The 144,179-nt window shown below is 32.1% G+C and overlaps 4 protein-coding genes and 1 long non-coding RNA gene across 5 annotated transcripts; 3 read left to right on the plus strand and 2 right to left on the minus strand.

The window, feature by feature from the left end:
* The first annotated feature begins 11,213 nt into the window (after window positions 1–11,213).
* Window positions 11,214–23,670, plus strand: LOC136971895 (glutamate receptor 2-like). Its single transcript, XM_067266420.1, has 7 exons — window positions 11,214–11,242; window positions 11,448–11,538; window positions 12,552–12,710; window positions 12,784–12,931; window positions 13,004–13,245; window positions 23,102–23,361; window positions 23,448–23,670. The coding sequence occupies exons 1-7, from the start codon at window positions 11,214–11,216 to the stop codon at window positions 23,668–23,670; spliced, it is 1,152 nt and encodes a 383-aa protein (XP_067122521.1).
* A 7,878-nt stretch (window positions 23,671–31,548) lies between these two features.
* Window positions 31,549–32,156, minus strand: LOC136971928 (uncharacterized). Its single transcript, XR_010880241.1, has 3 exons — window positions 32,063–32,156; window positions 31,890–31,939; window positions 31,549–31,584 (listed from the first exon to the last, which is right to left on the minus strand). It is a non-coding gene; the product is annotated as an uncharacterized lncRNA (long non-coding RNA).
* Window positions 32,157–49,117: 16,961 nt separating this feature from the next.
* Window positions 49,118–78,618, plus strand: LOC136971896 (uncharacterized). The gene is made up of 11 exons (XM_067266421.1): window positions 49,118–49,232; window positions 59,953–60,072; window positions 63,247–63,366; window positions 63,437–63,665; window positions 63,741–63,994; window positions 68,405–68,580; window positions 70,315–70,510; window positions 70,585–70,762; window positions 71,413–71,540; window positions 76,886–77,138; window positions 78,027–78,618. Exons 1-11 carry the CDS (start codon window positions 49,163–49,165, stop codon window positions 78,616–78,618), a joined length of 2,316 nt encoding a protein of 771 aa, XP_067122522.1. The 5' UTR covers window positions 49,118–49,162.
* Window positions 78,619–79,094: 476 nt separating this feature from the next.
* Window positions 79,095–89,117, minus strand: LOC136971897 (uncharacterized protein CG3556-like). The gene is made up of 10 exons (XM_067266422.1): window positions 89,051–89,117; window positions 88,841–88,966; window positions 85,997–86,116; window positions 85,694–85,919; window positions 85,364–85,617; window positions 82,877–83,076; window positions 82,606–82,792; window positions 82,355–82,532; window positions 79,325–79,455; window positions 79,095–79,184 (listed from the first exon to the last, which is right to left on the minus strand). The coding sequence occupies exons 1-10, from the start codon at window positions 89,115–89,117 to the stop codon at window positions 79,117–79,119; spliced, it is 1,557 nt and encodes a 518-aa protein (XP_067122523.1). The 3' UTR covers window positions 79,095–79,116.
* A 10,603-nt stretch (window positions 89,118–99,720) lies between these two features.
* LOC136971898 (uncharacterized) lies at window positions 99,721–100,401 on the plus strand. The gene has a single exon (XM_067266423.1). It carries the CDS (start codon window positions 99,721–99,723, stop codon window positions 100,399–100,401), a length of 681 nt encoding a protein of 226 aa, XP_067122524.1.
* Window positions 100,402–144,179: the final 43,778 nt, after the last annotated feature.

Here is a 144,179-nt window from a genome sequence, read left to right on the forward strand (position 1 = left end):
CTTTGATTGGGAATCTTTAGGAGAAGAGAACAATTTGTAGAAAATTTTATGAGGGAACTTTTAATTAAGGCGAAAACTGTATTCGGGATACTTCTCTCCGGCAACGCCTCTCGGGCAACGCCTCTTCCTTTATACGTTTTCCTCTTCCGAAACGACGTCATATGACAAAATTTGGTTATCTCGGTGTGGTTCCTGTTCATTGTTCAATCCATCATTATTTAACACTTCCTTGGATGAGTCGCATTTAAAGGAAGATGTATCATTTTAGACGACAGCAAAGACAAAGATAAGATCTCAGGAACTGCTTTATTAAATATAACTTTGTAAATTTTTAAGCAGATATAAATACGAATTATAATTTTCATATTGAAATAACCGCTGTTGACCTTCACATAATTAATCTTAATAAGGATTAATTTTAAAACATTTAGTCAAAGAACGGCATAAACGTGGAGTATGGAAAATTTCAGTTACAGAGGTAAAATTATCTTCTCTTCAATTTACTAACAGGTTCTATTAAATTAATGGTTTTTTATTAAAATATCTTTCAGAACGAATATAAAAATCTAATGGAAAATAAACCAGTGGAGTATACACAATTTCTTGAAGCTGCATTAAGAAAGCTAAATATTAGGTGAGTAATTTCATTATTTATTTATAAGTACACGTTTCTTATTCGTTAATTAAATTTCACGAGTTGATAGAAGTCGTTCTAATCAATAGAATAAAGCGGAACATAATTTACTATATACAAGTAGATTGTCGATAAATCAAAATGGATAGGAGAAAAACAATTTTTCTAGTTATAGAAACTACATTAATTTAACGATCTCGTACCTATCAGAACACAATTTAGTTTCATGTGTATTCTAATTACTTTTTACAAACCCAAATTGTATAAAATAAGAAAGCATTGTCACTATTATTAAGAAATTCTGTTACACAAGTTTGTTGTCAAACAATGCTCTTTGTTGAACATTTTTTCTTTCTCCTCGGTCGTATCGACAACAACTTGTTTTACGAATGAAGAAACCTCTTAAAAGTTTCTAGTTTGCATTTACCAGTTCTGTCCCACTTTTCCGAATGTGAAAAAATCGGTTGAAAAGTAACAAAATTAGCTTGTTTTTTTTTCTTTTTTAAATTCATTATTTTTAAGTAAAAACTGCAATTTTTTGAAAATGCTCTATTTGCATGATCCGATTTGGGTCTGTCACTCCACTATTTAAAAAGTTAGTTTCTAATTAAAGGGAACTATTACATAAATCATGTCCTGTCTTTTTAATTCATATCTTTGTTTATTTCACTAAGATACGAATAAAGAAGACAAGACAAATGTGAAAAGAATTTAGCATTTCTGCTGCATGATATACAAAATGATAAAAAAAAACAGGGTATTAACAGATGGCGATGCTATTTTAAAAGATATTTTTGAAGAGAAAGGATTTGAAAGAATAGAAGTACTATAATATCAGCCTACTATTGTCACGTCTATCGCAAAACTTGGATGGTACGAAATGGCACAATTTTATTGATCATGTAGACAGCTATTGAAAATACAATATTTTAACGATTGTAAGATATCTTATTTTTTCTAATATTAGCACTAATAAACTGTTTTATTCGCAGTCGAATATTAAATGGTGATCTGCCAATAAATCAAATTTCGCAAAAAATTGACCAAATGTTTCATTTTGAACACCATGTAAATCATATTTTGTTGCCTGTAACCTCGTATTATGTAATAATCCTATTTGAATGCCACCATACCTGGGGGTCTATTAGAAAGAAAGGACTGTTGTGGAAAAGGGTTGAAGTTAATTCCACCAAAAGCAGTAGTTGTTATTCTCCTGGAAGAGAGAATGGCCAATGAATACTATCAATATTTGAAAAGTGATCCGTGTTAGACAGTGTAAGATTCTAGAAATGGAGTATAAATTATATTACGAAAATCAGTCTTATCGATGAATCTAGATAACCCTCGTGAATTAGATATGAAAAATCTTATTTTCATAAAGTATTCATTTTCATAAAACTAAAGTAATAAATAAACGTAATTAAATTAAAATAATATTACTTCTGTTAAAAAGCAACACTTTCAGCCACTTTTCTGAAGAAATGGGAAATCAAACTTCCTTTCACATGAGATTATCACAGATTTTAACGAACATCTGGCCGTTCGACTCATTTCTATGTCCTGTCAGATGATGCTAAATTGCGATTGAAGGGAATTTACGTATAAAAAGGACAATTTCCCGCCATTCGAGGCCGTTTCTGCTTCAGTTTGACAATTCGCCTCCAGACCGTTCCTTTACCTGGTCCGATTCGAGCTGTTCCTCTTCTACCGTGTCTCGAGTGTCTGCCGACATCCGTGCACATTTGAACGATTGTCCAATCGACATAACATCACTATTACCAACAAGTTGAGGTAGTATGTTTATAACGATGTAAAGTCTCTCTCGCGTGTTAAATAGAAACTTTAGGAGTTAGGGTGCGACTATGCAGACGCAAATTTAGCAGCGAGCGAGAGGTTGCGAGCGATGTAGTTCTCGCAAAGGATAACCATGGCCGAGAGAGAAGCGAGAAATGTCGCTGGTGAGAGCGAATTTCTGGTTCTCGCTCATATCTGACAGGGTTTGATATTTTTCGCGTCTCGCCAGTTCTCGCTGAACGGTGCGCATGCGCCGTTCAGCGAGAACTGGCGATAAAGGAGTAAAAAATGGCTTCTTCCAGCGAACAAGACGGCAGACCAGCCATAAAAAAAATTAATAAATAACGTTTATTTACGTCGAGAACTATGAGATAAACGAGTTCCTGATCACAGGAATCGGAACATTTTACATGCAAAATGGAATCAAATAGCTGAAGACACTCAATTAGACGGTAAGTTTCTGTTTAGTAACGTAGTAAGCTTATTTTATACCAGAAATACTTGCACATAAAAAATAAAGAATAAATATTCCGTAGCGTGTATAATTTGTTTAATATATGCTCAGAATTTTTTTTATTGAATACTTCGTTATATCGCGTCGTCGGATATACCGTGCTTTTCTTTGTCTCTGGACCCGTGTAATATAACCAGAAGCTCTTGTAATTAATGTCGAAATATAAAATTGATAATTTATTTATGAGTTAGATTATACCGTAGTTGTTAATAAATTAGTTTTTATATTTGCAATATCCAGATGCAAGAAGCTGTGGAAGAATCTGTGATCAGTTCAGAGCTATCCACAAGAGCTTGCCAAGAAGTGGAAGGGGCTTAGAAGCCAAAAAGCCAAAGTGGATATTTTATTCACAATTATAGTTTTTAGCTGATGTGGTAGAATCTAGAGAGTAAAAATCTTTACATTAATATTTTAAAATAAAGTTAGAAAACTACTAATAAAATAAAATTTATTTAAGGTACAAATAGAACATTTCATATAATACTATTATTATACTTATCTTCCAGAACATATTCAAATATTTCAGAAACTGAAATATAAATAAATGAAAATACACAACCAACTGCATCAGAAGTATGTATTACTTTTGTATTTTTGTAATCTTTAAAATTATTTTTTATTGTTCTATTTTTAAATCTCAACAAATACTTCAGATTTTAGAAAAGATCACTGGTTGTGATGTAGAAGAAATTGAAATTTTACCATACACATCATATCCTCATCCTCATCCAAAGAAGAGGAAAACAGATTTTTCAGAACAATTACTAAAAGAAATTAGTAATGTAAATAGGTGAGTATATATTCTGTATTTACAGAACAATTTTATATGTAATAATTGTCAAAAACTGTTTGTCAAAAATTTATTAAAAAATTACAATTCAGAATATTAAAAATTTATTTTTTTGCAGGGAATTGAATGAGTGTCAAAAAAGTTCTTTCACACTATATCTTGACACTTTAGTGAAGCAAGTGCCATCGAAAAAAAAAAAAGTTTGTGCGAAAGGAAAGTGATTGATGTCGTGAATAGTTTTATTGACGATGTGTTAGAATAATAATTATTAATAAACATCACTTTTTAAACAATTTTTGTTTATTTAATCAATATATTTGACTCCATTGCCAAGATACATTCCCTTCTGAAACAAAGTATATGGCAAATTTGTCTCTAATATCTCCTGCCAATTTTGAAAAATTGCGTGATACATTTTGTTTAAATGGTTTCTATTGCTCACACAATTTATCTGTGCGCCACGAATTTTCTCAAAATACACCATTAGGATCTAAATAATCTCTGTATCCTTCTGGACAATACGCTGCTTCATCTAGAAGACATATTAATACTATAATTATAAAATATAACAAATAAAAATAATTATTGTAACAAATGATACCTGATAAATTATTCTCAGTGATCATATAATTGTGCAGCATAACAGCTGCTTTTATTAAATTCTCTATCGGTTGGCAAGTATACCAAACGCACATTCAACACAACGCCTGCAAAAACTTTAATTATTTGTATTTAGAATTATAACTATTAATGTAAAATATATATATATATATATATCTCGCTCGACTTAAGCGATAATTAAACACACTCTGCAAAGGGGACAGTTGTCTACCAGGATACGGTCTCATAAAATCTGGGCGTAGCTGAAATGCGTCATATCCTATCAACACATGTGGAGATAAATATTTGAATTAGGCAGAATACTCGAACTTGGTATCCCCAATGTTCTATTTTTCAATTTTCTGCCTGGTACTGATGCCTTCAGAACTCCTCCATCAGAAAAAGAGCCATATGCACCAATATCAACAGCCAAGAATCTGCAATGTGCATCAGCAATGCCTAACAATAAAATGGAGTTAGTTCAGGAAGAAATGGAAGAAATTTAAACAAATTAAAATTCTTAAATTTTATCTATTTCAGATTTCTTGACATGGTCGAGCATTAATAATTTTATCATAATTTTTAACAAGCTTTTAAAATAGTATATAGATAGGTCAATAGAACACAATTCCTTGATTGAAAGTATTAATATCTTCATTTGTACATTACAATTGTCTTTAAAAACTTTATCCATCAGAAATTGTTTCTCTAAATCATAAATAACTGATAAATATATTCATTATCTGTTTACTCTATATATTATAAAATGCATTATGAGAAATTGATGTTTTAAAATAAGATTAAAAGATTGCATTGCATTGCAAGTTATTCATTCTTTTTGAAAATCATCTTATAATTGTAAAATTGAGAGACACTATTTGCAGGCTGCTGAATGTTGACATGCTTGCCATCAACTGCTCCACAGCAATTTGGGAATTGCCATAATTTTTCGAATTCTATGGCAGACTTCCTCCATATCTGTTCATTAGGTTCCTGCAAGGAATGCACAGTACAACAGACATATTTCAGAATAAACTAATGCAATATATATATATATTAAAATAAAATGCAGTGCAAAAGTATAGAATCATCATAATACTTAATTACAATTATGTATGAAATTTTACATAGCATTCTAGTGTATATTTTCTATGTTATATACCAAACATACGTGAATACTCACGGGAATGTATTTTTCTCTAAGTGTATCCCAAATAACTTGACAAGTTTCTGGAATAATTTTTTGGACTGTGGAGAATCCTACATAAAATGTATAGGCTAATGACTTGTAAGAGTCTCCAGTTGCCAAAAATCTAGAAAAGCATTTAATTAGTTGATAAATTATTTAATTCTAAATTTTTATCTAAACTATTATATTAGAATTTTGCCTTAGTGTAATCGCTAAACGTTCACCAGGAGAAATCGACTCATTATTACTATATTTTTGTAATCGGTCAGCCGTAATAACTGATAGAACTGTGACGGAGCCATCCGTAAACAGTTTCGAAAAAACGAGAAATGATTATTCCTCATGTCTTTCATCTATATATAAAAAAATTTTTGTTTTAATATTTTTTAAACTACAGACAAACATGAAATCATAAAAATTCTATTTTCTTACCAAATTATTATAATGTCCTTTAGCTTTTCGCTGTTTCCATAGAGGATAAACACCATATCGTCGTTTTATTTTTATTTCTTCGTGCAGTAATCCTAATAGTAACAACTTTTTTTTTTTTTTTTTTTTTTTTTTTTTTTTTTTTTGCTAGTAACTAGCGTCAATGTCGAACCATTTTGTGTTTTATTTGTACACAATAGCTTCTACCGACAAGTTCGACAGGAACACGTGACTCATTAACTCCACGTCTTTTTCTCTCGTTCGCTCGCGTCGATGTGGTTGTATAATCGAGAGCGAGAAACGTCATCACCTCTTCTCGCCACTTATTCTCGCTTTCTCGGAAAATTCGCTCGCTCTCGTCTGCATAGTCGCACCCTTACCTGTATTTAACCAAATATTTCTATTTTAATTCTCGTTATTTTCGTTAAATTTTGCTTTAGTTTGTTTAAATGGTGTCTCTTTCGATTCTAAAATATATGCCTACGTCATATCGGGAGTTCACGAGTCCTCCCCTCGGACTAAATTATAAGGATTTCATATCGCGTGCCTAACGCTCAATTTCGGCTGGTGTCAGGAGAAAGTAGGGAATATCATACGAACCTCCTGTTATCAAAGATACTATTTTATGATCCCATCCAATGACAAAGTGGGCGGATCATGCGGATTTGAAGTCGATCACGGGTAAGAGTATCTTCACTTAACCCCAGATTTCCACATACAGGTTGTAATGACTCCACACGTGATCGAGGTTATTAACCTTAAATTTATTAACGTCCAAAAGACTTAATATGAGACGTGTTTAAATAAAAGAAATCTTGTAAAAACGCCAGAATAAATTTTTTGTGATAATAGTGTTTAAATATTGGTAGCCGCTTGTTTAACCTAATGAGAAGGTTCTCTCGTAAATATTCCGTTCATAGAAATATTATTAGGCTACAATTTGAAAAAACTGTAGACGCATAATTTCTGACTGTTTTCTCCCTGTCAGCTTGTCTTTCCTTAATCTCGAGAAAGGAGTTAGACAGATGAATGCCATGTCCAAATGTGAATAGATATATGGCAGGAGGCTCAGATTAACTGTATAGGAACTTCTTTTTGGAAAATAAGTAACATTACTTCGATTCAAAGTATTTCTCTGAATAGAGTTAGATAGATGATCGATACGACTCTATTGTCAATAAGAAAAAAGTACAGGGCAAGACCACCACTAAAAAATTGAAAACAATGTTTAAAAAAAGTTGGAGCCCAGCAATGTGATGATGTCACAATAAATAATCGCTCGTTACAATTAGTTTGGTTTATTTGTTAAGGCAATGGGACACGTGAGTGATCGCGTAGGAAGATGCATCACAGGAAGACTTTTATAAGAAGCTGATTCTTATTTAGTTGTTACAAACGTGAAGAAAGTCCGGAAAACTGCACATGGCCAGTTCGTTGGCAATGCCCGTGCCCACCACGACTAAGTAACTATCACTGTTCAATGGTTTTATGCACTCCACTACTGGAGGAAGGTAATTATAATTTAAAACGTCTCGTTCAGAAAAGAAAATATTCTGGGTAATTAGGTTAAAAAATTAAATACTTAATGACATTTCACAGGGTAACACTTTCGATTGCACACAGAAAGTGCTATATGCTACCTGTCGCAGTAATTATATAGCGCATCTATTTCACGCTATATCATTTTTGGAGTAATTAAATAAATATAATACATATTTTTCAAAATTATATACGTTTTTTATAGTATTATATTTGTTTTATTATTTTATTAATTAAAAGAAGCGCTATATGTAAATCAACAAATTCAATGTAAATGAAAATTAATAAATTTACAGAAATACAATAGATCTTGAGGTTGGATGTTTGACATTATATAATTTAGAAGTATGTAAACAAAACTGCCTCCTTAAATATAAAAAAGGATAAAAAGAGATTTTAGAGAAACTTGAAATATCATCAAAAGATCTGGACGTATAATTCCGAAATGTGTAAAAGTATGACTTACTATGTGATCAATACATATATGTGTGTTTTATAAAAATTGTATTTTAAAAAATAAATTATTTATTTTAATCGATCTTCTTTCTATCATCTTACTTCAAAGAAAAAGGACTTTGAAAAGTGATTAATCTTCTGGTATCATCATGTATTTATATTTTCCTTTTTTATCATCTTTCAGATTTTTCATGTATTGATTTTAAAAATAATTTTGAAAATATAATGACTTTTAAATGGTAGGATGACAGACCCAAATCATACTATCCAAATGGAATAATTTTCAGAACATTGTCAACTTTCTTTAAACAAATATGGTAATTTTGTTACTTTTTCCCGATTTTTGCATTTATTTATTAATTATTATTTTTTGATTTTTCTTCATTCGAAAAAGTGGAAAAGAACAGATAAATATAAAGATTATATTGTTGTGAGAATCTAAAGTTAGAGAGATGTTTATTCAATAAGTTTAATATTTCGATGTTAAAATGACATTTCCCCCTTTTTAACGATAAAAATTCGACATAAACAAGAAAATAAAACTTCTTTTTTTCTGTCCACTTCCTGTGCTAGATATTGTCATCACTGATGACAAAACTTCTGGTCTACACGACTTATCTAGATATCCTATCAGATGGTCAAAATACTGACTCACGATTAAAGAGAAATTTTTATATAAAAGGGTTTGAAATCGTCATTTTTGCACGGACTCTTCTTAAGAACTAAGGGCGAATCTCTGTTTGTCAATCTTCTTTGTCTAGTCCAAGAAACTCTCCTACATACTGATGAATCAACTTCTCTCCATCTCCAGTCTATAAAGAATCTCTATGATCAGACTATACAAGAAAACTATGAATAATCAATCAGTTGTATTTTTAAGAATAGACTGTAAACTCTCTCTCTTAATTTAGTTAGAAATAGTTAAGGGTCTCACTAGCTAAGTATAACTCTTTGTTATCCATCTTTAATTTTTGTTATTTCTTAAACATTTTGATATTTGTTAAGCTATTTGTTAATCTATCATTATTCCGAAATCGACTTACCGCGAAGATATAATTTTCACTCGATCTTTTAATAACCCTTCTTTTAGAACGTATGAACCCTTCTTTTGATATCGCGAGTTAGGACGCGAGTATAACTGTCCTAACTGGTCTCAGGTCCTGACGACTAAATAACTGGTCGATGACGTCAAATACGTGAAGAACTTTCGATTTCGTCTGTTTGGATAAAAATCCATATTTTTAGACTTAATGAATTATATGACTATAATCAACAGTCGATATAAAATATTATGTAAAAGAAATAATGTCAAGTTAGATTTAGACATTTTAGAAAACCATTTAAATAATAAAATGTAAAATCGAAAGTATTATCAAATCAACGGAAGTAGACTTCCTTTCCATCGACAGAGTGAGATGAATCATAGAACAAGTCTTGGCCGGCTGCAGGTCCCTAGGCCCTATAAAAGGGAGCCGGTTTAGCGCCAAAGCACGTAGTTCATCAGAGGTAAATTCCTGACTGATACGCCATACCGAAATTAAGGGTCAGTCCGGAAGATAGGAGAAGCCATGCATATGTGTAGATAGGGCAGTAACCCATACTAGTTAGGCAGTTCAACGGGAGTAATCCATGATCCGAACTGACCACATAGAACTGTCATAGAAGATAGGACTGACCAGAATTCGCCATATCATTTTACTAAAGAAGAAACCATTGAGGTATTATAATTGATAGATGGTTGTAAACTTTCACTCCGTGCATTTAGTTTAGATATAGTGCGAATAGGTAAAATATAGATTGTTCATATTAGTTAATTTCCATGCAATTTATTGTCATGTTTATTTTGGAATTCATTTGTCTAATTTACTATGTAAATTTGTAGTTATTCTAGTTTAAGTCTCGATAAATATACAGTATTCTTATTTTGCTTAAAAATAGGACTTAGAATTCGTTTATCGCTCACGTCATATCGCGAGTTGATTATTCACGCGTGATTATCCGCGTCTTAAAACTGATAACCTGAACCATCTCTTAAATTTGGTTTATGACAATCAGAGAAACTGTTTACGACAAACAGGGTCGTATAAGCGGTATAGAAGATAATTTCGTAACCATACCCTCGCGGATCTCACAATACTTGTAATCTGTGTATTTCTATTTTTATTAATACAGAGGCAATGAAATTTGTAAAAAAAACTTTTCACCCAAGTAAAATTTAACAATGCCTCATAAAATAGAATATTACTGATGATATAGCTATTTTGACAAAAATATATAGGCCTACTGTCCTTGCAGATGATGTATATATTGATTAGTACTTTTCTACACATTTAGTAGAAATCTGAGTCTTTTGGTAGGTATAAGTCACTTAAAATCGATTGCCATTCTGCTCTACAGTTGAAAGTTTATTGACAACTTACAAATTCCTCAAAGTAATATTTTATTCATAATTTATATCAATGCTTAATAATAATAATAATCATTTTTTATTTTAATTTATTTTGTCACTTGTTATTACGTTAGAAAAAAATTCACCAACGAATTGCATAACTTATAGAGCAGTTAAGAAATTTTATTTAAAATATTTATTTATATTATTAATAAATAAGTAGGTAGTGGCGCCATCTTTTATCATGTTATAAAATTAAAAATTATATTATTATTTATTATAAAATGGCAAAACGCATAATTTTGATAAAAGAGATAAGTTTTATAAAAAATTGTAAAGGTTGCTAAAGAGTGAAATATTCATTACGTCCGACCCATCTCGAGAGATAATATGTAAACCACCTTCTTTTTACCTTTTCGAATTTCACCTGCCAAAATTTAATATCATCAATGTCTTTTAACACAGGTAACCATGCTAAATTTTGTTACTTAGTCATTATCTAACCCTGAGATATTAAACGAAATATCTGACAACACACACACATAGAATCAACATTTTTTCAGTTTTTTTTTTTTGTTCTTTTATAGAGCATTCCGGAGGTCTCAAAACGAATTTTGCAAAAAACTCGGAGTGTCAAATTTCACACGATTTCAATAGAATCCCTTGTTGAGGAATGTATTGTACGTAGTAATTACTTTAATACAGTTTACATATTACTTTATAGTACAGTATTTATTTAATATTAGATAAACGAAAAAATTACGCGAATAGGAGTTTAAGATAATCACAGAGTGTAGGGCATGCGACGTCATATAGTGGATAAAACTACCCAACACTAATAGTTCAATCATAGATTTGCACCTGCAACGCATCGGCCACATGGAGTTTTGCAGAATTTCATCATGCTGGTAAGATTTAATCACGGACTAGTTTCCTATAGAATGAATGTCCTTTCGGAAACATTGCCCATGTGTCGCGTTGCAATATACAAGATAAATCAAATCATAAAACAATGTAGTATTTATTTTCCTGCAGATATGATAAATATAAATTAAAATATTTTAAACTTTTTTACTATGAATTAATGAATTACGTGAAATTTATTTATTTTAGCTACGAAGTGGCCAAACCCGTACAAGATAAAGTTATAGGAAAGAATGAAAACGGAGAATTTACTGGAAGCTTCGGTCAAGTGGTTAAATCGGTATACAAATAGCTCAAATTTTCAGATATAAATGAAATTTAAACATTCTTATACGATAAAGTATGTTTTTTCACTATAAATATATTATTGTAAATACAAATTTTCTTTGTTAATAACTATAGCATGAAAACAGAATAATCGAAACATTGTACAACTATGCCAGATGCAGAAAATCCGCAAACGGTTACAGGTTTTCGTTATTGCCGAACCGATAAAAACAAATACGTAGCATAAAAATTCTTAATTGCTCACTAAATTCGCGCAATTTCTAAGGTGCATTAATTCTCGTAGTACCTTTTTCAGCCACGCTCATGTTCGTATTGGGAAAACTATACCGTGACTCATTTCTTGGCTTTGGACTAAACACTTACATCAGTATCCGCGTATGCCCAAAATTTTTATTTGTATCAGGTTATATGTACAGCACATTATTTCAATGCATCTCTTTAATTGATACAGCCGACTCTAATTACACTGCATGCACATGGCTTCAAAACGCGAGGATAGTAAAGTGGAGCTGTTAACTCTGGTAAAACAAAGAAAGTTGTTTAGTGTTTACTTTAAAAGAAACAGTTTAAATTTTGCATTTAATGAGAAAAGAAATTGCTTGCTTTCGTGATTGCGAAAATGTTAGGGAAAACTAAATATTCCACATGCGCCATTTTTACTGGAGAAGAAACAATACGTAAAAGTGTTTCAGTGGTACCTAATTACAGAGAGAGAGAGAGAAAGAGAGAGTATTGAAATTGTTTAAGAAATTTTTATATTTAAATTTTCTTGCAATTTATTGCTTTGCTTAACAAATATAAGAGGGAATTGCTACTATAGGAAGTACTTTACAATTAATGGAGTTCACTTTTTACACGAATTTCTGATTTCGCGAATGTTTTTGGAACGTATTTTCGCGTGTATTTTCGCACAACTGTATTTTATTAACTTATACATACTTAACGGCATGTATTTAGTTTTTACTGGAAAGTTTCTTTTGTAACAAATGAAGTTATTGTTTACAGGAAGCAGACATTCTTTTCATACCTATTTTTGTTACGTATGATCGAATACACATAATAGACTTTACTACTACGGTTAGTGTATCACCTACAAAATTTTTCTTAATTATTCCAGAAGAAAAGTTTACGTGGTACGCATTATTTCGACCCTTTTCATTTCAGGTATATAGGTATTTTTATAACTAAGTAGTACTTTATTTCACTATCATTTCTATTGACGTTTGATTACTTACAGGTTTGGCTGCTACTTTTCACATCTCTCCTAATTTCTGCATTTGCCTTGTTTTTCATGATACAAACATATTACAGAAGAATTGGGAAGCACTTCCGATTCTCGCTGTTGGATATATTCTGGGGTCTATTTTCAACATTGTGTGATCAAGGTAAAATAAATTTAATAAATATTAAATTTCGAATTTTAAAATATATTTTTGTTTTACTTTATTCCGTTGCAGGAAGTGATACTTTGAATGAAGTTCAACATTTTCCTCTCAGATTAGCAACAGGGAGCTGGTTTTTAGCCGCTTTTGTTTTATTGTCCAGTTTCAGCGGATGTTTGATATCCTTTCTGACTACATCCGACAAACCTCAGATACCAGAGACATTTCATGAACTGGCGTCTGCTGTCAGAAGTGGAGAATATGAATGTGGCATATATGGAAACGTTGCTGCCAAAACTTTTATAATGGTAATAATGGTAAATTGAATATATTGATAATATAGCCTATACAATGCTAGTATTTTATCAATCATCAATTGAAAATGCATTTTATTATCACATTACATAAAAAAAAACATTTCAACACAATGTTCATTATATATAATTTATACATATACAGTAGTTTCAGTCGGTGTTTTACTGTTCATATATTGATACAGTCTACGCGTATATTATAACCTCTATTATTCGATTTAATGTATACCGATGGTACCTCGGAAACCGATAACTTGGAGAATACGGACGATAACGCCCATTTCGGATTAAAAATTACAAATATTGAATGTTGAGACGAAAGTACCTAAAATCATTTTATTTAATATTTTACAAAATACAAAAAACTATTTCACCACTTATTGTACAGCTGATATACGCTAGATAATTTTTTTTAAATGTAATTTCATATTTAACCCAAAAGATTTATCTTGCATTGAAATTGAATAGTAAAAAGTAATAGAATTAGATATTATTGGATATTAATATTTTGAAATTTCTTCTTTTAAATATTAGTACAAAAATTTAATTGCAGATTTGTCTCTGTTAATAGGGGTTTTACAGTATACTTGTACATTTTAAGACTATCATGTTCGCTCTAAAGCAACACGTCGTTTCCAGAAAAATTTTATTTATTTATTTTATTTTTTAAATTCATTACTGCAAGGAAATCCTATATAGACCAGTGTACAACAAAATATTACAATTAACCAATTACAAGTCCACCGCCGGGCAGACATACTCTTATTAATTTAGCTAATAATACGAAGTGTGTTAACACCAATACAGACTAATAACAACAATAATGATGAATAATTCTAACAGAAACAACAATAATACTAAGCAAATATATCGGAAGTACAGAAAAAGCAGCGAATAGTCGACGCAACTTCCAATTCTAATGCTAAACTATTTTATTAATATTTGATCAATACACTAAAAACCTTTTGTATAACGCAGTACGAATAGCTTTAGATAAAAACTAACGTTTTCAACCAAAACTTGATCTTCGTCAGGCTATTGACCAGTATAAAATTCGAACAACGTGTTTAAAATTATTTTAAATTCCAAATTATTGAAAAATTGGAAACTAATTTTCGCTGTACATGCTATTAAAGTGATAAAAATATTGTTACATTCCCACAAATAAATAATACGATGTATTTGCTAATGTAGAAATGTTAGAAACATGCTAGTGTTGTTTACGCTTTTTCTCATAGCACCACCTTTATGAATGCGAAATGTTGACGGCATCTTTCACATTAATACAGTTGCCAGCCAGGCCGGCTTTGTATATTTCGAACGCTTGAAGGTTGCGAAGGTATTGAATCTGATCTGATATTTTTACCAATTTGGCCCTATGGAGGTCGGCTTGTATTTCAGGGTCTGTGGTATAGGCAGCAAGGACAGTGGTATGCCTTTGGTTGGCGATATCATACCCGTGTTCATGTATTTTTTTTCTTAGTGAGCGCTTCGTGGATCCGATGTATACTAAAACTCTCCGGAATCTGTGGTCTCAGAGAGAAACCATACAGACACCCGATGCTCGACTTTCCTCTGTCCTGACTTCGTCATTGCGTAACAGCCCATACATTGTGTTAGATCTCTTATATGCGATCTTTGTGCCTTTACGGTTAGCAATTTCTTTGTAAATGGAACTTAGGTGTTGGTTGTATTGCACCACTGTGCATGATTGGTTGCTACTATGATTATGGGTGTCTACTTGTGTGCTATGTGTGTGCCGTGCCGTGAGTAGGTTGGAGTATCTGCGCGATGAATTATGTATCATGCTTCGATCATCATGCTTCGTCTTTTTTGGCCAGGGTGTGGAAGTTAAACAGGGCAGTGATTGCCTCGCCGGATACGCCTAGGCTACTTGCTTTTGCAAAAACACGTAAACCGATACCTTCCCTGAAACCCATTCTGGATAAATCTACATCTCCTACTAAGTTGCTTGACAATGCGGTACAGAACTAGATATCTGAGCGCTTACAGGAATATGAATGGAATGTCAAGAATACCAATGATGTAATTGGTAGTTTACCACAAATTAAGGCAATAGATGCTGCATGCACTACTGTCTTTGATTTTGTCTCTCTATACCCCTCGATTATCCTTTCATCAGTGGAAGAGTCAGGTATAGTTCTATCTCTTAGTAGTGTAGAATATACCTGGGAAAATTTTAAAGTATTTTTTCACGCAATTCTTCTCATTTCCGTTTCAGAAAAAGTATTTGTAAACAGTTATGTCTAGTAGAGAAAAGTCTCTTTTTATTGTTACATAATTTATTTTTTATGTAAATTTTTTGTCCGCGGTAGTTTTTGGCTAGTTTTGGCGATACCCAAGAAGAATTTAGCAGATATATACGTCCCTCACCACTGCCACATGATCGCCCTCGACGAATATATACGTTCTCGCTGCTGAGTGGTTAAAATAGAATCGTGCTTATGTGCACTCAGGGATCTGTTACTAAGCCGTGACGGGACAGGTACGCATCGTAAGCATGTATTAGAGCTAACGAACCTGTTATGCTATACCTCATTCTTCTGCTTCAACAACTCTATGTACTTACAAAAACGGGGCGTACTTATGGGCAGCCCAATCTTAGGGGACTTGTGCGAATTAGCTGTTCCACAATTGGAGCAAAAGGACATACCTCTATTCCTAATCAACATCCTAGTTTAAAGAAGGTGTGTAGATGACATCTGCATTCTTTGGAAAATTGAGTCCAACGTTAATGAATTCATGGAATACATGAACAACAATCTGTATGTCCTTACTGTCAAACTGGAGCAGAAGAATGACTGAAATGCACATTTGCTAGATGACAACTTTCGCCTTGACGCAGACAGAGTGCAAATCAGCATACATTACAAACCTTGCGACGTAGCAAAATTTGTTTTCTGTCGAACTCTGCGGACTCTTTTTCTTACAAGATCTCTGCATTCCATGCGCTAACTAGAAGGACGTACTGTACTGTACATGCACCACACTAAATGGGAGGATATTGCGGCAGAATTAAAGCGCATTGAAAACAGCGGTAAAGCTCGGGTATGGTCAAAGCATGACACATAATCCATCGCGCAGGTACGCCAACCTACTAACGGCACGGCACACACATAGCACACAAGTAGACACCCATAATCATAGTAGCAACCAATCATGCACAGTGGTGCAATACAACCAACACCGAAGTTCCATTTACAAAGAAATTGCTAACCGTAAAGGCACAAAGATCGCATATAAGAGATCTAACACAATGTATGGGCTGTTACGCAATGACAAAGTCAGGACAGAGGAAAGTCGAACATCGGGTGTCTATATGGTTCCTCTCAGAGACCACAGATTCCGGCGAGTTCTAGTATACATCGGATCCACGAAGCACTCACTAAGCTAAAGAATACAGGATCACGGGTATGATATCGCCAACCAAAGGCATACCACTGTCCTAGCTGCCTATGCCACAGACCCTGAAATACAAGCCGACCGCCATAGGGCCAAATTGGTAAAAATGTCAAATCAGATTCAACACCTTCGCAACCTTGAAGCGTTCGAAATATACAAAGCCGGCCTGGCCGGCAACTGTGTTAATGCGAAAGATGCCGCCAATATTTCGTTTGCATAGAGGTGGTGCTACGAGAAAAAGCGTAAACAACACTAGCATGTTTCTAACGTTTTTACACCAGCAAATACATCGTATTATTTATTTGTGGGGATGTAACAATATTTTTATCACTTCAATAGCATGTACAGCGAAAATTAGTTTCCAATTTTTCAATAATTTGGAATTTAAAATAATTTTAAACACGTTGTTCGAATTTTATACTGGTCAATAGCCTGACGAAGATCAAGTTTTGGTTGAAAACGTTAGTTTTTATCTAAAGCTATTCGTACTGCGTTATACAAAAGGTTTTTAGTGTGTTGATTTATCCTTCCCAGGGATTGTGCGAGAAGTTGGTTTTAATATTTGATAGTAAATATTCAGATAAAAGTATATGGAGAAAAATATTATTTAAAAAATGGAAAAGTTTTATTAAATTATTATAACGGTATTTGTTAGGTAAACTTTTTAATTGTCTTAGTGTTTCTTCATTCATATTAAAATCTTTTGTCCATTTTCTTTAACATCTTTCCCGGCAATAATACATTGTTTTTCCAACTAGGAAATGTTTTCGAAATTGTTAGGTAAATGTTTCATTTTTCTAATCTACTGACTGAGAATCTCAAGAATTCTTTTTCTAAAGTAAAATTTTATAGCTTGTCCAAATGTTAAAGTAAACTGAATATTCAAATTATGTCTTTTATGAAGTCTCATAGATATGGCAAGGAGTTTTAATTTTGCATGAATGATTAGAAATTCATTATTATAGAAAAAGAGAATTTCAATTTTAGTAATGAAATTTAAGGTGTTATATCTAACATAAACATTTCTGCGTTGATGTAAAGTAGTGTAAATATTTTTAAGCTTATATTTCAATGCTGGAACATTGCATATCGAAATATAAGCGCCTTCTGAAAGGAAATCGTTTATAAAATGCCTCATTTCGGGTGACGAAACGTAAGTCTACACTTTTCATATCGAAACAACTCAATAATCAAGTGAATGGCACTCGCAAGTTCGAATAGACCATATCAAAATCAGTTAAAAATGGAGGTCGTGTTGACTGTTTCTTCGGTTGTCATGGTGTTATGCATGACGAATTCTTTACGAGTGGCGAAACGCTCCACAAAGAATATGATTGGTGCGTATAGCTTCCTCTGCCTGAATCAATTCGGAAAAATGACCCGATTTGTAGCGAAAAACTTGTTGATTTTTCACCTCGATAGGGCACCCGTCACGATGCCCTTGTTGTTGGTGAATTTTTGGCAAAAGATTCAATAAATACGGTTTTGGTAGCAGCGTGTTCAGTGGCTATGACACCTGTGACTGTTACTTGTTTGTTCGACTAAAATTTCTGCTTTATGGTCGTCGTTTTTTGATGCCATGAAAAAAATTTCCTGTGATTCATGAAGAGGTTTAACGAAAACGACTGTAAATTGTATTTCGGAGGGTCGGGAAAAAGTTCGCATATGTTCTTTGGAGTTGGAGAGGATTACTTTGGTAAGGAAAAAATAAATTTCGATGACAAAAATTTAAATTTTGCATTTCTTTGAATCATTTCCGATACTGTTAATCACTAGAGGTGTATAAAGGTATCTGTCGTAAGTAAAGTTTTGTATTAACTGTCGGTTGCTGCTTTATTAACTCAGCACATTAACAGAAACAACAATAATATTAACCTACTCCTTATCGTACTGTTCGTATTAAACATTTTTCTTAGGTTATATATTTTTATGTAACATCTCATGTCTAATTGAGACAGACAGTAAATGAAGCCTATGCAATGTGGCGTACGGAATTGTGCTCGTTCTAAAAGTTTTATCGATTGATTTTGATTAAACTTTACGATTTTCCTCTAATTGCTGCTAGGAATGCACAAATGTAATTAAAAGTGGAAATCTTTGATTCGATTATAAAATTCGATAGGGTGTTTAATGTGACAATCCGTGCTTCCTAACACGTTTGAGCACGACTAACGGCAAAATGACGCCAGTGGCAGAACAGGCACTTGAGTTCAAAGCGCAAACTGGTTTTGATGCCTCATTTTGCTAAATACTAAATAATGCTACCCAATCAGTTCATAACTTAATAAAAAAAATCCAGGAACAAGTAGTACAACTTTACAGGAAATATACTTAAAATTGTGTAGCGCCATGTGTTTTGAGACTTTATTTTAAAAAGTTTTATATTATTAAATATAATATAATTATATATAATCATTTTATAATAATAATATATTATATTACTGGCTGGGGTACCCGGCTTCGCTCAAAGAGTTGATATGAAATTGTGTGATAGTTGGAATAAAAGGATAAACTTTAAAATATAAGAGGTAAAATATTTTATTGAAAACATATTCTAACTCTTTACAATACTTGTTTATAAACAATATTTTTCATTTTGTTATGCGGGGTATATATGTAAAAAATTTTCGAATTTCCTACTCGAGAGCAAGCTACCGTGAGAGAAGCAGGAGTCTTCGAGGTTGATGACGCAATGTTTTAGAGTGTGTCCTTGCGCTTTGTTAATTGTAAAACTATAGGCTAATTTGATTGGAAATTGCAGTCTTTTAAATTGGAATTGCAGTTCAGTAGAGATCAGTGGTATTCTGGAGATAAATACTGTGTGTCCTTTGTCCTTTCCAGTCATAAGTTCGGCATCGATGATGTTATTCGATAGCTGTTTGACGATCAACCTTGTTCCATTACATAGTTTTGGTGAGTTCAGATTTCTGAGTAGTATGATCGGAGATCCAATTTTTCGTCAAAGTCAGTGTAATGGCATTCCTGGTTCTTGCAAACAGTTTAGAAATTCTGTAGGGAAGTTAATACTTTCTTCAACGTTTACCATCGTGTCGAACGATTTTCATATTCTTTCCTCACCGGGAATTTTCTTTTGAATATTAAACTTGATACCGTCGACAATATTATTTTTAGTTGCCAAAATTGCCCTTTGAAATAGCCACTCCGGATTGGTATAGTTGTGAACAATGTTTGGATAAATATGGTCGATGTGTTCGTTTTCAATAGTGGCTATGTTGCAAAAATCACCGATTAGTTCAATGAGGCCGGTCGTCTACTCAGTAGATGTGCCTTCGCCTATTTGTAAAAGTTCTTGAGCAAAATATGCTGTTGTTTTTCGTTATTCGAGAGTTCAACACTCATGACGGCCGGATGGCCAAGCGGTCAAGGTGACAGCCTACCGCTCTGGGGGACCCGGGATCGAATCCGAACGGGTCGAATTATCCCCAGGAATTTTTCGGGGTTGGTCCGTTTGGATATGTCGGGCCCCGTCCCTCACCACCCGGTCGCCCCATTGTGGGTCTGGCCGAACCTATAATGGGCCTTCTAAAAGAGGCCCTCTTAGTACCTACAGGGCAGAAAGAGTTTTAAAAAAAAGTTCAACTCATATTTTTTGTTACTCGCAGTATTTGTATGTGTGGACAGAGATGTGAATTTTTTAAGAATGCATTGATTTTGTCTGCTGGTGTTAAATTGGGGATAACTGGAAGTGTTTGTCGAAAATCTTCTGAGAGTATGAGTAGAGCTCCTCCCATCACTTCAGAGTTTCCTCGCAAGTCTTGTAATGTTCTGTACATGGTTTCGAGTGATTTTTAATGTGTCATTGTGCATTCGTCCCAGAAGACAATTTTAGCTTGTTCTAGAAGTTCACCCTGTCCAGATCCTCTTGAGATTTTACATACCGGGAACTGTTCTTCGGGTATATTCAACGGTAGTTGTAGGGCCGAATGGGCAGTTTGTCCTCTTTCCTTAAGTTTGGCTGCAATGCCGGATGATGCCAGTGCAAGTGCGATGTGTTGTTTAGCACCTATTTCTGCCAGCATAGATTTATTAGAAACGTTTTCCCGGTGCCGCGTGGTGCGTCCAAGTAAATAATTCTGCCAGTGTTGTTGTTGTTGATCCGGTCCATGATAACGTTGTAATTTTTTTTTTTTTATTGTCATTGAGGAGTGGTTTGTTGTGAGCAATGTATTGAAGTAGTTCGTTGATGTTGTAAGTCTTTTCCGTTGTAATTTCGAAGTTTAGCACAGTGAAAGCAACTTTTCGTGGTGCTGGCATTCCAAGTTATACTAAGTTGTGGTTTTTTATTGCTAAACATTTATCTTCTAGGCGAGGAGTGTTTTATTGAAGAAGTCGTCGTTGAATTCGATGGCCAGTTCTGGATGAGCTTGTCGGATTTGGTACAGTATGTCTTCAGTCATACTCTCTTTGAAGGAGTCTCATAGATGTTTTGGATTCGATGAGTTACATGCTGTTAGAATTATGGCGAACAAGTCTCTAGTTTGTTTAGCTGAGACTATGATTGAGGCTTCTTATAGTGTTAATTCCCAGTGGTTGTCGTTTTCCAGTAGTCCTAAGCGTTGGCATGCCTTCCAACGCTTAGGACTAGTGGAAAACTAGTCAGTGGAAAATTTTTAGAGGGCAAAACTTCCAGCTCTTATATATTCACAGCACGCCCTTCAGGTAACAACGGGAACCTTCTTCATGGATGGGGGATAGAGGGCTACCACTGTATATAACTCCCTTGATGGTACCGGAACTCGTTTTTGAGTTTTAGCGGCACGCACATTGTACACTTACTTTTATAATATATATTGATGATTATGTTAATAGTAATATATTATATTATTATTATAAAATGATATAGGGCTTAATTTCGAGGGTCGAGTGCGGTGAATAAAATTTTGCTTCTCATCCCCCGCATACGCATATACACTAATATACGAACATTAAAATATCCAACGTTTTCTTGCATTACTCGATGTTTCAAGGTCCCTGGTCCAAAAATGTAAAAAAATGGGAAGTTCAGTTATTGGCCGACGGCCATATCTTCCCTCTGTTATAACAAGTAGAAAAGTAAAATCTGATTATTCAATTTTAAATATTCGTTGACATGATTCTAATAATGGACTAAACTGTAATGCATTTTTCTGTTTTTGAAATGGTCTTTGCTGTTTATTGTAATAAACCAGGTATTGCAATAAAACAGTGTTTTTTGTATATAAAATTTACAATGATATAATAAATGAATACTTACTTTATGATGTTTCCTTTGCAAAAAAGCTATAGTAAAAACAACGAAAATACCAGTCTCAAGCAATTAAAAACTCTTTTTTTCGTTCGCACACTTATCGATTAGACAGTAGGTACTGAATGTAAACGCACAAAGAATTATATATATTATTTGTTTACTTAAGATATTTTTTCACGGTCGAGAAAGCAATTTATCCGTCAGTTACTAAATGGTAATAACTCTCACTACGTGGTTTAAGGCATCTGGTCTTGATGAAGAAGATGTCTGAGTCAGAGGTTATCACAACGCGTCTATGTTTCAACCTGTAAAATTTCGCAGGCCCTCATTTGATTATTGCAGGAGCCCGAGAAGGCGCTTCTCGAGCCTGTGCCATGATTCGTCGCTGGTGCCAAAAATAAACGAAGCAACCGACTCTGAGCGAACGTGAAGATCGCTTCTACATGTTCGACAATTGTACAGATTACCTTATGGAGAAACCAGCAACGTTTCCTACTTATCAAACACAACATCTCTCTCTTACTCTCACACGCGCATCCATTTACACATATTTAACTACGTTTCAGCGCCTGACTTAGATGAAACGAAAGATAATTTATATGTAATAACACTAATGAAAAACAAATTTATTAGAAAAACGCAAAGTTCCGAATCATGTCTATCGCAATATCACAAACTCTAGCGGTTTCCTAAAAAACAAATTTATATTAATATTTGTTCTCGTACAGGCGCATTATTAAAAGACCGGCTGCGTAGTTTTTCGAGTTTTATTCGCGTGTCTAACATCTAAAGAGCACCTAGTTTTCCATACAAAATACTCTCACAAGCCATCGCCCAGTCATATCAGCCATCCTGTGTGCCATAGCAGAACAACGGTAACAAACTCTTTTCATATTACAGTTATATTTATCACCTCTCAGCGTTTATTTATACAACAAAATTAAAGATGAGGAAAAAATTGAGAGTATTTCTTTTTTTACCTCTCAATTTTTTTTCTAATCTTTATATTACATAAAATTTTATTGTTACAAAATCCTATTATTTCAACTTGTAATTATACTTAAAATACTTTGTTGCTTTTAAGAACAGATAATATTTACTAATGTCATATAGATTATTTGTGTAAAAACTTTAAAAATAACACTTTCAATATTCAGAAATCGATACTAATAAGAATTTGCTTTTCAGACGTCAAACACCGAAGATTTATTAACATTAAAAGAACATATAATATTAAATAATAATTATTTCGAGATTGTCCAGGAAGATGAAGTCGTCAAACTTTTACATAATAGAAAATTTGCCATTATTACTAGTTATTATGAGTACAATTTTTTCAAAGGAAAGTTACAAGGAAATATTTTTACCTCTAATGATGCAATTTTAAAATTTACTACTGGATATGTCATGAGAAAAGGTTTTCCTTATAAAAGAGAAATAAACAAAATGTAAGATTTTTTCTAATTTTAATAATTAAAATAATTATTATTTATACATATATTTTTAAATTTTACAAATATTTTGTTATATTCAGAGTATCATATTGGAGTGCAGCTGGAATTATGAAGAAAATTTACGGAAATACAGATGTTAAAAAAGAAAACGAAGCTCAGGAAATAGAGCCATTGAAATTAAGTGAACTCAGTGGTGCTTTCATTCTACTAGTCATTGGATATACACTGTCTTTAACGTCGTTCATTTCAGAATTGTTGATTGCAAAAGTCACAAAAAAAATTAGTCCTGCACCCATGCTCTAGTAAAGATGAATTTACAAAATGAAACACTTTCTTTACTTTTCAAATAAACTATTGTAATTTCAATCGATGTAGAAAATATCAATTATTTTCCTATCTGTGTTGCATATATAGCATGAAATGATACAGTTTTTTTTTAATTAAAAATAAAGTAAGATAATATGTGATATGTTACAGAAAAACAAAGGAACAAATATCTCTATGCATAAAATAAATCATTTTTGTGAATGCGTGTTTTGCACAATGATAACAAACATGATATACAAACTTTAAAATTTTAATTTTTTAATCTAAGAGTTTTTTAATATATTGATGGATGAGTTTATAAGTACTGCGAGTCATAAATTTTCGAAAAAGGTTCTGATTCATGTATTTATTTTGAATGCTTGTGTTATTTTAATGCATTAATTAAAATAATTTTTTACGTAAAGGATAAGAGAGATATAAAATGTTTCAAGCATGCACGATATGCACACTAATGATTAATTATGCCTCATAAACGTGGCAATGTAAACTAACTGTTACATGTAGGCCTACACATTAATCCTTACAATGAATAAGGTGAATATGTTTAATATAAAACTTATCTAAGGACATATCCGAAAACGGAAAAGAACTCCATATAGTTTTAGCCGGTGTGTTGTGCAAACTGGCTAGAAGTGAAAAAATGTTATAGCAGACACTGCAGTACATCTCAGGACTGGAAACATCACTGAGTTGTTCACCACATGCTGAAGCAGAGTTCTGATTTCATAGTGTAATTTTATGATTAAATTCATCACCATAAGTCAAAGCTGTTAATGTTAAGTGGTATACGAATTGCTATTACTTGTTTTGGAGTTTGAACGGTAAATCTTACGTTGTAATTGTTCAATTTGTAAAATTACTCAAATATGACTTCTGTTTTCAAGGCAAATTCTGTAAACGGTCGGTCATTTGAGGCAATTATTCATCTGCTAGAGTGAACAATGTCATGTTCACTTCTGAATTTTTCCGTTAATTTAAAATATGATTAAAAAACGGCGTTTTGTTAATTATATAAATGTTTTAAAACAATATTCTATGTGTAATACAACTAACAAATAATATTTAAATTAAGCAAAATAAACTAAAGGAAAATGTAATTTTATTATTGATTACTTTTAATTGATGAAAAATAATAATGATTGTTTTTACTCTGGGAGCGAGCAGAACCCATCAAAGTGCATGGTTTTTATATCGTAAATAAAAATTAATGTGTTTACTACTATCCCGAAAAACAGCCACTGAAACTCAATAAAACAAAAGAGGGTAATAACCATCCTGCAGTTGTTAATGTCAGGAAAATGTGGACTTTCATTCTAGGTGTTACGAGAGATGTGAAAATCAGCAGCCATACTTTTGTGAAAAATAATATAAAGATTACACTTGAGTTTTCTTACTCTTCTTTTAATATAAATTGCATGTATTATTCAAGACGTGTGTAAATAGAAGTTTAAATAAATAACAACTTAACGTTTACAAATAGACACTGATATGACAATAACATGGTTTGATTTAGAGTGACCTTTCTGGCAATCGTTGTGATTCGGAGCATAAACACAAGGGAAAAGTGAACTAAGTCAGTGATATTTCCATATTCTAATAGCACTCGCATAACGAGTCTTGGTGCTTCCTCTTGTTGTTTGCTCAAGGGGTATTTTTCAAGAATTACAAAACGGTTCATTATTAAGTTTACAATCGTTTGCAGGAAAACAAGTTCCTCTTTTTAACGTTCTTATCGCTAAGCACTTTTTCGATAATTTTTCTCCGTTTTGCATCTAAATTGGATATTTTGTTCACTTTTCTATTTCGATTTATAAATCTGAAATTTATTTCAAATTCAATAATATTTTCATATTTAACAAATCTGCCTCTGACGAAAATAATACGGATGATTCCACTTCTTAGAAAGTTGAGAAAGAGATTTGTTTGAGAAGACAGCTTACCGGTCGAAAAAGAGCCAGATATAACAAATCCGAAACTGTAGGAAAAGTAAATACCTTTAACATGGAAGAATTGCGACACACAATAGTGTTTTCAGATGCGAACTGTGTAAATTTGTTATAAATGTGAATTAAAACATTTCTTAACTGATTAAGCAGCTAATTAAATATACAAAAGAAAAGTCAATGTAAGACGAATGAAAAAAGGAAAATTTTGAAAGTGAAGGCGTGTTAAAGAAACTGTACAATGTCATTCCTACACTCTCCTGTGCAGTTTTAATTAAATCGTTGTACTGAAAATATTTCATTGTTATGTAAATATAAATATTTACAACTATATATGATATTAATTCAATATTCAAAAACAATATGAGACCCAACACCATAATAAAATTTCTGCATTTGTGCTATTCAAAACCACGTAAAAGATTAAAAACCAGTTAATTCCTATTTTCACGAGATTCAATTCGTTATATGCGATCTGCTCGTTTCACACGTTTCTGTACCGGTGTTGTTTGTTTTTGAATTTTTATGCCTGCTCTATAACCGGGATAGGGATACACAATTATATTTTGTTGAAATTGGTCAAGATTCCTGTAAAAATCGTTAATATACAAGTTATTGCAAATAATATGCATTTACAAAGATTTATATGTATATCTTTATTTTTTGGCACCTATTGTACAGTATATTTAATATTCACAGAACTTATGCATGACCGTAACACTAACATTGGACAATTTCAGTCTATCTGCTACTTTTAAGAGGTTGTATCCTTACGGACATCCAGATTAAACACTAAAAACATTTTGTATTATATCATTATGAAACTTAACCGGAATACTATTACCATTAAAATACAAAAAAATTTTTCACTCTGTACGTTTATAAGAAGAAACACTGAAGAACAAACCGAAATTCGTTAATTTACAACGTAATGTTTATTTTAACTTAACAACAGCGTGTCACTTGAATTTGGAATGCACTAAACGATATTCAAAATTTAATACAAAATTCTTCTTAACCCGACACACGAATGAAAACAGAGAAAGCGTTTTCTGTTAAACAAATAACTTTCTAAGAAAATATAATTGCAGTTAAAAGAATGCAGTTTAGAAAATCTTTAAATCGTAAAAAATATAAAGATTAAATATTTATCAAGCGAATCGGCATAATTTCAATAATAAAAATAAATTTTAAAACAATGAACTTATTCGAGAATCACTCTCTATACCGACTTTACAGATGAGTCGAAGCATTCAGACACGGCAAATAAGAAGAAACAAATCTTTTCTTTAAATATCAACAATTAATATTACCTTCAAAATGCATTTCGCTTAGGTAACATGTCAGCTTTGTTATTAAGACGAAATCAAATGTTTCCACTGAAGCCTCTTCTCAGAGAACACAGATTTGCAAAAAAAATGTTACTGTTTGCACAGTCATTTGAAAATCTAGAGTTACGGTATAACAAGTCGATTCACGTAAAAGTATTTTATTCTAGCACATTCTTATTCCTGCACGCATCTATTATAATGTTTTTGTTTAAATTAATATCATTATCACGTAATATTAAATAGTACTCTACTATTCTGCGTTGAATAATATTAATTTCTTTACACCGTATTTTAATATGCTCTCTTTTTCTTTGCCTTTTCCCCTAGTAGGGGGTCAGCTTTGTTGCAACTGTTGTCTCCACTTGGCACGGTCTTTGTTATCTTCCGGGTTGAGCTTGGCAATGCACATGTCCTCCCTGATGGTATCCATCCATCGTTTCTTGGGCCTTTCGGGTTGGTGGCGTCCTCCTGGGTTCAATTGCATGGCTGTTTTTGATACTGATGTGTCTTCGCCCTTACCATCTTAAGCGGGCCTACCGCATTTTCTTGCCAATTACTGTTATTCCCAATCGTTTTCGAATGTAGTCGTTTGTTACATGGTCAAATCGGGTTAGGCCCAGCATCACCTTAACATCTTCATCTCCATTGTATGTACAGAGTATTCATGTTTCCTCGCTCTGGGCCAGCATTCAGCTTCATAAAGATCTGCTGGGCACACCACTGTTTTACAAATTTTTGCCTTCAGATGTTCGGGCATTTTTCTATTACACATGACGCCTGTGGTTTGTTGCCATTTTGAGCCAGGTAGCATTTATTCGTGCTATGACATCAGGCGTTGTTTCACCGTCTGCAGATAACACGGATTACAAATATTTGAACTGAATTATTTTGTTCATTGTCTGTTCTGCCACTTGGATCGTTTTGTCAGTTTATGGGCAACACTCGAGATATTCCGTTTTCTTTAAATTTAGGTTTAGCCTATATTAATTACGTCGGTTACTTCATGCTTGCAACTTTTCCTGGAGAGCTGTACTGTTTTCATGTGCAATCATCACATCATCAGCGTACGGTAGTGTCCAGAAAGGTGCTACCTGCAGGTCAGCTGTGACAGTGTCCATGCATAATATGAATAGCAGTGGCGAAAGTGCTGATCCTTGGTGCACACCAACAGTTATTTTGAATGATGGCAAGATTCCAGCTAGGCAGCGAACTGCGCTCGACACATTGTGATACAATATTTGTGTCCACTTTACGTATTCTTCTGGTATCTAATGTGACCGTAGTGCTTTCCAGATAAGCAAGTGTGGAACACGATCAAAGACGTTTTAAAGGTCTAAGAAAGCCATGTGTATTTTTTATTCTTTTCACGATGTTTTTCCATTAGGAGACGAGCAGGACGTATGGCATCTGTTGTACTGGAGCCTTTAACAAATCCGCAATGGTTGCTTGTGACTGTTATATGGCTTCGGAGTCATTAGGGAATGTAGGTGTACACGTTATTCTCTACACCCTCCCTGATGTTTTCAGTTCATTTGTTTTCTTTTTTATTTTTTCTTCAATCATCAGTCCTATCATTTGTTTTTATTTTTTGGGAAGGTGCAAACAAAATCAATAAATTATTAGAGTCTATTTTATATTTTTAAAACATCCTTCAAAATACTTTATTTTTAAATTTAATTCGATTTTACGCATAAGATGTCTTTTACATTTATATTGAGAAAAAAAGCGTTTAAAAGTTATGAGAAACATACAGAGTTTATATTTCAAATTGTAGTGACCTAAACGTCATTTCTGAATTTCCAGATAAACTAAATTTAAATATTTTATTGAAAAATTATAGGTTTTTAGTCATATTTATCGAAAATTTTTGGAAAATGTAAAATGAGATTTAATTTACTAATATAATAAATTCGATGGAACATTCATGACATAATGTGCATCATTTTGAATTTGCCGACTAGAACGCGGTTGGTTAACCGATGTGACGGTTGATCGGGGATCGGATAATCGATGCTCTACTGTACTTGCTACGTCCCATTTGACCACTGAGCCCTCAACTTGCGCCGTCTGCCATAGTATTGTGGCGTTAGATCTTTTGCTGGTATTGTTCTTGTGTTTTTTCAATCTGGCTCCTAACATTCTATTACTGACACCAGTGTAATTTTTCTTAATGCCTAGTTCTAAGTACGTAGAACCGACGCATAGCCCTCTGTACATTCTGTCCCACTCGAATGATCATTACCAATACAAAATGGCTGCCTTCCGTGCCCTCGTTGGAAGGGCTATTCTCTATTGCAGTAGTGTGGTGGATAGGCAAAAAGAAATTAATAGGATATTACATATCGCCAGAACTCTACGGTACAGAATGAATATGATAACAGCACTAATCAGAAGCTACAAAATAAACAAAACAAAAGTCAAAGCGGAGATTTCGGCCCAATCAGAAAGTTCACTTATGATAGAAAGAAAAAAGCCACCATGAAGGAAATCTCAGCCCGCAAAAGATCCAAGTTAGTTTTCAAGAGAACTCCGAACCTGTACAAATTATTAAGAAACGACAAACAAACATTGATTAAAAAAAGAAAGAAAAGCGGGAGTATACAAGATTCCGTATGAAAACTGGAACTAGGCATTAACAAATATTGCATTGGTGTAACTAATAGGAACTTAGGAGTCAGATTGAGAGAACACAAGTACAATGTAGCAAAAGATCTAACGCCACAATACTATCGCAGATGGCGCAAGTTCAGGGCTCAGTGGTCAAATGGTACGAAGCCAGTATTATCAAACCTGTACATTCACCAACTTTGGCGATTAGCGCCGAAAAAATTAAAATATAAGAGCAGATTGCATGATACATGCATTAATGCTAGGGATGACAAAGGGTTGCCTTCAGCCTGGAAATACTCAATTAAAAGATTAGAGAGCGCTTAATTTAATACCTTGATTTTGTTTTTGTTTTTTTTGCATATCTTGCATTTTCATATAAGATATTATTATATAGTGTTTTAATATTTATTTAACCTATACATATAAACTGTTTATATACATATTTTGTTATTTATAATAATTTGTATTTTATTTTATGTTTTCATGCATTTATATGTATATTTCATTCGTTATTTTATTTATATTTAAATTTTTGTTCCTTTGTTTACAATCGAATTTGTTTGACTGATATGGCTTCGAGTATTAGGGAATGTAGGTGTACACGTTATTCTCTACACCCTCCCTGATGTTTTCAGTTCATTTGTTTTCTTTTTTATTTTTTCTTCAATCATCAGTCCTATCATTTGTTTTTATTTTTTGGGAAGGTGCAAACAAAATCAATAAATTATTAGAGTCTATTTTATATTTTTAAAACATCCTTCAAAATACTTTATTTTTAAATTTAATTCGATTTTACGCATAAGATGTCTTTTACATTTATATTGAGAAAAAAAGCGTTTAAAAGTTATGAGAAACATACAGAGTTTATATTTCAAATTGTAGTGACCTAAACGTCATTTCTGAATTTCCAGATAAACTAAATTTAAATATTTTATTGAAAAATTATAGGTTTTTAGTCATATTTATCGAAAATTTTTGGAAAATGTAAAATGAGATTTAATTTACTAATATAATAAATTCGATGGAACATTCATGACATAATGTGCATCATACCTCGATTAGAAATAAGTGACTCAAAATTCTATTATCTCGGTCAATTTAAACATTACGTATGTAAAGTTTTGAAATATCGACAATAAAGTACACAATCTTTACGTAAATCACAATAATTTCTTGGATGGATGTTAATGTTGAGGTAGCAACTACTAAAAGTTTATAGATAATTTTCAAAGTCGTCTTTCTTGGTGTAATATATAAAAATAGAAAGTTATTTGATATATTCTGAAGTAATTTTACTTTTACTTATAAGAAATATAAACTTAAAATTTTAAAAAGTTATGATTATTTTAAAAAATAAATTTTAATAAAAAATTTTTAATATATTTTTTTTAAGTTTAAAATTTTAATAAGTAAAACGGAAATATGCCCCAAAGTGTATTGAATCATTACCACTTGTATATTTTTTTTTATTAAAGTAATGATTATTTTTAAAATATTTCATTGTTTGAAATTTCATTAATTGTTCTAAACCCTGTTAAGTGTATAAAAAAGAAAAACAAAATATTTCGAAAAAAACATTTTTTATTTAGGCAAAGATAATTACATTTAAAACAACTTTCTAAAATTAACTTTCGAAGTAGCAAGTGCAAAATTTATATTTAAAACAACAAATGCATATTAAAAGTAGGTGCGACTGTGTCATGTCAATTACGTGCTTAACAAAATTGAACTTTTTGCATTATTTAAAAGGATTTTCCGCGACGACAAAGGTTGTTGCAGAAATTTCTTTTAAATCCTTTTCCTCGAGTCGCATGATGAAGACATTTCTTTATTTACCAACGGTTACAGCAATCTCTGATTGAACAAGTCCCGCATATTCCGGACACACAACAGTAATCACAGCCCGAACAGGAATTGGGATATCTTCCTCCGTAACTGGGATATCTTCCTCCGTAAAAGCCAAATCTCCCCTCCTCATCGTCCTTGGTTTCTACTGCGTTTTCTTCCTGTGAAGCAGAACGTTATAATTAGAATTAATTGGTTAAAATTTATAAGACAATTCTGGAGCAAGTGTTTGGAGAAATTTTAATTCTCGTAAGAAATTAAATTTAAATGTTTTATTTATTTCAAAGAATATAAAGTACACAAAAGTAAGAAAACTTAAATATCACAAAATATAAAAAAGTATTATTTTAAAAATATGAAGATGACGATTCCCATAAACACTCGAGGAAGAGCGACGAGTGTGTCATCGACTCACGGAGAAGTTAATTTAAAAATTTCATTTTTATGAAAATAATAACCCACTTACATTTTCCTCCGATAATTTGACTTCTCGGATAATCGTCAAAAGAAAAAATGCTGAAATAATTTATTTATTAAGATTACTTTGTTCTGCACCAACAACTGAAGTCAATAATATAAAACGATTTATATTCTACACTTTCCATAATTATAATTTGTAAAATATTACGAATAACTTACCGATGAAAACGGAAAAATATATCTTGCTCATGTTTTCTCGAATGAAGTTCCCTTAGAGAATAGCAGAGAAGTGAATTTCCTGCAATTCAAACTTCCTTTTATAGCACTAAACACGAACGAGGCCAATAAACCACGCCACAATCGACCTGTCAAATTAAATGTAAACACTTGTTCTTGTCGCTTTGTGACGAATCATTAGCATATTTAATATGACAATTGCGTTTGACAAAATTATCTCTAAACAGTCTTTTACACATTCCTTTATGGAAAGCGCTTTCATTAGCAGAAATATTTCTGACTAGAAAAAGTCATTTATTACTCAAAATAGTTAAAACAATGTATAACATTATAATAAAAAATGATGTTTTTCTCAACTTTTAGAAGTACAGTTATGTTAAGAATATCTGTTCTTTAGTACTTAAATTTTCACTCTTTGAACGGAAGTATGTTAAAAAATTGAATTTAAAAATTTCTTTATTAATTAAATTATTTGTGTAATTTAAAATAGCGATAAAGTTAGTAATGTTATAATTAATTGATAAAAGCTATATTTTTATTAAAACATGCCTTTCCCCGTTCCATATTTTCAAGTTTTATTAGTTCAATATTACGTATTATAAACAAGGCTTCATTGAATAAAATTTTGTTACGCTTTATGGCAAGTATCTAAATTATTCTCTCATATTAGCTTACAATATAATTATGAAATTATTTTTTATTTTAGCAAAGTCGCAGTTACATAAATTTGGTTTTTTTGAAGAAAAATTCCGATAGATTTCAAATGTTTTCATCGCAGTAAAATGTAATGAAAATTTAACCACAGTTTCAATTCTTACAAGTATTTTATCTTCATACAAAAATAAAATAAAAAAATTTTAACTCGATGCATAAACTGAAAGTATGTAATGTGGAGTTAAGACACAATCATAAATGTAAAAATAAGTTTTCGATCAAATAGTTCAAATAGTCTTCCTAATAATACCTTTAATACTATCCACACTTTGTCATTTTGTATGTATATTTATATTAATATTTAATAAGTATCCAAGATTCTAAAAAATTTTCATTTAAAAAATAAATTTCTTTTTTAACTGAATATTTACTCTACGCAATTAGTTCAATACGATTTGTAAAATAAATATAAAATTATTATAATTATATACCAATACATTTTTCGTTGTTGAATTTACTGAACGTTAATACACATAAACATTTTCATTATTTTTATGTTTTCTTAATAAATTTCTAAGGGAATTGGAATGTAAAGAAAAATGGAATAATTCTTTTCTCGATTTACAATAAAAGTGGCAAATGTTTTACTAAAAATATCATGTTTTGAGATTAAAGAACATACAAATGTACAGTACATTTTATGCGCTATTTCTGCATTAATTTCTGTATACAGATTCTAAACTGTTATATACCACGTGCTTAGTGTATACAGGCAAGTGATCCCGGCCTCTCCTTTTTTCAGTATTATTATAATTTATTATATAAAAATAGCTTAAGTCCATTTTTTAGTATGTTTTAATAATGAAACCAGCATATTTAAGCTTATAAATATACAAAGAAAATAAACTATTATTATATATTAAAAAATCGAAGTATTTATTGACGCTTTCAAGTATAACAACAATTACATATTTTGAAATGTCTTATAAATACGTATAATTTACTATTATTTCTCGTATAAAATATTATAAATCGTACATGTAGTAAATTCTTCCAGGAAAAGTACATTAATAATCAATAAATCGTTTATTTAATCTTCATGCCTTCAAGTAAAAAAATAATAATAAACGAAAAAGAGTACTGTGGATAACATATTAAAGAGAAGTTTTCGTTAAATACTCTAAGAGGATAGAAATTTATTTCAAGTTTTGGAAAAGTTTGTTTAAACTTGACGGTTGAACATCAGAATATTGTGATAGAAAACAATAAAAAACTTTAAGAAAAGCACCGTGAAAAGACAAATCTGTAGGTTTTAGTTCTCGTATAACATCCTGTAAATACGAGTAAATTTTTGGCAAAAGCCAAAAATTTACCTTTGTACTCACAAAAGATGTACCAGATGCATTTGAGAGTAAATCAAGAGAAAAACAAAACAACCTAGAAGTTTTTGTTTCTTCCATACTACATGTGTTATAAGTTCTAATTTAATAAATTCCAAATAGACAAAAACTATTTTAAAACAAGTTAAGAACAGGAACCTAACTTTACAAAGTTTTCATGGAATTATTATACTTGTGTTTGATAACTTAGAGAGGACACTTTATACCAGCCATTTGTTGAAAGAATACAGGCAACATACAAATTTATTCTTAAATCTTGAGATATCTTACACATTAACGTATCGTTTAATATCGAGTTCGATTCTCGACATTCTTTACAAAAAATTACTAATAAAGAAATTATTTTATTCTTATAGCGTATAAATTTGCTTACTATTATTTGAGGCATTAAGGAAGTGGTGTTGTAATGCAACCTAACATATAAAAGATGGTTAGAATTTAAAATAATCGAGCGGACCAACGAAAGATCGAGGTAGTAATTCTGTATTCACCTTATTGTACGCCGTTTTAACACCACCATAAACTGACATGCCGCCAATACAAGTTAATAAGATACGACATTAAATTCTTTTTTCTGTTAAAAACAGTTTTGTACAGTACATTATACAATCGAGTTGCTGAAGATTAGCTTTAGAAGTAAAATAATTTAACTATTCGAAAGTTAAAACATAATTAGATAAATAATGGATATTTACTCTTTATATGCGTATAAATGTATTTAAAATATTCAGAATTATAAATAATTTGTTTTGTAAAAAGATTGAAATTAATAATTAAAATCATATCTTTATTCCAAAAATATAAAAAAATATTTTAGTTTACTATAAACTGTTTAATTTTTAAATAAATGCTAATGTTATATGTAAATTCAATTATTATTAAAAACAATTCATTTATATTTTAACAATAGTTTTAATTTCCTTGAGTAAAAGAATGAATTTTTATTTGATAGAATCAGCAGACATCTTTCTCTTAAGCTTTTAATTGTAAATTACCTTTAGTTCATTATTTTTAATCAATTGATAAAATATTCGCACCGTTAGCATCGTAATACTCGATCAATCATAATTACGAATAATTAGAGCAAAGTAAACAAAGGTTTGTTTAATTGACAGAAACACACAACACAGAGCAGGTTGTATTGTTTTGATGTACACGTGCCGTAAACACAAATAATCGGCGACCTAATTCTATCACTGGGACCAAACTCCTAACATCTACAAATCCAAATTTTAAATTTTTAAAAATACAATAAAATATCAAATATTTCACGTAATTTTTAAGAAAAAGTATTTATTAGTCTATAATATTAATTCAAAACGTTTTAAGATTAATTACTTCAAATAATATTTTAATTAAAAATAAAATCATCCTGATTGCAATTATTTTTTTATATTTTGGTTAAAAAAATTATCAAAAAATTTTCGAGCATCGCATAGTTAGAAAAAATGCCAAATTTAAATACATTATGATAGTAAATTAATAATAATTATATTACTGCGGTGTATTTAAATATAGGCTTATTTGAAAAATAAAATTACACGAACACTTTTTAATATTATTTAATAAAATTTTTAGAGACAGTGAATAAATCTAGCAAATAATGGTTCAATATTCTTAATCTTCTTTTGTAATTTGTAAATTTTCTAATAAGAAGGAGGAGAAAGGTTTCTTCATTCGATAAAATCATCATCATAAGGAAATAGAATTTCATTTCTCTTTTATTATAAAATGGCAAAAACCTTAATTTGACACTAGAGATGAGTTTCATAAAAAAGAAAAAAATGCAAATAGTAATAACGAGTTAAAGCTTGAAGAAATTCAATCTCGCGCGATATATGACTTGTGACCTTGACTTTTAATAGTATTAATCCCCTAATACAAAAACCTTTCTGCAAAATTTCAAACATTTTAGAAAAAAGACACATGAGTAATTAAAACTTTTAATGATACAAATGTTAATTTTAAAATCTGATAACAGATAGCGCCACAAAAAAATTTAAAGTCAGTGTTTTTAACTCATCGTAGACTGCATATCTTATTAAAACACTACACTCATGACACCTTATAAATTTGCAGCCGTGTTTATTCGGTACAAACGAACGTTTTCGGTCGTGTTTAACGACCTTCTTCAGGAAATATCCAAAAAAATTCGAACACAACGAAAATCTGCAAAAACGAACAAACTTCGGAACGTTTTTAAAAATATTCTAAAGAGAATTGCGTGCGCCATCTCTACATCGATGCGTATTAAATAACACATTACATGAGAATAAAATAAAAATAAATAACAGACAATAAAAAGTAATATGCTCCTTGGAGACATTAAAAATAAAATACAAACATAAACTATGGTGCAAGCCGAACGGCGCACAGAACATAGGGAAGGAGAGGAGCTGTGCAGAGACAAAAAACTACGGTTTCTGTCCTTGTGTAGGCTTCCGCATATCCGCTTTTCTGAGGTTTACATGTCGCCTGAGCGCCAGGCTGCAGATATTTTACTAGCCTCTCTGAAGTTGATAGATTGTCCTTTTTGGCTTGCTTTGCAGATATGCCAAGCTTCTGTATAACGGAGGTGCTTTACGTTGCGAACTGTTTGTACTAATCTTGCTTGGGCCCATTCAGCTTGGACTTCTTGGGGATCTGCCAGGACGTAAGTCGCCAACGCTGTGCATGGTTGTTCGCTTCTTATATTTCTCTGATGTTCCGCCAGCCTTTCCTTGAGTGATCTTCTGGTGGCTCCGATGTAAAATAGCTTATTTTGCCTCCGTGTGTCCGTAATAGGGATCCTGTAAACCCCCGGAAGGGAGTTAGTGTCCATGGCGTCTTTATCCGCTCTTAGCAGCTGGTATATAGTGGGATTCCGTTTATATATTATTCTTTTGTTTGTGGCAGTTCCTATACGTCTATAGATGCTGCCCAGTTCCGCTCTGTATTCCATCAATGTAAACTCCTCTGTATTTAGGAGGTTTCGCTCCTTATTGCGTGTCGTAATCTCGCTAGTGACAGCTTTAGGACTGATCCCGTTCTTCTGAGCTAGCTTAATGATGTAGTTCATCTCTTCGTTTTTGTCTTGGGTACTACTACAGTGTGTGTGTGCTCGTGCCGCGAGCGCTCGGAATGCTGCGAGTTTGTACGTCGGCGGGTCGTGCGAGTTCCATGGGATAAAGATTGGGTTGTAAGTAGGCTTTCTGTATACCTTAGTACGGAAAGCTCCTTGGCTGTCGAGCTGTATAGATAAATCTAGAAAGTGTATAAGCTTATCATTTTCTTGCTCGAGTTCGATCTCGAGGCCGAATTTGTTATCGTTGATGTCCGTTATGAATTGGTGTAAGTCAGTGTTTTTAGACAGAAAAGTTATGCAATTCACTGCTGAACTATTGTTTTTTTTTATAAACGAACGTTTATTTTGTAGAAATAATGATTAGAAAAATTCCAAGATGATAAGTTTTAAAACATTAAAAAATATGAAGATACTAAATTTAGCAACAAGCTAAGTAATTTTATTACAAAAAAATTAAAGGGTAGAGATGAGTTTCTAAAATTACTATAATTGCCACTAACGATTAACATTTTTATGAAATCTGATATCACTCGAAATATGACACAAACCCTTTTCTATCTCCCAAACGAATGGCATCAATACGCTTTATTTTAAAGCATGTTACCATTATAAATTTTGTTTATTCCATTTTGATATATTATTATTTTTACTTTTAAGTCTTTGAGCCCTGAGGGCATAAATAGGGCTTCTTTTAGCAAGCCCATTAAAAGTTCGGCAAAATCACATGGGTGGTGAGGGACAGGTCCTGATATACCCAGACAGATCACACACGAAGAATTCCTTAGAATATTTTGACCGTCTGGATTCGATCTTCGATACTCCAGAGCAGAGGCTGCCACATTAGCTGTAATTTTTTAGATGTGTTTCTTATGAGGTGGAGAACATACATTTTAAATTAAATAAATTAAACATACGATTAAAAATGCTTTCCACCTGAGGAAGTTATTACAGAAATAAATGCAAACAAAACACACACAAACACACTTCTACTAAATATTTTTTTTCTCTTTTCTGGATTCAGCAGGTCTCAAAATAGCCAGATTTTCTAAACACCGAGGGAATCACACTTCACACAATTCAAACACGAAAAAGTGTTAGAATCGTGTCACATAACAGCTAACGTGTAACACACGAATTGTCTGTATATTGAAGGAAACTCCAAAATGTGCATTTTACCCATTTTCTATTTAAATTGTTTAATCTTTTAGTAACATTTATTTATATTTTGCTTTATTTATTACGGCAAGACCTTAACTGCCGTCAGAGAGCGGTTTTCACCAAATCTTTACTGTGTCATTCAAGAGTCTATTAGAGTTGATATGAAGTAATTCCGCTACATCCAAAAGAACAATGGACACTATGAAAGTAATGAAATTAAAGAAAATTAATTCAATAACATATTAATCGAATGAATTTTCAACTACTCAAACATATAATTCTTCTGGAAATGTTACGAATGATAATATAATGGTGTTTTAAAAATTAATTAATTACAGGAAGGAATAATTTCTTTCTATCTGTAATGTCAACATAGCATTTAAATATTAACGTTATGCAAGTGCACTTATTCTGCATAACTTTGTAAATTATTTTAACTTCAATGTTCATAAATATAAACATGTTGCTAAGTTTCTGGTCTATGAGTAATAAAAATAATGTAAGGAATGATCTGTTCGACAAGTTTATTTTTTTGAAAGAAACATTTCTATTCTAACAATAAAATCTGGAATATATTTCTAGCATTTCAGAAATATCAAAAAAAAATTTATTCGGTAAACGAATGAAAAATATTTTCAATTTTTTGAATCTGGCATTGCTATTCTACTGCAAAGTTCGTATAAATATTATTACTTCAATAATGTCACGTACGAAAGGCTGATAAAGTAATTCAACTAATCTATAGAATTTCGATTACTATGTTCTCAATAACGTTAATAATTTCATAAATATAACTTTTTGTTTACATTACGGGAAAAGTAGAAATGGTAAATTTCAAAAATTAAAAGCACTTATATTCTGTTATTAAATAACAACAACCAATATCAATATTACTAAATACGCCTATCATTTTAGAAACTGAACAAATGCTTTCCTACAAGACAAACAGTTTACTCATTGGAAAATTATCCTCCAATTCGTTTTCTGATTACGATTTCTTTCTGAAAAAACAGTTGCAATTTTAGTTTCTTCGACAAACTAAACAAGTCTTCATTCGTATAAACATTGAATTATAGTTAATTGTAGTGTTAAAGGCAAGTCACTGTTATAGAACATCAGACTTTTTTCATGACTGTTAAATCAACGCGATTATATTCTTCTGATACTTGGGTTGTTCTGTTTATTCAGCCGCTTTTATCTGCTGGAGAAGTTTTCGGATTGGATTTCTGTAAACCATGTAAATGTCGAAAGCCAAAAAAACAGTCATTTTCTACGCTGTTCAGAATTTACTTGCCCATTATTCAGTGTCTCTTGTGGTTTACAGTATTAGTACTTATACTGATGGTAATTACAAACAATGTTATTTGCTCGGAAATATTCGTAATCTTTGGAAAAAAAGCATTTTATGCCGAAATAGTTTTTCTGGGTGTAGCTGTTTATATTGCTTTTCAGTTTAGCATTTTGAGCAGAAGAAAAGAATCTATCCATTATTTGAAGAGCAAATACGAGAGTGAAGAACGTTTACTCTACAAAGTCGATCGATATGTTTACATTTTCTTCGCATATTTTTTAATTGTTCTCTTGTCGCTTTTCGCAATATTTTCATTCGTCAGTTACTTTTCCATGGCCAAAGTTATACATGATCATAAAACATTATTATTCTACACAATAGTAATTCAGCTATGGTTTACTTACATGTCATCAAATATGTGCTACGTGTTTCTGTTGTTTTCAATCGCTGCGCTATTAACAGCAAAACGATTTATAGAAATGTCCAAAGAGTTAGAATGTGCAGACAGAGCAACCACATCGTTTTTACAAAATCTCATGGAGAAACTCTTGGAATTGTTTGAATTCATCCATGAAACAAACGAAGAAAGGAGTTTATTATTTCCCATTATATATGTACATTTTGTATATGAATCCAATTTTTTCTTATGGAGCTCTTTTTCTGAAGATAGATATAGTCATACGTTTAGCTATATTTGTGTTTGCATTGATTCTTATAATTGCATCATTTATAGTTTCTTGGACACTTTCCTTGTTTACATCAATTGTACGTATGAAATAAGATTAAATAAATTTTACTTAAAACATTTTTTAAATTTAAAAATTTTTAAAATTCCTTTCAAGTATATGATAATTTCATTTCAATTGGGAAATTCCACTCACTGTCTATCTCTTTGGAGTATAAATTCAAAGTATTTGATGTTTAGCATTCAATGTTTGTCATTAACTATTATTTAATATTAATAACTCATTTCAGGTTATTGGGTTCATGAAAAAGTTTGTAGGAAGACCTTTTGGAATATCTATTGGGGGATTCTTTTATGTGAAAAAGATCTTTATTATTCGGGTATGTAAAAAAGTCTTAAAATATTTGTAGAACGTTATACGAAAATTCCATATTTAAATATTTTTATTTAATAACACTAATATATGTATTATAATATGTTATGAATGTACTTAAACGTATTGTATATAAATACATATACGGTATATTTTTGTTCTAACAAAGTATATACAGTATTATTATTATTAATGAGTCGAACGTGCTGCTAAGACAGTTACTGTTACGGCTTTAGTACACTCGAATTCGAAGACGTTCGAAAAATCTCAAGAATATCACATTATCATACTGTGCAACACATTTAGAACCTCGTCCCTCGCTATTTGACCTTTCGTTGAGGCCAATGACATGTGGAACGAGGTCTTATAATTGCTCATAGGGCACAATGAGTAAAATAATAATAATATATCTAGTTTTCAATTACAATTAATTATTAATAATTTCGGTTTTTTTGTATAATTAAGCATTTGTACATTTTACAGGTAATAAGAGGATTCTATTCACTTTTTTCAACTCTAATTGAGCTTACTGGTGTACTCCGCCAGAAGAGCTGTCCTTCTAGAATTTCAAGAGTTAATCAAAAAACGTCAATTAATAATGAAACTCTTCCTTTTCGTGTATAAATATGTTCTTAATATTTGATGTTTGCAATTTCATAATTAACTACCATCATTAACTACAGAAAATACTTTGAACAAATTTAATAATATACATTTAATCGCTTATTTAAAAAAGAATTTTGCGTATTTTCTGTTGAACCTGTCACGATATCTGGCAAGTTTGCTAAATAATTAGAGTTCGAATTGCAATTGTTGGATATTCAAAATACATAAATAAAATACTAAATTTCTTGAATAAAATGAATTGAATTTTTTATGTATATGCAAGATATTTAGGCATAAGTATTGGTGCATACAAAATTGAAATGTACTGTAGAAAATAAAATGTATTCTGTACAAATATGTAAGCATATGGAGTAAAGACTTTCAAAAAACGATTTACAGTAGAGAGTCGTTAATCGGAACACTGGTAATCGGAATCGCCGGTAATCGGCACGATTTTCAGTCGGACTGTGTCATGCTGAATCGAATGTTTTTGATACTAAATTTACTTCTAAAGTATAATTTTCATGTTTTTTATATTCTTCAATATATTTATTTTGTTTGTACAAAATGCAGAAATAATTTTTAACGATACGATAGCCTCGATTATTATTATAAAAATTTTCGTTAGGCTTAAAATCGACGAAAATTCAACACGAAGCGACACACAACTGAGAAAAATTTGAACATCGGACAGGTTAATGTATTTTTTCGTACATAATGGGTAATCGGAACAAATGACTAATCGGAACAACTCCAGTCCCCAATTGATTCCGATTTCCGACTCTCTACTGTATTTAGTTTTTAATAAGCAAAATATTTGTAAATTTTTTGAAAATCAAAAAATATTCTGGAAATAATTTTATTCTTATTTTTTATATTTGTGTATTGTATTAGATGTTATATCAATTATAAGGGAAAAATTCAGTATGAACACTATTGTTAGTACGCAAATCATAATATAACAAATCTTACAATATATTCTGGACACAAAATGGTTAATTTTCTGTACCTTTAATTATAATATATGCTTTAGTTAATATATTAATTTTTATCAGATAGAAATAAAATTAGAATACGTTTATAAATAAGAGAAATACAAAGCGAAAATCAATACGTTACTATAGTTTGAGCTTTCTGTTTATTTATGGTTAAAAATCTGCAAGAAGTTTTTTCTAAACAATATAGAAATTTTACTGTCATTCAGTTTTCTATAAATATTTTAGTAAAACGCATATATCAGCTCTCATATATATATATAGAGGTAGCCCTCGCATAACACTGTAGATACGTTTTGAAAAAGTGCCGTGTTATGTGAATCCCTACTATATGAAACAAAAGACTAATGCAAAACCTAGAGATACGTTCTAGAAGTTAGCAAAAGTATACAAACTTTTTGGTTACTAAGAGAAATATGTTTATTAAAGCGATCAATAATTTATTTCCAATCAACAATTAATTAACAATCACAATTAAAAAGGCACGTTAATTTTAATTTTAGTTAAATAAGGTGTTTTCGTTTTACAAAGAACCATGATCATCTAAGCATTTTTCTTCATCTCGATCATAAATATCAGCAACCTTTTAATTTTTTGATTTTTACCATAACTTTTTATAGATAACAAAATAGAGTATATGTTATTAATCGAAAATTTGCTCTAGAAGGTCGCGTTTGCTCAGTCGAGCGCCGAGCGACATTTTTAAAAATTTGTGTTCGAATACCGAATTGTTTCCTACTTTTACGAATGAAGTAATCGTTGGCACTTAAGTAATACCTACGGTTCAATAAACTATTCTAACTACGAAGATTAATCTTTAAAAAGAAGACATAGTTACAATTTAAAGGGCTAAAGTCAGAAAGCAACGAAAACGACATCTGATTAATAGGAAAGTTATTACAATTTTTTTCTTTCTTGTTCTATTAGTTTCCATTGAACCTGAAGAAAAAACAAAATAATTTGAAAATTTCATTGTTTTAAAATCTACGAGAAAATTTGAGACAATGCACGTGTTCACTTAAATAAATAAAAATATATATATTAGGCTCAAAGATCGAAATCGCTCATTGAACGAAATAAACGACCACAAGGCGTTTCAAAACGGCTATGACGCGAATTTCGCTTCATGGCCGTTTGTAAAAACGACCACAAAGAGAAATTCTTAACGTGGCTTTCATGATATTTGACCACGACGCGTTGTGGTGTTTAAGAAAAGGCATAACGCGTTCTGAATGTTTGCTGATGTAACAACGATAGAGGATCATACGGCGCACAGTGGTTTGTAACTAGGGATTGCAATTGCTGGATCCCTCATCCAGCAATCCAGCTAGATCCAGCGCATTCTTCGGCCTGCTGGATCCGCAAATACTCAATTAACTTTCCAAATAATGGCGCAAAAGTCTACGTTGTCGGGGTTGCCGCTTTGCTACGTGTGCTATCGTTCGGCGGCGAAAGTGACGTTGCGTTCAGTGTGGAAAGTGCTATACCCCCTCTCTATACTGCACCGCCTGCCCTTTTACGTCTGCTGATCTAATTGCCAGTTGACTTTCCGCTCTTGCTAAATAAATTGTATTCGCGCTAAATAAAATAATTAACCCCTCCCCTAGTCCTGGTGGATAATTCTAATTTAGGGTCAGTTCTGACGTCAATGAATCACGTGACAGAACTATTTTCGATTATTTGATGACCCTGAAACCATTCTGGCAGGCTAGGGTCTCCATATAAACAAGAAAGAAAGAAAGAAACCAACTAGCACAGAGGCAGAAAGGGCCTTCTCCGCAGCAGGATATATATGCAATTCATTAAGAAGTAGGTTGGGAGAAACCATCAATACCATTTGTTTTTAGAGATCCTACTTCCAGAAAAGTCAAAAAAAATAACAGAAGTGATTGATTTAATTTTATTTAATCCTTTAAAATATTTTATTCAAGACAAGACTGATATTTTATAACTTTTATTTAATAGAATTAGAGTAGGAGTTTTTAACTTTTATTCTATAAGTGGTTAGTGGGCTAGGCTAGGCAATTTTATTGTGAAAACTAGTGAGAAACTGAGACTATCTAGTTAGTTAAATAGTTAAGTAAATTAATGAGTATCGATATCTTAGATATATGATGATATGAATGTATTTGATTCATGATTGTGATAATAATAACTAACTACTAGACTACTACTAATTACTTACTCACTACTTTACTAACACTAATAATTAAATTACTTATAAATAACTACAGGCTGATATGTAAAACCTATATAAGAAAACTGGTAAGACTGATGGCCACTTAGCCACTGATCATCCGTCCATACATTATTACAATATATTAATATAAATTAATTAGTAAATATACCTTTGTTATTATTTAACTTAAAGATTACATTATAATTATAATCTAACTAAACATTTAAAGTTAATTCTTTCTATTTCAAGTGTTAAACCGAACCAAAGTTAAGTTTACTACCTAAATGTGTAAGAAGTTTTACTGATTTATGATACAATAAATTGCTGGATAGATACATAGATAACACTTTATTGCACCAAAAATACATCCAGCTGGATCCGCTCTGGATCCGCGCTGGATCCAGCTGGAATAATGTTGGTCCAGCAAAAATCTATTTGGATTGAAAACACTGCTGGATTGCAATCCCTATTTGTTACTTTAAAATATGCATTCTATCCTTCTAACATTTTTATTTAAAATTTTTAATGCCGAACAACATTAGTTCTATAAGTTTTCCGAGAAATTTAATTTTATTACTTGAAAAAATTTCAAAGTAAAATGTATGGAGAAAAATACACATTTCTTTCTTTTATTTTGCTAAAGAGTGCTAAACGTCTAACTACTTGTATGTGCTTGATATACTATACACAATGAAATAAATATCAGCTGATAAAGTTAGAAACCACTGTGCGATGGATTTATTATGGTTAAAAGCCACTACACGTTCTGGATATTTAACTAATAACGAGGCAATGATAAGATAATAGAACTTCCTTTTTCATTATGATTCATTTATCTTCAATCATCTTATATAACTAGGTAAAAAATTATTCATCACATACAGAAATGTAACTTTGTTACTTTTCAGCATTTAATCATTCAGGAAAATCAGTTGCAGTGCTCAAGATGTCAACGTTTGCTAACAAGTAATTTACTAAAAATAATTACTTTGTCGGTAAGTTTTATTAATAAATCAATCATTTTTATGAGAATCGAGAATATTGCAGAGTTATTTTCGCCGACTGTTTTCGAACGGATTATCGACGAAAACCGAGGTATCACTGCCCATTGTATACCCATGTACGTAGCATCAATCTGTATTATTTCTTTTGCTTCTGTGGTCCTATCCTTAAACCTTCCAGTTATAGGGAAAAACAGAATGGTTATAGGGAAAAACTTTTTCCAGCGAAACTTGTGCGCGATGAGTAATAAAACTACAGAAAACAGGGTAGGTTTATCCTAGATTTACCCTAAATATAATACTACACGAAAGATTACTCTGAGAAGCTGAAATTACTGTAGAATAGGGTAATTACCATAGAAACGGCAGCACTGGTCAAAAATAAACACAATACAAACTCCGCAAGCGCCCCTTGACAAGTTACAACCTATCCTTCGTATCATAGTTGCATCAGCTAATGTTTAGAACGCCTTATGGCTTTTCGTAATCACCACAACGTGTCGTAGTCAAATATTATGAAAGCCAAGACACAAGTTTCGTTTTGTGGTCTTTTGAGTTAGCCATAACGCGTTGTGGTCGTTCTTTTCGCTCAATGAGCGATTTCGGTCTTTGAGCTTAACATATATATCGAATAACGAAGTTTACACTTAAAAATTGTAAAAATTTGTATGGCGGATTTCCAAACCGTGTTAGAGCGAAACCATGTTGCACGAAGGATATCTGTACGTATATTGTTTATAAAAATAAATAAATATGTCTATATTCATATGTTGCCCCCAGTGGTAGACATTAACTCTGGGATTCGTGAAAAGACTTGCACCACTATCTACACAGATGGGTCAAAGGGCCCAATGGGTGTAGGGGCTGTCTTTGTGCACCTCGTACTGATTGATCACCCTACTGTGCACAAAGTGCACAGTAGGGTGATCAATCAGGCGTACTTCAAATTTAAGTTCATTCTGTACGCTCAATCAAGCCTGGCAATCTCCAACGCATTGAAATACGTCCAGAGGACTGCTAAACAAGGAGCCAAGGAAAAGATAGCCTTGATTAGCGACAGTAGGGTGATGCTCCATCAGATCCAGGCACTAAACACAAATCTAAAACTTATTAAAGACATCACGTTTATGGACAATATGCTGGCAAAGAAAAACATTAACATTTCTTTCCATTGGACCAAGGGACATTCCGGAGTACTAGGAAACGACAAAGCGGACTTCTTAGCAAAGAAGGCCATCTGTAATATAGCTGAACCTACCTTCTTCTTCGTCCCACTCAACAGGGTCAAAGCTCAGCTCCACGAATTTACTATCAGTAGGTGGCAAGAAAGGTGGGCTGCTGATTCTACGGGAAGGAGCACTTTTGACTTTTTCCCAACCATCGAAGAGAGGAACAAAGCGAACCACTACACTCCTGATTTCCATACACGCAGATCATCACTGGGCATGGCGGCTTTAAACACTACCTTAAACGTTTCTTAAACAAAGGCAACAGAATGTGTGATTGCAAGAGAGGAAAAGAAACACCAGAACATATACTGTTCCACTGCCCAGTATACTCTACCCACCGTGTCCAGCTGAAAAGCGTCATGTACTCCCAAGGGTTCCATTGGCCCTGTCGGGAAAAGGACTTTCTCTTCAACAAGAAAACAACAACTGCCTTCAAGACCTTCATCTGCAACACAGGGATCACATCTCTGAACTTTCATCCTAGTACTAACCAGTACTCCAGTAGGCGTTCCTCTTCTGATCCTGCCACATAGATCTACACGCGGCTTTTTGTAATCTTGAGCCGATAGTAAGTCCGATACGGTACCCAGGACCTTCCCAAGATAGGAACTTGTCAGCAAAGGTTGTCGCGAATGTTTGCCTTTCGTGTATTGTCGTGGTATTGTTCTGTTATGTCGAGCCCTGTGGCTCGGGCTTTCGTCTTTGCACCCGCGTTCTGCTTCTTCAAGGCTTGCTCATTGTGTTCGGTGCATCGAGACCGAGTGTTCTGTCGGGCGCCTCTTCACTGTCGGGCTCTGTTCCCCCACATTGGGAATGTTATGTTCTCATCTGGAGGGTTGTCCATCACGCGACCTATCTTGTACCCCTGAACCTGTAGTAAGTCCTACATGGTACTCAGAGTCCCCCAAGACAGTGGTTTGTCGGTTTATGTTCATCCGCCACTCGTGCTTTACTCGGAATTCCATTTAACGGCGTTTGCTTCGTTGTGTTCTTTGTCCACTCCCAGTTGGTGTTTGTGTGTTACCTCTCCTTTGAAGGAGCATTTTGTTCTTGTTTAATTAAGCGTACTGTAATTGTTGGGTTTCATTTGTCACCTCCAATTTGGAGCACCCACATGAGGCCCACACTCTGCGGGCCTAGGCCCACGTTTTGTAAAAGCTTATCTTGGCATTACTTATCTTTGTCTGGTACTGACCGCTCATGGTCCTTTCTTCACACTTTTCTATCATCCCTGCCCCATCCTTCCTCCCCGACAGCCGGATGGCCGAGCGGTCAAGGTGGCAGCCTACCGCTCTGGGGACCCGGAATCGAATCCGAACGGGTCGAATAATCCCTAGAAATTTTTCGGGGGTGGTCTGTTCAGATATGTCGAGCCCTGTCCCTCACCACCCGGTCGCCCCATTGTGGGCCTGGCCGAACCCATAATGGGCCTACTAATAGAGGCCCTCTTAGTGCCCACAGGGTGGAAAGAGTTAAAAAAAAAAATCCTTCCTCTCCCTCTCTTCTACTTCTCACTTTTCTTCTAAGGCTAAGCCATAGGTACGGCCTTCTAAACTTTTATAGTAGTAATAGTATATTCATATGTGTCATTTTAATTTTAAATACAGTATAAAAAATAAACATATATTAATCGTTACGTATCCAGTAAGAAAAATCTTTCTTAAGTAGGGTGATCTCTTCTAATTCTTTCATTTCGTTCGACGGGAATTGTTTGATTGGAATTGCACGTTGCCAAAGCAATGGTCACAGTACTGACACTTTTACCAGCCTGCCGTGGTTACGGTGGACTCGAAAGTGATGACCAACTAGTTCCCACCAGGCGGAAGGGTAAAAAATTACACAAATACGGATTCCATTGCTACAAATGATAAATATAAACTTACAGCTGTTTAGACCGTACGTTTTCGTAGGGACGAATTACGTGTTAGTAAACACAAGGTCGTCGCCGTGTCACGCAATGTCTGCAAGGTGTCGAAGGTGCAACATAAAAAAAGTGTTCAGCAAAAAAAAATAGCCGAGTTATCTGGTAAAAGTGACGTCGCATATAGGTGACGTGTCTCGTTTGTATGTTTGTCATTTACAAGGTATTACTCCTCAATCGAAATAACAAAAGCTATGGCGACTTCAAAAATGCAGAGAAAAAAAATAGTTCTAGGAGTTTATAACTGTAACAACATTTAAGTCACCTACTCCCATAAATGTTTTGTTTATAACATGTCTTTTTAGCGACGTTTCTTTTAAAAATATCCATTAAAAATGGATGTTGCATTTAAAGTAAATGTTCACTGATTATTTTTAACTTATCTACTCAATCAGTATTGTGTTCTTTGTATTCAATGTATTTTATCGGTATTCTCGAGATAAATATTTCATAAAATTTATTGATAAATTGATAAAATAAGTTTTAGTTTTGTTTTCGAAATTTTACATCGTAGTCGATTATAAAGATGAAGAGTTCAATATTATTTTATGCACTGATTTTTCTGTCTTCCATAAAGCTTGTAGTTCCTTTCGAAAGTAAGTACAGTATTTAAAGTAGTTCGTAATCTTTATTATTTATTTTATGTAAATTAACAGGAACATGTCGAAACAGCCAATTTGAATGTAATAATGGAGCATGTATTAGTAAAAGTTATTGGTGCCATCAAAACCATTATAAGAATTATTGCAGCGATAGAAGCGAGAAAACAAATTGTCATTTATGTAAGTTTCTACTGGTATTACTTTTTCTTTTCTGTTCTAAAATATAATTAATTAATATTTACCCGTAAAAATACCGTATACAATATATTGAGTGTTTCTTGAAAATGCGGTTCACTGGCATAGCCTAAATTTAAATTAGATAGGGCTGCCAACAAGGGCGTAGTCAGGATTTTTTCCAAGGGGACAAAAATAAGATAACGTTGTTTATTAAAAAATGGTTCTATTTGAACTTGTGAACCTTCGCAGAACAATCTTATTATTTCTTCTACTGTGAAGACCGTATTTTTCGTATCACTGCTATTTTGTTTATGTTGTTTACAACTAAGTTCAGTTTGTGACTAGCACAGTGAAAGTATAACGCTCTCGTATACATTTCTCGAAGAATTTTCTGGACACCACCATCATTTCCTGTCATAGTGGAACACCCATCGTATCCTTGTCGAACGCACACTTTTCTGGACCAAGACCTACTGTTCTATAAAGTTTGTAATTGCAGATGCTAGAGATATTGGATCCATGTCAGTCAACTCTACAAAACCTAGAAATTCTTCACGAACCATCTTCTTTTCTTTGTTAAAATATCTAACCCCAATAGAAAGTTACTCTTTCTGTCATGTCACTGCTCTTGTCTGCCAGGATACTATAAGTTGATGCTTTCTTTATGCCAGTAGTGATGTCGTCTCTAATGACGTTGCAACGTAAGCTGATTATTTCATTTTTAATCTGCTCTGACATGTATGTTGCATTTTTGCGCCCTTTTCTATGTGGTCTTTTAAAATGTGGTCACCAGCGTCAATTTTGAGTTTGATCACGTCTTCAAAAACACCTTCTTGACGTTCTTTGCCCCTCAAAGGAAGGTCATGTATAACACAAAAAATTACAAACAAATGGAAATTATTGATGCAACAATTTTCCTGTTGGTAGGGAGAAATCAGTTGTACTGTACATACACCAAAGGGTATATTTTCAACATTACATTTTCCTGTTGTGGCCGCCGATTTGTGACACTGAGATGAAATGTGAGGTTTCTCGAAATCGCGAATGTCTTTATAGCGAGTAAAAGGCCTCATTATGAGGCCTTTTACTCGCTATAAAGACCCGAAACACTATGCACATTAGTTGGTGGAAACAACACACAATAAATGCACGGTGCGCCCTTTAACTTTTTGGAATACGCTAGACAAGGAGCCTAATTCACCAACTGGTTGTGTTTGAAATTTCTTTTTAATGGCACATCATCCTTAGCAAAGTCATAACTTGGAGTTGGTAACCAACAGTTTTTTAAAACTTTCATTTTTTGAGATGAGGTCATACTAAACAAATGTCCAATCCACATCATTCTTAAAATACCAGCCGAGTCCGCATAAGTCGACACCCCAAGAAGTGAAAATGTGTCGAGTTATCTGATGTGACGACTAAAGCAATGTTGAAAAAAAACCACAAAACTACAATTAATAAAATACAGTAGTGCGTTATGCAGCAGTATAGACTTACAATACATTGTGTCCTCCATTTACAATTACTCTGTAGATGAAAAACTGAAAAATTCGTTTTGTGTTGTTTGTTTTGAACATTTAACTGTCTCGACTTTCTTTTTCAACGATCATGAACGCCTTTAACAGTATTGCCCATCGAAAAATAGATGCCGAAAAATATAAATATATTTTTTGGACCGTGTTGAAGAAATTAGCGGCTTCGAAGGATGCTTTTGCCATATCATTAACAAGAAGATTGAGAGAGTGGCTACTACACGGAACATAGAATACTGGCGAATTATATTGTTTAATTTTAGATTGCACTCCTGCTTTATCGCCCCTCATATTAAACCCGGTGTCGTATCCCGTCCTCTGATATCCTGCAAATTTAAACTCAAGTCATTAAGTTCTTCAATTATAATATCAGACATTTGTTTTCCTATGAATCTTTCAACTGGTAAGAAGCCTAAAAAGCATTTATTAATTTTAATTTCAACATCAGCGTCAAATTTATTGATTGAAACATATCTGATTACAAGAGTCATTTGCTCTACCTTACTAATGTCAGGAGTACACTCTAAAATTATGAAAAAATATTTTGATTTCATCAATAATATGAGACTTTACACTTTGAAGCAGCAGATCTATTATCTCGTTTTGTATATTTTTCCCGAGACAGTGAGCTTTAGTCTCTTTTTTTAGCACTCTTCCATAATGGGATCAAATTCAGATAGCAACTCATCTATTTTTAAAAAATTACCGTTTTTATACTCAAACGACTTGTCGCTTGTACCTTGTAAAGCCAGACTAATTTTACCATGCATTTTAGAAATTGCTACGATTCTTAGAAGCACCTCGTTCCAATGATTTCTTTCGGCATTAATAATTCTTTGAGAGGCCGCATCTATAGTTTTACAACACTTTAACCTTAGGTTTATTTCTAGCCATGATTTTTGGGCCTGAATAGAATTTTTGGAAATTTCATGCTCTTTTCAAGTTTAGCCGAGGAGCTTCCAACGTTTAAAATCCTCCTTTGAAAGAGAACTAACTATACAGCCGACAATTTTAGAAGCAGTAAACGCAGTTTTGTAAAAGAGAGTACACTAGCACGTCTCGTAAAACTTGTTCTCCATTGCTTAAAATTCGCGTATAATAATTTAAGGCTAAATGTCGATCAGTGTCATTGGAAGAAAATTTATATCATTGAATTTTCGTCCGATGGAGAAAAAATTTTTTAAAAATTAGAATAAAGACTAAGTCTGCCCAAAATGGGATCACCTTTTTTATTTTGTGTTCCAAGACAAACACTTTTCGGCGACTGACCTTCCTTTTTAGGTTACTTGTCGCCGGAAGGTTATTAAAAAGTCCTTTTAAAACACATAAACGTCCAATTAAAATTACAAAAAATTTCTTAAAAAGGAACTGGTGACATAAAACAGACGTCTTGCTTACATCCATCTTGCCTTTTTCTGGGTGTCTTGGCTGCTTTTATCCACTGGGAACAGGCGCTGGAAAATGTAGATGAGACAGCTGACCCCTGGCGACGATATTTGTAGAGTTTTCATCATTGAATTTTCGTCCGATGGAGAAAAATTTTTAAAAAATTAGAATAAAAGGCAAGATAGATGTAAGCAAGACGTCTGTTTTATGTCACCAGTTCCTTTTTAAGAAATTTTTTGTAATTTTAATTGGACGTTTATGTGTTTTAAAAGGACTTTTTAATAACCTTCCGGCGACAAGTAACCTAAAAAGGAAGGTCAGTCGCCGAAAAGTGTTTGTCTTGGAACACAAAATAAAAAAGGTGATCCCATTTTGGGCAGACTTAGTCTTTATTCTAATTTTTAGAAAATTTATAATTATGCAATGGTTTAGGTGGACCTTGTCTTTCTAAAAAACGTCTTTCGGCGTCTCTTAAAATCCTTGGCACAATGATGGATCTGTACTCAAAGTTTGTAGAACGCTTTCTGTGGGAGTCACGTTGGTGTCAATTTTTTTAATGCTTTCATCTGGTGATGATAGAGTCAGAGTGTCGTCAGTTCCAATTGATTTAGAAACGTCGTCCATTTGTTTGTCGTCATCATCTCTGACGATTTGGTATTTTCTTTTATAACCGGAATTGATGTTGGATTCTCAGAGTCGTCATTTATTTTGATTCAACTCTGGATATAATTTCTTAACGCGCCAGCTTGTTTTGCCCTTTCGGCTTCCTTTTCCAGCCATTTTTTTTTTGTACTGGTAACCAGACTGTTTTCTTTGACCGTTAGACATTCTGGAAGAGGCACGCACATAACTCAAATTAAACAATGTAAACTATAAAATAATATTTAAAAAAATGAAAATTAATCCTTGTTCTAAATAAGCTAAAACCGTAATTAACATAACTTCAAAATTATATTCTGTCAATGGACATAAAAAATATTTATGGCTTACACATAATATTTTTCGTATCCTGTGAACGTAAAGAAAGTCTAGTGTTTTTATATATGTGTTTTACAATAAGAAATATTTTGCAGACCATAAAGAGTCATTAAAAACAATTTTATAATTTTGATTTTGAGATTTTATTCAGTTCAAGTATTCAAATATATTATTATAAAACGCGTTTTATCGAAGCAATGAACTTAATAAATGTCATATTATTGATTCAAATAATTATTTTTATAAAACAAAAACATAAATAATTATACCTATAGAATACATTCAAATTTAATACAATGTTTTATTGATTTAATAAACAGCCCTTTTTGATAAATTAAATATTTATTTTATTTAAAAACGCTTTCATTGTTTCGATTCGATAATCGATTGACGATATACTAGTATCTATCAAACTAAACAACAGCCTAATTATAGATGTACTTACCTTTAAAAATAAGAAATCGCACTTAAGTAAACTTTATGATCTTCCACTTGTTATTTAAAATTTATCTTGTATACTAATACTTTTTATCAATTAACAGTACTTCTTATACTGGAATTATGGATGCAGATATTTATCCAGTATAATAAATCCTGTTAATTGATAAAAAGTACTAGTATACAAGATAAATTTTAAATTAAGATAGAGGACACAAAGGCATAATAAATAATTCCACTTGTTATCACTACCGACGTAATAGCAAGAATAAAGCTATATTTTAATGAAACCGCTCTTTTATAATTAGAGGTAAGTATTCGCGTTTTTCATGAACTATAGAAGGCGCTGCATTTTAACATAATGGCTACTCTATGTGGGTCGCTTGTAACTAGTAATGTAAAATTAGTCATATATTACTGTCAGATTTAATATATGCTGCTTATACCTGCTTATCGAAAAAGTTTATAGAAAGAGAACAATTATTGCTAGCGGACACGTCATTATGTGGTATCGAAACAAGTGAGCGAGATCGTTCTATACATATTTGTGCCCTTCGTGTTAAAACATCAGCTTTGGCATTGTCTTATCAGGGCCGGATTTACAAGTAAAAAGCTATGTAAAGTGTTGCTTAGGGCTTAGACTTTCAAGGGGCCTCAAACATTTGTACAAAAAAGAAAATTGAAGTCAAATTTTGTAATAAACATTTTTTTACAAACCAACAAAGTACTTTACTTTTTATTTTGTATAGTATTTTCATTAATTTTTTTTTGTAAGAATTAACATAAAGTCTTAAAAAATTGATAAAACCAATTTAAAAAAAATTTTAATGGAATGACTATAAAAATTTAATTAAATTCAGTTACAAAACAGAAGACTAGTGAAACCTCATCTTTTTCTGTCAAACCTCATTTCTGTTTATTGAATGAGAGACATAGTCTGATTTAATTCTTTTGTTTTTATGATTGACTTCTAAAACTATGAAGGATTGGTAAGGGGGCATTCAGAGTTCACTTAGGGCTTCGAAATGCTTAAATCCGACTCTGTGTCCCATACAAAATTACTGGCATTTTCAACTTTAATAAAATATCTTTTAAAATTGACAACATAACTTGTTCATGTAAAACTGGACAATCGGGAAACTGCCAATTCTTAACAGTCTAATCCACTCAGAATTAAGAGTTCGCAAATATAACCGACCGATTTCCGAATAATCACCTGTTTTTAATGCGGGTAATAGACGAAAAATTATATTAGGCTCCCGTAAGACTTTGAAATTGCCATTTGGAACGCAACAGAAACCTTTGCTTTTTCTATTGATATTCATCTTTACTGCTGATAATACACAAAAATGAATCAAACGACCCAGATAGAATAGTTTTGTTTTTAAACACCAGAGGGCGAGCATCCGGTGAAAAATGCGAATAAGCAAGCCTATGCATGTTCAAACACAAGCTGAAGCAGCGCTCTGCTTGCGTACTAATACAATTCTATTCAGAGAAGTATATGCATGATCAAACAAGTTCAAGCACCGTCATTTAAAAATTCCGCGTTAATTTTTCAATAATAGTGTAATTATTTTTAGCTTTTAGACATAAACAATATAAATACGATATGCACTGTAAATTTTTAGAGAACGAAAAAGTCGATACGTGAATTTTCTATTAATTGAGTATTTAACACATTAATATTTTTTTCATACTTACAGCCCAAATGGTGCCCCGGCCCACTCTAGGGGCGGGCCTGCTTCCAGCCACGATTCAAACAAGCTTTCTGGCCGCGCAGTAATATTATAACATATTAGAGAAGTTGAGGCGCAAATACAAACGTGAAATTTGTACGACAAGCAGAAGTACACATTTGACGTTTTAAGTCCAGGTAAAAGAACTTGCGGCGCTCGTTCACAACATCACGTGACTCAGTGAACGTCGCGCATTGGCTCACGGGAAATTTTTTGAAAAAATGGCAGATATGTTTAGCATCAAGGGTTACCAGCAAAGGTAAATAAACAAATTAAACTGTTTAAAAAGATTTATAGGATGTTTAATAACACTAAATAAATATCTTTAATTAGCGTTTTCTTCTACTGTATGATTAAACGATAGGAGTCCCTCATAATTTTGTTGAGAGAAGTAGTGGCTTATGAAAATTCGAAAGCAGCTCGGAAAATTAATTTTTAGAAAATTTACAAACGTCTTACGCTGTTGATGGTAGAAGATGCCGTGGAAGAACAAACCTACCTTAAGATAAGCTATTATGTAGACAAATATATGTATATTCTATAGGCACTTCACATCACTTGCTTAAAAATTAAATAATTAAATAATTTCTGGGTTAAAATCGTTGTTTCTTTACAATAATATTCGTAAATGCTTAAATAATCATAATTTTTAAAAATAAAACAAAATTTTAACCACAAACACAAAAAAATGAAGAAGTTTAAGCTAATCCTTTACTCGCCATTCTAGAAGTAGCACACGCCATTATCAACATTCTAGAATTGCCAGATGACGGCGCTCATCCATCTGCCTTTCACGTTTTGGGCAAAATACGCTTCAACCTTTCTATTGAACTATTACTTTTTCGTCTGACTAAAGTAGCCAGGGTGAGCGAGAACTCTACCCTGCCTCACCATGGCTATGCCCTGGTTGCCAAATAAATTTAAATTAGAGAAATTATTTTTATACGTAACAGCATTATATTTAAGTAAAAATAAATGTTAAAATTTATAGAAAATTCAATAATTTTAATTAACTTTTTTTCAGCAGTAGCACTTTGCCATAGGCTAAGCAACTGGAAACGATCTTATTGTTCTTCAACCGCAAATATGATATTCTAATTTATTGACACTTTTAACACTTTCCAAACGTTACCTGTATCGGCAATTTTTAAATTTTTAATACCTAAGGAAAAATTAGCGTATTATTGACCGTTTGGTTTCTAAGCTATAAACAACTTTTACTGCTCTACGATTATTGATTTTTCTTCTTTTCTGTAATGAAAAAACTTTCGTTGCCTGAAAAATAGAGCATGGGAAAGATTTATATATACGGTACTGTTATATATAACAGAGAGACAGTATGGAAGTAATAGTAGTAGTAGTAGTAAGACAGGTATCACTCTTTGGTACAACCTGTGTTATGGAAAGAAGGAAGATGGGAATGGGGAAGAAGAAATGGGGTAAAAAAAGGAGAGGGAATGAAGGAAAGATTGGAATCCATGGGCATTCCGTGACGGTGCTTATAAGGAAATATTTAGTAAAAAATACAATAACAATGACAAGAATGTTACAGAGGAATACATGTTGGGAGTGCTATGTTACAAATTGCAAATAGCACTAACATATGTGTAGGTAGTAAAGTATATAGAGTATGCAGATTAATATTGGTACTAGAAATTACTTGTTGAGTGCTGTTTGACAAATCGCAGTTACCACAAACATAAGGACCAACGATAAACGTATGTACTGTTCATTATTCAGATTAACAATAGTTCAGAAATTACTGTACATGAGGAGTGCTATGTGACAACGATAGATAGTACAATCGTATTTACAAATGACAAACGTATATACAGTATGTAGATTAACTGTGCATGAACTAGATACAGATGGGAGCTACGTGCCAGATTGCAGGTAGCCCGAATAAATTATCAGGTTACAAATGTATTTACAATTGACATTCCTAGGGCTACACTAAAAGCACAGACAGTGATTTTTATTAACGTGTGGTGTTAACATCGTAGTTCAGTAGATTTGCATGGCTACGAGGGTTCTGCCGCTGACTAAGTGTTTTTCGTTCTCTCTGTAAGCACTTGATGCTCTGCAGATAATTATTCAGGTGATTGTACATGTCTTTCTCATATACTAGGGCTTTCAGAGGACACGGGCAGTTATGGTTGTTACAAAGTGCAGTCTCCATGAATCTTTCTCTGTTGCTGTCAAAGGGTGGACAATCAAACAATAGATGACAGTAGTCTTGTTTTGTGTTCGTGTTGCACCTGCAGGTCTTCCTGTCTCATAACCGGAACCAGTGGAGGTAAGCGTTGAAGTTCCCATGGCCAGTGAGAATATGAGTCAAGGCAGAGTTGGGAACAAGATGCCTGCAACTAGCCTGGCAGAAATGTCTGGAATGAACCCATGAGTGGGATGGCCTGTAGTGCAGTTGTCCAGTCTTGCCAAGCTTGCAAAAGTTGGTTATGGATCCATTTATGGATAGTGGAAGACAGTAACTCACTGTAAGAACAAGGAAGGGAAATGCAGCTCTTAGCGAGAGCATCAGTTGCCTCGTTCCCCTCCACCCCAGAGTGGCCATGGACCTAGTTAAGGGTGATGTAATGGTGGTGGTTATTACTGATAAACATTTTCTGAATAGTGGTAACATTGTAGCCATTGTCGTTGGTGATAGAAATTGAACAAAGAGCTGTAATGCTGTCTGTGTAGATGATTATTTTCTTTTTGGGGGGAATCAGTCTTCATTGATGTGATGGAGTGCTTTGGTGATGGCGAAAATCTTGTGGCCGAGCTTGAAAGCAGACCAGTGAATAATATTACCTCCCTTCTTGTACGTGATAAAAGCTGCGCCCACTTGATTTTGTTGCTTGGAATCGTCTGTGTAAATTTTATAATCCTGGTCCTTCTCATCATGGTAAGTGAAGACCTGGATGTTTATGGAAAGTGTCATATCTATATACGAGTTTGGAATTTTCTTCTCGATACCATTGGTAATGAGGTTTTAGTAGATTTTGTCAAGAATGTTTGGAAGAGTTTTGTGTTGAATTTTATCTTTCCAGTTAGAGATCAATCACGTTTTTGAGATTCCATGACCAAATAGCTGCTTTAATTTTAAGGTATAGAGGGCAAAGTCTGCTTATGACCAGAAGTGCTGAGGTGGCACAGTACGGTAGAAACTGGCAATTTGTAAAGCTGCAATTTTCTGGACAGTGTTAAATTTTTTGATATTTGCTTACTTGTAGATGGTATTTCCACAGATAGGGGCAGCATAAAGTATAATTGTCCCTATGGCACCCAATTATATTTGATAGCATTGCATCTGATCTCCCAGTTATTGCTGCTATACTAATGAGTTTGTTGAAGACAACTGTTATTTTTTTGCAAATGTTTTCAATGTGCTTTGTCCAGTGCAATTTTTTTCTTCAGGCTTACCCAGAGGTGCATTAAGTCTTTTTGTAAAAAAGGGGTGGCAAAAATTACAATTTAATAAAGTAATAATTGCATTACAAATACTAGTCGTATATTGCTTGCTCGCCAGCTTTAAGCTGGAACAACCATTCTTCACTGCAGAGATGACCTTTCTTTGCAGCCTACAAGAGTTGGAGCCTAAAAAAGATTTTCTTCACTTTGAAATTCAATAACGCTGTACCTTTAGCTAAAAATTTCAGTAATTATGTAGGAAGATTTGTTTATTAGGGGGATTGATGTTACTAAATTTTAGTGGTTACAGGTTGACATGGATGGGGAGATAGAGGGCGGTTCGAGTGTTATGTTTCGCGTTTGGTTAATGAAGTTTTACTTGCTATTAGCATTTACAACTTTATTAAAATAAAACCCATCCCTATCCCCAAAATTATGCTTTCTGCCCTTTTGTAATAAATAAAAATATAAAAATTTTGTTCAATAAAATATTATAACAGATTACGCCACTCGCAGTTTGTTTGTTGCCAGGAAAGTTAAGCAACCCATTGCTGGAATATATACTTGTTAGTTTTCACTTAAGTGTTAGTGAGTAAATGGTAGCAACTACCAACGCTTTCATCCAAACAAATGTATTCCATTTTGTCAACTGAAATTGTTATTGCGCTCTACTTGTTAGGGGTTAATCTTGAGAATACATGAAATCCGAGATCAGATATTGAAACCTTAGAGGCAGAAGGCCTTGATTTACTATATGTGACCTTCCGATTTAAATCTAAAGTCACGTTATTTCAATCAAAAACAGTTAATAGATAACCAACACTTTGTTGTTTAAAAAAAGGTGTTGTGTACAAAGGTAAGCTGCTGCTAATTTAAGGTGGAGAGCATAATTTAAATTAAATAAATTAAAAATATATGCTTTGCACTTCATAAGAACCTGAACTAAAAAATTACAACTAATTATAGTAGTTGGCACGTAGATGTATAGGGTACTTATAGTATTTAATTAATAAATTCTAATAAATTTAAGTTATATATTTTATTCATTTGCAGACCACCCGAATTGTGCAAGAGAACAAATTTATTGCAAAAATAACAAAAAGTGTATACCGTTTAAATGGGCATGCGATGGTTACAAGGACTGTACAGATAACTCCGATGAAATAAATTGCTGTAAGTCCTAACACAAATATTAATTGCTATTAATTAATATTATATAATTATATTCTTAATTGTATTTTAGTGAGAATAATGAAGTCAAAGGGTGTATAATCTCGAGCTGTACTTAACAACACACAAGACTCACAAAGTGGCCCTGCTGTTGTTCTTGTGACACAATACTAATAAAGACAAGTTCCCACGTATGTAAAATACTTGATTTGGTATCTGAAACTTACCGGTCAATTTTAAAGACAGAGGAGCATAAGCAGATTTGGGAAAAACTTTCTCAAGTACATAGCCGTTTCAGCCAAATACACGGAATCTTTTGGAAACTTGGAACAAAACCTAGCCCCTACTAGTATTTAGTAAAGGACAGGGGATCTAGCCAACCTATGCCACTATTATCAAAAGTAACAGACCAATTCAACGAAGCTCAACTACTAGGGTGTTTGATAAGTCATTAAACAGAAAACTGCAAAGAGAGGGTACTTTTGGCAGCCCAAATTTTCTGGTTTACACGAAAGAAAACATGGACCACCAAAAAAGTTAAAGACACAATTCTAAATATAATCGAGCCTCAAAAACACCAAATCAGAGTCAGGGCAGAATTTCTATCTGTCTGCCAAGTCAGCACTGTTTCGAATAAAGACCAGATGAATGAAAATTGTAGGCACATGGTATCGCAGTCACCCCGCACATCAGAAGAGCAATTGTAGGTCTGAAACACATATCATTGTCATAGGCCAATGTAAACGCCGATGATTACATTCCTCAAATAACTGCTGCGTATAGAACTCCAAAAATCTGTATAGAATATCTCTAATGAAATTACTGCACAAAGCAGCATAAATACGCAGAATGCAATTGACTAGATAGACAATCCTGGTGCAAAAATTGCAAAATAGATAATAAATCTGAAGACAAAGGCTATAAACTCAGAACAGATCACAATGCATTTGGTGCAGGCTGCCCAAATACAGTCTCTACAAAGGCATCAATGATTCAACAAACCAACTATAGACAATAGAGGAACTCAAGGTAGCACGAAACAACAGTGCAACATAAAGCTAAACATACTTCAAATCAATCTTCAAAGGGCCAAGACCCCAACTTCCCTCCTGCTTAAAACAGCAGAAGATAGGAAGATAGGTGTTATAATGGTACAAGAATCATCTTTTATAAAGACTACTTTCCACATTTTGTGAAATGGATGACCTTCCCCCCACGTGGATAATGTTAAACCAACAACTGGTATCTTCATCTGCAACCCAAACGTGGACACTCAATTCCTTTCCAAACTCAGTTTTGAATATGTCACTACCATATCCATACATAGTAACAGTATCAACCAGCTTTTCATACATCAATATATTGTTCTCCGTTTCCGGACATTGGACCTCTGTTGGATGTCCAATATCTGTTGGAGGAACTGGCTTTTATACAAACAATCTCTTCTACACTCACCAAGTAGCCAAGGTTTGCCCTCCGGGATTTTATATCTTGCCCGACCTTCTGGACTCTAGTTCACAACTTGTGATCATCTGCAACAGAATTCCGGGTTTCTTGGTGCAAGGGTACACTGACATCATGGTGGTCTTTGTTTCCAACAAAACTGCAACAATGTGGCCCCTATATGCAATATCATAATGGACACCACCCATAAATTGAGCACTGATAGTAAACTTCCTATAAATTACAAAAAAGAGTAAGTACATCATATTTCAAAAAAACACTAGCCTTCAAAAAAGCCCAACCATTAAAATCATCAACACAAGAATTTCTAGGGTGAAAGACTTAATTAACTTTAATAAAGTAAAAATTGAATTACAAATACTAGTTGTATCTTGCTTGCTCGACACGTCCCATCACCTGGAACAACCATTCTTCACTGCAGAGATGACTTTTCTTTGCAGCCTACAACTCTGCACAAATAGGTAAAACTTTTTCCGGATCTCCTTACACTTCCCCGTCTTTAAATTTGACCGGTAAATTTCAGATACCAAATCAAGTATTTTCCATAGGTTGGAACTTGCCTCTATCAGTATTGTGTCCCAAGAACAACAGCTGGACCTCTTTGTGAGTCTTGTATGTTGTTTAGTTCAGCTTGAGATTGTACACCGTTTGACTCAATTATTTAAAAATAGGTAATACGCAATTTGCAATTGGTGTGAAAGCAATCACTTCAGTGGACAAATGTACTAACAGGTACAGCAATGTACTCAAATTCACGCAAAAAAATGCAAATACAGAAATGCGAAAAAAAACGATTCGGGTAATTTCTATACGGATGTTTGTGTATTTGTTTGTTTGTGTGTGTGAGAACATGACTTTCTTCACGTTGAAATTCAATAACGCCTGTGCCTTTGGCCAAAAATTTCTGAAATTTTGTAGGAAAGTTTGTTTATTAGGGGGATTGATGTTATTAACTTTTGTTTGTTACAGGTTGACAGGGGTGGGGAGATAGAGGGCGGTTCGTGTGTCTTATTTCGAGTTGGGTTAATAAAGCTTTTACTTGCTATTAGCATTTACAACTTTATTAAAATAACACCCATCCCTATTCCCAAAATTAAGCTTTCTGCCATTTTATAATAGTTAAAAACATAAAAATTTTGTTTAATAAAATGTTATAACAGATTACACCAAACGCAGTTTGTTTGTTGCTGGAATTTGTACTTATTAGTTTTCACTTAAGTGTTAGTGAGTAAAAAGTAGCCAGTACCAGCGCGTCCATCCAAATAAATGTATTCCATTTTGTCAACTGAAATTGTTATTGCGCTCTACTTGTTAGGGGTTAATCTTGAGAATAGATGAAATACGAGATCAGATATGGAAACCTTAGGGACAAGAGACCCCGATTTATTATATGTGGACTTCTGATTAAAGTCGAAAATAACGTTATTTCAATCCAAAATTTTTCCTCTGAAAACAGTTAATAGATAACCAGCACTTCATTGTTAAAAAAATTTAGTGTACAGGGGTAAGCCGGTACTAATTTGAGGTGGAGAGCCTATTTTTAATTATATTTTTAATTTATTTAATTTAAATTATATGCTCTGCACTTCATAAGAACTACAACTAAAAAATTACAACTAATTATGGTAGTTGGCACATAGATTTATAGGATACTTACAGTATTTAATTAATAAATTCTAATAAATTTAAGTTATATATTTTATTCATTTGTAGACTACCCAAATTGTGCAAGAGAACAAACTTATTGCAAAAATAACAAAAGATGTATACCGTATAAGTGGGCATGCGATGGTTACAAGGACTGTACAGATAACTCCGATGAAATAAATTGCTGTAAGTCCTAACACAAATATTAATTGCTATTAATTTTTATTATTTAATTATATTCTTAATTGTATTTTAGTGAGAAAAGGTTTACGAATCGAGGATTTACCTGGAGTAAGGCAAAGTAAGAACAAAGCTCTTTCGTGGTTGAGAAAACAGAGAAAATCAGATTGGGGATGGGGCAGAGATACAAATCGAGCCATCGTAACACTTCGTCTTTCCGAAGAAGTCGACCTAAACACTACTAATGTAACCAATCAATTAATGTTCAAGCAACTGAAACTTCAACTTTCTCAAACGTTGCTGACGTAATAATATATGAAACACGTTTCCATTTGACGAATTATCTAACTTTATTCCTAACAACAAATGACTTTTTTTAGGAATGACATTAAAGACATCAAGACTTACGAAATAGCCTCTTATGTCAATTCTTTACTTGCCGTTTGTTCTAATCCGAAAAATTTTGAAGAATTCGATTTAGTGGATTTATTGGAAGTAAGAATTGAAGAGTCTGAATCGATAAACCCTGCAATTGCATTGGCAATATGCAATTCTAATCAAACTATTCGTCCGAAAGAAATGAAAAAATTAGAAGAAGTTTTCCTGCTTAAGAAAGATTCGCCTCATCGCATAGGTAACGATTAATACATTTATCTGTATAGCCAATAGATATAAAATATAATTAAATAGTTTTATAATCAGTACGTAAACAAACTATAATATATTCTGTAAAATATTATTGATGTTAAATTTAAAAAGCAATAATCTATACAATAGATATAATTTAAATGTAACATAGAAGATAATTGATTTTCGTATTTATTTCTAAAGAAATTAGGAAATCAGATTTATGAAATTATAAAAATTGAGTTTGATAGTAAAATCATTATGAAATGTAAAAGTTTTTGGCAAGATATCTCTCCCAGATGGATCGTGCAGATTCTTTGCCATCCAGAAGCCATCATTGTAGGCCTACCTGGACCGACAATTGGCATGGGAGAAATAAGTTATAAACAAGGCAATTAATTTGCTTTAAATATTTGAAAATACAACGATTTTCGTGTATTATACGATCGATTATTAAATTATTAAAAATAAGAAAATGTAATAATAATAATCATTACAATGCATTGCTATACACTCATTGCCATAAAAAATAGCGCATGAAGAAGGAGTTGTCGAATCGAAAGAAATTATATGTGCGATTGTAACGGTGATATAAGAAAGTGATTACAAAATGAAAGCAAAAGGACCATTTATTTCAGGAAAAACTACAAATGAGAGGGTGATCTAGAACCGTATTGGGCAACCTGTTGTATAAATACACGATGGGATACAGATGGGCACGGGTGCGGTTTGGTATTCTTGTGGCACCATATCAGTCCACAGTTGCTGCAAGCGGTGTTGTAGTTCGACAAAACTCTTACGTTTTCCAACCAAGTTATTTAGCTGATGCCAGACATGTTCGATGGGTGACAAATGAAGGGACCGGGAAGACAAGAGAAGTGTGGCAATGTGTCAGGAGCAGTGCCATGATACCCTTGCCATGTGAGGTCGAGCATCGGCGCGTTGGAAAATTGTTCTTGGGAGCCACGAGAGGCAACACGTGTGATTGCAGAATGTCACAAACATATCGCTGGGCTTTTTAGTCCTTTGTATCACTACTAGAGGTCACTAGCTGTCGTACGTGATGGCACACCAGCTGTGGGATGCTAAGATCCAAACCTTAGGATTGAGGTGTTTATGGTGGGTGGCTTGTCAATGGCGGCACATGTAATGGACTTGGCGGTACCAATTCTTTTTTACTCGAGCAGCTGAAAATGGTACGGCGAGACACGGAGACTTGAAATAATGACGCCATCTGTGTTCAGTTGGTTGGCAACAATATGTTTGGCCGTGTGCATGTTTATCGAAGGGATGGCCTCTCGGCTAATGGTTTGCCGAGAGGGTACATGAGCCTGGGCGCCGTGTTGCCAGCTTACTCTCGTTCATTGGCTCCAACACCGTATAGTGTTGTCAGAAGAACCCAGGTGGTTGCTATTCGATGATTCGACCATTCCGCTTCTCTCTACCCAATGATCCTTCTCTTCTCAAACCCTGTTAGTTGGTCATATGGTCTTGGATTGTGACGTAAAGACAACTCTGTATGTGTCCCTCATTGTCAAAGATACTGGCCAGGGTACTGATTCGTAGGCACCCTGTTAAAAATCGATTTTTATAAAATTATTGACAACAGATGTCAGCACTTGACAGAGACCTCTTGTCTATCGTGTTTCTGAATATTCGAAACACGATAGACAAGAGGTCTCCTCTTGTCTATCGTGTTTCGAATATTTGTGTCCATGTGGTGTTTGGTTGACTTAATAAATGTTAGTTAATGCGTTATTTCTTACATGAATTTTTAGTGGTAATGTTTTATTTCATTTTTAGTATATTCATGCAATAATATTACTATAATAAGTCAACAAGTCATAAATATTCAAATTGTGATTTTCAGTTCTGGCATTTTAAATAATTTTTATTTTTTATTTTAATGTAAAATATCAGCAAATATTACATGTATTACTACTGGTGATCATGTGTTAATTACGAAAATTTGTACTTTTCATCGCTATCAAGTGAATAAAGTATATTAGTTGGATATATTATTTGATAGCAGAATAAAAGTTTTGATCCCAAACAAATGTTTGATATAATGTGTGATAATATTAAAACAAAAAATAGTGCATGCATAAATGTTATGGAGAATCGTAAAAACCAATATTCGACATCGTTCTGGCTTATTGCCAAAAACAAACTAGGTAACCGGAGACTGTTAATTTTGACAAAATGTTACAAATTTTCACATATAGATGTCAGTTCTGATGTACAGTGGGTGATCCATTAAGAAACAGTCTTGGAACATAATCTGTTCCAAGACTGTTCGTTAACCGATTATCGATATACCACAGGTTTTTATGAGAATTTGATTAATTCGTTCTGAAGACCTCAAAAAATAAAAAATATATACTTTCTTACTACGGTTATTTATATGTAATAATAAAAATACATATATACGCAGTCTTGCATCTTTATTAGTCACGTTTTTTCCGTTCGTGGGGGTTAATGAATCTGTCTAATGTCGATTGCTTTTCTTTCTTCTTCAGGATTTTACAGAAGTAATTAATAGCATTGTAATTGTAGAGATCCCCAAGCCTACTAACCTCAACCTGGTTTGGATGCCATTCAAAGACCGTTGTTCTAACACCCTCCCACTTCTTCAAAAGATGTTTAATAACAGATATCGACATTAATTATCTTTTTCAGAAGAAAACATATTTTACCGAGTTTCTTGGCATTCTGTCGTCAGATCCGTTTCAGGTTTCATTATGAGCTCTTCAATGTTTTTTTATTTCTCAGATATGATTTTTGTTACTCCTTTACCTGCTTGAGTATTGATAATACAGTATCTTTCTTAGATAAGATTGAAGTGCGGCATACTGTAGACCTGTTCAAGCCATACTACCCAGCAACATTAGACATTTTGTCCACTCTACCTCTGCTTTTATACTCTTACCTTTCGAAAATAAATACCAATGCAAAACTTAACGAGTGCCCGCGAATACTATAAAAGAATTGTTTCTGTCAGAAAAATATAAGTCTGGAATTACAAGGAAGAGTTTCAAAGTTCGGTGGAATACTGTCCAATCAGTATATACCAGGTTCGATGTCGAAGTCTCCCGCGATCCGAAAAGTTTCTAATTGTTGCCTGAAGACAAGGGAAGACAAATCGGTATTCATTATTTTACATCGCTTCTTCTTGTGTTTGTTCTGTGAGGTGTTCTTTATCCGAACTTTCGCGAAAGTGTTCGTTATCCGATTTGTTCGTTAACCGATCACCCACAATATTATATATTTTTATTTTAAATTTTCTACTAAAATGTATTGAAAAATATCGTATTTAAAACTAAAAATGTTAATTAATGTATGTAATTTTCATTATACGAATATAATGATAATTTAATTTTTGGTGAATTTTTAAAATAATATCGCCTGACTGACCTTGACTGACCTATATTACCCTCGGTTGTCTTATAAACGTAAACGAGAAAGCATGGTGAGTAGTCAGGAAAACTAGTTATACATCGTCCCTCTGCAACAGACAAGCTAAAGACAATGCCCTTGCGTGCTTTTTTATAAGCCAAATGGACAGCATTTTAATACCCTCTGTCGGCATTATACAATGAACCATTACGCTATAACTCTGATCGTTTCCATATCTGCTCGAGACTTATGTGTGCCAAGATTTTGTACCGATACAACTCCTTGGTGTTCTGATTTTTATGGAAATATAAATTACAAAGTTGTTACAAGGTCTATATTAAAATTATTTGTAATTATAACTTTAGACTATCTAAAAGAGCAAAAAACTTACTTCTTCAGGAATATTAAAATTATTTAGGTTATTATTTCAATTTTCGTAAAACATTACGAAAACGTTTAAAGTTTATTATTAATTTTTATACATTTTGACTCTTATTTATATTATCATAGTGGTGCAAATGCATTCGTATCAATAATATATATCAATAACTTTATCGAATTTGTATGATTAAAAGTAGAAAATTTGTCAGAACATATGAAATAGTTAATAAACAGGTGTATGGCCCAGGGTATTTGTGAAATGATTCACGTAAATGTAAATTTAAATTCTAATAACCAATTATAAATGTAATTTTGGCATTTGTGTCTTTAATATATACAAAGTTATTATATAAATGTCTAGTAGGACATATCGTATTATTAGGACTTTTTGTACTGGTGTCTAGTTTCTGCGAAAAACAATCTTTATTGTTTTTTCTGAATAAGTTTCCTCAATTTGCAGAAACCGGACATCAGTACAATAAGTCCTAATAATTCGATATGTCTATAAGGACATATCGAATTGTTTACATTTAGACTTGTAGACATTTATATAATAAATTATAAATTTAATATGGCACATTTGTGACTGTATATTTAACTGTAATTTAGGTATAAATAATTCATTTCTTAACTTATATAGACTCTCAAGCGTATGCTTTGATGGCATTTTCCTGTCTGAAAACTCGCACTAAGCAATTCCCATCACTTCGTAAATACAAGTTTATGGATTTCAACGAAACGATAAAAAATTTGTCTAAATTGCAAAATAAAGATGGTTCCTTTGGAAATATATATACAACAGCCGTTCTGCTTCACGTAAGTTCTTGTTAACATAACATTTTTGTAATTATCTCCACTTTTTCAACCAAAATCATTCTAAAACATAGCCACGAAGCGAGACATGTTTCTTATATATTCATTGCATAAGTTGAGATTATGAACTTAGAAACAATACCCTGGTTGACAAAATACAGTAACACCCCGCTTAACGCGGGGGATGCGTTCCCAGACGACAAAGCGCTAAGAGAAACAGCGTTAAACGAGATGATTTTAACATAGAGTAAATAGAGATAGGTAAACACGCGACCAAAAAATAAGCAATTTTACTATAATTTTAAGTGATTTTTATATAAATTTTTGCATAATAATACGTAGTATATGTGTTAAGTAATACATAAACATATGCGCACAGAAATGTAAAGTTAATTTTTTGTGAAGAAGGTCCTGGCTCTTCTGAAATTCTTGCTTTTGCGATGAAGTCCTGTAGTTTCATTGGTTGTTTTCTTTTTCTTTCCTTAAGCAAATGTCGGTAGCAGAAGAAAGCATTCAAAATGCCCCGTTTTGTTTTGGCACTCCTATCAAAATCTGGATCATTCGCTACAATTTGATCAACGATTTCGGTTATCGCTACCAATCTTTTTCTAAGGAAATCTGTAGCAAGTTCTTTGGGTTCCTCGTGTTCACAATCTTTATTTTGCAGTTCTACATGAATCCCTTTTTCTGCCAGTTCTTGAAGTCGTCGTTGGCAAGGCTCTTACCAGAAACCTGCAGTAATTCACCAATATACTGCTCGTCACATCTCCTGTATCGATTAAGTTTACAATTTTGTCAACCTAACGATACAGTGATAAACTCTTCTCAATGAAAATTCTTAGATACCTCTAGTCATAACTTCTTCCACACTCCGTTCATGCATTTATCAGTTAATTTTTGCCACGCGAAATCGATATTTCCTATAGCACCATTGATGTTATATTTTTTCCAAAATTGAACAAAACAAACATAGATTTAAGTGAAGTGCAGCGCTACGACGAATTGCCACCTTTTGCTGATTGGTTCGTGTTTGGGAATAATCGTATTATATACGAATCAATGAAATACCGCGTTAATTTGAATCAGCATAAATTTTGAGCGTTTTTTAGGCGTCAAGCAGACCGCGTTATATTGAATTAACGTTAAGCAAGAAAGCATTAAGCGGGGTCTTAGTATAACTCGATATTTATAGTTTCCAACTATCATTCTACTCCGCGTAACACTCCGCAACGGCTTCGCACATTCCCACCTCAAAATTATTTTACCGTATTCTCGATTGATTGTAGTAAGAATTACCATATTTTACGGACTATAAGTCGCTACGGATTATAAGACGCACCTGAATTTTGGAGGCAATTTTTCGAAGAAAAAAGTGCGTCTTATAAGCCTCTTAAAAGTCCGTAAAATACGGTAATATACGGCACGCGATACCAAACGTTATCATTATTAATACATGTATAACGTATAAAGTGCTGATGTAAACAGTGCGAATCACTAGCAACACTTCGGAAACAATCATTTTGTTACTTGAGGATATACACCCCGGCGTTACGTAATTTATGATTTTCCAGATTTTTGTCTGTCATACACTCATATTTTTTTACACACTATAGTTAATAAAATATACAATATTTTGCATTGACACAACAGAAAATTTATCTGTTGTAAAACTCGAGTATATACGATATTATTTTTCTGTTTATCAATGGTCGCTTATGCCAATTTTATACAAAACAGGCGTTGCTCTCTATTGAACAACACGGGAACAAGGAGGGAGAATGGAACGTAACACAAGCGATTAATTATCTTTTATCGCATCAAAAGCAAGACGGTTCGTTTGGAGATGGTTTATCAACTTATCTAATACTTCCAATACTCAATGGAAAAACATTTGTTAATTTGGGAAGTCTCAATTGCAGTATGAACCGACCACGTTGGTATTTTTATTTATTTCACTTAGTAATGCTTTGAAATTCAATTAATAATTTTATTCTTAAACAATTGCAGATAACTTGACAATAAAAGAAGAAATCGACTCTAGAAGAACTGGAAAACATCGGGTGAATTATTATATCATCGTTGGAGAAAATAAAGATATTATTTTTAGTCTCTTTCTTAATGTTCCTATTAATTCCACATTTTTTGAAATCATGCAATTAGCCGAAGAATTGGATGATAAATTTAGGTAATTTCTGTGAGAAACTTTTACATTGTTTTATTTTTTTACGAACAATAAGAGAAAGTTAAGATTAAAACACGTTTAAACTCTGAATGAGATTAATCAGAACCATTGAAAAATTTACTGTTACATTCACAATTTAAAATAAATTCTTTCACATTAAAAACCAAATTTAGGCGTCTCTTTCGTCCGAACACCCACAAAAATCAGATATTTCGTATTTCGTCTCTTGGTAAATGCTAATAATTTATATGGATTATTAAATATAATGTTTAGGTGAAAAATATGTTTTAATTAAATGGGAAACCAGTAATTCAATGGTTCGATTGAGAAATGTGGAAATTTGTTTTTCTGATTAGAATTTTTCTATATAATTATTGTTCTAATAAAAGTTCTAATTACAATAATTAGAACTTTTATTCTAATTATTTTAAAATTTACTGATAAATTTTATACTTTGAGACAACTTTATATATTTTTGATAGGAAAAGTAACTATAAATTACTAGTAACGTAATTAGGTAATATGGGTGGCATATAGTCACTCAAAACGCTATTTTATCTTGACATTTACAGCTTATTTTGTAATAATTAATAAAATTTCATTGAAAAGTTAAGAAAGTCTCGAATGTAAAAGTATTAAAAAATGTCTTCTAGATTCAAATCCATAGATTATCCGTGGGGAAAATACATCTACTCTATATTTGGAATAGTTAATCATCCAGAAGAAATGAATTATTGGCAGTTGTTTAAAGCTTCTGACATTTCAACACCTTTAAAGCAATGTAAGTATTTACACGCTTTTTTATTTCTTCTATACATTTCAATATTTGTCTATGAATTCTGATCGATCTAAATCGAAATACAACTAACAAAGTACAGAATGATGACAAGTTTGCAACGCCTGCAGGTTAGCAATTACGTAAATGCCCCCTTCATGCTTTTAACAAGATTTAGTTACTTTTTGCTGTACTTTTCTGTACATGTTCGTTCATATTGAGGACTTTATACTGAATTATCATTCAGTCTGAGGTCATCAAAGGTCCTACATTAAGTATAGACTTTAATAATACCATAAAATATTTAAGAAGAATAAAATATGAGGTTAAGCTCCGATTCGTCATTTATTGAATTTGTCCTCGAGATATTTTCAAAGTTCAAAACCGTAATCTTATAGATGGAAACTTAGGAATTTACATGGCCGTTCTTTGGATAGGGTATACTTTTTGAAATTAGACATTTTCTTGAATTATTCTGAGACTAATTCCTAGGTCACACTATAAATATTTGCCTTTAATCATTCTAATTTCATAGACGAAATTGTTAACCTTTTAGGAATTAATCACGGATATTATTTATTTATTCACACTTTGAATTAGGTTGTAAATACTCATTTAGTATGTATATTGGTAATTATTTGTACATTTATCCGTTCCCACTCTAAGACGTTTTCGGAAACATAATTCAAATGTTGTATAGTCCAAGGGAAATCAGAATTTCAACAAAGAATTAGTTCTTAAAATGGGAGATCTACCCCGTATGTGTATTTAATATAGAATTTAGCAGAATTAAATTTGATATTTGACAATAATTTGATTATTTTATATAATTTCTTAGTTTATTTTGTAAATTTTCCAGCTCCTGACAAAGTGATTCCTGGAGAAGATGAGACTTACGTTTACTGGTATAAATCAATAATTGATTAAACATTTCTTGCAAAATTCTAAATGTGTTCGTGAATAAATACTTAATTTGCTAAATTTATTATGAGAGTTACCAATTTATAAAATAAGTCATATATGGTCCAAAATCAGTTACTCATTTTAAACACAACCTTTGTTTTGATCAAATGATTTGTAACAAAACCCTCAATCGCTTGCAAGAAGTTTGGATAACCAACTTTCCGGCCTCCTTATGTGTACACAGTATATATGGAAAATTAATGTTTGGTATGTATAACAATATCATATACTTCAATACTGAAGTTTGTACTACCTTTTAATGCTAATAATTGTTTTAAAATTTCCATTTGTAATTTTTATGATATAATTAATAGTAAATTTAAAAAATATTACTTTAAACCATTTGTTCCATTTTTCTAATTTTACAATTTACAAGTAAATAAAGTTTTTTTATTTTTTCGACATTTTAACGAATTTCATTATTTGTAGTGATAAGTCAAATTTCTTAACACTATAAAATATTTTGATATAGAATATTAAAGTTTTCATGCGACATGTGTATTTATAAGTATAAAGACTGTCAACAGGATGTTATCTTGGACCAGAACCTTCAATTGTGTGAGAATGCGGGGGTTGTATGATGTTACTCGTAAACTCTGGTTTGTCAGGACATTGGAGTCCGCTCACTTTGTCAAAGGATGACGTTTTTATTAAAATGTCGGGATCGCAGGATCCTTCTGACGTCTGGGCTGACACCATCTAGTGTAGAATTGTAGCGCCCTAACCCACGGTATAACGATCTATATTTAAAAGGATGGCTGTTGTTTTACGAGTGGGGAGAAGTCGCGGATACGTTCGATCGTAGCGGTTCGAATGTCCGTATATATCGAAGGGATCAGACAGGTTTAGAAACAACAAAAGTTTAATGAGTAAAAATAAAATAAAGAGATACATAAAAGACTATCTTATCATTAGATCGATGCTTAACTAAGTACACCTCTAAACACGAGAGAGAGAGAGAGAGAGTTTACAATGGGTTATATTAATAATACCTCTGTCAATATGTAGAGCTTCTTTTTATTGAAGGAGAATGACTTGATGAATGCTGAAGAGTCGGAGCGGGACTATCTTCTTCTATTAGTACGGCAAGTTTGAATTATTTCCAAAATTCCATTTCCATTCCAAATCGAAATAATTGTAATTGACATTATAAATGGTCCACCCCGTAAGAATTAATTCATCCAATCGTAGTAATCGCGAACGAATACCCAAAAGAAAAACGTTTGAAATGTGCTCAGAGGACCATACTTTGGCTCTGTTCCATTCGTGAGGACTAAGAAAGACTTCTCATTATAGATTCAGCGAAAATTCATAATAAAGTGAAGAAAAAATTCATACTGTCAAAAATGAACTTGAAAGGGGGGATAGCAACCGCTTCTTCCTCAAGCGATCCTTTTTTACCACCTGGCAGTAACTTCCTTTCTAACCCTTTAACTGCTGAGCGAATTTAGTAAGATCAATCGAGAATTTCTTTCATTATCCAATTCGACATTTTATGCCACATTTCTGAATGAGTGAAACCAAAGGAAGATGTATTATTTTAAACAAAAGCGAAGTCAAGATTTTATGAGCTTTCCATTTGAGTTCGACATTTTAATTTCTTATTTTTTCCCATACTAAGTAATTATGATTTCATAAATCAACAAAAATAATAGCCCAGGTTTAAACATATGTATACAATTGCAGTTTCTCTGCACCATTGAGGGTCCTGAAATTGCTTCTGACAGATAGGGAATTATTTATGTTGTTTGTAAGGATTTCAGTGGGTCCAAATACGTAATTGGAATGCAGTTGCGATATGTACATATGAAATACTTTTCCAATGAAGAAGCATCGGCACAGTTTATTTCGAGGTACACCTATTTCTAATGTAAATAAAAAGTTTCCGTCGTAAATACTAGTAGTTATATTAGCGAGGTTGAGGCCGAAGTTTAAACGCGAAAACGTGTAGGTCGGACGTTCAGCACCGGTTTCCTGTAGGCCTAGAAGTTTGACAATGGCATTTGGAATGTCGAACATAATTCCACTGACTTTCTAAACGCCATTGCCAAACTTCTAGTCTTACATGAAAGCGGCTCTGAACGTCCGACCTACATCTTTTCGCGTTTAAAACTTCGGTCTCAACCTCGCTATTTTCTGACGTACAGACTCTGGAAGTCGGTACAGATAGAAAACGTTTGTAGGAAAGAATTATCTTTCTTTTAAATTTGATTTGAATAAAACTACTTTTTCCCATTACTCTTATGTCCAATCACCATTAACAGTCACATATACTTACAGAGACGTAACCTCTAATAAAAGGTCATCTTTGTAAAGGAAGATTGTCTGTTCCTGGTGATTAAACAGGATAGAGATGGGAAAACGTTTTTAATTTCTTCTATGTATTACTAATACTATTGACATTTAGGCATAAGTCACTACATTGTATATTCGAAAGAAAAGAAAAGAATTGACAAATTATTTATTATCAAGAGATGTAGCTTATGAATTAAAGATTTTCAAAAGCGAGTCGTTCTTTTAATGGCAAATATACTATTCTTTATTCGATAATAATTTGACTGAGATTCATTATTACTAGGTTTTAAAAGTTTTCAGGATAACTTTAAGTCCCTACTTTCACATTACGTATGCAAAATTTTGCAATTTATCAAATGATTCTTTAAACAGTGTTACCTCGCACTTTGGACAATTCTAACGACAAGTGCTACCGAACGCTATTTTATAGAGAAATTCGACTCGGAGTTCGAACGACGTTTTTACATTCGAACTGTCAATAAAAAAAAGTGCATTTGACGTGTATACGCTATCTGTTTTGCGCCCAAATGGTCTCTCGTTCTTGTTGTAAAAACAACTCTTGTGTTACGATCGTTGTTTTCAATACTTTTTTCGCTCTACTTTTTGGATGTTTGGTAATATGTACTGTACTACATAATGCTTATCTAACCATGATCTCTTGGTGGCCATGTTTATGTTGCCGTGGTCGCCGATGTGCACCATTCTTAAGAATACGGAAACAAAAAATAAACAACAAATATGGCTTAAGTTATGACAATATTTTTGTCCAGGAGATCACATGTTATTGATAAGATGAAGGAACCGTTACTAATGTAAATAAATGAGAAAATTGACTGGTGATATCATCTCCGATAGAATTATTTGTGAGAAAGCCAAGTAACTGCGTAGTGATCGCAAGAAACGGAACATAACTACTACTCACTATGAAATAGATTATGCGATTTTTATTGCAGGTTAATGTTACACATGGTTCGAAGATGGCGGCGCTTCGGTAATCTCCAATCCGGGTGTCTTGAGGTAAAGCGATAGAGGGAGCTATGATGTAATTGACTGACGTAATACGTAAAGACGGTTAACGTGATGTAAAAAAAAGAATGGGAACGATTATGCAAATTTGTAAAATATGGCAGACGGTAGTTTTTCTGGAAAATATGCAAATTAACAGTATGTAGATGATACTGACAGTGTTGCGTTGTATCTATAGTGAAACATTTGATTTCTATTTTTCACTATAGTTTTTCCAAAAAGTTAAAAGGTAAATTTGTTGTGCCTAAACGATAGTATTTGTGAATTCGATATAAATAACAACTAAATATGTTGTAAATTTTTTAACTTTTTTGATAATATTGTGTCAAGTAGTTATGTAAAAATTAGTTCCGATGAACTTTTGGTTACGTCGTGCTCGTCGTAAATTCTAACAGATGAAAACGAATATAATCGAAATTAGGGTGAGAAAATGATATTAATAATGGTTTTAAATTTGCTTTAAAATTAGTACTGCAACGAACTCATGCGATGTGCAACTCGTGTGCTAAAACATGTTAATTATGGTATCGAAGTGACATAAAATCGTGTTCTCTAACATTTGTAAAAGTGGTAACAAAGGCGTTTCCAGGGGGGAGCAGAGGGATAGCTGCCCTCCCCTAGGAATTCGAAAAAATTATTTAAATGCTAAGTTTTAATTAAAATAATCTTCTTAGGCTTCTTGTAAGTTAAAAAAATGTTTTAGTTAAGATATTTCTTTTCCGGTACATAGTAAATTATTAAAACTTTATGAATCGTTTCTATTTTACTTACATACAATTCATATCCTCCATCAATTTACATCATCTTGCCCCCCGGCCCATTGGCTGGCATCGTCCTTGAGTGATAATAACTATTCAGCATACGAAGGAAACTAAAAGAACATTTGACAATTTCCATTGTGGTGGTCTTTTGTCGTTCTTTTCGCTCTCACATTGTTTGAAATGTACGGCAAAATGGAATTATGGCATTCGGCACTGTCTGAAGCATATATCTGATTGAATCAGTGTAAAGAAAACCTGGAGAAAGTTTTCCATATTTTGTAAGACAATTGGTTATGATGTATCTAGGGACTGGAGAAACTCCAAAATGGTTAGATCTACAGTCTGTTCCGTGTGCACTACTTTTGAACATTAATGAGAAGCAAATACTAAGAAAAGAAAAGGAAAATGCAACAGCAAATGTGAATAAAAAGACAGCCAAAAAGTCTTCTACGGTTGTAGCAGAAACGACAACGTCAGGAAAGAAAAGATCTGCCAAAAATGAAGTGGAATCTACCAAACTAGGAAAAAAAGTAGAATCGAAAAAAAATGGATCGTTAATGTGAGTATTTTTTTCAATAAGACATGTGATCTCCGAACAAAATAGCCCATTCCAAGATGGCGGCGCTTTCGGTCGCCATCTTGGAACCATAGGTAACATTAACCTTATTGCATTATACAATATTTACGCATTTTAATCATTTCAGCTAGAGACAGATTGTACACAAATTGAAGGTCAAATCCAGTTCTTCATTTTGGAATTTAAAAAAAGAAATTCAAGTTGACTAAAATTGTATGGTCGTTATCGTTTAAATGAAGCCATTGGCATATTTTTTAAAGCTCTCATAATGATCGAAAAATGCTCCGTATTACAAAATTCACTATGTTCATATGTTTCGAAGTTTTTCCGCGAATTTTCTTCATCCTTCTTACCAACAGTCGTTATTAAAACATATTACAGTAAAACAATTCCGGTCATGGAATGTTCTTTGTGTACTATATTCCCTATTTTTTAATTCCACTACTTTGTAATATGGATTTTTTAGATTGTTATACGTAAGACAAAATTGAACCTAATTATCACAAATTTTTTATCAAATTTTTATTATTATCTATTTACCAAAAAGCATTTCAGGGCCACAAATCCTAATTGTTTGAGCGAAAAATTAGATATTAATAAAATGAAACAAAATAGATTGGACCGAACGAATTGGTGTAATACAAAATTAATATCAGTTGCCATATTTCAATGCGAGTTTTTCTTTTGCGTTTTGTAAGAAAAACTGCTTTTCAGTTTGCCTTTAAAAATACCATTTGACCTTTCTTAAATATAACAAAATAGGAAGCAGTGTTCATAAGCATGGTTCAGGTGTTTTTGAACTGTGGTTAACGAACATACAGTGATACTTGAGTATAATTTCCATCGTCTCCTACTCTGCTTTCATCACAGTTGCAAACTCCATCCTCTGGCCGTGGACATTAGGAATAAAATTAACACTTCTACAAACAATTTCCAAATCAACTGGGTCAGATCCCACCAAGGGACTGAGGGAAATGAGAGGGCGGACGCCCTTGCGAAGGAGGCAGCACTGGACCCTAACAACCAATATATCTATGACAAGATCAGTCAGAGCACCTTAAAACACCTACTTTGGGAAGAGGCCATTGGCAAATGGCAAACACGCTGGAATGAGATGAATCAACACATCACTTATCGGTTTATTTCCGACCTTGAACAATTCCTCAAGATCAGCAGGTTTACACCTGATCACTACACGACACAGTTCCTGAGTTTTCACGGCGACTTCGCTAGTTATCTGGCCAGATTCACCGACCACGTTTCCGAGCACGGCCCCACCTGCACCGTCAGAGACGGCGCCACTCACTATTTATACGGCTGCACCATCACCGCCAGCGAGCGAACAGAACTATGCATCCTCTTAAATGAAATTCATACGGACTGGCCCTGCGACATTAAGGATATATGGAAAACTACCGAAATTTTTCGTACTTTCAAAAAGCTAGCCAAAAAACTATCATAACCGTCAATCCGCTCCTTCAAGGAAGGCCTCATCGGACAACATAATGGAATTTAGTGTAAGGGCCATCTCAGCCTAACTCGTGCACATGGTATTTGTTATTTGACTTGGATAGCCATTCAGTAGCACACTCCTTGTGCTACTTCTATTTTACTTACTCTATTCATATTTTATCATTGTAACTTTGTTATCTTAATGTTTCTCTGCTAAATGCCTATGTTCTGCATCCAGTTTGTATGCAGAACATAGCATGTCATAAGCTATGACAGCATTCTCTCTTATGTTCATTTCCCCACTCTGCATTCATATTAACATCAACTTTTAAATGCAGATAAATTTCGGGTTATTTGCATAAAACTGTTTTCTAATAAATAAATTAAATTTTGTATATGTAAATTGGATGATATATTCGACAATACACCATATTTCATGGTAAAATCACAATTTTATTACTATTGCGTTCATTTTTATAAAATGACGAAAATATACAGTAAAACTTTTTCAGTCGTTGATTGGTTTATACCAGTAAACGTATACATCGTCTTCTTCGGGAATCATTTTATCGGGTGCTGCAAAATATATAAAAATATAATTTCACATTGCATATGTGTAAAATATTATTAATAACATTTAAAAAATTATATAAATATTAAAATAAACTAGGAAGCGAGCTCAGAAATAACTGAAATACACAAATCGGAATACTTACATTGTTCAATATAGATTGTCAAATTGTCGACATTTTTATAAAGTTGCCAGTAAATTCTTTTCTCGGGATCATTAGCTCGGCCGAATATCGAATATATATACTTGCCCCACGAATAATCAATATATCTAAATCTGAAACGCATTAAATGTCGTTTTAATATACAGATGTTTGAATTAGTAGCATATAGTATAATTTTAATAATCTTAATACAGAAAATTCCTGGTTTAATAAACTCTCAAAGCACAGAGCTAAATTATTTCCCATATACAGTATGGTCGCGCTAATCCAAACTAATTGAGTCAAGTTGTAGTTCCGAATAATGGAAGTAAGGATATTGTGTGTACGTTTGGTTGCTTTTTTTTACTATTGTAAGAGACTTTTCAGTAGCTAATAGAAATTAGAATTGTTAAGTCAAAGACGGTCACAGAAAGGATGAGCAGCAATACTCACAACACGTGAGTGATATCTAGTTTACATGTAAGTTGAGGGTATACAGTGAAATTGATTCGTGCATTATTTTAAATAGAGAAATAGTACAAACTTTTCGGATTACAAGGGGTTCGGCTTAGCCTGGGCCTACCATACGTAAGAAACAACAAACGTGTTTACCGTATCGAGTGGCAATTATGTTCAGTCTACTGTAACTAATTTCGACTAGAATATCTTAATGGTTTATTGAGTGATAAGAAATTAAATTATGAAACGATAAGAAATAAACAAGAATAGGATTTCATTATTTAAATTCTCAAATTCTATGAAAAAATTTACAATATTGGCAATTGTAATTATGTTTGGACATAGGCCTATAATTATCGATAAATGTATGACACGTTTTCTATTAAATTGAATAAAAAAATGAAAGAATGTGCAGTTTTATCAAAGGTATTTCATTAGTACACGAGTTATATATATTACGTTGTGGAAGAGGTACGGTAATGTATATATATATATATATATATATATATATTACGGTGTCCCTTATTTTTTGAATATTATTTTTCTAACGCATAGGGCCTTTATTTTACCCTTAAATATTCCCACAATAAATTTCAGCTTATTTTGATCACTAGAACCCGTGCCGACTTGCATCGAATCATTTCCGTACATATGGTGCTAGAGAAGTAGTACGTATTCGCTTTGTTTGCCATTCTAACACAATTTGTCAGGCTATTAGCACGTATAGTTTTTTTTCGAAGATGTCAGTGGAATTACGAAGCACTAAAAAACTTATTTTCTTAGTAAGAGAGATAAACCACCATATCACGGTGCAAAATTACCGTCAAATCGTCAAGTACTCGCAGTTTTGTTTTATAATATTCGCGAAGTTAAACTGACTGTGAGTGAAAGCGTAATTTTTGTAATACGCGAGTCTATCCTATTTTGGGAAAAAACTAGAATACCTAAAAAATCTATACCTAACTGTGTTAAGAAATTGGTGGATATTTATCAGGTATGAAGATTCTCCATATGTGATAAATATCCACCAATTTCTTGACACAGTTAAGTATAGATTTTTTAGTTATTCTAGCTTTTTCCCAAAATATGAACTACTGCAGGAAAGGCTGCAAAGTCGCGCGAATAAGGCAGTTCGATACCTTCGTGAACATTAACAAATACTGGGTGCGAGAATACGAAGGTCGGCACGGCTTATATAGCCTGGGAGAAGGTGCCGCGTGTCACGTGACCCGCGGTCGGCACCCCATTGGCCCACAAAGCATCTTGAATCTCTATGGCTGAGGGAAGACCACGTGGTTGGGCTGTCATGCGCAGTGCCATCTTTGGGCTTGCTTGTCTAAAATATGTGTTCCAAAATGATTCTAGCAAGACGATGTCGTCGGCTGGTGGGCTGAGAGGTAAACTACCGTCATCGTCGACCGGGCTTCGCGTCCCAGCAAATGTAAGATTAATAATATATAAATGTATTTACAGGCGACAGACTGCGACACGAATAACTTCAGGCAGGTGGCATGCCCCAGGAACGCGTAGGCAGAACGGCGAAGCGCGCAAGGGGTAACTAAGGAAGGCGTACGCGCCCTTTGTTTTGAACGGTACGCTCCCCTTTTTTAGGCAGTGTCACGTCACCGGAAATGACGTAGGCGAATCTTTACAGGGCTATATTTCGTGAAAGGTCGCGCGTAGGAATATGGTTCCTTTGACTTTTTTGTTCCCACGGGGGAGGTCTACCATTTGGGCGGGTCGCTACTCCTCATTCAACGGGTGAATTGTGCTTTCACTCACAGTTAGTTTAACTTCGCGAATATTATAAAACAAAACTGCGAGTACTTGCCGATTTGACTGTAATTTTGCACTGTGATTTAGTGGTTTATCTCTCCGACTAATAAAATATGCTTGTTAGTGCTTCGTAATTCTACTGACATCTTCGAAAAAAAACTATACGTGTTAATAGCCCGACAAATTGTGTTACAATGGCAAACAAAGCGAGTACATGCAACTTCTCTGGGACCATATGTATGGAAATGATTCGATGCAAGTCGGCACGGGTTCTAGTGATCAAAATGAGCTGAAATTTATTGTGGGAGTATTTAAGGGTAAAATAAAGGCCCTATGCGTTAGAAAAAAAATATTCAAAAAATAAGGGACACCCTAATATAGTATAGGCCTATATAAAATGGATAGCCAAGCCATTACATATAAATATATAAAAATTTTTAAACTGATAAATTATTATTATTACAGATGATAATTTCTCTCTCTAATTCTTTCAATATTCAGCATAACAGCATAAATAAATTAATAAATACATATATTATTTTTCTAATATAATAGAAGTTGCGATTTGCCGATTGGTGACAAAATTATTTGCTGTGTCTCGCAAATTGACAATGAAATGGTAATCATTATTAGGAGTAATCTCATATCTGTGTGTTCTTGATACTAACGTATTTTATTAATAAAAAAAAACAATATCAATTAGTAACTTTAAACAAAAGCCAGCAATATATTTTTTTCAATATAAGAATTGCTGTATACGTAAGAATTTCATGGAAAAAAATAAGAGATGAAACTTACCGAAATTTATTATCCAGTTCTGAAGCTAAGCGCATGACGTCGTAAAACGTCGAATTAACGGGAACGTTTAATACAATATTAGATATGATATCTTTATTTTGTCCAACGAAAATAAAGTAGCTAACACGGTGCTTTGGAAGATTTTTAGAATCGATTTCTTCGTGCATTGTAACGTTTCCTGGAAAGTTTTAATAAAATTAATAATTACACGTGGAAACTGTGTAAACACAGAGAGAAGTTGAGATACCAACGTGGTTCAACCATGGAGCAATTTAGATTTCCCAAACTGACAAATGTTCGTCCATTCAGTATTGGAAGTATTAAGTAAGTTGCCAAACTATCCCCGAAGGATCCGTCTTGGTTTTGTTTCGAAATGATATAATTAATGGTTTTCCATTTTTTTACGGTGCTGACGTTTAAATTCACGTAAAGTAGCGCCTATCAATATCAATCGACGTAATAAAATTAATAAAACAAAATACGTACATTGTATTTACATAGTGATGAATTATTAAAACTTACATGCATTAAAACGGCAGTCGTGTACAAATTTCCGAAGCTACCGTCTTCATTCTGTAACGTTGTTAATTGCTCTTTTATTGCGTTAAAGGTTAAAACTTTGCTACTGTATTCATCAGATTCATCCGCAGAAGAGTTTATTTGAAATGATTTAATTCGGTGTTTCATACACCACAACGCCATTAAAGCATACGCCCGAGTATCTGTACAAAATTTCAAAAAAATTAAATATATCGAATTTTTAAAATTTTATAAGAAATACGATTAGAAAAATTATAAAATTACAAATTTGCCTTTTTAATAATAATTGAGGAAGACCGTTAGAGAAGCATATTCTATATGGTTTATAAAACTGCATTCAATCTCAAAATTTGATTGATCGTTTTGATTACACTTTCTGTTTTCCATTGATTACGATGAGGAATCCAATAATGTCTTAAAAATGGAGATCTATGCTTCGAGATACGAACTCGCCGCCTTTTTCAGGCGTAGACCATGGTCGTTCAAACGTCTTTTATGGGCATAAAGAACTGAATTCGTTCTGAAAAGTCGATAGGCTGATTTCGATAAAACTTTGCCATTTTCCATTAATTTAGATGAAAACTCCAAAAATGTAAAAAAGATAAGGTTGCATAACCGTTTTTGATATACGGTAGGGTCAAAGTGACAATGCCATTACGCCCTGGCGCGATTGAGGGCCCCAAACGAAATTTAGGGGTTAAAAAACAGCATTGCGTGCTCCTAACGGACCTCATGTATAAAAACACAAACAAAACACAACAACAAAGCAATTGACATCGATTGCCCTATAATTGGATAGCCCTTTCTGCGCCTAACGAGTTCAAGGATCGCTTCTTTCTTTTTGTCTCTTACTGAATTCTATCGCGATACGACAATGCTCTTGTTTCATATCTATATCAATGAACGTATCCAAATCAAAGACTAAATTATTATTAAATCTTCGGAATCTATATATTTTCATTTCTTTATATTATAAACAATAATTTGTTTACAATCTTGAGATATAGAGAAATAGATTTTATCAGAAATTCTTGTAACTTTTGTGAGATTTCTATCCCTTTTCCATTTCCACTTGTTTTGACCAACGTTAGTAAATATTTAAAGTAAAGATTAACTATTTAAAGTAGTATGCTAATCCGAGTCTAATATTCTACTTGAGAAGAGGGTAACGAAAAGGTCACATGGAAAAAAAGATGACAAAGTGGAAAAATCTCCACATCATAATTTTCGCGATACTCGGATATATAAAACCTATCAAATATCTCACTGAATCACCACTTATTACGATGTTTGGACGTATATTATAAACTTAATCAAAACATTCGATTATTGATGATGACTAAGTTATTGATGATGGGAACATCACAAATAATCCAACTGTCAAACAGACGAAATTATGAGGTAAGACGAGTAACAATATCAGATAGAAATTATCAATAATTCGTCGAAACAACCGATTCCTGACAGCCCGAATCATAAACCCGGACCCAAGTCGAACCTTGAACGCATGAAATCAAAATCTCCTGTGACCGTTCTCATGCGGAACAAGTGTAAAAAGGGATCACACCCGAACGTCGAAAGAACCCTCCACTAAGAAACCGATACTTCGAGCCATATCTCCCCAGTCCCGAAACCGTTTGAGACTTCGTCGTGCAATCTGAACACATAAAGGTATTTAATTTGAACATTTTTGTAAACTCTCTCTCTCGGTAAACTTTAGATTGTAAATTAGACTTTGGTTATCCGAACAGGCGTGAGAAATTTCGCAGTGCATTGCAAAGCGGAACTTCCGTTAATGTTAATATACCGTAACGCGGTAGTGTTGCGGATGAAGTGTCCTATTGTTTTTCTACTCGTACGCTCTCGCTTTATTAAATGTGTTATGCTTATGTTTAAATGAGTGTCATCCTGCGTGTATTACTGACGTCTTATCAACGACCTCGCTAACCCTCCCACTCGCCTACATTCACGCCATCCGCAGACACCGTGAATGGGATTCAGCATCCCGTCGCCGGTGAAGGGGGATTAGAGCTCGCCCTACTCCCTCAGTTCTCACACTTGAAACTGGGAATGTTTATTTGTAACACTGAACTTTGTTTCAATAAACGACATTGAAACAGTCGTTGCATTTACCTAAGAAATTTCTTATTTTTCACTCGATACATAACGATATTTTAAATGAAATGTGTATCTTACATATAGCATAAAACCATTGGTAAGATTTCATTATAATATTTATATCTATGTTATCTTCAGTTTTACGTAGCTTCATCTACATGTATTCCAGCTATAGGTAAGATATCTAGAACTATACCACACCACGTCAAGAATATAATCTGATTAATTTATATATAAAGTTTCTATCATATGAAACATATACTTAAATTTGATGAGATGTTAGAATATAAAACATGCTGTATTTTTTCTCTTTATAAACATTTGCTAATCAAATGAGATATTAATCATTACCTGTCAAGTGTGGTGAATTTTTCTTCGTTAACGTAATTTCTTCTAATTTTCTTAGTTGCCGTGACTGGAGAGTTTGATTGGAATTACAAATTGCCAATGCAACCATAGGATTAATTGATTCGGTCTTTTCCATTTTCTCTTTCATTAATTCCACTAAATCGAACCCAAGAAAGTTTCTCGGATCAGAACAAATTGCCAGTAACGAATGTACGTACGATGCTATTTCGTATGCCTCCATATTTTCTGGGCCCTTTCTGAAAACAGTATATATATATTTACAGAAAACAAGTTATCAATTGTCAAGTACAAAATATTTTGTAGTAGGCCTACGTGAGTAAAGTTCCAGAAAGTTGAAGTTTCAGTTGCTTAAACATTAATTGACTTATATGTTTTGGATCGAAATCCAGATTATCGGAGAGACGAAGTGTGACAATGGCTCGATTGGTGTCCTTTCCCCAACCCCAATCTGACCTTCGTTGTGTAATCAACCAAGAAAGCCCCCTATCTATACTTTCTCTTACTCCAGGTAGATCTTCGATTCGATAACCTTCTGTTACTAAAATAAAATAAAATAAAAAATGATTATATATATAGCCGATTATTAATATTTATGTAAATACAATTTTAACATACGGCAATTATGTTCGTCGGAACTATCGGTACAGTCCTGGTAACCGTCACATGCCCATTTAAATGGAATGCACTTTCCATTATTTTTACAGTAAGTTTGATAACTGGCACAATAGGGGTAATCTGCAAATGGATTAATATTTTATTATAATATAGATTTATTTATAAAGGATGTTTCTAATTTTTTAGCACATATCCCACATTACGAATCATATCGAAATAAAATGAATGTTTTGTTTCAAGCGTTTACTATTAAAACGGAACACTTACTGATTTCTATATTTACATGCTATCTTCTAGAATTCACATACCAAAAACATAAAGTTTATTCTAGCCTACTTCATAATTAATGGATTATCACGTTGAAATGGCAGATGGAAATAGCCTAGACATCAGACTATTTTATTCTGAAAACATTATCTGAAGAATGAGGAAAAAGAATACTTTTTACAGAATTCATATTATTGTGAGGCATGAAAGACAATTGTGCTGGGGTCCATAATATGAGGGTCGTACTATGAACTCCATGTATAGATTCAGAAAATAGTTTCTTTCAATACATTTCTAGTTCTAGATTTAAATAGATCTCTTTTACTGGGATCAAGTAATTGACATTGAGGGTTTGACTCTCGTAAACTAACACGCGTTTCCGAGATTAGAGAGCTTTTATCGTTTGTTGACACTATTATCACTCGTGTAAAATCTAGGATATTGTGGGGGAAATAAGCAGGAGGAAACTACGTAAAATGCTTGACCTGTAATACCTATTATAAGCTAAAAGTCTGATATAATGTTATTCGATAGTTTGATGGAAAGTTTTCCTTAGGAAAATTATTTTAAGAGAGTAATTTTTAAAATTATGTAATACAATCTTATAAACAACAGAAGATATAAAAAGATTATAATATTCATTCAGTACTGTATATTATTGATAATTTTTTACGTGAAGATATAATATCAAGAAGGTTAAAACAGACGATTTGAATAAAGTATGAAATATTCAACCGTAATGCAAAGGAAGGAATATTTAAAATGCTAAAAATCTTAAAAAAATAAAGAATTTTGCAAGAAATACTATTATAAAAAAATCCTTGTAAATAGTGACGAAATTGCGGATATGGGCTCAATGTGCATGGAAAATTCGCAAGTTTCAATGGGTTTGAAATACCAATAATACAGTTACTACAAGTTTAGGAGCGAGTATGGTATTTCTAATACTATGCTAAACCAGAGTATTCTCTTGTCTTTAGTTTGTATTGAAAGAGAACACATCGATCTGAAAAATAAAACTGTTCGATCAGAAGAAATCGTTCATGCAACTGTTCAGTTCTAGGATTTGAGTAATTATTCGCTTTTCTGTAAGTTTTATATTCCATAGAAAGGGTATTATTTATCCATGACAATATTTTAATTAAATTTAATATATTTCGACACAAAATAATAAATGCACCGCTTTTTTTTGACGAAATGGTTTCTGTAGTAGGGACATAATATGATTCGAACTACTGTATTTTCTATAATCTTTGTTATAATTTGGTACTGCGTTCCTAGAAAAGGTTCTTGCTATGTAATAATGTAATAATAATAGGAGCTGGACTAAATAAAGCACAATTAAATAAAGAATTTTTTATAGACGTAATGAAAAACTTATTCCACTCTTAAGGAGAGGTCGAGCTATATTTAACTTGAGATGATGATAATCGATATCTATGGACATCCGGTTATAAGTTTACTCCACTGATTAAAAGTTAAATTGTCACAAAGACGATAAGTAAAATAAATAATATTAAAAATGTCCTTTACACTCACTGCAGTATTTATTAAAACCTTAATTGGAAAATGCATTATATTTAAATAAACTATTAGAAATGAATATACTGTATGTGTCATATAATTTTCTCAGTTTTGTATTCATATAATAAATTAATCTTTATATACTGAACGTTTTAACAACTTTTTTCTTACAATTATTATTGTCGTTTAGTGATAAATTTAAGATTTTACAGCGTGTGTATATAAAATTGATTTCTCTTGTCTGTTTTGAATAATATCCAAATAGATATTTTACGCAAGGTCGTGATCATAAAGCCACAGTGTTACATATTTTTAATAGTTAAATTTCAATAATAAAAACTAAAATAAAGTGGCGCTTTATTCTATGGGCAATTGTTTGTGCCCCCAAACCAATATTTTATAAACTCGTTATAGTAGTAAGAATATAAAAATTTAAATTTGGATCATATCTGAAGATCCTAGATTTCTAGTGTAGCGTAGGCACGGAGTACACCGGCACAACGTAGTACCGGTGGAATCTTCCGAAAAATTTTCTCGAAGAAAACTGTTCGAAGTCAACACTACATGAGACCTCCTAATTCAAATTCGCCTGGGGCCCCTTTAAGCTATAACGCACTACTACTGTTTTATCAAATAAATTAATAGTTAGTCTGGTAATTTATCAAGTTTGCTAACATATCAAACACATTAACGATGTTCTAGACAAACAAATAATTTATTAATGTAAAACCCCAAATTTAATAGATCACGGGATCTTATATACAGTTTGGGGTCTTGCCAGTTACTCTCATTACCGGCAGATTCGAAGTCAATAGGACCGATCAGTATTGAAAGTAGATGAGAACAATTGGGTCTGGATATGGTTTGAACCTGGATGTCCCACGACAGAAGGCTAACAATATATTGCTTGAAATTAACGGAACTATAGTTAGGTACACGGCATACAGCATACAATCTACTAGGCCGTGACACTTGTGCTCAATTAAATAATCATAAATATAAAAATTTGAAATATTCAAGTAATAATAATTAGTAACAAAAGGAATAACTTACGTTTACTGCAATTTATTTTATCACTGTCATCGCCGCAGACTGAATTGTAGTGGTAACTACTACACCAGTAACTTTTATTTACGCAAGCTCCGTTGTTACATTCAAATTTATCGTTTTTGCAACTTCCTTTATTCAATAAAAATTTTTATAAAAATTAAATTGTATAATTTTAAGTTAATTGAAGAAATATTTACTTTTAATGCTACTTACTTATGAATGGATCGGCATTTATTACAATAAAGAGAGAAATGAAAACGTGCAACAAAAATCTCTTCATTTCTTAAACTTCTAATGGACTGTTAATCGCAGAAGAAAAATTAAATATAATCAATTTTGTAGAATTTATATAAATATGTCTTAAGTTAAAACACAAATGTAATAAAAATTAAACCTGGAGTGTTGTCTGATAAGATAATTTGTAAGAGAATGTCACCGTTACTAAAAAATCACTTAAAAACAAATAAATATCTTATGCATTTTTTAATATAATTGTGCGAAATCTGGGGTCACCAGAGGTCACTGGTACCCGTGGTCGGCGTTGGATCTGAAAGATCCGCCCACTTTGTCAGTGGATGGCTAAAATAGGAGGGGATTATTCATGGAGTGGAGAGAGTCGCGGGTAAGTTCGATCGTACTGTACTGTACTGTACAGTACGTGGCGAATGTCCGTACAGGAGGAAATGAGTCAAATACAAAACAAAACATTAAATATATATAGACAAATAGAATACAGAAAAAGATTAAATATACCTTAAACAATGGAGAACGAGATATACCCACAAATTAACTCTAATTAACGAGAGAGAAAGTTTACATATGTTAACTAATAGTACCTGAGGTTATTCGCTCAGTGGCTATGGACCTTTGTCGCTGGGTCTGGACCTCTTCTCTTCAGTCGAAGACAGGTATTATGGCATGTTCCCGTGAAGGGCCCCGAATGATTGGAAATTTGTCCAATATATCGGCAATTTCCTCCAATCATTGCCTACGATTCGTATCATCTGACGGGATAATCTGATGTGTCAATAAGACAGATAGTGTGAGAAAATCAAGACAAGGTGCAGTTTAAAGGAATCTTATCTTCCTTTTTACCATAAAAGTAAAAAGTTTGTCAGGTTTTAACAGGAGGTTTTCTTACTTTATGTGTCTTTTATTACATTAATTTAATAAACTATTTTGCTAGTATTTTTATTTTAACACAAATATGAATAAAGAATTTCAATAAAATTATGAGGTATTTGTATCCTAAAATACATGGCTTGTCTCGATCCTCACATAATATTCATTTATGGTTTTCATATCGTATAATAAATTTTAATTATTCACAATGTTATTTATTCACTAACATTGATAAATTTGGGAGAATTTTTAATAATAATTTCTTGTATTGAAGGGTTTGTACCGATGAAATAAATTGCAAGAAATAGAATTTTTTTATTGGTCGATTATTAATTTAAAACAGACAATTATCCGCTAATACAAAGTAAAGTTTATTGTCTAAATTTACTTATTTATACCGTAATTTCTACGAAATACAATATATTTGCAATACTTTTCCAATATAACGATAATACTTCTAACAACATTATAGCCATTAAATTACATTCCGTTTAGACTTCAGCAACTTCTATGAGATTTTAATTGAATACAAACGTTGACTTCTGTCTGATATTAGCGATGTTGAGGCCGAAGTTTTAAACGTGAAAACGTGTACGTCGGACGTTCAAAGCCGCTTTCCTTTAAGCCTAGAAGTTTGTAAATAGCGTTTGGAATGTCGAGCATGATTGTACTGACTTTTCAAACGCCATTATCAAACATCTAGGCTAACAGGAAAACGGCTCTGAACGTCCGACGTACACGTTTTCACGTTTAAAACTTCGGCCTCAACCTCGCTAATGATAAAATTGGATGTGACGTTTATAGTGGAATTATTTTATACCAAAATATCAGTTTATACGTGAAACTTTCTTCGGGAATTATTTAATCTCCATATTACGAACTTTTTCGATCGACTTTGTTGCCGTAGTTTTGCTAAAACCGTCTATAACTTTTTCCAAGAATTTGATTTTATTTACTTTAAATTCTGATTTCTTTGGGTTTATGACAAAGTTTGTATTGTATAGCCTCTCTAATACTTGAAAGTGAGCTCTGCATTACTTAATTCATTGTCAGACCCTGACAATGAAATAAGTAATGCAGAGCTGTGCTTATATCGTCGATATAATTCCGAACTTTTTCATTTTCCAAGAGATTCTCCAGTACCTTATCCAAATCTTTTTGGAATAATCCCGGAGAATTTTTCCAACCTTGAAGCAAACGAGAATACTGATAATGTAGTGACAAAAGCCGTGTACTTTCTAGTCTCTTCACGAATTCCAATCTGCCAAAATCCATCTTTTAAGTCCAATTTTGTAAAATATTTACATTCTCCAAATAGACAATATCATCAATTGATGATATTATCTATTAAAGGAAAGGTATAAGGATCCAATTCAGTTACTTCGTTGATTTTCATATAGGTTATGAGCCAATCTATAATCGCCAGTCCCTTTGGGAAGGGAAGCGTAAGATGTTTTTTCTATTATGCCTTGTGCTAACAGGTCTTTTATTTTGGTTCTTAACCACTGATATTTGTCACAAGACAATCGATACAGTTTATATTTAAGCACATTCGTATCTGTTACATTAAAATCGACAGTGTACTTAGGGGATCTGGTATAATCGGGTTGATCGATGCCGGGAAAATTCCAAAAAAAGGTATTCTTTTTGTAATATAATTCTGTCTGTTTTAACTAATAAAACTTTCTGCTTACCGAAATTCCAGCAGATGTTAAGTTTTTTCAATGTGTGAATCCCTAGCAAAAGATCATAGTCCATTTCCTTAACGATAATATCTTCTATGTGTTAGGTTCGATCTCTAAACTTTATAGTGGCCAAAACACCTTCTTTATATACAGTAAGTGCTCCATTAAATGATGTTAAGACTATATGTATCGGGTGGGATTGTTGTTTGCATTTATCTATCAGTTTAGGACTAATGAGGTTGACCGTGGATCCTGGATCTAGAAAAACCGAGCAATGCACGTTATTCACTGCCATTGAGAAAATTCAGGGATCATTATGATTCGTGACTAAACAATGATCTGATTTTGTCAGAGGGATCGGTAAACCCTTCCTTACTCGTTATTTGCATCTTCCCTATTTTTCAGATTCTCATCCAAACAGTTACTACTAGAAGGGGACCATTATCAATTTCATTCACGGAGGTGAAACTTCGGTTACCATGAATATTATTATCTCTTCTTTCGATTTTCTTCGGTGCCGATTTTTTGGTAGGTACCAATTTGCTCAATCTGACATGTAAGCTTTTTTTGTCATTTAAATTGTGTTCTAGAAGAATAGTTTGCATATCAGCTGGTAATCCACGCAATACCATGGTGATAAAGCTTTGTTCCCCAATATCCGGATATGCAAGTTGGATACGCCGTTGTTTTTCGAAATAATATTCTAATAGTGAATCACCACGGTATTCCCACATATCCACTAATATGGACAGTTGGATCCGATTCTGTCCGAATACACTAAGAAAGGAGTTTTTCCATTCCTCTCAATTATCACCGACCCTATCTAATACTCGAGAATTGTACCAATTTCTTCTAAATAATTTCGAAGGTTACGGGTTTTTTGTTCTTCTGTAATCCAATTGTGAGATGCACACACGAGTGTTTGTATGAAATTATTCAAATACGCGCTTCCTCCGATTTTCCATCATATTTTTCTATGATGATCGTATCGCGAGATGAGTTTATTGACATTTTTTCGATGGTTTGCCGAAAAGAGTTCATAATCTTGAACGTTTCGGCTTGTTGCTTCATGTGCAGCTTTTGCAACTGAACCATTTGAGCCAACACATCCGATTTCGGGTCAGACGAACTGTCTGTAGGGGGAGAACGGTCCGAAGCGGCCGTTCGTATTAAAGTTTTGTTAAGATAAAGCTCGGCTTCTGTCTCCGATAATGAAATAGATAGTGTCCGATAATTCGTCATCGTCCTGATGGCAGTTTGAAAAACCGAGAAGGACGAAAATGCGGAATGATTTTCGATTTCTTGAAATTCTTGATCGACTTCCATCCATTCGTCTTCTCCTTCTAGTTGATATCGGGAGATAATGTAGGAGTCTTCGATCTTCTGAACCAAGAATTTGAAAAGCATGATTCTACTTCAAGACTATATAAATACAACTGTGTACTGAAATCCTGTTGACTGCGACAATTTGTAATATTACAAATGTTAAAAATACAACAATTTAACTAAAAAGAAAGGTGATCACAAGCACAGATGAATTTTACGTCCATTTCACATATGTCCAGTGTGAAAAAAGTGGGAACCTTTCTCTCCTCTATCGCCTGACCATGCTATTCCTTCCCCTTCGTGACCCCTCAGTTCCCCCCTCAGACCCCCGAATTCTTGACGATTGCAGATGTGAAGTTAATAGGGAAAGGTGCTATTGAGTAGCAGATTTTAAACTCTTCTTACAAGTTATAGTTGAATATATACGTAAAGTTATAACGAATACAATATAATCTGGATAGCTAAAGTTACATATGTGTTACGTGCAAAGTCATAAAACATGGCAAGTAGATTTGAAGGTACGAAAAAATACCTATGTAAATTGTAAAATAAGTAAACTGTAGAGAGTTTTAAATAAAAATATAAATAAAATGGATACCCGTATATTATAAAATGGGAGTACGATAAGTTAACGGAAGTGGTAAGAATACAGATGCTTGTACATTCTAAAAAATAAAATCTATTAAAAGTGTAAGTTAACAGATAAAAATATTAATAAAAAAATATTTATAAATTATAAAAGGAGAGAGTATAGCGAATAAAAAATATATAAAAAAATTTGTATAATCAAAAACAATAACACTTATTAAGATGATGTGTGATTATATTTGTAAGACTCAACTGAAATTTACATGAACGTTACAGTGGGTAATATGAAAATATGAAAAGATACTGGATATGAGGAAGGGAGGGATATCATTAATGAACTATTCTTATCGCTGTAGTTGCACATCTCACCAATGACAGTGCCAGTGTTCAAAATTCATTCTACTTTCTGTAATTTTGCTAATTCCTAGATGTTCGAAAAATTTCGTATTAATAATGTATTTTCTCTTTTAAAAATTTTGACATAGTCTAGTCAGAGCTCGCAATCTACAAGACATATAACTTGCATATAACGGCTCTTAAGTGTTCTTTGATTTTAAGTTTTAATTAATGTTCTGCTGGTTTCACTCACGTATGGATTAACTCAAACAATCTTATTCTTACTCCTAACAATTAAATCGAGAACAAGAGGCAATCAAGTGCAGATAAGACTTTTTATTTTGCTAGATATACAGAGATTTATATAAGCGAGTTGCGTAAATATACGAATAGCTAACAGTTATAAACTACATACAACACAGTAATAAATAAGTTTTGGATATTTTGGTGCTCAACCAATAGGTCCACGAGGCGGGGTAAGAAATGACTTGTGAATAATTCTCAGCTCATGAAGTGAAAAATAATAGAAATTTTTACCAATTTTTACATAAATCATAGTTTTCCGCTGCCACAAATATTAACAAATTTCATCATTTCGACTTTACTTTTATATCGAAAATGTGAAACACCTATCAAGCAAGAGATTCCATCAGGGTTCCGCTTTCCATTGAAACTTCAATCCGCCATTTGTTAAACATCAATCCCAACGGCAAAGTCTCATAAATAAATTTTTATACGTGTGACCTCGATGTTTGAAATAGGCAAAAATTTCTATAGTACAGCATAATGCATTTAAACATTTCTTTGATAAACATGCATAAAAGTACCTGACGAAGGCACGTTTCTGCTTTTGCATGCATTAAAAATTTGTTTACAAAATTGAACCCTGTCACTTATATTGCACACGTTTAACATCCTCTGTGCGAAAGCGTTCTGATAGAGTTTACTAATGCTAACCATATTGTTGCGGAAATGAAAAAAGCACTGCCGAAGTCACCTTTATCGTCAGAAAATCTACAAAAATATAACAAATTCGGAAAACAGTCAGAATCTGTTGTAACGAAATGGGACATCTGGATTATTCCATAAATCTTCATGCTGAAAATTTCGACGCTCTCATGCAATAACTTGGTTTTCTGATTGTACATGATTTTAAATTCGTCACAAATGCCAAAAAATTCATTGAGAATAGAGACACAATTCGCAATGTTTTATCCTTTCAAACTTTCAAACTTCTGTAAGAGAAATAAAACTGATCGAAACACGCAATTTGACTATATAAAAGCAGTGAAAAATCTCGCAAAATGTGATAAGTAGGTAGATGATGTCTTTACCAAGAAAAAATTAGATAGGTTTTACAAACATCAAACTCAGAATATGAAACATTAACTGCATTGGTTGTAGAATACACTGTAAAAAAATTATGCTATTTTAATGTCTATATATGTTAAGAAATCTTTCTCGATTTACAAAAATTTGCTTTTAGCAAACCAGCAAAGCTTCGCATTCGATAGCATAGAAATGGTGATGATATGTGAGAATTACACATTTTCGTTTCACTGCGAGGAAAAGTAAAGTTTTACAGTTGTATATGTATCGGATTTTGTGTTTTCCTGCATGCTAACTCAGAAAATAATATGTCATTTCTCGGCAAATTTATGTTACTAGTGAAATTGCATATATTAATTCACAAATGTTGCGAATCATAAATACATAGATAATCCGATTTTAAACACGGACCAATTTTCTACCATTTTAAAAGAAAGTGTCCACCATTCCAGCCCTCAAATTAGTCAACTTTTTACACCAAATATTCCGCATTGTAGAGATAACTGCTAAGATAGAGCGGGCATGCATCCAAAGCCGTTTCCGATAATAAAATGGACTTATTTGAATATCAGATTCACTCGAAATTAAGAAATTTAAGATTATGAGTATTTTACATTTAGATTTTAATTTTTTAGAGTTAAATAGTTTCAAAATAGTTCAGAAGGTTAAATAATTTTCGAGATTTTGATAGTTAGACAAATTCATATAATTATGTTCAAAGTCATACTAATTCTAAAGGTTAAATATTAGTCTATTTGAAGTTAAAGTAGTTTTAAAGTAACTGTTAACATAATGAAGTAAGTTGTGTTAAAGATTTGAAGTTTCAACAATTAATTAAGCGGAATGACACTCTCCGGATGTGCTTTGATTTTCCGAATGCAACGAATTTGATTTTTTAAATTTTTCAACGACATTTTCTATTAGAACGGAAATTAGCGCCAGTAAATATCCAATGGAGAGGAGAAAGAAATGTCCGTAGAAGTTCTCACGGTTAGCGGTTTCTCTTCTGATTCAGATACGGCATCGGGAACTCTGTCTCTTGGAAAAGTTACATCGTTGATTCCAGACTCAATTATTCTGACGATTCTGTGAAAATAAGATTATCATCGGCCTCAATTAGATTAATATTACGAAATATAATTTGCTTAAAGTTAAAAAAGTATAAACACTTACAACTTATTCATGTCTTTTCTATACGGAAATGTTCGTCTGACGACGTAACCAACAGAAAAAGTTCCGATAACATCGTCAGATATGTACCATTTTCCTCTTATTCTTTTTCTAATTTTTATAATTCTGTATATATCGCAAATAAAGGCGAATTTTCCTTGTTTTAATCGAAAAATTGCTTCGTCGTCTCCATCCGAGAAGTTACCATTTTCTAATATGTGATCTCTTATGATTTTTCTCTAACCGCCTTTCGATTCCTGGGCAGAAACATAATAAATAACGATTAGTCTTAAAGTATTGTCATAAATTATAAAATACAAATAACCTTGGAGACTGTCAAACTTTGAATCTTCTAATCTTAAAATAACATTACAATATTTGAAAATTTGCGCAATGAATATTCCTAAACAATAGATAAATCGTAAATCTAAAATAGATATAATTGAAAAGTAGAAACATCCTGATACTTTATTTCGGTTATAAGAACTAACTGTTTAACCTCCATTATTTACTATAAATTCGGCAAAAGGCTTAGTCTACCGAATATTACAATATTCATATATAATTTATTTTATACATTTTTGTGTAAGAAATGGAGCTTTACACCCTGACAGGGAAGAAAAGGATAAAAGAAACGTTTACTGGACTGTAAAACAAACGTACTACACCTTTTAAGCATCCAGTAGGAAGTTTTATTAGATTAAAAACGTTTTCGGCCGCATTAATCAGCCTTCGTCAGTTAACGAATAACAAAAACGAACAAAATTCGAAATTACAAAAAAAGAAAAAAACGGCGTTCGAAATTTACAAAAAACCTGATACACGTTTTGATACGAAAAACGGGGCTTAAACCCGTCAATGCGCAAGCGCGGTTTTTTGTAAATTTCGAACGCCGTTTTTTTTTTTTTTTTGTAATTTCGAATTTTGTTCGTTTTTGTTATTCGTTAACTGACGAAGGCTGATTAATGCGGCCGAAAAACGTTTTTAATCTAATAAAACTTCCTACTGGATGCTTAAAAGGTTAAGAAAAGGATAATCTCAGAAACCGCCCAATGTGTAAAACTGGGAATCTAGGTGGAAAAATTTCATTTTCCAACTCAACTAAAAGTGTTAATTTATTTGATATCTCGATATCAGAACATCCATAGTATCTGGAAACGGAATTAAGTTTGCTCGAAATGCGAAGGGGTAGCGGAGGTACGAATCAAATTTGTCCCCAACTTGCAATAGACATGCATAGCTCTGCATGTAGAGCTTGGCCATGTTTATGTAGTTGGTTCGATCATTGTATGCCCATAGCAACATTCCGATGTTGCTATGGGCATACAATGATCGAACCATTATATATTTTTGTTCTGATATGAACAGCTGCGATCAAGAATATTTATTTTAATTATATTTATATTTTTCAATAAAAGTACAGTTTTTATTTTACCTGAAATTTAGTATTTCTTGAATAATTTTAAAGTGAGAATACTGTTTAAAAATTTGTTTCATCACATAATTTTCATACTTCGTTTCCTGAAATAGATTCAACAGTTTTATAGAAATTAATAACAAAATCCGTAACTACCGATAATGGAATAATTACCAATGCAATCCTCCAAGTATATCTCTCCATCTGTTCGTCTGAAATTATTTAAATTTTAATAACTAACTTTTAAAAATTTTGATTATGAAATGAATTAATATATATATACCTGTATATTTGTTGTATTAGGAGTGATAAAAAACTAACAACTATGCTAAAAGATCAATTAATACAGAAAAGAAAATATGAGTTTAAATTTACAAATAGGCAAAAATTTTATAATAAAAACCTAGCGGAGAAACTATATTTATTACAAATATCTACATACATCAAGGAACACCGGGGATGTAAACAACACTTTCCGGAACCTTTTACCGGTGTTAGACGCAAATCGAAACAATTTCCGTTAACGTTTTTGAACTTGGTAGTTCTTCATCAGACGGTAAAAAACGAAGAACGCAAAACGAATAATCGAACGAGTTTTTTTTAAACCGAAATCGAATGCTTCACGATGCAGCTGGTCGGACATGCGCATACGGTGCGAGTAGATGGCGATTAAAGGTCCGCGTCGATGAGGGTCTGCCAGGCTAAAGGCAAATTGAGTTCCTCTTTATAGTTAATGCAGGTGGTGGTGCGGCTGTGTTTGTAAATGGAGATAGCCTCCAACCATCTCAGATGTTCAGGGTGAGGCGATGCGATGATAAGCCTGGCTTGGTTGAGGGCCGCTTCGATGCCCGGATCGGTGGCGTAAGTTGAGAGTGCCGTAGAATTTCTCTCATGTAGAATGTCAGCATTGTGCTCACGTAATCTGATCCCCAAGGATCTCTTGCTTGAGCCGATGTAAACAAGGTTTCTGTCAAACCTGTGATCCTTAAGAGGAATGGAATAAACGCCCAGAAGTCTGTTGCGGTCGGGGGATCCTTCGCGTTACGGAGTATGTCCAAGATGGTGGGACGTCTTCTGTATGCGATTTAATACGGCGCTTGCGGGTAATCTTCTTATATAACTTCGCCACGTACGGATTATATGTGACGGGGATCCGTGTCTCATCCTCAGGTTGATTGGCGAGACGTGATCGGATGCCGGAGATACGTGCTGTGCGACGGTGACGGTTAGCTAATCTATTAATAAGCTTGTGGTACCCGTGGATGGTCGCTACGCGTTTGACATGCTCCAATTCGGTGGCCAGTGCTGCTGGAGTGGACGAATGCGAAAAACGCCCTCTTAATTAACATGTTGAAAGCGGCGGACTTGTATTGGAAAGGGTCACATGACCCAATAGGGATGTAAAGAGAAGGCATACCAGGTTTGCGGTAGACCGAAGTTTGTATATATGGTTCTTCAATGCTGATGTTTAGATCTAAGAAATGCACCCCAGTGCTGTTAGCTTGTTCCAATTCCACCGTCAAGCCATAAGGGTTATCATTTACCGCTTCCACGAATGCCGACACATCCGGTACAATTCTCCATAATAATAACATGTTGAAAGCGGCGGACTTGTATTGGAAAGGGTCACATGACCCAATAGGGATGTAAAGAGAAGGCGTACCAAGTTTGCGGTAGACCGAAGTTTGTAAAATGTGTCGGCATTCGTGGAAGCAGTGAATGATAACCCTTATAGCTTGACGGTGGAATTGGAACAAGCTAACAGCACTGGGGTCCATTTCTTAGATCTAAACATCAGCATTGAAGAACCATATATACAAACTTCGGTCTACCGCAAACCTGGTATGCCTTCTCTTTACATCCCTATTGGGTCATGTGACCCTTTCCAATACAAGTCCGCCGCTTTCAACATGTTAATTAAGAGGGCGTTTTCGCATTCGTCCACTCCAGCAGCACTGGCCACCGAATTGGAGCATGTCAAACGCGTAGCGACCATCCACGGGTACCACAAGCTTATTAATAGATTAGCTAACCGTCACCGTCGCACAGCACGTATCTCCGGCATCCGATCACGTCTCGCCAATCAACCTGAGGATGAGACACGGATCCCCGTCACATATAATCCGTACGTGGCGAAGTTATATAAGAAGATTACCCGCAAGCGCCGTATTAAAATCGCATACAGAAGACGTCCCACCATCTTGGACATACTCCGTAACGCGAAGGATTCCCCCGACCCCAACAGACTTCTGGGCGTTTATTCCATTCCTCTTAAGGATCACAGGTTTGACAGAAACCTTGTTTACATCGGCTCAAGCAAGAGATCCTTGGGGATCAGATTACGTGAGCACAATGCTGACATTCTACATGAGAGAAATTCTACGGCACTCTCAACTTACGCCACCGATCCGGGCATCGAAGCGGCCCTCAACCAAGCCAGGCTTATCATCGCATCGCCTCACCCTGAACATCTGAGATGGTTGGAGGCTATCTCCATTTACAAACACAGCCGCACCACCACCTGCATTAACTATAAAGAGGAACTCAATTTGCCTTTAGCCTGGCAGACCCTCATCGACGCGGACCTTTAATCGCCATCTACTCGCACCGTATGCGCATGTCCGACCAGCTGCATCGTGAAGCATTCGATTTCGGTTTAAAAACAACTCGTTTGATTATTCGTTCTGCGTTCCTCGTTTTTTACCGTCTGATGAAGAACTACCAAGTTCGAAAACGTTAACGGAAATTGTTTCGATTTGCGTCTAACACCGGTAAAAGGTTCCGGAAAGTATTATATTTATTACATTTTTATTAATAAAAAGCATATTTTAAATATGTTTGGTTTACGCAGAGACTATTCAACTACATAGGCATTAATAATAATCGTAATAAGCTGGAATATGTTATAAATGTCACCAGTTCTAGATTTCTGCAGCAACAATATTTTGTTCATAAAACGTTTTCCGCTGATTTAGCAGACATTTTCAAAATCGAAATATTATCCGATTAGAACATCAGAATATAATTTTTATAATTTTAAAAATTAATAATCCTTAGAATGTTTTCAAAAAGGAATGGGAAACTGTAATTGAACAAACTGAAATACAAATACTAAAATTAAAAAAATAAAAATACATTTCGGAACGACAGATCGATAGATAACATTTTATATAAAGACATTAGATTGAAGAACAAGCGATCACTTTAGGCCTATAAGAGGCACTGTTCATCGCCTACTGCATAATGTCAAATATCACGTCGATCCTACCACAGTCCCAGTTTTATGAAATACCATTCAGGCTGTTTCGAAAATCGTGTTAACAAATATATTGGTTAGTTGTCCGAAACCTCCAAACACGTCTTACTTTACATTAATATTATACATGTAATGCAAAGGGCACAACGACATTACTTATTATCTATCTATCTATCTATCTTCTTCTCAGCACTGTTTAAATCAATTAATAAATAAACACACCTGATTTATATTCGCTGAGCTTATTGTTTTATTCCGAACGTTTTCAGCCTACTATAATAAGCCATCTTTAGGCTTTACATTTTTTGTTCGAAATGGTAACATTCGAATTTATTTGAATTTGCATTTTAAGTTAACGGATTAACATACTCTCAACAGCGCTGCAAATTAACAAAAAACAAAAACATAAAGTAAAAAGTAAAATACAATAACTGAATAATAACGAAAAATTTTACATCCAGATTAATTAATTGTGAATACTAATTTCTACATACTCCAGCCCATATTTTTATGGATTATCAAAACCCATACTCTTTTCAATTTTGTACTTCCATGCCGATGGTAATGCATTTGCATCTTTTGAGTTTAAGCATCTGTCCCTCATTTTACTTTTGTAAATTTCTATTTTTTCCATTTCCATTGCGATGGACGGTGAATAATTTACCCTTTTCCTCCGGGATGTTTTCCTACACATATTCATTCTTTGGACGTCGTTTGAAATTTTTAAGTGCAAAAGAGGGGTCGCGGGCCAAAAAGTTTGAGAAACACTGATTTACGTCAATCAGCTTATCGTTTTTATCTGTCATCATCATTTTTACTCTGAGATAATGTTGACGATTTACAGCAGCTTAAATTGAATTAGGTGAATAAATTCTTATTAAATTTGCAGGAGGATGAGGTGTAAAGGAATAAAGAATATCATTCGTATTAGCATTATAAATAACAAAAAATTATAAAATTAACAACGCCATCAAACATTTTAGATTTAAATTCCAAAATCTCGTGCAACTTTGCTTCACTCGGATCAATCCTATATCCCGGTTCCAGGCGAATTACAAACCTTGTTACGGTAAAATAAATTTCAAATCTAATTGGTGGTTCGTTTGTTCCGAAAAATTTAATTAAAAAGTTATTTAATTTTCTAAGGATATAATTCTCATTTTGTGTACACCAACTATTCTTACCAAAATATTTAAACAGACTGCCATTAAATATTTCATTTGTAGAAAATAATTATGTCGGCGCAGCCATATGGTCTATAATTTCAATATTTTTGTATAATTTAATCAAAATGCATTGGTTAACGTTGAAATAAATATACATAACTCGATTACGACTGTAGTAATTAAAGTTTCTGTTGTTTTTGGCCGGAATTGTTTTATCTTTGAATACGATAGTCATAAACTTCTCATGTGTGAATAGAAGTTTGACCGCTTGTTTATTTCTTGACAAATAGTTATTAATATTAATATATAGACAAAAATAATTAAGCTGCAATTTATAAAAGTTGTTGACCTAAAAACTGCTACTGTCACAAGATCGTCCTCTCTTAATCTCGTGAAAAAGCTGTTAGACAAATAAAAGTGATGACAAGATTCGGAAAACTTAGGATCCGTATGCCCCGATTAACTATGCTCTAACTTCCCGTATAAAAGAGAAGTCGCGTGACTTCAATTCAACTAATTTCCTCACAACGAAGTTACGTAGATGACCGGCAGAACTTTATTGCCACGAGAAAAAGTATAATATACAGGACAATACTATGATAATTTAAGATTTAAAACATATATTTTAAATTAAATAATTTAAAAATGTGGTAAAAAAATTGCAGCCTGGCATTGTGACAATAGTATTTGCTTGTTGTTATTGAGAATATATCTTACGCTCCTGCTCCTCACTGGGATAATAAATAAAATAAACTCACCGCGAAAGAGGACTTGTTTGATTTGCTGATTAAAATTCATATCTCAACTTTTATTAGAATATTAATATATTTATATATAAGGTTTATTAAAATATAAATGTAAGTAACATAGTTATTAATATGTTGTGACTAATGTGAAAACTATTCACATTTCTTGAAAATTAACCACGTTTAATATTAAACTATTTTCTCTTTTGGAATAATAATCACGTTGTTATTCTAATAAGAATAGTATTGTGAAGGAAATATATAAGCAGTATGGTGTGACTGCACGAACATCAAAATCGTTATGTATATATTTTATCGAGATATAAATTGAAATAATTATTTTTATTACTGTAATTTCGATTCATATAACATTTTTACATCGATCGTGTATAGGCCTATTCTACACACATCTATTTTAGTACGTGGCACGAACATAACTATTTATTACAAAAATAAAATATTTTGTGAATTCATAATGCTTAATTTTACGATAGTTTATGAAACTTACCAAGTTATACGACGTTTCTTTGTCACGCACTGATAAAAGTTTTGGAAATTGCCAATACTATACAATGACGTACTTTTACGTTTAAAGTTTCGTGTGTGTTATACTTCTATCAGTTTCTTTCAACATTGTCAACTAATATGTAAATTTAACTTTTCAAATAAATTATATTTTAAATTTTAATATTAAAAACAAATTTAAAATCTAATTTTAATTACAATGCACTTTATTATTTTAACCAATATTTACATTATTTTCAAACTATTGAATTATATCAACCAATAATATAAATTGATACTAAACTTGAGGTGTAAGGTTGTATCTAGATTTTAAAAACCTTTATAAATGATAATATTTTATTGTTAGTTTTTACATAAATGTTATTACAAAGAAACGTCAATTGCATTATCAATTTTGTAGAAAACAAATCATAAAATTACGGGTTGCAACCAAGCGCAAATATACGAAATTTACTATATTTAGTATGCATTGTCAGCAGAATCGCCATTTAAAATAATGGTGTAATAATAAATAATTTATTTTTATATTATTTAAATATTCTATTTTGTTGAATTTGTCTTCATTACATTTAAAAATTTATGTATTTAGTTTGAATTCTCTAATAGCTACCATATTATGCCGAATTTGAAACAAAACAATTCAATTAGCGTATCAAAAGTACAAACATAAGAATATCGTAAGAATACCTAATTAAGTTGAATTGAACTTTTACTTAAAAATTAATCTTTTCTAACAAAAACCGAAAAGATTTAAACTTCTCTGTTTACAAAAAAATTATATTTAAAAGTAACTCTACGTGCACGCAATGCCTTTTATACTCGTGCCAGATAATACAATCGATTGTAAATTATATTAGACTTCACGAACCACGCCATATCATATTTAAAACAGTTGAATATTTTTCTATCTAGAGTCACAGTAAAATGTTCTCTTCAGTATTCTCAATTCTTTTCATTTTTTACATTAATACAATTTTGGCAAACAACGAGAATAAAGGTAATTGCATTTAAATTCTTTGATTACATTTATCTGTTATAATTTTAATTGTGTTTTATTTTATCATAAATTAAATTACATTTAATAAAATATAAGTTGATGAAATGTCTTGTTTTGTTTTTCGTATTATTTTCTGCTGAGCACACTGTATGTTGAAATGTCTATAGTTATAAATGCTGACTTTTTATTACTTTGTAATTTTTTTTCGAAATTTGTAACCAATTTAAAGATTTATAACGTTGATAGTCTGTTCATTAAAATATCGTTGATTCGAGTACGGTAATATATATTTTTTTCTTTTCGACTCGAGTTTCTCATTTTAAGATGCTTGACGTTTTCGTTTTGCGCCACAGTTTACAAATGATTACTGTCTGCCCACAAAATATGCTGGTTGATGGTGATCAGTGTTTCACATTTCGTTTTCGCAATGGAAAAAAAATTTACAGTAGTTTATGAAGCATCAAATCAAAAATAGCAAAGAAACTTTTCCACGACACGCCACAGTGTGGTACTTGAATGCATTCTCTATTGATTTGTGTGAGTATGAGCATGAAAGTGGTGAAATTGTCATCTGTTTCAAGCTCATATAGTTTATAGTCTCGATAAAAAAGTAATATGGCGTGACATTCTCTTCGCACGTTGTCACTCCCATAGCTCGAAAGTAGGAACCCAACATCGTCGGCTATTCTGCAACGTCGATAAACTTGTGGATAGAGACATTTCCCATTAAGGAGTCTATGTAATTTGCATAACTCAGAAACACATTTGACCTGTACAGCTTTCGTCTGTGCAGAAGCAGTTTTCGGATAAATTCTGCCAGGATTTGCAGAAGTTGTTGTCAGACTAGGTGACGAATTTCTGTAGTCAGTCGTCAGTGGAGATGGAACCTGGCCAACTAAGTCGAGAAAAACCACACAAGCAGATTAATTTCAAACTATATTTATGTTTTAAATCAATTTTAGATGAATTACATATACGGAAAATAATATTTGACTCCATTTATATAAATTTAGTAATGAGATAACAAACAATACATAAATCTACCGAGCAACTATTTATTGTGACATGATCACAATGACGGTCTGCAATTTGTAATTATAATTATAATTTATTTATTTTAAAATGTATGCTCTCAACCTCAAATTAGTGCTGTACTATCTTGCTCCTGTACATCAATGTCAGCAATGGAGTCGTGCCGGTCATCTATCTGAGGGAAAGGTTTTCAATTGAAATAACATGACTTCCAGTTTGCACGAAAGTTACCTTATGGTTAATGGAAGGTTCTTTGTCTATAAGCTCCCCACATCTGATCTCGACTTTCATCTATCTAACTCCGTTCTCGAGATTAAGGAATGACAGTTAACACACAGACGACAGTAAAAATGTATAGGTCTATAATTTTTAAATTGCAGCACAAGCTAGAATTTCAGAAATTTTAACTTTAAGAACAATTGTTGTTTATTTTGACATTTGTACTCATGTAGATCCATTGATAATTATATTCAATGTAAATGAACTAATTGATCAAAAGAATTAAACTAAATCAAGAGTTTAATTAAAACTTTAGATATAGAAAACAAATGTAAAAAGTTAATGAACTGAATAACTAATTATACGACTGACACAACTTATACAAGGAAAAAGAATTTAAAGCTGTAGAATAAAAAATAAAGATATTTATCGATTGCTTTTTCTTATCTTCTACTGTTAAACTACTAGAACTTCAATAGTTTATTTTATCTTTAAAAATCGTATAATTTACAAAATATAAAATATGCTAAAATATAAAAACTATAATGCAGAAGATTTATTTTGTAAATTTCGTGATTGCAATATATAATTATTCGACAAGCTAGTTCGTGATATGCCGCTATTGATCTGTGCAGACATATACTTTACTTCTTGTGTTGCTAATGGTGAAAATTTTTTGAGTTTTTTTATTGGAAATTTAGCCTACAAAACTGGTAAAATAATTGACTAAAATTTGCGTATAATTGTGAGTAATTACTTGCAATTATTCCAAATTTTAAAAAGAAGAATATAATCAAATAAAAAACATACAGGCAGTTGCCACACATTTCGTGTGATGCCAGTACCATTCGGCCGATGTATGATTTGGGGCATCGCATTTTTCGTCACGTACAATCCTGGTGCACATTTTTGCTACTTTATGGGTGAACCGGTTTGTCACATGAATTGTGAGACTGGTGGTTGGGCTTCCAATGCAAGCCTTGGTGCAGGTTGCACCAACACTATATTCTAGAAGATTATGTCCGATCGCATGTGGTATGGTGATCTTCCACCAGCCCGGACAGAATTCGCATTCTTCTCTGGACAGATCTCCCTTGTATCGAACATTTGTAAGATCGGGTTCCATATCAGGCCACATACCGTCCATCAGGCCACATGTGTGCCTCAGTGTACGCGGCTTAACCAGGATAAATCGGACAACCGTTAATCCTCTCCTTGATAGTAGGCCTGGCCTATAGCGGCCCATATCTACCCGTTGTGGTCATATTGCTTACCGAATAAACTGGTGTCTGATGCATATCTTTATTTTTTGATCGTTTGCATATGCCTGTCACTTCTACCTATCTTGTTGTGAGCGTGTGGCTAAGGACATTGCTTCTTGGAGTTGCAATTTCACTTTTGAGGAGTGTAATACTGATATTCTCTAAATCCTTACTGCCCTACAGGGAATTAGAGAGTATTTTATTGACGTATCCTGGACAGACACGACTAAGAATTTCTGGTGTATTTAGATCGGTAGGTATCGTATTCCGCATTTTTATGCCACGCTGCATTCGACATGCGATAGACACCAAATTGAGGTTGTAACGAATTACTGTCACCTTCTCCTCTATAAAATAACGTGGTATAGAGTTCTTCACAAAATAACAAATTTATGAATTTACTTGTTGTTCAATATCAATTTCTACATTATATTTTTCTCTTTAATTAGATGCTATTTCTTTTATTCCAGTAAAACAGAATATTGTTTTTGGACATTTTGGTATTCTTATTGGCATTATTATTACTGTTTGAAAAGGGAATTGTGCTATATTTTTTATTTTGTTATTTAAATCACTTTATAAGTTTTAAAAAAATTAATTTTTAGAAATAATATTTTATAATTCATTAATAAAGCTATATTTTGGTCTCTAACCTAAAAGTATAAATTTTACATTTCAATTTCTAATAATGTAAATCTCAAAAGATTTACATTATTAGAAATTGAAAGGTAAAATTTTAAAAATAAGTTTATATTTAAAACATTTCTGGTTAATGTTACCTATGGTAGCCAAGATGGCGGCGGGGAAATTCTGGACCGCGGTGGGGAAATTTTTTCACTCTCCGTTCGAGATTGCGACCGGGATTACGTCATGATTTCGTCATCAACTGAAGATATCCGTAGAGGGCGCTTTGATTCTTCGAATTGCGTGTTATCGGAATTATGCAAATTTTTCCTCCGAGTATGAGTGGGCGTCTTGTCGTGCCGAGAGATTTCGTTGGTTTTTTCTTACTTTTGGAATTTTTGTATTACGAGGTAATTTGTAATGTTCTTAATTTTATTTGCGAATTTAGGCTGTTGGAAAAGTTGTTTATATTGAAAAGTAGGCTAAGCGTTTTCTGTGATTTTTGGAATAGATATTTCGCAACCGAGTCATGGCGGATTGTGATTTAGAATCGGACGGATTTTGGAAACAGTGTACTGGACGACGTTTTTATCAGTTAATCGAAGCGGAGTATTCCGAGTTGGGATTAGACGAAAGAATTGATGGCGGACTGAAATTCGCCGTGAAATTAGGCCTCCAACACGCCGAGGAAGTTTGCAAGGAATGCGGCCAAACATGCAAATTGATTTATCGCAGCGACCGGAATTCTTGCGCGATGCGTTGCCGAAAATGCAGGCGGAATAGTTCGGCTTTCGATGGAACGTTCAAAGGGAAATGCGGCAATGTTTCGTGGGCCAATCTGTTGGCATTCATATGGCACTATATTGGTTTAGAGTGCACGACGAGTAATTCGGCAATTTCCTCGGGCGTTTCTAAAAAGGCAGGAATAGACTGGGCTAACCACGTACGTTTCGTTATGTTAGTGTCCTTACACAATCTGACATCGTTTAAAATAGGAGGCGTCGGCAAAACAGTGGAAATAGACGAAACAGTGATATGTAAACGAAAATACGAGAAAGGAAGAAAGATGAAAAGCACTAAATGGGTCGTCGGAGGTTTGTGCCGGGAGGACAAGACTTGTTTTATATGCCAGGTTAATGACAGATCTGAAATAACTCTCAATTGGATCATTTCGAAATACGTTAACTCCGGCAGCTCAGTGTTCACAGACGAATGGAAGGGATATAACCACATCGACGATTTAGAAGGTATAGAAATTTCTCATAAAACAGTAAACCACTCTGAAAATTTTGTCAACCCGATTACAGGCGTTCATACTCAGAATATCGAAAGATTGTGGGGTCACTTAAAAAACAAGAAGAATTTGCCGAAACATTACACAGAAGATTTGTCGGATTCGTATATGTACGCATTCATGTATAAGAAGTATCACAATTGGACGTTAAAAAATCCCGGCGAAAAATTCCACACCTTTATCAAACACGTCAGAATGATATTTCCCGGTCGCGGAAAAGTACCTAGTTGGAAAGAACCGGAGACCATTCCGGCCGCTCCCGCACCTATTGCCAAGAAGAAAAAGGTGGAAAAAAACGAGAACATTGTTAAAAGAAAAGCGCAAAAGAGATCCTCTTCTCATGCCGGAGAATCAAGTTCAGTCGACGGGAAACGAAGAAAAAGAGGAAAGGCTCAGTAACAAAGTAAGTGCTCTTGTTTTTTCGTTCGTGTGTTTTTTAGTATTCTTAATATAGACCGTCGGGTAGAAATAACCTTCACGTCGCCGTTTAAATGTACGGTAGAAAGAAAAAATTTCGCGGTCGCCGCGTGCAATATACGGGCGGGGGAAAAATCCCTGCCGCCGTCTAGATTGTAGGGTAGAAAAATTTCCCCGTCGCCATCTTGGATACCATAGGTAACATTAACCACATTTCTATTCTAATTATTTCGTTTGTGTTAAAAATTATTTTTTAACTTCATTAATCATAGTTTGAAAGTACATAATATTATTTTGAAATGTACATAAATATTTTAATATTAATTAATTTTACCATTTTTCTTTCTCACACACAATGCAGTGTAATTTAGCGATCACTTGGCTTCCTTTCATCTTTATTTTAGTTAATAATTTTACCATTGTAACGCGTTTTAAAATACAACGTAATTCACTGGAGACTCAACACACTTTCTTCACTGTATTATGACTACAGTCATATTTGAATAACTCGTAGTGTAAAATTTTCATCACAGGAAACGATTCGTAATTGTAAAGACTATTCATCTTGCTATATTTAATAGTTATTCAGAACATTCATAACTTATTATGGTGAAACTGGCATAAAGTTATATTAAAATATATTTATTTTTGTAGATGGGACAAATCATACGTACGTATGGAAATTAGTTGTATTTAACGTGAGTAGTGTCAGAAAATTTACAAGTATAAAATCTACATATATTTCAAGATTTTTCTTAAATTTTCAGAGTACAATGTTTATTAAAACTGACGACACGCAAACGCAAATTACTTGGTGTTTATACATTGAAATATTCGAAACTTTAAAAGATGTTTTAAAATTCAAGTATGTCTTGCTTTACTGTACAATATTTTTGTAAATTATTTATGAATTTATTCTTATTTTGATTACACGAAACAAGCTCATTTTAATGAGTATTTTTAATATCTATATATTTAAAATGCTATCAATGTGTATATATATGTGTGTGTTACGGTCAAAACCCGTTTTTAGTTAGAACGCGTTTTAACTAGTATATACTGGATGTCTTTGTTAAAACCCGTTTTGTCTAGTTAAAACTAGTTTTAACTCAAATTCATTTTTGACTAGCAGTGAATTCTAGTTTTAACTAGACAAAACGGGTTTTAACAAAGACATCCAGTATCAACTAGTTTCAACTAGTTAAACGCATCCTAACTAAAAATTGGTTTTGACTGCAACATATATAGTGATTCGGGGTAAGATGGTAAGCGGGGAAGATGCCTACTTTTTGATATTTTCAAACGGTGACGTCAGATATTGTCATGTGTTTGTATGATGAATTGTTGGGCCAATATTGAGTGCGGAAAGCTGTAGTTGGCTACCGTTACCTCATTTTCTACATCTGAGAAGAATAAAAGCAAGATAAGAACGAAGTTTTTCTTGTGAAATGTTTCTAGAATCATTTTAAAACTAAAAGTTAAAATAGAATTTATTAAAAATTGCGTAAAACAATTAATGTGTGATGTAGTTAAGAATCTAAAGTTTCTATTGTGAGCTACTGCCGATCCCGATCGGACATGATAGAACACGTGACTCCACTAGGCATCTTACCCCGACAAATGAGAAAGATGCCACATTTTTCTTGGGGTAACATGCCTATTTTTGTTAATTGAATACCAATATGCCTATTTTTAATAAATTTTTGTTTTCTTGTTTTATTGTAGGATATGCATAGAAATTATATAAGGACTTTTCAAAAAGGCTTTTGGACTGAAAAAAGCATTCAGCTAGCTATAGAGCACGTTAGAACGGGCGGAAACTTAACAATACTTATACTGTGCTGTTATACTTACTATGAAGTACTTTGTACTACATATGCAATAAATTAAATTTGGTTAAGATATTCGAAAATTAATTTTATGCAATTATATTTGTTATCTTACCCTAATAGCATTTGGCATCTCACCCGGGTACTTGGGGTGAAATGCCTAAAATGCCAGACAGTAAAAAAGTCGTCATTGCAAACACAATATACAATTATTTTTCATATACTCCAAAGTTTTATTTGAAAAACATGCTCAAGAATATGATATTTTCGTTAGAGGCCTCCGAAACCCAAATTATCGCTTGAATTTCCTTCATAAGCAAAATGTTAGGCATCTTCCCCCGAATCACTATACACAACTTTATTTATTTCCCCCAAACATATTTATGTAGCTAAAATTAGTTTTAACTAACGTTAAAAGTTAAAATTAGTTTTATCTAAAATCAAAACACGTACAGCAGTAAATTAACTAGACAAAACGGATTTTGTCTAGTTAAAACTGAAATTTACTGCTAGTCAAAAATAAATTTGAGTTAAAACTAGTTTTAACTAGACAAAACGGATTTTAACAAAGAAATCCAGTATAAACTAGTTTTAGCTAGTTAAAACGGGTTTTAACTGTAACATATATAAAAATTATAATAATTTCGTGTGGTTTTTATAGATATGAGTTAATTCGCCCATTTGCAACAAACTTCGGATATGTAGATGAAAATGGCGTTTGGAGTGGTATGGTAGGACACTTGGTGAAAAATGTAAATTTTTTTAAAATTGAATTAATTATTGAATTCCCTTATGCATTATTTTTACAGGATTATTTATTTGCGTAAATTTTCGAACTAACCATATTAAGAGCCAACAAATAATTTAACATATGAAATATCTTTTTTCTCTAGGAAGGTGATTTTATACCATTTCCATTGTTTTTGACCTTCGAAAGATATAACATTATTCAGTATATTTCAGCAAAAATGTTCCAATCGGTTTTGTTTATGACAAGAAAAGGCGGTAAGCATTCAAATTGGGATTCGATCATCAAGCCCTTTACTTTGAAGGTATTTACTGTATTGAAATTTAATGATAAAACCATTTAATATATAAATGTTATTAGATAACTGTTAATTAAGTCTAGCTCATAATATTGTGAATTATATTGATAATACGCCTGTAGATTAATTCACTTCTTATAAATATCTCTCATCCTTGTAAAATAACTGATAAAGTATTTTGTTAGTATACATGTAATAAGAAACATATAATTTTTACTGCATAATTGATTATAAGGTTCGGCAGAGGCAAGCCGCCATGTAAACGAACGAACTAACGAACGGCTTAAGAAAGCAAACCGTATTATACCGAAATTACACCTTTTTTCTATCTAAATTCACATTATACACAATATTGAACTTCCTTAAATTATATTAATCTGTATTCAATTAATAAAATGTTCGAATTCTGGATTAGTGGTGGGAAATATTCAGTTCACCTGAAACTGTTGGAACATATGCAAGTGCGAAACTATCGAATATCCTGCAATTCTGTATCAATTATATAGAAATTCTGCATAGCAATGATCATTGGATTTTCTCCTATTACGATACAGAACGTATTTGTATACACTATTCTATAAATTACGGTAAAGTATCTCTGGAATCCAAAGTACTCTTACTGACATTGCGTCCTCATATTAATTCTGACATATGTGAAGTTTCCGGGCGTACAACAACAACCAAATACAGTTCAATACGGTTTATGTGGAATGGATTTTGCTGTCTCTTACTAGTTGGCTTCAAACCCGATACAATTCGATATGATCACAGATAAATGCGTTCTCATTTATTGAGAATAGCAAGGTTGAGGCCGAAGTTTTCAACGCGAAAACGTGTACATCGGACATTCAGCGCCGCCTCCTGTAAGCCTAGAAGTTTGACAATGGCGTTTGGAAAGTCAGTGGAATCATGCTCGACATTCCAAACGCCATTGTAAAACTTTTAGTCTTCTTCTAGGCAAATTTCGCGAAAACGTGTACGTCAGACATGTTTTCGCGTTGAAAACTTCGGCCTCAACCTCGATAATATTTCGTCTAAATTAAAACATTTTTCACAGATACTATTTAACGTCAATTTGATTTGGATGCAATTCGAATGACCGTTGTTCTAACATTTTCCCACTTCCTCAAATGATATTTAATAGCAGATGTCAACATTAGTTTTCTTTTGTTTTCCTCTTTTTCTTTAGAAAACACAGATTGTTCAGTTTCTTGGTGTTCTTCATTTAAGAGTTCTTGAAGCTTTTCTGTCATCAGATCAGTTTCAGGTTCCATTGTGAGCGTTTCAATGTTCCTTATTTCTCAGATGTGATTTTCATTACTCATTTAGCTGTTTGAGTCTTCCTGATTATATCTTTCTTAGCTAAGATTGTACCTACTGTAGACCTGTTTAAGCCATACTGACTAGCAACATCAGATATCTTTTTTCCATACTCTACCATGGCTATTATCTCTTGTTTGGTTTCTATGGTGAGCACAGTTCTTGAATGTTCATACATTTTACGCTCTATAATGTTATCAGTTTTTTTAAAATAAAAAAATATAGAAAAGCACTTACAAAAATTCACAGAACAGAAATCAACTAGGGCACAAAAACATTATGTAAATGTGAGGCTCAGATGAAAATCGAAATTTGCAGTTAAAACATTAACGAATACCTAATGGGACAGTTAAAGTTTCGCCTTTAGAAAATAAAAACCGATGCGAAACTTACCGAGTGCCTGACAGTCTAGCGATGACTATAAAAATTATTTCTATCAGAAAAGTAAACAGAAACTGGAATTACATGGAAGAGTTTGAGAGTTCACAGGAATACTATTCGATCGGTATTGAGTTGATCGTCAATGTGGTCCTCTCCCGAGCTCTGATAGGTTTCGAATTGTCACCTAGAGACGAGGGAGGACCAATCGATACTCACTATTTTATATCACTTCTTGTGTTTGTTCTGTGAGGTGTTCGTATCTGAATATGTATTTGTTTTCTGAAAATAAAAATCTTTCCCGAAAGTGTTTGTTGTGTGATTAGTTTGCAGTCTGTATTGTTCGTTAACCGATCACCCACTGTATAATTACCTATATTGCATCGTTGTCCACTTCTTATAAAAACAGATTATCTAACATTATAAGGGCAAATGACCTATCAGTTGTTTATGAGTGAATGGATGTCGTTTCTAACTCGAGGACTGCATTGTTTTTTTTAATGATTCTTGTGAAGTAAGAGTGAACGAGTAATCCAGCACATAATCTGATAATAGTGGTAAGGATTCGCATCACTCAGACAATATAGAAAACACTCGTTATTACTCAAATCATTTTATAGATCGCAACAGAGCACGTGGCACAATTTTCAGATAACATCATTATCAGGGACTTGTAAAAAGCACAGTAATCGAATTTTCCAAAGATGCGTGAAACCATTCCATCGCAAACACGAAGTTAATAGGAATCGTGTATAGCAAATGTTTAGAAGTCTAACTTATCAAAACTATAAATATTTAAAACATCATACAAACATTCAACAAAATTCATACTATCGATGAAATAAATGGCTTTTTCGAAATTTTTCTGATAACTCCTGTCAGAAGTAATAGAGATGTTTCAATTAAAAAATAGTTTTACGACGAATTAGGCAATGTATTTATATGGGCGCATTTCGATAAACAGGTTTTAAGACGCATAAAAAGCACAGGCTTTACGATAAGCGTGACCAGAAATCTTAAACCTATACATGTTAAAAATCAAACAAGAACAAAGCCTATTTTTAAAAAAAATAGCTGATAAATTTACAAATTAAAAAATATTGTAGAAAAGAATAAAATCATTATCGTGAGACATTTTAGTATTTTCTACTGAATTTTAAAAACATATCCATTTGTATTATGGTGTTATGACATAGGTGTGATAGCCCTCAATACCTTTTGTTGTACATACTTCTATACTTCTAAAACTTACGGGATGAAGACTCAGAGGTATTGCCCGGGTGTGAAATGAAGAGAAAAGTAATATTAAGAGACGACGCGAAGGTGAAGTATAAAGAAAAATAGGAAAAGGGATGAAGGAGGAAGGCTCATGGGTGTCTGCATCGTATTATTTACCGAAACCAACAAAATGTAATGAAATATTGAGTGGTAACATGAATACAAAATTTGTGTTCAGAGCCCACTACCACTTATGGGTACGGATAATTAGATAATATACAGTATTTACATTACAGACACATGCCAAGCCGTAGAACAAAAGAAACTAAATACTCACATCAATTTGTGGGTACAAAGAACTGGGTAGGAATGTTTGTACATAAACAAGTATTTCGATTATCAATGTAAAAAATCTTAAAATATATATATATTTGAAATAGCTAGACCATACGCTTATTTTCCATCGCATGTTAGGATACATGCCATCGCAAACAGAAAGAATAATCTGAAAGTACCAAAATAAAAGTGTTTAGTGCTATGGCAGAGTGTGGATAAACATGCCCCAAGGAAAAATAACTACAAAACTAAGCATCCGAAAGGGCTCGTTTTATATTCCAACTTTGCTTGGTTAGGAAAGTATCCCTAACATGTAAATGTTATACAGATACTTCCAAAGAGTCTATGAAGAGTACTTTATTCTAGATGTATGAACCAAAAGTAGTAACGTGAGAATCTAAAAACGAAAAGCAATAACATGCACAAAACATATTCTAATGTATTCCTTAATTTAAAACATCTAGCAACAAGTTACGTAACTTTTCCGGCAATTATACAATTATATTAAAAAATAACTTTTATATTATTAATATTAATCATAATAAATAGATAAAATTGTATATCGCTCCATCTGTTAGGAGATGTTGTTATAAAGTCCTGCCATATTTTTAATTATTATTAAATGACAAAAGGCTTAATTTGTAGGATATAAATAAGTTTTATAACAACTTTTAATGCTAACAACAAGTTAACACAATGCATTAAGTCCTATTTCACTCGAGATGTAACACGTCACGTCCTCTAATCATTCCATCGACCTTTCACAATTAAAATTTAATAGCAAGGATGCCCCTTTTACACAAGGTACCGTGCTAAATTTGATTTATTAGTTTCATTCTAAATATTAACGAAATAAACGCCAACAAACGCAAATACATACATATTCTGTATATCAGTTTCGTAACTTTTTCAATTCAAGGGATTTGAATACGTGGACAGTTGAAGAACACTCAGAGTCAAATTTGACATGTTTCCTAAATTTTCTCTTGTTATGTGTACATAACAACCAGGAATGTAAAAATTGAATATATGTTGTTATTTTATTGCTTTAATGTATCAGTAAAATGAATTTTCACTTTAAACAAATAATGGAAAATATTTCTTTTTTTTAAAAAAAATCTATTGATATTGTTTGATATGTTGGAGATCCTTCTGACCTTTCTTATGCATTTGTGTAAGTCCCACATGTTATGCAATGGTCAAATAAGCTATGTAAGCATTTCAATTTTTTGGCATGTCTCATAATCTAGTGATAGTAAACTTAGTAAAAAAGTGAATTTAAAAGGTTTATTTAACATAAACTCAATTTTTTGCAGCTCTGGATCGTAATTTTCGTTTCAATCTTAATGTATGGATTTATTCTATATTATGAAATTAAATTTGATAGAAACGATACGGAAAGATTATGGTCACTCTCAAAAACTTATTGGTTTATTTTTGCAAGTGTGGCAAATCAAAGTAAGTTTTAAACTTCAACTATTTTTTTATTCTCATATGTAATAAAAGATAAAAACGTTGACAATTAATCCAGGTTCTAACATGAAAGGCATAAGAGGATTCCCATCAAAGTTGTCTATTGGTATTTGGTTACTTTCAGTCGTGGTTTTAATTCATAGTTATATGGGATCGTTGATATCTTTCTTGACTTCTCCCGTGTTTGAAAGTATTCCAACCACTTTCAACGAATTAGCTGACGCTATAGAAAGAGAAGAATATACTTGTGGCCTTTTCACTAACGATGCAATATTTATAATGGCAAGTAGTATCTACACTCTGAAATACACAATCATACTTTTGACCATTGTCACGTATTTATTTATTTCGTAGTTTATAATTTTTAATTTTTTTACAGGGACAAGAAAGTGGACCAGGAAAAATAATAGCCGATCATATTACTTCACGTAATAATTTTTTTGAAGAAGATATTATTATAAAGAAGCTTCTAAATGAACAATTTGCATTTATGTGTGATTACAGATGTTTATCGCATTTAATTACTAAGTACAAACTTCAAAATATGGCAATATCGAAGGATTCACTGTTTACGTTTATAGAATCATACGTAACAAGAAAAGGGTTTCCATTTAACAAGAATATCGATGACATGTGAGAAAATTATAATATAACTTATTTTATTCATTTGAAAATTACTTTCCACTTATTTCATATTTCTTTTTATTATAGAATATGCAGATTATTTGAAACCGGAATTATTGACAAAATTTACGATGATAGGAACAATCGCATTAAGAAAGATTCGATTCCACTGACTTTAGAGGATTTCCTCAGCCCTATATTTTTGCTGATTTGTGGATATGCTCTGTCTACGGTTTGCTTTTGTGTCGAAATGATTGCTGGTAAAAGATACTGAATTCCAAGATAATAAAAATTAAAAAATATTTAAAAAAAAAACATTTATTATCTCGTTTCCATTTCATTTGTTCTTTACATTGGCCATTGTGTCTATTCACAATTTCTATTTATGAAATATTGTTAATAATCGAATATATAAATAAATAAATAAATATATATATATTTATATCAGGATATAGGATATTTATTATATAGGATATTTATTACAAATATCCTATATATATATATATAGCAGCTTCTAAAATTTACAAGTTATTTTAATAGAGAAAAATCATTTATTCTAATGTATTATAAATGTATCTACATTCAAATCTAACCTGCACATAACTGATCATGTAAAAATCGATTATTACACTTATACATATTGCTGATAATGGTGAAAAATTCGATATTGTATCGGATAATAATAGAAATAGAATCAGAGAAGCTTGAAAACTGAAAATTGTTATAATATCTGTAAATTACATAATCAATTATTTAAAATAATTATTTTTATTGCTTGTATTTTAACATTCTGAATTGAAATGAATTGAATTCTAGAATTCGAAGTTCATTTTTGTCGCTTCTTTGTATTTCTCGAATACATTAAAGTCCGAAGTTTAAAACAAAATCAAATTTTTCAATTATGTTTTATTATTATGGATGCAACTCACAACAATTTTTGGACATCAATTCGTTGTTTAGTGTAAACAGCAATTAAATTTGAGTAAAAGAAGTTCATGATAGTTTCGTTTCTGACAAGATAAATTATTTGGATCGGTTTATATTTCAAGTCGATAAGAATTTTTTAAAATTTTTTCTCAAATACATTTTAGAAAATGCAAAACTCGCAATTATTATTTAGTGAGAAATAAACGAAAAATAGCCTAGAATAAAAGAGTAAAAATAGGATGTACTGTGTGTGAAATATGAAGACAATTACTCGATTTTCGTTTGAAATTTAGATGATAGTTCGAACTCTCAGAAAAAATAATCATGTGTTTCATGGATTACGAGGATGCGTATGTGCTGAGTAAATTATAAGAAAGGTGAGTGGTTTTGGAAAACTTATAAGAAAAATAAAGGGTTTCCATAAAGGCATATTCTACGTGTAGTGTTAATTTTAAAGGATAAAATATAATAACTTAAATTTAGTTTAATACTTGTGAACAAAAGAAAGAACATCACAAATTTTGAATGTTTTTAAATTAAGGTTTATACATCTATCACACTTTAATTTAAAGATTCTACTAAACTTGTTTAGGTCCAGAGTTGATCTTAGTCTGAGAATGAGGGAAAGGTCTTTTCAACTTTTTGACATAAGTTTCGAAAATATATTCATAAATTTTAAACCTAGTAAAACGCTGTTTATGCACTCTAGTTTGGGACGATAGTGTGCACGCGTACGATTCAAAAGTAAATTGTTAAATGCGTATATTTAGCCTCAAGAGTTGATCTTACCCTAAAGTGACCAGACGTCCTGGATTGTGCGGGACTGTCCTTGATTTGGATTGTTAGTCCCGCATTTAACACCGTCCCGGAAAGTGTCCCGCATTTGGTCATGTAACATTTTAATTAAACATGTTCGCAAATCGTCAAGAGTACAAAGTTGTCGTTTTTGTTTTTATTACTAGTACCCCGCACGCTCCCTAGTGGGCGTACTAGCAGCAACAGTGTTATTCCGTGGTATAAACAATAATTTAATATCAATAATAAATTCCTGTTACAATAATAATATACTGAATTTATTGTTAATTTGAATAATGTCTAGGGTCGCCCCTAGTGGCTGCTCTAGGCATATCGTGACAGATATACAAACAGCGCCATCAATGGCTTATATATATAGATAATATGCATGACAAGTTTCTGCTAAACTTGTCGTGTCATCTTGAATAGAAATGTGTAGTGCGGACGTATAAAATTTGAATTTGATATTAACAGTTAACTAAACAAACTTAGAATTATTTTATTTATATTATATTTAGTGAATGTGCGACAGAGGTATGTATAAATTTTTAATATTAAGTAATTAATTTTTTGGTTTATTCTTAATAAATAAATAAAAACTAATTTTAGATTGCCATGTCAAAGAAACGAGCTTGTACGTTTACAATTGGATTACAAAAATAATTTTCTTACATAAAAAAAACGGAAATTTAAAGTAATGTTCACTGTGATGTTTGCAATAGCGAATTTTTCATATCTTCCGGAGAAAAAGTGATATAAACAGACATGTATCATCCGAAAAACATAAACGAGCACTATTAGCTGCAGCTTCTTCAACAAAATTAGGCAATTTTTTCGAAAAGTCGAATTTGGATCTAAGGAAAAAGAATTAGCAATTGCCGAGGCAGCTTTTGCATATCATACTATAATACATAATCAAACATTTAGATCGATGGATTACATCCAAACTTATTCGTACATTATTCGAGCCAAAATTTACTTGCGCTAGCACAAAAACTGAAGCGATTGTAAAAAATGTATTTGCTCCTTATATAAATGACCAACTTTTCACAACATTAAAAAATATTGATTTTATAACAATATTTACAGATGCATCAAATCATAAAGAAATTAAACTATTCTCAGCATTAATTCGTTTTTTGATCACAAACTAGGGACACAAATAAAGCTTTTAGGTTTTGTATCTCTTCCAGGAGAAAGTTCCGAAATAATTGCCAACTCACTTATTGAAATAATTGAGAAAAATAATTTAGAAAAGAAAGTTGTAGCACTTTGTGCCTGTAATGTAAATACAAATTTTGGTGGTATTATTAAAAGAGGAACAAATAATGTGTGCAATAAACTAAAAACACATCTACAGAAGCCAATTTTTGGTTTAGGATGTGCTGCACATATAGTACACAATACCATACAGTCAGCAGCAAATCAACTTCCAGTTGATATTGAGAGCATCATAATTAAAATTTACAGTCGTTTTCATATATTTACAATAAGGGTGGAATTATTAAAAGAATTCTGTGAAGGTGCAGAGTTGGAATACAAGCGCTTGCTCGGATACAGCAAGACTAGATGGTTGGCATTGATGCATGCAATGAAAAAATTTTAAAATTGTATTTCCCTGTAAAATCATATTTTTCTTTTCTATTAACAACTGTTCAAGGATTTTGCAAACATTTTTCTAAGATAATACCTCAGAAGCATGGTTGCATTTCATGCATAGTCGGGCAGCACTGTTTCATAGTACCGTGAAAAATATTGAAAAGGTTAAAAATACTATTATGGATGTTGTTACAGAACTAGACAATTTAAAATTCAAATTTAAAGAAAGATCGGATATGCAGTACCTGCCACTTTCTGTACGCACTCACATAAGAAATTTAGAAGAAAATGAGTGCTCCACCAAAACAGATCTCTTCAAAGTCAATGCTACTAATTTTTATAATAAATGTATTCAGTACTAGAACTCTGCTTTTTACAATTTGAACACTGATTGTTTTAAGTGGGCCAATCTTAAAATCCGGGTTCATTGGGATAATGTGCAAAAAAGTTTTGAATACATTAAAAAACTTGATGATAAAATGGAATTATTTGATGCTGATAAGGAAGAAAGGAAACTTTTTGATGAGGTTTCACATGTAAAAAAGCATGTTGATCATACAAAATTAAGTATTTGGAATGACCAAAAAATTCCAACTGATAAAAGGTGGATTGAAATATTTAATTACTTTGATATGAACAAATAATTTTTTTTAATATTGCTGACGTAATATTGCTAACATACCGTTCAGCAATATTTTAAAAAATTATTGAATTTACATTATGCTTGCCTGGCACTAATGCTACTACGGAAGGAGTTTTTTCAATTGTAAACCAATTTTGGACTGCAGAGAAAACGCGACTGAGCGTAGAAACTTTTAAGGCTGTATTACAAGTAAAGTGCAATTTTTCCAATTCCTGCGAAGAATTTTATAACAATATATTAAATAATGATGACGTATTGAAAAAAAATTCACCTTACCGGAAAATATTAATAAAAAATAGATATTAATAATTATTGTTGACTATTGTTAAGTTGTGTATTTTTTTCTATCAAGGTTAGTTTTAAGTTTATTTATGAATTTATGTATTTATATATTTTTCTACTAAATTATTTATTAATAAATTAGTTTTTATTATTATATATATGTATGTCGGAGCTCCAACCCATTTTTAGCTCCCACAAAAGATAAGCGTCCTGCTTTGTCACTTTATCTTACCCTAAAAATGAGCTAAAAGCCAATTTCAGACTTTTTCACGTGTGTCTCGAAACATCTTCATAAATTTTAAATTTTGTATATTTTCGACGAATCAGGCTCAGTGGTATTGTAAATAAGAACGATGTGACTACGTTCAAGTTTGGCAGAATCAGCAGCACGCTTCGTGCCATAACGAGTAATGTCACTGTAGTGAACTTCTCCCTCAGTCTGAATCAGCATTGTGGATAGAAATTCTAAGACTAGGTAAGAAGTCTAAAACACGAATCTCTCACATAAAATTTCTTCTACATTTTAGGGTAAAACTCCGATAAAAAATGACCAAATTAATTTTCTGTCACTTTTTTTTATGCATCCATGATTAAAATTAAATTTTTCTTAGAAAGCTTTACCACTCAAACAATTCTCCTGATTCTCATCACGATTATTTTTAAATAAAATTAAATTATAAGTATTTAAATTTATATCTCTCATAATCTTATTTTTAATAACAAATTTTATACTATTAAAATCACACTTACATTACAGTGATGAGATTCGGTCGTAAATAAAAATGCTGTTTTTGGAAACAGCTTGTGCATCAGATCATCAATTATTATTAAATCCCATTCTTGTACAGAGTATTGTAAACCATACATAAATGTAATATCTGTCTTTTTGAAAAAAGAACAGTAGATATATAGAGTAACACAACAAACCTTTTTAAGCTGATTTTCATAAATTTTGTTGTAAATTATATTTTTACCAATGTAGATTTTCCAAATTGTGAAGGTCCTGTAATTATCCAAGTACTCAAAAGTTTAAAATATTTAATACAATAATAATAAACTTAATTTTAGAATATGATTTTGATTTTGACAAAAAAAAAAAAAAAAAAAAAAAAAAAGAAACAAAATGCTAAGATAAGGGTTCCTGAACCAAAAAGTACCAAAAAACATGAATTTAAAAAAACTAAATCTGACGACTTAGTTTTAATTTTAAACAAAAGTAAGCCTATGGCAATTCCTCCATATAATGTTAAAATCAGTGATAATCACTTTATGGAAGTAGTTGAATTTCAAAGAAACGTACGATTCGCTGACAAAATCCAAAGGATTGTATCCCTGAATAAGTATAACATTAAAGTAAAAGATTTTAAATATTAAAAAAGAGCTTTTAACGTTATGTTAACATTTACAGTGCTTTTTTTTAAAATTACAGCAATTTTGATATTTTACTGGAAAATATTAAACCTAAAATTTATAATATTTGAGTAATGATGATTTAATTTCAAGAATAAAATTTTTATTAAATCTAAAAATAAAATTTATAAAATATATAAAAAATAAAATTAGTGAATATAAAGATGTTTATTTTTTCAGTACTGTGGAGCATATTTTATCTCTGTATACGATTGTCAAGAATATAACGACTGCTTTTAATACATGTTTAGACTTTATCGATCAGTTTATAAAATACGGACCGGGGTGGATAATTAAGAAGATAATACTTTTGGATGTTCATTTAGGAATTTATAAAAATAAAACCTGTGGGTGTAATAATATTATTCTTCCAAAGCATTTAATTGATAAGTATCGGTTATTAAATAATAAAGATAATAATAATTATTGTATTTTTCTATTGTATAATTGCTAATATGTATCTGAATATTTACAAAAAAAATGTAATTTATTCCTATAAAAAAATTTTAAAATAGTAAATAAGTTTATTAAATTTTTCTTATAAATGTTAAAAATATCCCATGGTTTGAAAAATAATTATTTAACGATTCATGTATTTGGGTATGAAAAAATTAACTTATTACTATATAAATTACATTATTTTTTAATTAGGAACTTTAACCAACTGAAGTCAGAAAAATCTAAAATACAAAATTTTATAAAGGATGCCTGAACGGCTTTCAACAATAATATACTCGGAAAGAACACGTAAAAAAGACTAATTATAAAGTTCAAAAAGTTTCTACTACAAGTGATAAAAAGCAATTGTTAAATTGCATTTTTACAAAAAATCATCATTTTATCTAATCTATTTGTACCCAGATTTTGATTAAATTTTAGAAGTTAGAATCTATAGATCTTAATTTGAGTTATACTAAAACTATTCAAATTCATGAACCTGTTTGTTATTCAATTATTATTATCGAATAATATTTTATTATATACTAATTTTTATTGTGGGTAGAATACTGTTAATCATTTTTATTTCATATACAAAAACACATATTTTATTGAATAGAAAAGAGACGTTATGTGGAAATAAATATAGATACTGTTTCTAATAAGTGTAGACATTTTGTCATATTTAAGAAAAAATTTCAGGGTGATACTATCAGAGTAATGTATTACAACTATTTGACAGAAAAAATATACAGGATTAGCACATGATAATTGTAATTTAAATTATTGACTAAAAAAAATTAATTTATTACACTGCATAACTTTTACAACATGAAAAGAAAAATTTTAATTTACTTTAGATTATTTTAAATCTTTTTATTAAATTAACACACGTAGTCGCTTCCAAAAAACTTGGTTGATCACCATTTCTTTCTTTAAAACGTTCCAGAATAAAATCTTCGGACGACCCGAATTTTCTTTTTAGGCTACACGGCCGCCCAGAAAAAAGTTCCTTAGAACAGAAATAATCCAATTAAAAGTAAAGAATTTTTAAAAAATTGAAATCGGTGACCTTACGATGTCTTGGGCTATTCATCCTATTCCATTCCAGAGTTTCAGATCCTTATAACCAATTCGAAAATTTTTATTTAATAAAAAAAATGTTATCATCCAGCGAAATTTTAAAATTCAAAGTTTTGTAATAATTCACAGCCAGAGGGAGAAAAAAAAATAATCTACATTCAACAGCGCAATTTTCCAAGTGGATATAAGGATCCGAAACTCCCGAATGGAATAAGATAAATAACCCAAGACATCGTAAAGTCATAAATTCTAATTTTTTGAAAACTCTTTACTTTTAATTATATTATTTCTATGTTTTAAGGAACTTTTTTCCTGGGCGGCCGTGTAGCCTAAAAAGAAAGGTCGGGTCGTCTGAAGATTTTATTCTGGAACATTTTAAAGAAATAAATGGTGATCAATTAAGTTTTTTGGAAGTGACTACGTCTGTTGATTTAATAAAAAAATTTTTATCATCCAGTGAAATTTTAAAATTATTTTAAATTTATTTACAGTTATGAATTCTTAAATTTTTATCTTGCTACTTTAACTGAAAATTTAAAAAAAAACGAATAATAATTTTTTTTACTGTTTATAACCAACTTTTTCGTAATAAAAAAACTGAATAAATATTAACAAGAACAAGGAATTATTTCTTATTCTTGTATTAAACATAAAAATATTTTATATGGAACATGTTTACCACGAAAAAATGGTTTTATATTGAATTCTTTGATAAAAACATTACTGATGATAATTACAATCACACTAAATTAGTATAGAAAAAATTTTTATTGTAAAATTTTTAATGATTATTTAAAATTATACCAATACGCAGACTTATTATTAAATAATATACTGCAAAATTTAGAAAATTGGGTTTAAAATATTATATTTTATAATTAGTCTAGATTTAATCTGGAATTGTGGATTAAAAATGACAAATTAATTAGAATTTTTTTTAACAATATTAACATGTATTTATTTATTGAAAGTGGGATTAGAAGAAAAATAAATTTAACAGGAAAAAGATTTACCAAAGCAAATAACTCCCTAATTCCAGAAACGTATGAAAAAAAATCAGCCTATATAATTATATTTTTTCCATAGATGCAAATTATCTATACTAATTTGTAATGAGTTCTTATTTACCAATAAATAATTTTAGATTATTTGTAGATGAAATAAATGCGTTGTATTCCTAATATACCCGATAAAAATAATATTGGTTATATTTAAAAAGTATTAATAGATCTTAAATATTTTGAAAATGTTCACGATAGACATGATTTACTGTTAGTTCCAGAGCATATTAATGTTGTATATGATTTATTAATAGATTAAAAAAAATCAGTATTCAGTCAATTAAACTTAAAATATAATAGTAATAATAAATAATTTCCTACTCTTTTTGACAAACAAATCTATGTAATACACTCTATAAATTTAAAGTTTTATTTATAAGAAGGTTTAACATAAACCAAAATTAATGCAATACCAACATTTAATCAATATGTGTGGCATAAAAATGTGTATGTTTTAATAAATAAGAAAACAGGAATCAACAAATGATTTTCATAAGTATTTTTTTTTTTTTTTAAATTAAAGAATAAGAGTTTTTTCCCTGAAACTTTTCAAAATGTGATGAAATGTTTCAATTTAAAAACTGCCATAACTCTGGATCAATGTTGTAGATATCTATCTCAACCATCAGTAGAAAGTTTTCAAATTATAAATGACAATCTCAGAAATTTTAAAAAGAACACTAACTAATGTTTAGATAAACTGATTTATATTGGTTATTTTGTATTAGAATTAAATAAATTACATATATATCAAATATTTTATAAAATATTTTAAAATAAATACGGTAAAAGTTTAAATTCATTATACACATACTGATTCACTAATGCTTCATATTTACACAAAAGATGTTTATGATGACTAAATCATTTTTCTAATATTTTTGATTTTAGTAACTATCAAAAAACTCCTACGTTATTTAATGTAACAAACAAAAATAAATAAGGATATTTTAAAGATGAAACTTCATCAAAACTAATAACTGAATTTTGTTCATAAAATCGAAAATGTATTCTTATACGTTCAACAATAAAAAGACAAAAACAATTAAAGAAATAAAAAAATCTGCTGTAAAAACTTTTAATCATTGAAAAATATAAGAAAGTTTTATTCAATACAGAAGTGTTAAAACATCAACAATATGGAATTAAAAGTAAAAATTATGTGGTAATCAATATTGTTATATATTTGTAAATAAATGTTGTAACTTCTAACATTCAACTTCCATTAAAATATGTGCTGTTATTTTATACGAATAAAAATACATATTGTAATATGGATATTTGTTTCTTATACAATGCAATCACATTATGTCGGTTAATTGAAAAAAGTTATCAATTTTACCATTAGACGAAAATACTCTTCAAAGTTTCAAAAATTATATCAAGTGCAATGTTATAAGTCAAAGAACTGACTTGAATACAAACAACACCTTAATGCTGAGAACCTTTAAATTTAATGATAAACAAACGTTTTCGGCTCCTTCCATGAGCCATCTTCAGGCTACTACATTCGAATACTATCTCGAACAAGTTCAACAGTTCAAATTGAAATAAATAGAATTCACGCGCGTTGCTAAACTACGCAAAACAAAAAATAATATAACATAGAAAACAAAATAAAATAAAATAACATATGCCTATGGTACATGTATACATTGTAAAAAATCCATAACTCTTTATGCAATCATTTTTTGCCTAGTTAATGCCTTCCTGTGACTTTTTTAATTAGAAACTTCCACGCTGACGGTAAAATCGTCGCATCCTTGTAATTTAAGCATTTTTTGGTTAAGCTGGACTTATAAATTTCACATTTTTCGGTTGCAGCTGCCAGTGTCGGTGAATGTATCGGTGTTATAATCCTGGCCTCATCCCATTTAACCACGGATCCTTCAGCCTGCGCCATTTTTGCCAACGTTGTTGTGCATTTACCCTTCGCCACATCATATCTGTGTTCCTTAATCCTTTTACTTAGGCTTAAGGTGTAATTGCATTATTATAGGGTTATTTATTTATATTATTTTTTGTTTTGCGTAGTTTAGCAACGCGCGTGAATTCTATTTATTTCAATTTGAACTGACTTGTTCGAGATAGTATTCGAATGTAGTAGCCTGAAGATGGCTCATGGAAGGAGCCGAAAACGTTTGTTTATCATTAAATTTAAAGGTTCTCAGCATTAAGGTGTTGTTTGTATTACAGTTTAATAGAGTCTGAGTGAAAGTAGAAGAACTGACTTGACTCAGAAGTTTATTTCTGAACTGGGATACAATTTAAACTGGGAATTAATATGAAAAAATTAAATTTTTATACTTCATTCATTAAACATATTAGCCATTCAAAATTAAATTTAATTTCAGAACATCAAGTATTATACAAACACTTCTGAATAGTTTTTGAAAATATCTCGATTGGAATAACATAGCAAATTTTAATTTCTCATGGACAAATTTGTTTATAAGTATATATGTCAATTAGATATAAGAATAGTTTTAAAATATCAACGATTAAAAATGGAACTTACGCAAGCTAAATATTATCTACATTGGGTTTTAGTTTCCCATCATCAAATATTGAACGAAGATTTCATTTATAATTTACAAAATAATCTTTCTTGGTGTTATGTTTTAAAATATCAAAAAGTAGATCAGAAAATATATTGTTGATAATCACATAGTTTATTTGTCAATGCGTTTTATATTTATAACTTTCTTGATTATATGATATAAAAATTAAACACGTAATTCAAAGAAATTGAAATAATCAGAATGAAGTTAGAAACAATGAAATGCAGTTGCACGCAACTAAATCTATCTGTATACCGAACAATAAAATTAAATATAGATTGAAAAATTGCATTTTGAGCGTGTTGCATCATTCTTCCACTTTATATTAAAAGAACCACAGCTATAACTTGCAGTCAGCTTGACAATGATGTTCTACTCTCATATTTTTCTCTTCCCCATACTAAATCTGTTGGTAACAGTTGAAAACAAAGAGATTGGAGGTGAGTGATAGTTTAATTATTTAAATTTGCATAATATTTTAACGTTTGGAATTAATAAATTTATATTTTAAAATTATTCTATTTTTGAAATACGGATTACTTAATTTTATACAAATCTTACAATATTTTACAATAAATAAAATCTTTACGTATAAGAATAACGTCTTATTTATTTTAAATTGTTGTGATAACGTTGCATTCTGTCAACATTATTGATAGAGAACAGCCACATCATACTTGAACACCAGGCTACACAAATATCCCGATGTAAAGTAAACTGAAACTTAATACTTGTTCATATTTAGCAGTTTCTTTACTTTCTAAACAATGTCATGCGTATCGTTAGTTTGCGTGTACAGCCATGCGTTCTAAATCCAGGGCTTTTGCTTTTTTACGATAGCCTATCTACTTATGCTGAGTCTGTGAATCAATCAGCTATGCAGTTCACTCTCATTCAGCAATTTCTGGTTACATTTCTGCAGCAGTGTTAATAATATATTCTGTCTTCAATGGCATAACTGAAGATTATTAGTTTTTCGTAATAAAAATAGTCTAAACGGCACTGCACTGCTCGAAGCCTCTGTTTGTTATGGTATAGAAATTTAAACGAAATTTTTAAATTACCAATTTTAAAATATTATATCGGTAGAAAACGTTATAGATAAGTATATTGAAAAATTCGCTGATTGTAAGTAAACTTACTTTTAATAGAAAACAAGTTAAAAAACTACCGAAATGATTTATTTTGAAAATAAAAATGATCAATAATATCAAAAAGAATGAAACAAAATTACAAATAACCGTGTGAGGTTTATAACCAGTCTTGGTCAGATGTTTTGATTAATGAAGAAATAATAGTAAATATACATCTTTTGTCTCCCAAAAAGTTAAAACTATATTAGCTTTGTTAGAAATTTTTTGTCTTTTAGTGAAAAGTATCGTTTTAAAACAAACGAAAACTATTGATATTTATTTTCTACCAGCTAATTAAAAATATTCTTGTAACTATACTATTCTTAAGAAACTCCTACTGTAATCTAGTTTTCCGTAATATGTCTGTCACCGTGTGATTATTCATTGCTTTTATAAAATTCGATAACGACAGACAAATAAACAGCTTTTATCCACTAATGATGAAAAAATAGTAAATAAAAAAAAATGAGTTATACATGTGTACGTGCGTATATCTGCATAAAGTTCATAATTTCATTAGAAGTTTTTGGCTTATCGTATTAATTATTCTCTTGAGTATTATTCTGAGCTTAATTTTTGAGAAAAGTTGCAAAACACAAACTTTTCTAAAATATGGTAAAACAATTTCCGCAACTGAAGTTAATTTTCAAATCGATACAAATATAATAACATTTTATGAAGTGTGTTTCGTTCTACACGATATCATTTCATATTTCTATTTTCGGACATTTTAATTAATTCTTATTTTTCCTTTTAACTGAAGAAGTGACGTATTGAGGACAAACCAACACGAACGCAATTTAATCTTTAGAGTTATTTTCTAACGAAGTAAAAAAATTGCATGTTTATTAAAATATAAAATTTAAACTTCGAAATACTTTTTCAAATGATATGAAAGATGATTAAAATGGTTTTTTATTTTAATTTATTACGATCTCGAAATGAGAAATGTTACGTGCACTACATTTTAATTCACGGAATGGACCAAATATTCGACGATTTGATGAAGATGAAAAAAGTAGATTTATACATTTATTTTTTAATCTTGCTTTTAATTGAAGCTTTCGTCGTTATTTCAATTTTATATCTTGAGTTTGGTAATGATTCTTTATGGATTTTCATATGTTCATATCTTTATGCAGATGACCAAGTCAATAATTATTAATACTTCTATTAGTTGTTTTAATCACAAGTCTTATTCTTTACTAGTGGTTTATATCTATCTCTTCTAGGTCACTTTTTGGCAAATGAAAAAAAATTTAAAAATCACATAAATGTGTAAAAAGTAATGAAATTAGCGGGTTTTTAAAGGAAAATATTCCATTTTAACGTAAAAAGTGCATTTTTCAAATTATTGCTGCATTCGCAGGTTGTGATTTTGGGCTGTCATCTCATTACTTAGAAAAATATAGTTTCTAATTAAAAGAAGAAGTGTGTATTAAGATAACAGACAAAACTAATACGTCGTTTTTCAAACGATTATTACGAAAATCAATGTGTTCTATCAAAAAAAAGAAAGATAGAATGAAATAAAAACAAAAGTATAATGCAGGATAGCTATACAAATCTTAAATGTTAAAAAATTTGGTATTTAATGCTAAAATTTATACAGTATTGTGAGATTCTAAAGAGAGAAAATAACTTTATTATGAAAAGCAATTTGATCCACTAAATAACCCCACACCCGTGAATTAACTATGAAAAATCTTATTTTCTTGAAGTATAAAACTAAATTTTATTGATTCAGCTAGTTGTTTTATAAGGGTACTCCCTTGTACAATTTGTTAGAAAAGTTTTAGTGAATGAACAAAACACCTGTACAATTTGAATAGTGTAGTCGTACTGGAAGATAATAAGTAGGTATAATTATGGTCAATACCTAAAATATCAAATTTTATTCCACAAAGTGGATCATCAGTGAACAAGTGATCTATCGTCTTCACTGCCATCATTTTACAAAATGAACATTCAGTGTTATTTAATAAGTTAATTCTTTTGCCGTTTAAAGTAATTGTATATTTATTTATCGAAGTTGAATACAGAGTGATTTACATTTGTAATCTACATTGGACAATAAATAAAATGAAGGAGTCCAAGGAATTGAGGAAGTATTACCTGAGATTATCAGAGTAAAATTTTCTTGCAAATAAACAGCTTGTTGCGAGTATGTGTCTCTTAACCTTTGTTCACAGTCTGTTATAAAAGTTCTATCGTTAGAATAATGCGAGCAGCTTTCAAACAAAAATACTAAATTATTTAGCAAATTCTTAATGGTAGTGGAAAACGTTTCTTTTGCTACTGTTTTACTAGATAGGAGTTTAATACATATCAGTTTTCTGTAATCATTATCTGGTAAGACATTAATTTTTTTTCCAAAAACGACGTAAATTCAGTGATAAATTCACAGCGAGAGGTGGTCTACCTAGTTCTATCCTTATCGCGGCTCCAGGCAATCGCTGTGATTTAGACGAAAAATTTGTTTAAAAAATAACAGTTGTATTTTTTCCACTTTATCAGCAAATAATCTCCCCATATTTGAAATGCGTATGAAATACTCGATCTTATCAACGCATCAAATAATCTAAAATAAGTGTTGAGAGACGATTCTTCCATTTTAACGAGGAATCTGTCAAGATTTGAAATTTTTGCTTTAACCTCCTTTAACACTTTTTCCAAGTGAAAAGAAAAGGACCCATAAGAGGTAAAATAAACTCACGAATATTTAAGATTTGGTACAAATTCTAACCTGTCACTCTTGAAAAAAAATTTGTCTGATCTTTTTATTTTGCCTCATCTGCGAAAAATCATTATTTTTGTCTTTTCTATGTTAATTGTTAAACGGTTATTGTGGCAATATTTTTGAAGTAATTGTAATTTTTTCTGGAGAGCCACAGCCAAATTTGCCATTGAGAGAACATCGTCTGCATAGAGCAGTTTATAGTTTCGTAGTATGAAATTGCAATTGTGGAAGGATGGCCTTATAAAAAATTTAGATGATCATTTAAAAAAAGAGCAAAAACAAACGGTCTTAAGGGTTCTCCTGTTCTCTTTTGTTAGATGAAACAAAATTTTTACAACAAGAAGATTCTTTTATTAAATAAGTATTAGAAAGCAACTTTGTTAAAAGAACTTTGCGTTTTAGTTTAACGACAATATGTCATGATGTATAAAATCAAACGCATTTTTAAATCTATGAAACCTGCATACAGTTTTTTCCGTTTTCTTAATAGTGTTAATTAAACGATTTCATTTAAAATAAACAGATTGTAATTAACATCTGTGTTCTTGACATAAGCTCCTTGCTAAAAAGTGATAACGTTATACACTTCTATCCATTGTTAAAGATGGTCTGCTAATATGGCGGAAAACATTTTTTTTATACAGGTATACCTCGTCTTACGTTAGTAATTGGTTCCAGGAAAGGCGACGTAAATCGAAAAACGACGTGAGTCGAATTTACTCGTGTAGTTACGACGTAAGTCGTAGTTTCGACTTACGTCGTAACTAAACGCCAATAATGAGCACTTAAAGACCGCTAAATAAGACCGCTAAATAAGACAACACAGAAACACAGATGTTTTTCATGTTCTGTTCTCTAGGATTAATGATGATTATATTTACATTTACTGTAAATGTACATATTTTAATATGGTTTTATGTGCTTTCAACGCTTTTCTAGTGATATTACGACTTCAATGTTTGTGGCGGACAGATTCAAAGTCAGATAAACTGACTTAAATTTGATTTTTATTTTTCCATATACTTTTTTGACAAACGACGTATAATCGGAAACGACGTAACTCGAGGTATACCTGTATATTAATTAATGCTACTGGAGGATACCTTGAACTAGTAATAGTCTCTTTAATTCGAAAGTTTTACTTCCCCTTTCTCACAAAAGTGACCAAAGTGTCGTTTTTTAGCGAAAAAATTACATTAGTTTAATTTCATTTACTTTAGCATTTGTAAAAATTAAATTAATAATGAACTCAGCAATCCAAAGTGGTAGGTTGAGAATGACTAGTTTATTAACTCGTTTAAACCTTATGGTGAATTTCCTACTACATGGAAACAAATCTGTTCGAAAATGATATATAAAAAAGGAAGCAGACTGTTACCAATCAACTATCGTCCAATAATTTTTTTTCTATGGTAGCTGTATTATATGTTGATCTAGTAAGAGTCTCTTTAATTCGAAAAATTGATGGTAGACTGCCTCACAGCTTAACAGGTTCAAACTCCCTTATTGCCTTTTTACAAATGCATTTCGGATCAGTATTATTTTCTCTGACTTATCTTCAGTGCTATAAAACAAAATTTGTATATGTAGCAAAACTAACGCGAGAAGAAAAACCAAGAAACACTTTTAAAAACCGTTTTTCCAATACCTTAAGTTCTTCATACACTCCTTTTACACCTATACAGTACTTTCGGGTTCTGTTCACATTTCTTTAAAAAAATACGGTTTTTTCCATTGCAACAGTGCACTACAGCAATACTACACAAATAATTACAAAAGTATAACATCTAATTAACGTTCTAGCCTATTTTTAATATAAATTTCAAAAATTTTAAATAATCAATTATACATACGTACAGTACATACGTACTGGTCTTCCATAAAAATGTTCTAAAAACTTTACAGATTTCTTTAAAAAAAACACTACATATGTTATACACATTTGAAATAATCCCTTCGGTACAGTTTTCTCCCGTCCACGACGATATGATTCTATTAATATAAACTACTGGCATGTTGCGCCCTCTATCGGTTATACCATTGTTGGTCGATCTGTATTCCATTTGATATATTTACTAAATTATTATTATTATTACTATTATATTTTATTAGTTCTACATGCTCTTTAAATTTACGTTTATAGATATTTTTTCATAGTGTAAAATTTTGGTATTATTCCTGTCTATTTGGCACTTGCTATTTTTTATGTGGGTAAACCACCGGGAGGCGTCATATTTTAACCGTATTGATGCTTCATGTTCCTTAATACGTTATTCCAACGTACTCCCAGTTTCACCTATGTAGTATTTCGGAATATTGGCAATTACAATTAATTTTGTAAACTAATCCCGTTTTTTCCCATTTATTAATTTTACTTTGGTTTATTGCCTTATGTATTTGCTGTGATATTTTATTGGTCAAAGACGGGGCCAAAACTACATTATCCTTTTTAAGGAATATAGAACAATTCTCAAAAATATTTTTAGTAATGTAAGGAAAAGTTTTGTAATTAGTATTTTTTTTATTTTTTATATTAAATGTATTTTTACAGTATTGTGCATGCCAGTTCGTTAATAAATGTTTTGGGTAGTTACTAGAAATAAATTTGTAGTCTAAAATATCTAATTCAGCTTTGCATTCACTCTGTTTACTCTTTCTTGTATATATTTTCTTTACGTCCATCATACATGTATTTTTTTATAGTATCTGGGATACATGAATAATAACTAATCGTTTTATTTACGTTAGATGGCTTTTTATATGTTTTAAATAAGAAATTCTCTTATTCTTTTATTATAGTTATGTCCAAAAAATTAATTTTATTATATTTTTCTAATTCTATATCAAATTATATATATTTGTTTATCTTATTTATTGTATCAAAAATTATTTTTTCATTTGTTCACTTGTTAAAAATTAATAGATAATTATTCATATATCTCACTTTTTTACGTCGGGAATATTTTGTATTTTATTATCTACATCTTTCGTTTCTAATTCAGTTAGTTTTGGCCCCGTCTTTGTCCAATAAAATGTCACAGCAAATACATAAGCAACAAACCAAAGAAATATTAATAAATGGGAAAAAACGGGATTAGTTTACAAAATTAATTGTAATTGCCAATATTCGAAATACTACATAGGTGAAACTGGGAGTACGTTGGAATAACGTATTAAGGAACATGAAGCATCAATACGGTTAAAATATGACGCCTCCCGGTGGTTTACCCACAAAAAAATAGCAAGTGCCAAATAGACAGTAATAATACCAAAATTTTACACTATGAAAAAAATATCTATAAACGTAAATTTAAAGAGCATGTAGAAATAATAAAATATAATAGTAATAATAATAATAATTTAGTAAATATATCAAATGGAATACAGATCGACCAACAATGGTATAACCGATAGAGGGCGCAACATGCCAGTAGTTTATATTAATAGAATCATATCGCCGTGGACGGGAGAAAACTGTACCGAAGGGATTATTTCAAATGTGTATAACATATGTAGTGTTTTTTTTTAAAGAAATCTGTAAAGTTTTTAGAACATTTTTATGGAAGACCAGTACGTATGTACTGTACGTATGTATAATTGATTATTTAAAATTTTTGAAATTTATATTAAAAATAGGCTAGAACGTTAATTAGATGTTATACTTTTGTAATTATTTGTGTAGTATTGCTGTAGTGCACTGTTGCAATGGAAAAAACCGTATTTTTTAAGGCAATGTGAACAGAACCCGAAAGTACTGTATAGGTGTAAAAGGAGTGTATGAAGAACTTAAGGTATTGGAAAAACGGTTTTTAAAAGTGTTTCTTGGTTTTTCTTCTCGCGTTAGTTTTGTTACATATACAAATTTTGTTTTATAGCACTGAAGAACTGCGATTATAGATAAATTTAACTGCGATTATAGATAAATGTAACTGCGATTATAGATAAATGTAACTGCGATTATAGATAAATTTCAATGGGTAAATTAATCAAGATCCACTTAAACAAGCATATGAGGTAGACTAAAGGAAATTTGCACAAATTAGATTAATCCTTTTATATTTTAGCACTTTCTGATACAATTTTTGGTTAATGTTACCTTAGGTAGCCAAGATGGCGGATCGTCTCTAATTCCAGCAAGGAAACAGTGAGATGCGCGTTCTAACCTAACCTATTCTAATAATTTGGTTGCTAATAATTATGGTAATTTATTAGAATTGGTTAAGTTAGAACGTGCCTCCCACTGTTTCCTTGCTGGAATTAGAGACAAGCCGCCATCTTGGCTACCTAAGGTAACATTAACCCAATTTTTATGTTGGCAAGGAAAATGATTGTCCAACACTATCAACAGTTATACACTTGTACCAACTACCGATGATTTAGTCTTTGATAAAACCGCCAACGGATGGAAATTGAACAATCCATGAACAAAACCCAGTTTTCCATTTGATAGATCTTGTTCATAGATTATCAACAAAAACTTTTCGTTCAGATAAGCCAGAGGTTTCTGTTGTCAAAGATTGGAAATCGATTAAACAACACTTTAATTAAACTACAATTTGACATTAATAGCAACAGAAATAACTGGACGCTTTCAACTAAGACATCTCCCAGAGTGCCATATGGGGTATTGCCATGCTGCTTCTGAACACGATTGCAGCAAATTAAAAGTTCGAAACTGTATTATTTACTAAGTCTGCAATCTTTTCTGTAGATATCATCTGAAGGAAACTCCAGGTCAGATTTACATGGAGGCATTTTCTACATGCATCACGTTTTTTTCAATTTAAAAGAAGTCGAACTTGTTAATGTGAAAACAGAAGATTTATTTATCCAAGAGTAAAAGTTAGGGACAAGAGAAAGAAATAATTATTAATTAATCTCTAATCATCTTATGATTGCTGAGAAACATTTACATAAAGATGGAGAAAACATTTCTTAGCCTAATTTACAGGCCATCTTCCGGTACATTTTCAAAGAAAACATCTAAACGTTCGTTCATCTTTGAACATATGCTTCTCGGCCGTTGTAAAGAGATTCGTGATTAATTCGTAATTATTAATCCGAAACTATGGATTTGACTGCTAATACAAAATTGTACACAATACTTATTGAGAATGTTTTTCGATGTAACTATGTTAGAAGATTACATGGAACATATTTTTATGCAAAAAAGGATAGCAATTTCCTCGTGAAGAACGTGCAGAAGATAGGCTGTCTTACGTAATTTATTATTTCGTTCTGTTAAAACTCCACCAATATGAAAAAATAATTACTTGCTTGTGTTGAAAAACAAACAAACAAAAAAGGTTACTTTCTTATAAATTTTTATTGTATTATTGTTGTAAATGAATAAATGATTTAAAACAGAAATTGTCTAATATCTAATTAGTCTATCTCTCTCTGAAAAATTCGCAGTTATTTTATAATTGTTTATAATACACTATAACTTCACTACTACTTAGATAACTGTTCGTAAATGAGGAGAATAAACGAATTTACAAGTTGCGTCTTTTGGCGGATTCTAGGAAAACAATGACAAGAGTGTAGACAGGTTTAGCATATTGGGTTATTCACATTTCCTTCATGTTTTGTTTTATATACCGTGAATATATCAAGAAATTACTATTTCAAATATGTCTACATCACTAGATGAGAGTAAGAAACTAATTAAACCAAAAAACGGACAAACTGAAGTAATGAAGCTTTATGTTTAGACTGATATTGGACAATGAGTCCGAAATGCATTGCTAATTTATTCTGTAAAAGAATCTGAAAAAATTAATCATCCCTTGTAGGCATACATAAAATTTTAATCATAAATCTTTTCATTCAACATTCTGTCCAGACCATGTCACTCTGAGTAAAATTATGATAAAAGGACAAAGTTTTTAAAAAATATATGACAAAAAAATGACATTTTTCCGTAAAGTGAGCAACAATTATTATCTTGTCTTTCTCTTCATATTAGTAAATTGCATGTAAATAATAATTCAATACTAAATTATTTAAAGTAAACATTACAGGATTCGAAACAGTAATCAATCTAAAATTAATAATAATAATTAATTTCAAATATTTTAGTAGAAGAACGGCAAAAAGAAAGAATGTGGAAAATTGCAACAATAAAGGTTAAATTATTTCGTTTTGTTTTAATAAATAAATTTATCATATTAATTGAATTTTTATTAAATATTTTTTCAGGAAGTTTATAACAATCTAATTAACAAAAAACCAGTGGATTACATAGAATTTCTTGACAGTGCACAAAGGAAACTGAATATTAGGTGAGTAATATTATTATTGATTGTAAAATGTTTCCTATAACTTTATTGCTCGAGTTGATAGAACCATAGATGTCATTCTAAGCCTGGAATATTAACAATATTTTCCACCCTTCAAACTATCCAGGAGTAAAATTTTCTGACTTGATTTAAAATCATCACTTTCATTGTAAACAAAATTAATTTTATGACTGTTCTCTGGTTATGTATCACTCGTGTTTTAAGGGAATTTGAGCATAATAAATTACATTAAATCGTTTAACAAACACCATTTAATGCTTCAAAATGTCATCGGTCTAAAAAACAATCTGAAGCATTTTTCAAGGATTGGATTTAAAAAATGTTGTTTTAATCTTTTTTGGAATATCGGTCTATTTGTTTCTTCTTTGTAATATACTTTTATTTCCAAGTACAATTCATCCTGTAAACTAATCCTAGCATATTTAAATAATTTATTTTCTTTGGATTGTCACATATTAAAAAAATTCTATTTTTACTTACGCGAGCAAGACTATAAACTTAATAAAATAATTACTGACTTTTCATATAAACTATGCATGATTCTATAAACACGAAGTTTTAAATATGAAACTCTATATTCAATACATGAGCCATACAGTGTTACTTCTAGTAAAATTGTTATGAAAGAACAAAGTTTAAAAAATATATGACCAAAAATCTTATTTTTCCGTTGAGTAAGCAATAATGATTTTTTTTCTTTCCCTTCATATATATAAATTGCATATTGCAAATTGTAAAACCTCATTAGCTATACTTAAATATATTGTTATTTTTGAGAAATATAAAATTAGAAAAAATTAAATACAGATCAACGTAAAAGGTTTAAAATTTCATTAAAAATTTTCTAACAGACCTGTTTTTTTAGATGCATCAAACCGCAATTCTCATTAATTAAAATTGTTTATTATAATCAGACGTAACATTCTGTATAATTTATTTTAATTACATAGAAATGATATATTATCCGTTTTAAATTTATCATTACTTACAATAGATCATTGTTTCGTAGTAAATAAGTTAAAGCCCGGCACGGTCGTACAGACTCGGCTAGAATATATTGATATTGATACACTGCCCACTGTTGGACAGGAATAGTAACCGGTGAATACTATGATACGCTTCTCGTCTAGTCTTCTTAATAGCTTGTGAGCACTAACATATGTTCAAATTCGAATAAAAGTAAAAAAGCTGATTGAAAATAAAATGATTGAAAAACACAAATAATAACTCGAAATAATATATTTTACGTGCTAGATGATTTTCCTTACGTGCCACTTTGGGCACGCAGGCCCAAAGTGAACCCCTGAACTAAACCGCTACTCCACTTATTTAGAATAATGTAAAGAAATGACCATAGATCGCCTGAAAGATCGGGCTAGAATTTGGCTAGTTAAATGATTGTTATAAAACAATTTGGCATTAGAGGAAGACGTCAGGCGCCATCTATTCATGAAATTAATAATAACTTTAATAATTTATTAAATGAGTTTAGAACCATCCGGAATGAAAGAACTGACTGGTGCGGAGGTTGAATCCGCAATTTCCGCTTGCCATGCGGCGCACTTGCCTGTTGCCACACCCGGACCGCATGCAAGTCTTCATTTCCACAGATATGTTAACTTTAGAAGCGAAGGTTTCGGGTTTACGCCTCGCCCGGGTTAGTTTTTTTATTCCAGTAGGTTCTAAATTCATTTAATAAATTAATAAAATTATAGTTATTAATTTAAACGATAGATGGCGCCTAAAGCTTCCCTTTAGCGTCAAAATGCTTTATAATAATCACTTAATAATAAAATTCTAGCCAGATCTTTCAGCCCCATGGGCTATAAGATGTATATTATATATGAATAATGTAAAGTTTATCCAGTTCTGTTACTATTTTAGCAAGTAATGTGGTGGCATCCGTGACCAAATGCAGAGACAATACTCCAAGAAAAATTAAAAATTGGTAAAATATACAGTATTTCCAGTATTTATCTGATGTTAAGAAAACAGGAAATAAAAGCTCATAGACGCGGTAATTACCAATTACAGAGCGTATGATGTCACATAGCAATGCATTATTTATTTTTTCATGTGTTAATTGTAAAGTATAAATAAATAAATATTTTAAACTTTTTTCATCTGACTTAATGAATTACTTAAAATTTATTTATTTGTAGCTACGAAGTGGCACAACCCCCACAAGAATTGGCAATAGGAAAAAATGAACTCGGCGAATATACTGGATGTTTCGGTCAAGTAGTTAAATCGGTAACAAATGACGATATCAAATTAAATTTAATTATTGTTATTGTTGTTATTATTGTTTGACTTTATTTTAATTTTTATATGTATATTTAATTTGTAAATACAAATTTTCTTTGTGATAATACTACTACTGTATTAACAGTGTGTACAGGAAATTGTTGTAATAATATGAAACTTAATCATGCATAGAATCTATGCACAGCTTTTGGTTTACAATATTGGCAATCCGAAAATAAACGTAGATAAATACCTAAAAAAATTCTTAACTTCGCGCTAAATTGGCGCATTTTGCAAGATACGCCACGACTGTTTCATTTACACTGTGAAAAATAGCATCATGACCTATTTTGTTTTGCACAAAACATTAGAACAGGTAGCAAACGTCACTCGAAGTTATTGTGATAATGCCTGTTTATTTTTTTCTGTTACAATAATTATTATGCCAACATTGCTCTAAGGGAAGTGATGGTAGTTGTTATATGCAAAAAAGTTGTGTAATGTCTAATTTCGGAACAAAATTTTAAAGTGCTACATTTAGTGGGTAAATAAAAGGTTTGCTTTTGAGTGTGCGAGAATGTTAGAGACAAACGAATATTTCAACACGCAATGCTGACTGGAAAAGTAAAAAATACCTAAAAGTGTTTTAGTAGCTCGTAAAAGAGGTAGAAAGTGTTGAAATTATTACTTTCCTGACTGTTCTAATATAATATGGGTCTTTTACAGCTATTATAACGTGATATATTCGATTAACATCTGATCTTTCGCGCTTTTAGAATCGCAATGTTTTCAGATCCTCTGAATTCGAGGAAGTCAAAAAAAACTGACATTCCGGTTGTGTATATATTTGTATATTTGTTTGTTGGCGTGCATTTCGTGTAATATCACAGGATTGGTTGAAGATTAAGAAATGAAATTCGACGTGGTACATCTGTACTTAAGAGACATTGAAGCTGTTAAATTAAATTTTGAAGCATAAAGTTCGAAAAAATTGGGTGTCAGGGTACGTCTTAAGTAGCAGGGTCCAGCGACCGCTGGCGATAACGCGCTTCCAGAGCAGACATGCTGATTAAAGCAAGCAAGCAGAGCAGACATGCTGATTAAAGCAAATGTGCGTGTTCAGAGAACCGCATTTTGCGTGCAGTGACCACCGAATGACGCTTCTACACGCGCGTACAAAAAGTAGATACCAAGCAAGTTTGATAGTCGTTTTCACTTCTCGCGCTTCCAAAGAAGAAAATGGCTGATTTTGTAGATTTATTAATTTTAATACTAATTTAATAATTTATGGTTTTCTTTTAATGCAACATTTTAAAAATGAAACATTTTTTAAACTTATTCAATGGAGATTGATTATAGTTGTTGTGTATCTAATTAGTGATAATGCAAGCATTCCACGAAGTTGTCGCGCCGCCATTTTGTAAACAATGGCCATTCGGGACAGATGTCGCTCGCGCCTACGAAGATTCTTTCTGCTCGTGGTAGCTGGAAGCTGCCACGTAGGACGTAGCATTAGACAGGGGATCATGAATTATATCACAAGTGGGTCAGACTGAGTTAATAAATATTTTACCTGTTATTAGTAACTACATTTTTATATAAATTATCTCTACCTTCAAAATTGAGACTTTCATGTCTTAACTTTTATTTTATTAGTTATCAGATAATGTTTTTGTAAATGATCATAATTGATGCTCCCACACAGTTTTAACTTCGTGATATTGTGTTTCAGGGTTTTTTAATTAATCATACATCAAGTGTTTTTAACCGGGAGTGTTACGGAACTAGTTGTAACATTTTGTTCTTTTTATGGTTACTAAATATATTGTTTATTTTTAATTAATATAATGTTTACTTATACAAAAACTGTGGAATAAGTACTTATGCAAGTACCGTATTTTACGGACTATAAGACGCACCGGAATTTTGGAGGCAATTTTTCGAAGAAAAAAGTGCGTCTTATAGTCCGTAAAATGCGGTATTATAAAAATATTATTCTTCTCATATTCCTGTAGAATGCTGACATTCAGTTCAAAACTCTATTGTATTTCATCTATCTTCTTGTTCATATATTTAGTAATATTTTAATTCTAACAAATTAATCTATTTTTTACAGGAGGCAGACATGTTTTTCTTAAATATCTATGTTACCTATGAGCGAATACAATTAGTAGATTATTCTACTATAATTACAACATCATCTGCAAAATTTCTCTTAATAATTCCAGAAAAAAAGTTTACCTGGCATGCCATATTTCGATCGTTTTCTTTTCAGGTATACAAATATTGTACTACGCAATGCTATACTTAACCAGTATTGACACTAATGAGGATATGACTAATTACTTTAAAGGTTTGGCTACTGATTTTCACATCTCTCTTAATTTCTGCATTTGCCTTGTTTTTCATGATGAACGCCTATTATAGAAGAATTAAAAAAAGATTTCGAATCTCGTTTCGGAATATCCTTTGGGGTTTATTTTCAGCATTGATTGATCAAGGTAAAATTAATTTATTGAAATACAACATTAAGTAATGAATTTCGAAATGTGATTGTTTTACTATTTTTCGTTGCAGGAAGTGACACTTTGAATGAAGTTGAACATTTTCCTCTGAGATTAACAACGGGAAGCTGGTTATTAGCCGCCTTCGTTTTATTGTCCAGTTTCAGCGGTTGTTTGGTATCCTTTCTTACTGCTTCCGAAAAGCCTTGGATACCGAAGACATTTGACGAACTAGCATCTGCAGTCAAAAGTGGACAATATAAATGCGGAGTATTTGTTAACTTTGCTGCCAAATCGTTCATACAGTGGTAACAGTCATAAAGCCAGTAGACACTGCTGTTGAATTCAGTGCGTGCCAGCTAAAGCGTGGGAAATTTTTTAAGAATTTTCCCACGCGTTTTTCTCGTTTCCGTTTAGGAAAAAAAATTTTTAAACAGTTACGTCTTGTAAAGAAAAAATCGTTCTTTATTGTCACATAATTTTTTTATATATGAATTTTTTTCGCGATAATTTTTTGCTAAAAATTTTTTTTTCAAATTTATATTAAATTCTTTTTTGATTTTTTATCCGATACGATTTTTTCAAAACTTTTGAATTTATTTTCAATTTTATAAAATTTTTTAAAGTTTTAGGCATTTAAGTAATGACGATTTTTTCCAACCTGCGAATCAAATTCAAGAAAATGTAATTGACAGTTAACGAATTTCATCCACAACAATAGAAGACGTAAAGGTTGTTATGACTACAACTGGCAGCCTTTCCCCCCAGACTGAAATGTGGGTGAAGGTCGTCTCGTGTTCTACTTTCTGTAGAAGTGACGTAATCATTGTAAATAAAAGAAAATTTCAGTATATCTTTTATTTAAAATTTTAAAATTCCTTG

Source organism: Centruroides vittatus, unplaced genomic scaffold, assembly GCF_030686945.1.
Source record: "Centruroides vittatus isolate TY-2023 unplaced genomic scaffold, ASM3068694v2 contig_273, whole genome shotgun sequence".
NCBI lineage: Eukaryota > Metazoa > Arthropoda > Arachnida > Scorpiones > Buthidae > Centruroides > Centruroides vittatus.

What these genes read in the sequence shown, in the direction of transcription:
- LOC136971898 (XM_067266423.1), top strand. Translation starts at nt 99,721, where the DNA reads ATGTTAATTAAGAGGGCGTTTTCGCATTCGTCCACTCCAGCAGCACTG.
- LOC136971896 (XM_067266421.1), top strand. Translation starts at nt 49,163, where the DNA reads ATGAAGAGTTCAATATTATTTTATGCACTGATTTTTCTGTCTTCCATA. An exon ending in GAATTGGATGATAAATTTAG is followed by an intron (nt 70,763 to 71,412) that starts GTAATTTCTGTG and finishes AATGTCTTCTAG; the next exon opens with ATTCAAATCCATAGATTATC. An exon ending in TTCAACACCTTTAAAGCAAT is followed by an intron (nt 71,541 to 76,885) that starts GTAAGTATTTAC and finishes TGATGTATCTAG; the next exon opens with GGACTGGAGAAACTCCAAAA.
- LOC136971895 (XM_067266420.1), top strand. Translation starts at nt 11,214, where the DNA reads ATGGAGTTTTGCAGAATTTCATCATGCTG. An exon ending in TGCAGAATTTCATCATGCTG is followed by an intron (nt 11,243 to 11,447) that starts GTAAGATTTAAT and finishes TATTTATTTTAG; the next exon opens with CTACGAAGTGGCCAAACCCG. An exon ending in AAAAGAGAAATAAACAAAAT is followed by an intron (nt 23,362 to 23,447) that starts GTAAGATTTTTT and finishes TGTTATATTCAG; the next exon opens with AGTATCATATTGGAGTGCAG.
- LOC136971897 (XM_067266422.1), bottom strand. Translation starts at nt 89,117, where the DNA reads ATGAAGAGATTTTTGTTGCACGTTTTCATTTCTCTCTTTATTGTAATA. An exon ending in CTTTCTGGAACTTTACTCAC is followed by an intron (nt 85,618 to 85,693) that starts GTAGGCCTACTA and finishes TACTGTTTTCAG; the next exon opens with AAAGGGCCCAGAAAATATGG. An exon ending in AAATTCACCACACTTGACAG is followed by an intron (nt 83,077 to 85,363) that starts GTAATGATTAAT and finishes AATTTTGTACAG; the next exon opens with ATACTCGGGCGTATGCTTTA.